Genomic DNA, 117,244 nt, shown 5'->3' with positions numbered 1-117,244 from the left:
GTCAATATTTCATTCTTTGTTACTTCTATTTCTTCCATAGGGGGGACTTTTCCTTTCCACTCAATCTCTTCAGGTTGTATATTTTCCCTTGTAAACACTGATTTAAAATGTTTGTTCATAATTTCTGCCATTTCCATTTCCTCAGTGTATTCAACTCCTTGTCTTAATTTCTCCAAGTATTGTTTGTTTTTCAGTTTATTGTTTACAAATCTGTAGAATAGTTTTGGTTGATCTTTACACTTTTCTATAACATCTTTTTCATGTTTTCTTTTTTCCTCTCTGCACTTTTGTACATATTCATTTCTATAACCAGTATATATTTTCCATTTTTCAGGTCTTCTGTCTTTTTTCCATCTGGTCCAGGCTTTATCTCTTTTGTCTTTTAACTCCCTACAACTTTTGTTGTACCAGCATTTTACATATTCTTTTTCTTGTTTTTGTCTTGGGACATACTTTTCCACTCCTTTTTTGTAAATTTTTGTCAAAATATTCCATTTCTCTTCCACTGATGTTTCTTCTTTGTATATTTCTTCCCAGTTTTCTTGTTGGAAGAATTCTCTTATTTTATCAAAGTTTGTTTTTTCATACATCATTCTTCCTTTTCTATATTGTTCATTTCTTTTCATATATTTTTCTTCATTAAGTTCCAGTTCAATCAATATGTGGTCGCTTTTACCTATTGGTGTTTTATATTCAATCTTGTCCACTATTCTAGGTTCAGATGTAATTATTAAGTCTAGTCTCGATGGTTCTTCTTCATTTCTATACCTAGTGTTCTCTTGTATCCATTGTGTCATTGAATGGTCAGTAATCATCTCAAGTAGAGCATTTCCCCATGAGTCATCACCACTCTTTACTGTCATTTCTTCCCAGCAGATTTCTTTGCAATTAAAGTCGCCCATCATAACTATTCTTCCTCCGTCTTCCATTATTTTAGTTAATGCTATCTTTGTGTCCTCTAACATACTTTTATGTTCACTCTCCTCCCATGAGGCTGTTTTCGGAGGCACATAATTGATCACACATTTTCTGCTCTTCTTATCTCGGTCTTCCACTTCATCTCTACTGTATTCTTTCCATATATGACACCTTTCACGTTTATATCCTTCTTAGTCAGGAACATAACTCCACCCCCTTGTTTTTTCTCTTTGTTTCTAATCCAATAATTGTATGCATCATGTCCTACACTGTTAGGTGGTAGTGGGCCTTTTAATTTTGTTTCTACAATTCCCATTATGTCCGGTTCTTTTTCTTTCAAATAATCATTCAGTTCATTCAATCCTGTTATCAATCCATCTATATTTGTGTAAGACGCTCTTAGTTTTCTGCCACTTCCATTGTGTTCTCTGTTTCCCTTATGTTTTTCTTTTGTATGTCGAACTGCTTTATTTTCATGTTCACTACTCTCCAATAGAATCTCTCTTTCTCTGACTCCGTTCTTTCCTCGTTTTTTGCCTTAGCTTCAAGTCTTTTCTGCTTTTCTGCCTCTCTTTCCTCCTTATTCATTTCTCTTTTTATCCATACCTTTTTATATTGATCATTTGTTGCTAGTTTCCCTGTTTTGGATAGAATTTTCTCTGCCGTTGTTTGTGACCTGAATTTAATCTTAATTGGTCTGGTCTTATCTGTACTATATTTTCCGAGTCTGAATTTTTCCTCAATTTCCTTTATAATTTCTGGTTCATCTTCCTGGACTAATTTTAATAAACTGCTTACTCTTTCATTTTCCTCCTTGATTCTTGCGGTTCTATCTGGGTTATGTTTCTCTTCCATTCCTAATATAATTATACATTTCTTTTTGTCAGCTAATTCTCTTACTATATTCTCCTTCTGTCTCATCACTTTAATAACTGAGTCTTCATTATGTTCTTTCAATTGCTGTTTGACTATGTCAGTGAATGAAACCTTATTCCCTTCTTGGGTTGTTCTCCAATTTTTAGCTTCTTTAGCTATTGTCTCTCTGTTTTCATTACTATTCTTCAATTTCTCATTCTCCTCCTTTACATTTCTTAACTGTCTTTTTAGGTCCTCTATTTCATCAGTTAAGTTTCTGTTTGCCTTCTCTAGTTGTTCCAACATTTCAATTCTCTGGAAAATGGAGTCAACATTACCTAACCTACTCACATCACACTCACCGCTGACAATGGATAAGTACGTGACATCCACACCGAGGTCAAGAAACCCAAGTGCTCAGTCTGACACACCAAGGTCCACGAACCCAAGCGGCCTCGCTGAGAGTAAATCTGACGCCAGCGATATCCAACTGCCAGAGTTTTCGAGTCCGGAGCTGATGCCTGGCACAAGTCGAGCCGAGGACATGGACATTGCCGACACCGAGGCCGAGCAAGCCGAGGGAGGTCATGGTTCCAGGAGGGAAAGGGACCTCTACAGAGTCTGGGACATTCTCAAGCCCTTCTTCAAGTGTGGTGTCGGCAGGGACGCCAGGTTTGCCCTCTGCACCAAGAAAAATTGCACTGCGAGGCTGAAGCTTCACAATAACACCAACAGCAACTTAAAGAAGCATTATGCCACCAAGCACCCTTTAGATAGTCCTGCCTTAAAAGCAGCCTTAGATGGCAGCAGCAAACATGGCCGCTCTGCTTCTGGTGGTGGTCGGGATGCCAAAAGCCTCAGGCAGGGCTGTATTGAGGAGGCTATGGCTGAGAGGTTTGACCAGCAGAAGGCCCTTGACCTGTTTTATGAGGCAAGTTTTACTTTTAACCCATTCAACTCCGATGACAAGATGTCTTGTCATTTGGTCAAATAAAACAAAAAATCATAAAACACCAAAATGTTTGATCAAACACCAGAAAAATATGACGTCAATCCTCGCTTCGCTCGCAGCGAAGCGAGGATTGACGTCATATTTTTCTGGTGTTTGATCAAACATTTTGGTGTTTTATGATTTTTTGTTTTATTTGACCAAATGACAAGACATCTTGTCATCGGAGTTGAATGGGTTAAAAGTTCTACTGTTTTAGTATGAAAATAATTTAATAAATTAATTAACTTAAATAAATAAAAATTTATAACAAAAATTTAACTTCAAATACTCACACATCTTTTTTATGTTTCAGTGGATTATCCGCGACATGCTGCCCACCATAACAACAGAGTCAGAGGCGCTCAGGGCCTTCCTCAACTACCTGAACCCTCAGTTCAAGCTGCCGTCCAGGAAAAAGCTTGGCGACGACATCAAGCATATGAGCGCCAGGGCCAAAAATGAGCTCACCTAGATCATGTCCAAGCAGGACTACCTGGCCACCACTGCCGACAGCTGGTCGAGCCACAACCGGGCCTTCATAGGCTCCACAGTCTCGTGGTTGGACAAGGCCACCCTGGAGAGGACGACTGCAGTCTTGGGCATGAAGGAGGTGAAGGAGAGCCAGACAGCTGAGTACTTGGCGAGGTCCTTGAGCAAGCTGCATGAGGACTTCAGCATCAGCAGCAGGATTCTCTGCACGACCACAGACAATGGCACAAACTATGTAAATGTATTTGTCAACTTTGCACAAGAGGGTCGTCATACAACCTGGCGAGGACAAGCCTAACAAAGAGCTGGCTGACGAGCCTCAGGTCATATCTATGGAGGAGGCCCTGGACCAGGCTGACGAAGCCGAGGTTAGCCTGCCTAAACACCAGAGGTGTGGTGCACACACTCTGAACCTCCTGGCGTCTGAGGATGTTTCCAAAGTGAATATAATAATTTTATTTTTTTAAATTTAATAAATTAATAATCTATAAATATTAAATAATTTATTATTCTTTTGGTGAAAACTAAAAAGATGTAAATTATTATTTATTATTTTTTAATTTGTGAATTGTAATAAAATATTAAATAATAAATATTTTTTTTTCAGGTCCCACAATGGAACCATGGCAGGAATATCTTCAGAAGGTCGGCTGCCAAGGCACAGTCTTTGTGGAATGCCCAGGGCCGCCGAACTGTCGCAGCCAACGAGATAAAGGATGCTATCGGCAAAAACCTTAAAGTCCCTGGTGCGACGAGGTGGAACTCCAGCTATGACAGCTATAAGATGCTTTCTGGCCTGCTACAGGACTTGGACACCCGTAGAAAGATCAATGATCTCTGTACCAGCATGCGCCCCAACCCGATCCCCGCCTTTGTTGACGAGGACAACGAGGTCATCGCCGAGTACGTCAAAGTTATGGCCCCGGTTGCCAATGCTTTGGACAAAATGCAGTCAGACCAGCATGCCTATATGGGGAACTTCCTTCCCAACTTGATGGTGCTCCAGAGGGACTTGAACTTGCTTAGGGACGACAACAGCATAAAGCATGCCAAGCCCCTCATCACCTACCTCCTGGGGACACAGGAGCACCATGGCAGAGACAAAAAGGGCTTCACTGAAAGGTAGATATTTTTAATATTTTAATATAATATAATAATAATAATAATATAATATAATTATATAAATAATAGAATATAATATTTTATAGTAATTGAAATGAAAAAAAAATATTAATAATCATTAATCAATAATTAAATTAACTCATATCTTAATCTTTTCAGGTTTCAACACATCTTTGAGGACCAGGAGAAGCTCCTTGCGACTGCCTTCCACCCCAGGTTCCGTCTAAAGATGGTCAAGTACATATGCAGGACAAATCCTGACTTGTACAACCTGGTGAGGGACAAGATGGTATCGGACCTTGTGGCCCAAATCAGGTCCAAGGAGGGGGATGTGGCCTCCGCCTCCAGCCAGCCCACCTCCAGGCCACAGTCTGTGGCCAGCCACACCAGCGAGCACGATGAGTTTGCCTTCGTTCTTGAGGACGAGGAGGAGCCTGTGGTGGTGGCCAACCTGGAGGAGGAGGTCGGCAAGGAAGTAGACACTTGGGGCGCCATTCTCGGCACAAGCATCATGAAGATCTCCACGGCAAACTTCCCCAAGGAGCACAGGCAGCACTGGGTGAACTGTTTCATCAAGTATAACACTCCCCTGGCCTCGTCTGCCTCAGCTGAACGACTCTTCAGCTTCGGCTCGGACATTCTGAGGCCAAAGCGAGCCACTCTGACCAATCTGAACTTTGAGAACCTGACCTTCATGAAGGGAAACTTGAAGTTGGTTAAGAGGGAGAGAGGGCCGACAAGTTAGAGTGAATCTGTGAAGAGTGAAGACTGAAGTGTTGTGAATTTTTGTTTTAAATGTTTTTACTGTTTTGTTTTGTGAACTTTTGTTTTTACTTTTTACTGTCTTGTATTAATAATTTGTTATTCTAGAAATAATTTGTTTAATAAATTATGTAGATATCTTAAAAACACTATTTTTTAATTGGAAAGCTTTAAATTTAGATTCGGAGAGAGTAAAATTTAGGTTTGGAAATGTTCGGAAGGTGAATTAAGGTTCGCTTTGCTATTTTTTAAAGATTCGGAGGTTCGCGGACAAATGTTCGGAATAAATGTTCACACCGAAATTTTGAAAATCGGGTTCGCTATTCGTATGTTCGGAACCCAAAACCGGCGAAGGTTCGGATTCGGAACCCAAAAAAAGGTTCGCGCGCCCACCTCTGCTTGTATTATATCTATTAGTCTTGAGTAGAAGCAGATCAGGTTTAGGGGAAAAGAAGATTATGACTAAAGCTAATTTAACAATTTTGAGCAGGATAATACAGAAACTACACATGATCTACGAAATAAATAATATTTGTGTAATACTTCTATACATTTCTATAAAAGGAAAATAATAATATATCAATTAACTTGTATAATTTTTTATGTACAAAACCTTCTCCCTGTCAAATAACCATAAAAGAATATGTGGATACACTAAGCAAGTGGAATCATAACAGCTGTTTTGAATAGTGCTTTATATACTATAATTGTCAGCATGCTTTCCTATATTCCCAAGAAGTACTTTTATTAGTCTAAATGTGTCTCTTTGGTTTATGGGTCTGTAAGAGATGAATTATTGCCATGGAGGGATTTAAAATTATGACAGATCACTGATTTTACATCCAACACAATTATCAAATCAAGTTTATTTACACAGATATTCAAAATAAAGCTACTTCAATGACATATGCAATGAATAAACCAACAGTGCATTAATTTTACATTCATTTTCATTCCTTCAGCCCAATTTTACAATTTTTTTTTTCCTTTGGCAAACACTAGCTGATTCTATTCTGATATGGAGTAGATATAGTGACAAAAAAACTGGGTCTCAATTGATTGAGAACCATATATTCTACTAAGTCTGTCCTGATATTCAATAAACTGTAAAGTTAGCCAAAACAAAATTTGTAAAGAGCATCGATGAGTTTAAGTGCCATAGTCCTTTAAGTGTTATATTATGAGGTACATAATCTTAACTGCAAAATTAAAAAATAACTGGCATTATATTCAACTTCTCATCCACAAATACCGATGAGATTCCTTTGTAATCAATGTATGGTATGGAAAAAGGCTACTTTACTAGAAGTTACATAAGTTTACAAGGTAAACTTTCATATCAAACAAGCTTAGTCAATATGACGAGACTAACTACATAAAGCAATAAGTTGAACAACATAACATGTAAATTAATGGGAGTATTCAGGGAACCACAAAGACTTTCTATGATTATGTTTTGATATTGATGCAAGTATACTTTAACCACACATGTGTGTACAATGTAACTCAATTACTGCATCTACCTTAAATCATCTTACTCAAGATCACAAACAAAAACATTCTTCCACAAAGGTTTGAATACTTAATGTAACTCAATAATCAAAATACGATATGTATGAAGACAAGATGAAATTATAATTTGTAAATGCATAAAGATATAACAAACTTTCCAGCTTGCTTAATCTGAGGTCTGTGTTTCAAAATATTTTCTAAAACTATCTCAAAAGAAATTAATGAAGATATTTCAGATAATTATTGTAATTAAAAAGTAGAATTACTGTACACATATGAATAAACCCATATTCATACAGTGCTTATTTATTCCACCTTTGCTGAAGTGGATTATCATAAATCCAGTTTTCACCAACAAGGCTAAACAATTTTGTATCCCAATCAAAATTATTTTCTTTTCTATATTTTGCTTCATTTCGTTGTTTTTGCTCTAAGTTAGTTTTTGCTCTTGTTGCTTGGTCTATCATATTAAACCTGAAAAGGAGATCTAAATTAATAACAATAATTAAAATAATAATCCATCTCTATATCAAAAGGTCTGAAAAGATCTAAATTAATAATAATAATTAAAATAATAATCCATCTCTATATCAAAAGGTCTCTTCCCCTCCATAAGGGGGGTAATCTGCCAAGGCATGTACCCATCCTTCACCCACCTCACACCCATTTCTTTTCCATTTTACCTTAGGTCCCTGTGGATCAAGGGCAATCCCTGATGTCCCCTGTTCACTACCTGGGTCAGATGTGATGCAGCAAGACATTGCACATCCACAGTAGGGCCCAACAGCTGAAGCTGGTTTACCCTCCACTACTTCATTACAAGGTTACCCTCCCTCATTGTCCACTCACAATTAATTACAGAAGAAAAGAAGAAATCCCTTTGGGCCACATCAATTTACATTTCATTCACAACCATTCCCTACTAACACTTATTTCTTCTTTTCTCCTTTCCCTCCTCAACAGACATTCCCCTTTTCACTCCATACATCCATCTCATTCCTGGTCTTCCCTTTAAATTTACTCTATCCATCTCTACCCTCCACACTATTTTTGCTGGTTTTTCTTCATTCTTTCCATATGCCAAACTATCCCAGTATTTTTTATCAACTCTTATCAGTTAGATCCCTTTCTACCTCCTCATTTCACATCCCATAGTGTTGTAGACACAATCACTTCACATAGACTTCTCTGTCTGTGTATCTGATACCTATTTGTCCTGGCACTTTTTATTCCCCCAAGAAATTTACTTGACTCCCTCACTCACCAGTGTCCTTCCACCCTGACTTCTCCATTCTGCCTTCACATTTTGCTTCTCTCTTCTTCTTGGACCTTTCATATGCTTTCCTAGTTCTACCTTACAACTAATCCACATATATTCACTTCTTCTCTTCTACCACCACTTATACCTCTTCATCCCAACATTCACTACCTTTCTTTCTGTGCTCTCCTAAACCATCTTTGCACACTTTGTCCCTTCCTTCTTGAAACCTACCCATTCTTCTACTCCTATTTTCCTTTTATCCCTCACCATTTCCCATACTTTTCTCAGCTTCTGATACTTTTTCTCCTTTTCCTTTTGCAATGAGTCAAGACATGCTTTGAATGGGCATCCACATTGTGGGAATGCATGTTTCCAGTCAGTGAATCAAAGTAACAATCATTATGAAGTGAAGAAATTAGTCCTGTTTTGTCTTCTCTTCTAATTTATGCTCTTGAGAAAATAATATTAGGTTGGTGACCTATTTCTTTCAGGAAGCCACTGCAGATGACAAAAATGAATTCATAGTAGGAACAAATGTGAAATCTATACCCATATATCAATGAATTCCCCTTAGAAATGAGACTAGCTGCTTTGCCTTTGACTTGAGTAGAGTAATGGGGAACAAGGTTGACCCATCATCCATAAAATGCTAAGATGGGAGGGGTGATGAACAGGTTTTGATGGGTGTGGACTGCGTATGGGTTCAGTGTATGCTTTGACTCAGCCAACCCCCTTCTAAAGAGAAGGCCTTTTGGTATGTATGTACATAAGAACATAAGAATGAAGGAGACTATAAGGCTTACACTATGTGGTTCCATGTTCATTACCACCTATCATCAGCCTATCCTTAGAGTTGTCTAACCTTTTCTTAAAACAATCAATAGTTTCAATGCTCATTACATGGTTACCAAGTCTATTCCATTTATTGATCACTCTAATGGTAAACCAGTTCTTGCCTATTTCCTTCTTAAATCTAAATTTGTCGAAGTTAAATCCATTACTATGGTGACCTTGTCTGCATTCCCCCTGTTAAAGCTGTTGATCCATTTGAATACCTCTATTGGATCATCCCACACTCTGTATCTTTCCTCAGCCTGTCCTCATAAGGTAAATTTTGAGCCCATATATAATTTTGGTCATTCTCCTCTGTATTGATTCTAGTATTTACCTAGTTGTACCTAGTTGTATTCAACCCGTCTGGGGTATTGGCTGCATGTTATTGTGGCAAAGTAGCATGCAGTTGATACTTTTGGGTCTATATGGGGCGCCCCTACGGACCAGAGCCACACATCATTTTGTTTGTAATAGAGGAAAACTCTGTTCATAGAGATATGATGACACTTTTATACTACGACTGTCCCTCCGTTATGCTGTCCCCCAACCCCTTCTTACTGTCCTGTACCACTTCTCTGAATATTCATTTCCTTTTTTTGCCTACCCTGTGGTGGGGGAAGAGAATGCTACCACCAAGTCTTTCCACTTGAGTCGTAAAAGGCGACAAAAAACGGGATGGGGGATGGGATTAGGAGTCCTACTACCTGTAGCCCCGAAAGGGGACATTCCTAAAAAAAAGTAAAGGCATAAGACGGTCTGGGAGTTTTCCAACAAGTACCCTAAGGTTTGGGTCTTTGAATGCGTGTGGATGTGGTACAGATGAGAGTAAAAGGGAAGAGATAGGCAGTATGTTTGTGAGAAGAAAGATGGATGTGCTGGCATTGAATGAAACTAAAATGAAAGGGAAGGGCAAGTTTGAGTTTGGGAGTGTAGCTGGGAGATACTAAGGAGTGAAGAGGGGATGAGGGAGAGAAGGGGTGGCTATACTAGTAAGTGAAAAGATAAGTTAATGTGTAGTGGAGTGGAAGGAGGTTTCTTCAAGGTTGATGTGGATGAAGGTGAAGCTGGGAAAGGAGATGTGGGTTTTTGTAAGTGCGTATGGGCCTGGGAGTGAGAAGAGCGTAGAGGAAAGGGAGGCTTTGTGGGTAGATATAAATGAGTGCATAGAGGGATTAGGGAGAAATGTCAATGTAGTTGTATTGGGAGACAATGTAGTTGTATTGGGAAACAAACCAATTGACGTAGTTATTGGGGAGTATGGAGTTCCAGGTAAAAATTGTAGTGGAGAATTGATGGTGATGTGTCTTGAGAGTTGATGATAGCAAATACAGTGTTTAGGAAGAAAGTCAAGCATAAATACACATGGGAGAGGGTGGTCGATGGAAGGGTGGCAGATGAGAGCATTAATGGACTATATAGTGGTGACCAGGAGTATGGTAGAAAGAGTTAAGGATGTACATGTTCTAAGGGGAGAAAGTGGGGGAATATCAGATCATTTTCTGGTGGAAGGTAAATTGAGAGTGGAGAATAGGTGGAGGAAGTGGAAAAGGGCAGGTAGGGGGGTACTTAGAGCGAACAGCTTAAATGAGAAAGAAAAGGAGAATGAGTATAAGAAGCTGAAAGAGGAGTGGGAGGGACTGAAGGATAGAGTAGAACTAGGAGTGGAGAAGGAATGGGGATGGTTCAAGGAGGGAGTCATAAGGTTTGCAAAGATGGTGTGTGGAACAAGGAGGGCGGGAGGAAATAGAAGGAAGGGTAGTGAGTGGTGGGATGAGGAAACAATGAAGGATGTAGAAGAGAAGAAGCAGGCATTCATAAATTGGCTACAAATTAGGACGAGGGAATCGTATGAGAGGTACAAAGTAAAGAGAAGGGAAGTTAAGCATAAGATAAAGGAAGCAAAGAGGAGAGCAGATGTGAAATGGGGTAAGAGTATGACAGAAAATTTTGAAAGTAATAAAAAGATGTTTTGGAAAGATTATTAAAAGAGGAAGAGGAAGCAAATCAAGAAGAGAAAAGGTAAAAGGTGCAGATGGAGAGATGATAATGGAAGAGAAGGCAGTGAGAGGAAGGTGGGCAGAGTATTTTAGGGAGTTGCTAAGTGTGAAGGAGAATAGGGAGGGAAAGGTAGTTGCAGTAGGAAGCGCTAAGAAAATGAGTGATGAGTGAGGAAAATGGAGGAGAAATAGGGAAAGATGAAGTGAAAGCAGCTGTTAAGATGATGAGAGGAGGTAAGGTGATGTAAGGGTTGGATGGATGCCATGTAGAATGTCTGAAGAAAGGAGGTACAGTTATGGTGGACTGGCTGGTGAGGTTATTTAATGTTTGTTTAAGAGAGGGTAGAGTGCCGGAGGACTGGAGGAGTACCTGTATAGTTCTGCTTTACAAGGAAAAGGGGGACAAGTGTGAGTGTAGTAGTTTCAGAGGGATTAGCTTGTTGAGTGTAGTTGGGAAGGCTTATGGGAGGGTCTTGATTGAGAGGATTAGGAGAGGAACAGAGGGAGTAATTGGTGAGGAACAGTGTGGGTTTAGGACAGGTAGGGGTTGTGTAGATCAGATTTTTGTGGTAAGACAGATATGTGAGAAAGCTATAGGAAAAGGTAAGGATGTTTTTTGGGCTTTTATGGATTTGGAAAAGGCTTACGACAGGGTAGACAGGAAGGCACTGTGGGAAGTATTCCAGATATATGGGATAGGAGGAAAGCTGTTAAGAGCAGTCAAGATTATTTACGAGAGTAGTAGAGCTTGTATTACGATTAGAAATGGAGAGAGTGAATAGTTTGAGGTAAAGGTGGGACTTGGTCAGGGATGTGTTATGTCGCCCTGGTTGTTCAATCTTTACATGGATGGGGTGGTGCAAGAGGTGAATACAAGGGTAGTGGGTGAGGGGTTGGAGATGGTTAAAGAAAATGGAGAAAAGTGGGAAATAAGCCAGTTGTTGTTTGCTGATGACACTGCGCTTGTAGCAGGATCAGAGGAGGGATTGAGGAAGTTGGTGACAGAGATTGAGAAGGTGTGTGAAAGAAGGAAGCTGAAGATAAATGTGGGTAAAAGTGTGATGAGATGTACAAGGGGAGAGAGTGACAGCAGGCTGGAAGTGAGCATTAAGGGTGAGAGACTAGAGGAAGTGGATAGTTTTAGATGCGAATGTGACAGGAAAGGGAGGAGTGGGGGTGGCAGTAGAAGTTAGATTGAGAGAAGTGAGTAAATGCCTTGGTGGATTAAAAAGGGTAATGAGAAATAGACATCTGGGAATGGATGCTAAGAGGAGATTATATGAAGGAGTGATTGTGCCAACAGCAATGTACGGGGCAGAAACATGGAACATAAGAGAGGAAGGGAGGAGTTTGAATGTGTTTGAGATGAAATGTCTGAGAAGTATGATAGGGGTTACTAGGCTAGAGTGAGAAATGAGGAGGTGAGGAGGAGAACAGTGGTGGAAAGGGAGTTTGGAGATAGGGTTGATGAAAGAGTATTAGGATGGTTTGGACACATGGAAAGAATGAGTGAAGATTAGTAAAAGAGGTGTGAAAGGTAGAGGTGGAAGGAGTGAATATGAGGGGGTGTCCCACGATGAGATGGATGGATGGGGTGAAAGGGGCTTTACAAAAGAGAGGAATGTCTGTTGAGGAAAGATGGGAGAGGACAGAAGATAGGGGTGAATGGAGAAGGGTTGTGTATGGATGATGTTGTGATGCATGAGGGGGAGTGGGTGGAGGATGGGGGATGAGGAAGTATGTATGAGAAAAAATTTGACGTAGCCCGAAGGGATTTCTCCCCATCTTCTCCTTTTCTGCATGAGGGGACAGAGAAGGGAGGTCGTCGAATTTATGAAGTGGCCTTGCTGTGGATGTGCTGTGTTTTGCGACACTGCCTCTGACCCAGGGCAGTGGACAGGATGCAGGGATGACCCGTCATCTAGGAGGTGCCAAGATAAGAGGGAGGGAGGAGGGTGGAGGGGAGTGGAATATGTAGGGAATGGAATGAGTGGGAGTGGTTTCTATGTCTTTTTCTTTTTTACTAACCCCCGTGTAAGGGGGAAAAAGCCTTTGGTATATGTATTTTACGGGATGAGAGCTATGCTTGTACATACATACATATACCAAGGCTTTTTCCCCCTTCCAAGGGAGGTAGCCAAAAAGGGAAAGGCATAAAAAATTCTCCCACCCATTTCATCCCTAGATACACTCCACACCCCTCCCACCCTCCCTCTCATCTGAGCACCTCCTGGATGACGGGTCATCCCTGCACCCTGCCCACCACCCTGGGTCAGAAGCAGTGTCGCAAGACACAGTACATCTACAGCAAGGTCGCTTCATTTAATCAACGACCCCCTCTCTCCGTCCCCCTCTGCATATAAGGCGAGGACGGGGAGAAATCCCTTCGGGCTGCGTCAAAATTTACTCACACATACTACCCCGGCCCCCACCCCCCCCGCCTATTCCTCCTCATGCAGTCACAACATCATCCATATACAACCATTCTCCACTCACCTCTGTCTTCCGTCCTCTCCCTTCCTTCCTCAACAGACATTCCCCTCTTCCCCAAAGCCCCCTTCACCCCATCCATCCACCTCATCCTAGGACGTCCCCTCATGTTCACTCCCTCCACATCTGCCTTCCATACCTCTTTTACTAGTCTTTCTTCACTCATTCTTTTCATGTGTCCAAACCATCCTAATATTCTTTCATCAACCCTATCTCCCAAATCCTTTTTCACCCCTGTTCTCCTCCTCACCTCCTCATTTCTCACTCTATCCAGCCTAGTAACCCCCACCATACTTCTCAGACACCTCATCTCAAACACATTCAAACTCCTTCTCTCTTCTTCTCTTATATTCCACGTTTCTGCCCCATACAGTGCTGTTGGCACAATCACTCCTTCATACAGTCTCCTCTTCGCATCCATTCCCAAATGTCTATTCCTCATTACACTCTTTAAACCACCAAGGCATTTACTCGCTTCTCTCAATCTACATTCTACCTCCACCTTCACTCCACCTTTTCCTGCTACACTTGCACCCAAGTATCTAAAACTATCCACTTCCTCCAGTCGCTCTCCCTTAATGTTCACTTCCAGTCTACTGCCACTTTCACCCCTTGTACATCTCATCACCTTACTTTTACCCACATTTATCTTTAGCTTTCTTCTATCACATACTCTCCCAAACTCTGCCACCAGCTTCCTCAATCCCTCCTCTGACCCTGCCACAAGCGCAGTGTCGTCCGCAAACAACAGCTGGCTCACCTCCCACTTTTCTCCATTTTCTTTAACCATCTCCAATCCCTGACCCTTGTAGTGACCCTTTTCATATCTCTCCACATCCAGTTTATTCTTAAAATCGTGTATAGTTTTGGCATTCACTGTTTCTCTGTTTAGTTTGTTTCAGACATCAATCACTACGTGGGAAGCTATTCTTTTTCAGGTCTCTTCTATAAGTGTCCTTTAGTTTCTTTTCATGTCCTCTTGTTTCTCTTCTGTCCCACTTTAATAAGTCATCTCTATCGAGAATTTCCATCCCTTTCATAATTCTGTAAATGGTCAATACATCACCTCTTTCTCTTCTCTGTTCTACTGTTGACAGATGTAATTTCTCCAATCTTTGTTCATGTGTCAGTTTTGACAGTGTAGATGTAGGAAAGGGGGACAAGTGTGAGTGTAGTAGTTACAGAGGGATCAGCTTGTTGAGTGTAGTTGGGAAGGCTTATGGGAGGGTCTTGATTGAGAGGATTAGGAGAGGAACAGAGGGAGTAATTGGTGAGGAACAGTGTGGTTTTAGGACAGGTAGGGGATGTGTAGATCAGATTTTTGTGGTAAGGCAGATATGTGAGAAAGCTATAGGAAAAGGTAAGGATGTTTTTTGGGCTTTTATGGATTTGGAAAAGGCTTACGACAGGGTAGACAGGAAGGCACTGTGGGAAGTATTCCAGATATATGGGATAGGAGGAAAGCTGTTAAGAGCAGTCAAGAGTTTTTATGAGAGTAGTAGAGCTTGCATTAGGAATAGAAATGGAGAGAGTGAATGGTTTGAGGTAAAAGTGGGACTTGGTCAGGGATGTGTTATGTCGCCCTGGCTGTTCAATCTTTACATGGATGGGGTGGTGCGAGAGGTTGAATGCAAGGGTAGTGGGTGAGGGGTTGGAGATGATTAAAGAAAATGGAGAAAAGTGGGAGGCAAGCCAGCTGTTGTTTGCTGACGACACTGCGCTTGTAGCAGGATCAGAGGAGGGATTGAGGAAGTTAGTGACAGAGTTTAAGAAGGTGTGTGAAAGAAGGAAGCTGAAGATAAATGTGGGCAAAAGTAAGGTGATGAGATGTACAAGGGGAGAGAGTGACAGTAGGCTGGAAGTGAGCATTAAAGGTGAGAAACTGGAGGAAGTGGATATTTTTAGATACTTGGGTGCAAATGTGACAGGAAAGGGAGGAGTGGGGGTGGAGGTAGAATGTATATTGAGAGAAGCAAGTAAATGCCTTGGTGGATTAAAAAGTGTAATGAGAAATAGACATCTGGGAATGGATGCTAAGAGGAGGATATATGAAGGAGTGATTGTGCCAACAGCAATGTACGGGGCAGAAACATGGAACATAAGAGAGGAAGAGAGGAGGAGTTTGAATGTGTTTGAGATGAAATGTCTGAGAAGTATGATAGGGGTTACTAGGCTAGATAGAGTTAGGAATGAGGAGGTGAGGAGGAGAACAGGGTTGGAAAGGGAGCTGGGAGATAGGGTTGACGAAAGAGCATTAGGATAGTTTAGACACATGGAAAGAATGAGTGAAGAAAGATTAGTAAAGGAAGTGTGGAAGGTGGAGGTGGAAGGAGTGAATATGAGGGGGTGTCCTAGGATGAGATGGATGGATGGGGTGAAAGGGGCTTTACAAAAGAGAGGAATGTCTGTGGATGAAGGACGGGAGAGGACAGAAGATAGGGGTGAATGGAGAAGGGTTGTGTATAGATGAGGCTGTGATGCATGAGGGGGAGTGGGTGGGGAATGGGGAGTGAGGAAATATGAATGAAAAAAAAAAATTGAAGCAGCCCGAAGGGATTTCTCCCCGTCTTCTCCTTTTCCGCATGAGGGGACAGAGAGGGGGGTTGCCAAATTTATGAAGCGGCATTGCTGTGGATGTGCTGTGTCTTGCAACACTGCTTCTGAACCGGGGCAGTGGACAGGATGCAGGGATGACCCGTCATCCAGGAGGGAGGGAGGGAGGGAGGAGGGTGGAGGGGAGTGGAATGTATGGGAAATGAAATGGGTGGGAGTGATTTCTATGCATTTTTCTTTTTGGCTACCCCCTGTGCAAGGGGGAAAAAGCCTTTGGTATATGTATGTAGGTGCCATTTTTATCACTGCTCTTTCTAATTTTCTTATGTTCTTTGTGCTGGGTGCCCATAATGTTGCGGCATATTCTAGTTTAGGTCTTACCAATGTAACAACTATTTTTTTTAACCATCTCCTTATCTATATAATCGATGGCCACTTTCATTGATCTTAGTAGGTTAAAAGTCTCTCCAAATAATTTATTGACATGTTTATCAGGTGTAAAGTCACTTGAGATGATTACTCCCAGGTCCCTTTCTGAATTGACTTTTTTGACTTCTTTGTATCTAATTTTATAATGACCCGATACTCTATTTTTGCTTTTTCCAAATTCCATTATGCTACATTTCTAGATGTTGAAGTTCATCTCACATTTCTGACTCCATTCCCATATTTTGTCTAGGTCTTCTTGTAACGATGTATAATTTTCTTCCGTTTTTACTCTCAAGTAATTTGGCATCATCAGCAAAGAAGTTCATGTAACAATTTACTCCCTCATCCATATCATTTATATATATGGCAAACATTAAAGGAGCCAATACAGAGCCCTGTGGGATGCCACTTTTCACATCCTCCCAGTTCGAATTCTTGTCTTAGAAGTACCACTCTCATTTTTCTTCCAATTAAGAAATCTTTCATCCATTCCAGCAGTTTACCTTGTATTCCTCTTATTATTTCAATTTTTCTTATAATTTTTTTATGTGGTACCTTATCGAATGCCTTCTGCCAATCCAAGAAGGTGCAATCTACCCAGCCATCTCTTTCTGTATTATCTCAATTAATCTTGAGTAAAAGCAAATTAGGTTTGTGGTACACGGTCTTCCACTTCTAAAGCCAAATTGTTTAGGGTTTACTATTCTATTTTCTTCCAAGTGTTTGGTCCATTTATTTCTCATGACTTTTTCACATATTTTTGCTACCGTGCTTGTAAAGGATACCAGTCTGAAATTTGTAGGATCTTCCCTATTTCGTCCTTTATATATTGGTACTATGTTTGCATCTTTCCAATCTTGTGGTACCTTTCCTTCTTTGAGTGAGGAGTATATTATCTTGTCTAGTTTGTCTGTCAGCCTATACACTTTTTCAGTATCCAATTAGCAATTCTGTCTGGTCCGTGCAATTTCCTGATATCTAGATTTTTTATTTGATCTCTTATTTCTTTTTGTGTTACCTTTATTTCCTTCAATTTGGGTGATCTTTCTTGTTTTCTATCCTCCCAAAATTGTGAGCTCTCAATTGTAAAAACGGACCTGAAATGTCTGATCATGACTTCTGCCATTTCTGTGTCATCTATATATTCTTTATCTCCTTCATGCAATTTCACTATTTCATGTTTATCCTTTAGTTTTTCATTTATATATCTGTAAAAGAGTTTAGGTTGATCCTTACATTTGTCTATAATATCTTTTTCATAATTTCTTTTTCCTTTCCTGCATATATTCACATATTCATTCCTAAGTTTTATATATGTTTGCCATTTGGATGTTTATTTGTCTTTTTTCCATCTTTTCCAGGCTTTGTCTCTTCTGATTCTAGCCTCACTGCACCTTTTGTTATACCAACACTTTATATAAATCTCTTTTTGTTTCTTTTTTGGTATATATTTGTCAATTCCTTCCTTGTACTTTTCTTTGAATATATTCCATTTGTCTTCCATCTTTGTTTCCTCTTTAGAGAATTTGTCCCAGTTAGTGTTTTGGAAAAATGTTCTTAGTTCTTCAAAATCCATTTTGTTGTATATCAATCTTCCTTCTCTATGCTTATCATTCCTACCTACATTTTTCTGTTCTTTTAATTCAAACTCTATTAGTATGTGGTCACTCTTTCCAATTGGTGTTTTATACTCCATTTTGTTCACAATATCTGGTTCAGAAGTTAATATTAAGTCTAGTTTCGACAGTTCCTCATTGTTTCTATATCTAGTATTTTCCTTAACCCATTGTATTAGGGTGTATTCGATGGTCATATCTAGTAGGATGTTGCTCCAATGATCTTCTCCCCCTTTAACTATCCTTTCTTTCCAGATTATAGCCTTTGCATTAAAATTGCCCATGATTACTACGTTTCCATCCTCTTTCAGTAACTTATTTAGCACATTCATTGTGTCTTCCAGTAATTTAGAATGTTTGCTCTCCGACCAAGCCTGTGTCTTTGGTGGTACATACACTACTACAAATTTTCTGCTTTTCATCTTTTTGTTTACAATTTTGAAAATAATCAATTCTACTTTGCCTTGGCCTTCATTTATCTTTGTCACATTTAGAACCTTTTTGGTCAATATCATGACACTTCCTCCCTGCTTGTATGTTCTATTTTTTACCCAGTGGTTGTATAGTCCTTGTCCCACTATGCTTGTTGATATAGTTCCTTTCAGTTTCGTCTCCACAATTCCCATATCTGGTTTTTCCATTTCCAGATAGTCATTTAGTTAATTGATTCCAGAGATCATGCCATCGATATTTGTGTATGCCACTTTTAGTTTCATATTATCCTTTATTTTTTGGTTTAAGTTTCCATTTTTTTTATGTACAATTTTTTCAGTCTCAAGTCCAGCACTCTCAAAAAAACTCGTTTTTTCCGTCTCTGTTCTTTTCTCATTTCTGTCATTGGCTTAAATTCTGAGAGCTTTGTCTTTCTCTTTTTCCTCATCACTCATTTCCTTTTGTATCCATATATGTTTGAATTTCTCGCTGTTTGCCAACTTAACTGCTCACGGTAATATCTCCTCTGCTATCATTTGAGTTCTTGGTTTTATTTTCAGCGATCTATGTTGTTTTTCTTTTGAATATTTGCCTATCTTGTGGATTTCATCAATTTCTTTATTGAAATTTTGTCCTTCATCCTATATTTCTTTCAAAATTTCCTTAGCTATTTCCTTCTCCTCCTTTTCTCTCTGACAAACCATGTTTTTCCTGGATACCATGGACTACAATGCACTTACCTTTGTCAACTGAAGCTCTCACCCAATTTTCCTTTTCTTTAATCACTTTCATAACTGTTTCTTTTGTATTTAACTCAATCTGTTTTTGTAATATTTCACTAAAGGATATTTTTTCATTTTCCTGTTCTTGTTTCCATTGATTTTTTATTTCAGCGAGGTCTATTTCTTCAATTGACTCTTCCATCTTTCCAGTTACTACTTGTAATTGTTCTTTGACCTCCTTTTTCAGTTCTTCATTTTTATTTTTGTCCTCATTTTTCATTCTTTCATTTTCTCTTTTTAGGATTTCAATTTCACTCTTTAGGTCACCCAATTCTTTAATTGTTTGCTCATTACTCTTACGCAAAGTAACTAATAGTGAATTCATATCCATGCTGTAGGACGGAGACCAAAATTACACTGCATAGTCAAGGATGGATCTAACTAATGCCAGATAGAGGTTTTATTTGTAACCATCCTAGCAATGAAACCTGCTATATTCCTGGTGCTAATGCACTGTTTTCTGGATTTAGGGTCAGGATTCACTAGAATTCCCAAGTCTCTCTTGCACTCAGTTTTCTCAGTTTAGGTAAATGCAAGGGTAATGGGTCGGGGATTGGAGATAGTGAAAGAAAATGTAGAAAAGTGGGAGATAAGCCAGTTGTTGTTTGCTGATGACACTGTGCTTGTAGCAGGATCAGAGGAGGGATTAAGGAAGTTAGTAACAGAGTTTGGGAAGGCATGTGAAAGAAGGAAGCTGAAGATAAATGTGGGTAAAAGTAAGGTGATGAGATATACAAAGGGAGAAAGTGGTAACTGACTAGAAGTGAGTATTAAGGGAGAGAGACTGGAAGAAGTGGATAGTTTAAGATACTTGGGTGTGAATATGGTGGGAAAGGGAGCGTTAGTATTCAATCTTATTGTTTTGGGGGGAATAAGTTTATTTTGTGCATTCAAAATTGAAGCAGGTTACTGTACATTTTATCCAGATCCCTGTCTATGCTGTTGTCCTCACACTTGTGAGCAACCTCACCCAAGGTTCACATACCACCCTCCATGACAGGATCTTGGTCTGGACACCTGGCTGCATTAATGACATCTGGGCTGACTGCACACCCCACCCTGTCACAGTCCTCTGGGCCAGCTTTGCACGTGACCAACTGTCCTAAATATTTTTTCAGATTTTCAAAATTGGTTCTCCTGATGTCAGGTACTAGAATGTTATTTGTACTATTTAATTCTTCCCATACAATATCAAATCTTATTTCTTGATGATTGCTGCAGCCTAGACTATCTCCCACTTTTACATTTCTCATTAGATCTTCATTTTTAGTTGAGAGTATTCTCTCCCCTCATAGGATCAGTAATAATTTGTTTTAGGAAATGACTTGTATCACATCTAAAAAAATTTGCACTTCTTGATCTACTAAATTTCTGAGTCAATGTAAAGTATTTGTACATGTATGTACATGTGCATGTATAAATACATTCATGGACTACCAAACTGTTTCATCTCCATCTATCTACCTAAATATCAAATGGTTTCTTCCTCTTTTACTAAGTGAGGTAGCCAGCTAAGGCATGCACCCATCCCACATCCATCCAATACTTACTTGTTTCCCTTTTATCTAAGCTCCTTGTGGTTGAAGGGCCATCCCTGCCCAACCCCCAACTGCCCACTCAAACACTTACTGGGTCAGAAGCAATACAGCACATCCACAGTAGGGCTCAACAGCCAAATCTGGATTATCCCCCCTTGCTTCATTTACATGGCAATCCTCCCTCCTTGTTCCCTCACACGTAATGGAGAAGATAAGGAGACCCATTGGGCCATGTCAATTTATTGTCCATTCATAACCATTCCCCATTCATGCACATATATCTTGCCTTCTTCCTTACTTGCTCAACAGATGTTCCCTATCTACCCAAGGCTACCTTTTCATCTCCATAATAAATTTTAAACTTACTTCAATCCTGCTGTTACTTCACGCCAAAGGTATCTAGATTCATTTCTTTGCTGTTCTGCAATAGGTTCAACTTTCTTCTTCACTGTTGGTACACTCTGTGTATCCACAAATACTTCAGTTCTCTGCAATTAAAAGAAAACAAATTCTTAGATCATGGTGAAAGTAACTTTGTGCTGTACATTACTATTATAATCATCATCATCATTCTTATTGTTATTATCCCCATACTGAGGTAAGGACTGTATGGTGACATGCAGTCTATACTTTAGGGATTGTTCTTAAGGTGCCCCTATGGGCCAGTGTTAGACATCATTCACACGTTACAGTAAAACTTCTAGTTATAAAGGAATGATAAGATGCTTTTGTACTACTGCTGTCCCTCCTTTATGCTGACCCCTTGAAACTACACTATTACTTTTATGACTAACCTTTCCTTCTCTGATCTCCCCTATGATGAAGCAGGGAACAGTGCCACCACTGTGTTTCCATGTGTCACAAAAGGCAACTAAATGGAAAAAATCTAAGGGGACTACGAATCACTATATTTTTCTCATACAAGAAGCCAAGGTATAAGTGGGTCGAGGAGAACAACTCTAACCAGAACCTTAGTAGCTGGATCATTAAATGTGCAAGGAAGAGAGTAAAAGGGAGTAATTCTGTAGTATATCTATGAGATGATAGACATCAGCATTGAGTGAAACAAAACTGAAAGGGATGGGTGAGTGTTTGGAAGCATGATGGGTATGGTTTAAGGAGTGGCCAGGGGCTGAGAGAAGGAAGGAGTGGTATTGTTAGTGAGTAATGAGGTAGATAACTGTATGGTGGAAAGTTGTCATGCAAGATAATGTGGGCAAAAATAAAATTTGGAAGATATGAGCCCTCGTAAGTGCACATGGCCCTGGCAGAGAGAAAACTGACCAGGAGAGGGAAGTGTTGAACCAATTTAAATGAATGTGTAAAGACTTTTGGAAGGATCTCAATGTGTAGGAGAGTAAAAAAAATGGAGTAGTAATGAGGTACAGAATGCCAAGATGGAACTACAGAAGAGGGATGCTCAAGATATGTACTGAAAGGGAAATTATGGTTGTGAATATAGTGTTTAAGAAGAGAGAAGGGCATAACAGGGTGGTAGGTGGGAGGGTAATTGATAGGGCATTGATGGGCCATGTAGCAGTACTCAAAACGAGGACTGGATGAGATCTGGACAATAATGTATTCAGGAGAGAAAGCACAGGGTTGTCAAATCATTATCTGGTAGAAGAGAAGAATGGAGGTAAAGTGGAAGAGGGGTGGAGATGGAGACAAAGGTGACTAAATCAAATGAAAATAAAGAAAAGAAAAAGAAGAAAATAAAAATAGAAAGAGTTAAAGTTGAAGCATAAAGAAATATGGGAGGTAGTGAAGATGGAACGATGAGTACAAGAAGAATGGTTATGTTTCAAGGAGGAAGCGTTAAGGTGTGCAAAGATTATGTGGGATGAGGAAGTTGGGAGGGAACAGATGGAGAGGCAGCAAATGATGGGTTATGGGTTGCAGTGAAGGCAGAGGTGGAGGAAAAAGTGAGCACATGAAGATTGGTTGAAAAAGTAGGACTAGAGAACCATATGAGAAATAGAGAAGGTGGAAGCAAAATCCAAGGTGTGGGAAGCAAAGAAAAGAGATGTATTTACTTATGTGTGTTTAACTAGTTGTAGTATACAGGGTTGGAGCCATGCTTAGGGTCCAGTTATCAAATTATGTCTTCAATTCATATATGTTGTTGGTCTGGATTACATTTTCATTCAACTAGTCCCACAAATATTTGTATTTATGTGGAAAGCAATCTAGCTTTTTTTTACTTTTTACTAAGATCATTTCTTTCACCTTTCATCCCATATCAACAGGTTCTCTATGTCCAAATTTCCATACTTTTTTTCTGATCTAAATACTATTATCATGTTTCCTCTCTGTCTTCATTCTTCCAATGTGGGAAATACCTGTTTTCTCAATATTTGTATGTCATCAATCAGGCCTGGAATCATCCTGGTTGATGGCCTTTGTAATCTTTCTTAAATCTTTCTTTAGATGTGGTGACAACACCGCTTTTGCATATTCCAATCCGAGGTGTATCAGACTTTTATCTTTTTATTTATTTTTTTTTAATCATGTCCTCATCCATGTAATGAAATACCATTCTTATATTCCTCAGCAACTTATAAGTCCCTCCTGTTTTTCTCTTTATATAACTTTCTGGTGAGAGACCATTCCTGATGCAAGAATTTTTTGGTTAAAGGTAAGGATGTCTTTTGGGCTTTTATGAATTTGAAGGTTTATGACAGGGTCAGCACAAAAGCACTGTGAGAGGAGTTGCAAATTTGCAATAAGGGGAAAGTTATTAAGGGTATTCAAAAGTTTTCACATGAGTGGTAAAGCTCATGTTAGGGTTGGAAATGGTGAGAGAGGGTTGTTTGAGGTGAATGTAGGGCTGCACAAGGGTTGTGTAAGGTCACCTTGGTTGTTCAATAAATACATAAATGGGGTGATGCAAGAGGTCAATGTAAGGGTAAAGGGCACAAGTTTGGAGATGGTTATTGAGAGTGGAGGGAAGTGGGAGGTGAATCAGTTTGGGAAAGCTGTTAAGGGCATTCAAACGTTTTCATATGAGTGGTTTGAGGTGATGGAGATACACAAGAGTTGTTTACTGTTACCATGGTTGTCCAATATGTAAATGGATAGGTTGGTACAAGAAGTAAATGCAAGGGCAAAAGGTAGGGATTTGGAAGTGGTTAGTGAGTGGAAGGAATTAGGAGGTGAGTCAGTTGTTTACTGATGATACTATGATTGCCTGGTTCACAGGATCTAAGGCAACCAGTGGCAGAGTTTGGAAGGGTATGTGAGACCAGAAAGTTGGAAATGAAAATGGGCAAAAGTAAGGTGATAAGGTGTATGAGGGGAGAAGGTGGCAGTGAGTCAAAGGTAAGTCTTACAGGAGAGAGGCTACAGGATGTGGAGAATTTTAAGTATGTAGGGTCACATGTAGCAGGAAATGATGGAGTGTAGGTGGTGAACTGTACAGTGAGGGAAGCAAATAAATGTTTTGGGAGGAATGAAAAGTGTCAGAGAAACAGGTATCTGGGGAAGGACACAGATGACTATATGAAGGGGTGATTACCCCTACAATACAGTACGGGGCAGAGATTTGGAATTTAAGGGAGACGGAAAAGAGAATTTAAATGAGTTTGTAAACAAAGTATTTAGGAAGGGGTTCTGAAGATGGACAGAGTGAGAAATGAGGCGAGGTGGAGAGCAGGGTTAGAAAATTGGTAGATAGGGTTTATCAAAGAATATTGGGATATTTTGGGGATATAGAAAGAATAAGCTAAGAAAGATTAGCAGAGTGTGGAAGGTAGAGGTGGATGGAGTAGACTTGAGAAGACTGAGAATAGGATGGATAGATGGGGGAGAAGGGGGCCTTGGGCAAAAGGGGAATGTTCATTGTGTTCATTGAGCAGGGAAAGAGGTTAAGAAATAGGGGTAAGAGGAGATCGGTCATGAATGGATGACAAATTGACATGGCCTTGTCTTCCTTAATTAATTATGAGTGGACGATGAAGAGAGTTGCTATGTAAAGAAGTAGTGGGGGTAAATCAGCCCTGACTCTTAGGCTCTACTACAATGGTTCTGTGTTCTGAAGCAGGCAATGGGCAGGGATAAGGGATGGCTCTTCATCCACAATGAACTAATACCAAAGGAAAAACAAATAGGTGTTGCATGGGTGTGGGATGGGGGAAGAGTGGTTGCAAACCTTGGCTGGCCCTCTCCCTTCTAATTACCTTTGAAATTACCACAAATTTCTATCACTGGAAACGTTAATCCCTCTATCATCCCAGATACTGGAGCACTGATTACAATATAATCCAGTCATGATACAGTACAAAGCAATCATAACCATCCAAAGGCAGTTTAAAATTATGCTAAATTCTAAAAAACAATATTCATTTTCACTGCATATATTGAGCATAAGGTATTACATACTCCATCATTCCACCTGGCCTGCATTATACCATTCCACTCCCCTTCCACATTCAAAAATGGCTTCTTGTCATTTGGGTGGAAGATTTCTGCAGCAATTCGATGTTTACGTCCACCATAAAAAGGCTGACAACAAGCATAAATCAAAATTTATTTTCAATATACTGTGTATGAACAAATAACACATTAGCACATTTTAACTCATTCTACTATTATTTGCATATTAATTCATGTCATTATTTCCAATTCACATGTAAATTCTCAATCATAACTGAAAATCATGGATACCTTTGTAAGGAATTCTATGTTGGCACTATACCCAGTTTTACCACAAGTTATTTGGCATGTACCACCTAATTCTACCCATGGTACTGTGAGAATGGATCTGTAAATTAAATATACAAAGAATCACATGAGTTCAAAAGTATACCTTGACAAACTCAGCTTGACAAACTCTCCATTATATCTTCAAGCCTACATTTCAAGACATATTTTCCAGAGCTGGGCGCATTCCTTGGTGTCCTGACTGGCTTGACTTTGCTCAGGACACTGAGGAACGCACCTAGGAATGCACAGAGGAACGTGCCCAGCTCTGATATTTTCTACAACTACTCTAGATTTGTTGAACTATGATGGGCTTCAAAGTTGTTGATAATATCTGTTGCCCTGAGGTTCAATGACTGGAAATTCACAACCAAACAAGTATTGACAATAGTTCCTTGGCTTGAAATGAACCTGAACATCAAGAAATGTTGTCAGACACAATTCTCTCTCTCCCCTTCCCCCATAAAAAATAAAAAATAAAATAAAATAAAAAATAAAAAATAAATAAAATACAAGTAATCCTTGTTTGAGATTTTAATTACAATGAGTCAATTGGCAGGAGTGGAAAGAAAGTGGTAATGTAGATTGCTGGGATAATACCCAGTTAATTATGGCAATGGAGAACAATGAGCCAACGGGTAAAGGAAGTAACTCGAGTTGTGGGGATGACATTCCCATGAGATTGGATTAGAATCAATGCTACTATGCACTGCTGGGCAGGTGCACACTGTTACACTTTGTGAACACCGTTTTAACATTGCACTCTACATGAAACTTGCATAATATTGCATTCTTACACATGAAAAGGGAGGGGCACACAAGTGCTGTGTGTTATCAACAGGACACAGTCTGGGAACTGCTCATGTGGGTTGGCAAGGGATAGGGGAAGTTTGGACAAATGAAAGGTTCTGGATTATTGGGGGGAAGGTAGTAGCATTTCATACTTTTTTAAAATGCTTTAACTCCAATATTTCTTGCACACAGTGATGTATTCTAGATTGTGCAAGGTACATATATGTATATACAGTCGCCGCAAAAAAAAATGTTACACTAAGATTTTTTGGATAAATAAACACAAAAGTACATGTTAAATGGGTTTTATTTACCTTTTAAGCTTACATTATATATACAAAATTAATATTTGGTCATGTGGCCCTTATTCTTGATCACCATCTCGATCCTCTTGGGCATCGAAGTGGCGAGGTTGGCGAAATACTGTAGGTCCATCGAGGCCCAGTGCTTCTTCAGCGCCTCCTTCAGGTTGGGTATGCTGCTGGGTCGTTCCTTCTCCAGGATATTTTTCATCTGATTCCATGCGTTTTCGATGGGATTCAGGTCAGGGGAGTTACCAGGCCACTCCAGAACATCAATCTTGTTGGTTTCCAGGAAATCCTTCACTGCTTTGGACTTGTGTGCTGGGGCTCCGTCGTGCATAAAAAAGTTGCAGTCATGGATCCGCCAGAAAATCAGCATGTGGTTTCGCAAAACCTCGATGTAGTTGGCAGACTTGATTGTGACGTTCTTGGGGAGGAAATACAAGCCAGCTCTACCATTATTTCCAGTAAAGGCGCCCCACACCATCACTCTGTCAGGATGTTTAACAGTCTTGACGGTGTATTTTGGGTCGTAGCGGGAGACATTACTGGGGCGGCGGACCAGCTTTGAAGTTCCTCTGATGAGCCGGAACGTACTCTCATCACTAAACATCACCTTCTTCCAGTCGTCTGATGTCCAGTGTCGGTAATTCTTACAGAACTGCAGCCTTTTCTTCCTCATCTTATCAGTCAGCAGAGGTTTCTTGGCGGCCCGACGTGATGGTAATTTTAGGTCCTTTTGTAGTCGATGCTGCACGGTTCTCACTGTGATGTCCTGGAGCAATTTCGGGTGCTTTTCTTTCAGTTCTAAGGCTGTTATTCCGGGGTCTGCCTTCACTTCTTTCTTTAGAATGAAGTCTGTGCGTGCTGATGTCTTCTGTGGTCTGCCAGAGCCCTCCTTCCGTCACGGTGTCTTGCCCGGGGGCAGAGCATCACCAGCTTTCTTCAGGCGGTAAACGGTCATTCTTGACACTTGCAGTTCCGCCGCCATGCGTATCACAGATACTCCTTGTTCTATCAGGGACAAGGCCCGGCTCTTCTGTTCCAGGGAAAGTTGATTTTTAACCATTGTGCCTGGTGGAAGTGGAAATATAGGCAGCCAAAGTTGGGTGTCGAGTGAAAAAATGGCGTGATTGAGAGCAGCGTATGGGCAACCTTTACTCGACGAGCTCTGAGGGCTCACTGAGGTGTGAGATGTTGCGGTGGAGGGGTATAGGGGGTGAGGGAGGGGACTACGTCATAGCTAGATCCGCCCACTACACTTGTGGCTCAGACCAGAATTTTTTTGTTACGTTGCGCCATGTGTAACATTTTTATTTGCGGTGAAAATGTAAAAAAAATTTTTGCGGCCACTGTATATATATATACATATATATATGTATATATATATCACGTAGAAACCACTGTTGGAGTAGAAAAGACTGGAAACGGGGAACCTATATATTTCGATTGCAAACTGCAATCCTCTTCCCCGTTTCCAGTCTTTTCTACTCCAACAGTGGTTTCTACGTGATTGATAAATGTGTGATTACATTTTTCACCTGTAATATATATACATATATATATGTATATATATATATATACATATATATATGTATATATATATATATATATACATATATATATATATATGTATATATATTTATATATATATATATATATATATGTATATATATACATACATATACCAAGGCTTTTTCCCCCTTACAAGGGAGGTAGCCAAAAAGGAAAAGACATAAAATCATTCCCACCCATTCCATCCCTGAATACACTCCACACCCCTCCACCCTCCCTCTCATCTTAGCACTTCCTGGATGACGGGTCATCCTTGCATCTTGTCCACTGCCCTGGGTCAGAAGCAGTGTCGCAAGACACAGCACATCTACAGCAAGGCCGCTTCATTATATCAGTGACCCCCCCCTCTCCGTCCCCCCATGCACAAAAGGAGAAGACTGGGAGAAATCCCTTCGGGCTGCGTCAAATTTTGCTCACACATGCTACCTCACCCCCCATCCCTCCGCCCATTCCACCTCATGCATCTCAACATCATCCATATACAACCATTCTCCATTCACCCCTGTCTTCTGTCCTCTCCCGTCCTTCCTCAACAGACATTCCCCTCTTCCCCAAAGCCCCCTTCACCCCATCCATCCACCTCATCCTAGGACGTCCCCTCATGTTCACTCCCTCCACATCTGCCTTCCATACCTCTTTTACTAGTCTTTCTTCACTCATTCTTTCCATGTGTCCAAACCATCCTAATACTCTTTCATCAACCCTATCTCCTAACTCCCTTTCCACCCCTGTTCTCCTCCTCACCTCCTCATTTTTCACCCTATCTAGCCTAGTAACCCCCATCATACTTCTTAGACACCTCATCTCAAACACAATCAAACTCCTCTCTTCCTCTCTTATGTTCCATGTTTCTGCCCCATACAGTGCTGTTGGCACAATCACTCCTTCATGCAGTCTCCTCTTAGCATCCATTCCCAAATGTCTATTCCTCATTACACTTTTTAATCCACCAAGGCACTTACTCGCTTCTCTCAATCTACATTCTACCTCCACCTTCACTCCACCTTTTCCCTGCCACATTTGCACCCAAGTATCTAAAACTATCCACTTCCTCCAGTCGCTCTCCCTTAATGCTCACTTCCAGACTACTACCACTTTCACCCCTTGTACATCTCATCACCTTACTTTTACCCACATTTATCTTCAGCTTTCTTCTATCACACACTCTCCCAAACTCTGTCACCAACTTCCACAATCCCTCCTCCGATCCTGCCACAAGCACAGTTTTGTCCGCAAACAACAGCTGGCTCACCTCCCACTTTTCCCTATTTTCTTATACACACACACACACACACACACACATATATATATATATACATATATGTATGTATATGCATATATATTTTGGAAGGAGGCCATTTTGAATACAGGCTTTGTTGAAGTCTACAGCAGTAGTAGCATTGTTCAACTTGTAAGAAGTACTCTCGATATTTCGAATGAGAGAGCGGAGGTTGGAGGTCAGGGTATTGATAGAATCTCCAAGGTACATGGTGTTTACTCTAGACGTCTTTCGACCCAATCAGAGGTCATCTTCAGGAGTTACAATATACACAATGATAAACAGGAATGACATATGAGGTGTGGTGGGGGAGATTTTGTACCCGCGAAGAAACACTGGGACAGGAAGTCATATGAGGTGTGGCGGGGGAGATGTCGTGTCCGCGTAGCTACCCACGGAGTGCCGACGGGTTCCCTGCAGGTTGCTGGTAGGGCTTCCTCATTGATGGGAGTGAAACTTCAGGCTGTAGCTGGATATTGATGGAGGGTTGATCCAGACGAATAAAAATTGATTCAGCTATCCTTAACCCCTTCCATACGGTGCCGCACACGTAGGCGTCATGGGGAGCGAGTGTATTCGCGAGGCTGCCATATCGGCGTCTTGATTATATTTATTGTAGTCGCCCCTCCATAATGACATTCTTTCTAATTCTTTTGTAATCGCATTTTCTATGGTTATCAAAATTCACGGGTGAAGAGAGAACGATCGATATAAGCGGTGACTATATTTTATGATGCGAGTATTATTACGACACGTCGTACGGCTGGCATTGGCTGCTGCCACCGAGATCTAAGTCCATGACGCCTACGTGTGCGGCACCGTATGGAAGGGGTTAATCTCCTTCTGTCTTGTTCTCGATACAGTATTGTTGTTTGTGTTTCTAGTTGTTGCCTGGTGAGGGAGTGTGTATTACTGGTGTGACGGAGTATTGCCCCATCCTGCAAATGTGCCGTCATCCATTTTGACAAGGTGGTAGTGGTTGAACCTATATACCGTGAGTTGAGGCGACTGCAGTCACCAAATTTGCAATGGAATTGGTATACAAGATTCACCTCTTGTAAAGGCCTTGTCTGTGGGAGGCAACTATTTTTCATGATGAGGCTTGATGTTCTTTTTGTTTTGTAAAAAATTATGAGCTTCAGGATGGCATGGGGGTCTGCAGGGATGACATGTGTGCTGATGATCTTTCTTAAAGCCTTTTCGTCTTCATGTCTTCCGCATATAAAGAAGACGAAAAGGCTTTAAGAAAGATCATCAGCACACATGTCATCCCTACAGACCCCCATGCCATCCTGAAGCTCATAATTTTTTACAAAACAAAAAGAACATCAAGCCTCATCATGAAAAATAGTTGCCTCCCACAGACAAGGCCTTTACAAGAGGTGAATCTTGTATACCAATTCCATTGCAACTTTGGTGACTGCAGTCGCCTCAACTCACGGTATATAAGTTCAACCACTACCACCTTGTCAAAAAGGATGACGGCACATTTGCAGGATGGGGCAATACTCCGTCACACCAGTAATACACATGGACACTCCCTCACCAGGCAACAACTAGAAACACAAACAACAATACTGTATCGAGAACAAGACAGAAGGAGATTAAGGATGGCTGAATCAATTTTTATTCGTCTGGATCAACCCTCCATCAATATCCAGCTACAGCCTGAAGTTTCACTCCCATCAATGAGGAAGCCCTACCAGCAACCTACAGGGAACCCGTCGGCACTCCGTGGGTAGCTACGCGGACACGACATCTCCCCCGCCACACCTCATATGACTTCCTGTCCCAGTGTTTCTTCGCGGGTACAAAATCTCCCCCACCACACCTCATATGTCATTCCTGTTTATCATTGTGTATATTGTAACTCCTGAAGATGACCTCTGATTGGGTCGAAAGACGTCTAGAGTAAACACCATGTACCTTGGAGATTCTATCAATACCCTGACCTCCAACCTCCGCTCTCTCATTCGAAATATCGAGAGTACTTCTTACAAGTTGAACAATGCTACTACTGCTGTAGACTTCAACAAAGCATATGCATATATATATATATATATATATATGCAATAAAAACACTAGGAGCGTGTGTTCACAAATGCGTAAGTAACTACTAGGAAAAGTAAACTAACGAAGCAGAGCGCTTTCGTATAATTACATTCCTTCTTTGTATCTGCACTGAAGATGTAATTATACGAAAGCACTCTGCTCCATTAGTTTACTTTTCCTAGTGATTACTTACGCATATATATATGCATATATATATATATATATGTATATATATATATATATACATATATATATATATATATATATATATATATATATAAATACATACATATACCAAAGGCCCTTTCCCCCTACATGGGGGGTAGCCACAAAGAAAAAGGCATAGAAACCACTCCCACCCATTCCATTTCCCATACATTCCACTCCCCTCCACCCTCCTCCCTCCCTCTTATCTTGGCACCTCCTGGATGACGGGTCATCCTTGCATTCTGTCCACTGCCCTGGGTCAGAAGCAGTGTCGCAAGACACAGCACATCTACAGCAAGGCTGCTTCATAAATTCAGGGATCCCCCCTCTCTGTCACCTCATGCAGAAAAGGAGATGGGGAGAAATCCCTTCAGGCTGCGTCAATTTTTTCATACATACTTCCTCACCCCCATCCCCCACCCACTCCCCCTCATGCATCATAGCATCATCTATACACAACCCCTCTCCATTCACCCCTATCTTCTGTCCTCTCCCATCCTTCCTCCACAGACATTCCTCTCTTTTGTAATGCCCCTTTCACCCCATCCATCCATCTCATCCTAGGATGCCCCCTCATATTCACTCCTTCCACCTCTGCCTTCCATACTTCTTTTACTAATCTTTCTTCACTCATTCTTTTCATGTGTCCAAACCATCCTAATATCCTTTCATCAACCCTATCTCCCAGTTCCCTTTCCACCCGTTCTCCTCCTCACCTCCTCATTTCTTACTCTATCCAGCCTAGTAACCCCTATCATACTTCTCAGACATTTCATCTCAAACACATTCAAACTCCTTCTCTCTTCCTCTCTCATGTTCCATGTTTCTGCCCCGTACAATGCTGTTGGTACAATCACTCCTTCATATAACCTCCTCTTAGCATCCATTCCCAGATGTATGTATATGTGTATGTATATGTATATGTATATGTATATGTAGGTGTATGTGTATTTTACCTAGTTGTGTGTGTGTGTGTGTGTCATTTTGAAAAATGGAAATAAGCTCCACTGTAAGTACTCGAACCTTTACCGTAGTGACTGCTTATTCTGAAACAAAGGCGACAGCATCGAGCCAGCCAGGCCGTACAAAAGGAACCACCCAATTCTCGACCTGGAGGTTCCCTGAGAATCAGGTGGTTCCCTTTGTACGGCCTGGCTGGCTCGATGCTATTGCCTTTGTTTCAGAATAAGCAGTCGCTATGGCAAAGGTTCAAGTCCTTGCAGTGGAGCTTATTTCCATTTGTCAAACTGACACACAGCTTGTTGGAGGGCTTGCCATAATAAAGACTTGGTGAAATTAGAATAGAGACCAAGCCGGACTAGTACTGTCGGGGAACCTCCTGGTCGAGAATCGGGTGGTTCCTTTTGTACAGCCTGGCTGGCTCGATACTATTGCCTTTGTTTCAGAATAAGCAGTCGCTATGGCAAAGGTTCAAGTCCTTGCAGTGGAGCTTATTTCCATTTGTCAAACTGACACACAAATTGTCAGAGGGCTCGCTACTCAGTGAAATTAGAATAGAGATTGAGCCGGCCTAGTACTGTCGGCTGGCTTGATGCTATCGCCTTTGTTTCAGAATAGGCAGTCGTTACAGCAAAGGTTCGAGTCCTTGCAGTGGAGCTTATTTCCATATACATATAACTTTTCACATAAAGAAAGCTAACAACTGCTGACTGCTTTCTTCTTATTAACCAGTGCCATGGAAAACAACCTACACTAATACAATACAAAAGAAGTCTGTTTATTCCCAAATATCTATAGGAGGGCCCAAAGACCAATGCTAACTACTGCAGGATTGTGAATTTCCAGTCAGTGAGACATGAGACATAGATAGCTGAATGTACAATCAGATAACATTAAATACCTGCCATATCCACTTGGGAAGTTGATAATGTATTCTTCATCATAGTCAAGAAGGGATACACAGCCTTGACCAATATTATTAACACATATTGATAAACCCAAAAATTTGGATTTGGTCCATATGTGTCCACAAAAAGATATCCCTTTGTCTTTATTTTCTGCATAGAAAGCAGATATTGGTGGATGATGTGACACTTGCTCAGCAACAAAAGCCAGCTGGTTCTCATATGCCCATGGAATTGGGCCCTCTACCACTTTTTCTCCTTCAGCCACTTCACCAGGTACATCCCAGTAACACCTATAAATACAAAAGCAAGTCACCAGCAATCCTAAAATTTCAGATTCTATTGTTATGAAGAAGAAGAAATGAAATCATAATAATCCTTTATACACATATCCTATTTTTGTTACCTTTCGATACATAAAGTTGTTAAAAAAAACATGAAAGTAAAATGTACTAATTCTTTACAAATTCACTATAAGATATAATATAAAAAAAAAAAAAAAAAAAAAAAATCACTGCTCAGTACTAACCGAAAGATTTCCCCTAATATTGGATTGTAGGGTTTTTTGGCAACCTCACTTTTTCTTCCAGCATGAAAGGCAGAGAGATACCATTTTACAACCTGTACCATCCGATCACATGGGTCAACAAAGTCTGGAATCCTGACAAAAAAGAAAAGTATGGTTGACTCAGAATGTTTTGTTTTCAATACACACATTAAATGTATTATTAATTATGAATAGACTTATGGAACCAATGACAGGTACTTGCATGTGGTGGTCCTGCAAGATAGAAAGAGAAGCTGCCCATTTTCAAAAGCTATCAACCCTCTCACCTCCATCAGGAGGTGTACCCCGGAAAGGCTGACACTCAGTCTCCAGACTGGGCCCAAGATTTCTCTATAACTTTAACTGTATTGATTACACTTTTTCACATATGAGAGAGAGCTGACAATCATCAACTGTTCTCCTATTCCTATCACTTTCAGCTGGTGACATATAAACAGTCCCACACAGAAACAACACAGAGAGCAGTCCAAAGAGAGATCTGCAGTGGGTTTCAAGGACTGTTGCCAGCCAACTGTGGGGCCGTGGGTTTTCCACTTAGTGAAACTTGAGGCAACTGATTGAACCGACTTGAAAAAACACTATGAAAAAAACTTACCTACAAAACAGGTCTGGATGAGCAAAGAAGTCAGCATACATTTCCAGCAATGAACGCCTTTCTAATATAAATGTAGGTAAAACAACCTTTGTCAGGTCCATTCCAATCTTAACCTAGAATGAAACAAAAATAATAATGTAAAATATACCCTGTCTGGGGCATTGGAGGCATGTTATTGTGCAGTAGCATGCACTCAATACTTTATGGGGCGGCCCTATGGACCACAGCCTCACATCATTTTGTCTATGTTAGAGGAAATCTCTAATCCTACAGAAATTATGCTACCACTGATTCTTCCCACTTGGGTCATAAAGGTGGCTAGAATGGGTCGGAGTATGGGACCAGGCATCCAGCTCTCTATAACCCTATGGATACATTCCTATAAGTAAAGGCATATGAGGGTCTGGGAGGAGTTTTCCAAACAGAGCCCAAAGGTTTGGGTCTTTTAATGTGTGTGGGTGTGGTAAAGATGAGAGTAAAAGGGAAGAGATAGACAGTATGTTTGTAAGAAGGAAGATAGATGTGTTGGTATTAAATGAAATTAAGTTGAAAGGGAGAGGTGGTTTTGAATATGGGAGTATAGTGGGAAGGGTGTCGGGAGTGAGGAGAGGTCAAGGAAGAGAAGGGGTGGCTCTTCTAGTGAGATAAGTAAGCATGTAGTGGAGTGGAAAGTTTCTTCATGGTTAATGTGGATGAAGGTGAAACTGGGAAGGGGGATGTGGGTCTTTGTAAGTGCATATGGGCTGGGTAGTGAGAAGAGTGAAGAGAAAAGGGGGGCTTTTTGGACAGATTTAAATGAATGTGTAGAGAGTTTTGAGAAGAATATCAATGTAGTGGTATTGGGAGATCTAAATGCTAGAGTTGGGGATGAACCAATAGACAGAGTGGTTGGAAAGTGTGGAGTAACAGGTAAATATCATAGTGGAGAGTTAATGGTATAGATGTGTTTAGAGAGTTGATATTTACCTAGTTGTTTTATACGGGAAGGGAGCTATGCTCGTGGTGACCCGTCTTTGTATCTCTCAGTATCAAGTTTTTTCTTAAAATCTTGAATAGTGTTTGCACACACTGTTTCTTTGTCTAATTTGTTCCAAGTATCTATCACTCTGTGTGGGAAGCTGTTTTTTTTTCAGATCTTTTCTGTAATTATCTTTTTTAGTTTCTTTTCGTGTCCTCTCGTTTTTCCATTATCCTATTTCAATAAGTCATTCTTATCTAAGATTTCCATTCCTTGGTTCCAGAATTGGTAATTCTGATTTGGACAGTCTTTGCTCATATGTCATTTCGGAAAGAGTTGGTGCTAGTTTTGTTGTTGCTCTTTGTATTCTTTCTAATTTTTTTATATTCTTTTTGGTACTGGGTGTCCATAGTGTTGCTGCATACTCAAGTTTTGGTCTTATTAGTGTAGTTAGAATTTTTTTCATCATTTCCTCGTCCAAATAAGCAAATGCCACTTTTATTGACCTCAATAAATTGTAGGTTTCTTCAATTATTTTATTAATAAGTTTATCCAGTGTTATGTCTTTGCTGATCATCACTCCAAGATCTTTCTCCATGTTTAGGAAAAAAGTCAAGCATAAGTACACATGGGAATGGGTAGTGTTTGGAAGGGTGGTTGATAAGGCATTTATGGACTATGTAGTGGTATCCAGAAGAGTAGGGAGAGTTCTGGATGTCCATGTTCTTAGGGAAGAGAATGGGGGAATATCAGATCATTTTTTGGTGGAAGGTAAGTTGAAAGTGAAGGACAGGTGGAGAAAGACAAAAAGGGCAGACAGTAGAGAGGTGCTTAGTGCAGATTGTTTAAATGTGAAGGAAATGGAGCAGGAGTACATGGAGAAGCTAGGTGAAGTGTGGGAGGTGAAGGATAGAGCCGAGTTGGAAGAAGAATGGTGGTGTTTCAAAGAGGAACTGACATGATATGCAGAGATGGTATGTAGAACAAGGAGCATAAGAGGGAATGGAAAAAAGGGTAGTGAATGGTAGAATGATGAAGTGAAGAAGGTAGGAGAAGAGAAGAAGCGAGTATTTACAGGCTGGTTGCAAAGTAGGATGAGAGAAAAATATGAAAGGCATAAAGAAAAGAGAAGCAAAACAAAAGATATTGGATGAAAAAAGGAGAGTAGATGTAAAATGGGGAGGAGTATGACAGAAAAATTTGAAAGCAATAAAAAGATGTTTTGGAAGGAAATTAATAAAGGGCTGGTGAGCCAAGTAGAGAAGAAAAGGTAAAAAATGCAGATAGATACATCTTAACAGATGAGGAGGCAGTAAGGGGAAGATGGGCAGAGTATTTTATAGAGCTGTTGAATGTGGGGAAGGATAGGGAGGGATTGGTGGTAGCAGTGGGAGGTGCTAAGAAAATGATGATGGGAGATGGAATTGGAGGAGAAATAAGAAAAGTGAGGTGCAAGTAGCTCTGGAAATGATGAGAACAGTTAAGGCACCTGGGTTAGATGGGTGTCATGTGGAGTGTCTGAAGAAAGGAGGTACAATAATAGTGGAGGTTGTTTAATGTCTAAGGGAGGGTAAAGTGCCGGAGGACTGGAGGCGTGCCTGTATAGTTCCACTTTACAAAAGAAAAAGGGACAAATGTGAATGTAGTAGTTTCAGAAGGATCAGTTTGTTGAGTGTAGTTTGAAAGGCTTTTGGGAGGATTTTAATCGAGAGGATTAGGAGAGGAAGAGGGGGAGTAATTGGTGAGGAACAGTGTGGGTTTAGGAAAGGCCAGGGTTGTGTGGATCAGATTTTTGTGGTAAGACACACATGAGAAAGATTTAGCAAAAGGTAAGGATGTGTTTTGGGTCTTTATGTATTTGGAAAAGGCTTATGACAGGGTGGACAGGAAGGCACTGTGGGAGGTTTTGCAAATATATGGGATTGGGGGAGAGCTGTTAAGGGCAGTCATGAGTTTTCATGAGAGTAGCCTGTGTTCCTATGTTGGAATGGGATATGGAGAGAGTAAGTGATTTGAGGTAAAGGTGGGACTGCATCCGGAATGTGTCTTGTTACTATGGCAGTCTTTTTTTGCTCCAACTGTGTTTTTCAGGTGATATATATATATATATATATATATATATATATATATATATATATATATATATATATATGGTATATTTATAAATATATGTATGTATATACAGATAGAGAGACTCCAAACTTCCAAACAATACTATCTACTGGTTCATCCCCTACTCTAACATTCAGATCTCCCAATACCATTATAATGACATTCCTCCCAAAACTCTCTAGGCACTCATTCAAATCTATCCAAAAAGCCTCCCTTTCCTCTACAAACTTCTCACCACCAGGCCCATTATGCTTATAAAGACCCATATCTCCCTTCCCAGTTTCACCTTCATTCACATTAACCTTGATAAACCTTACACTCCACCACATGCTTACTTATCTCCTCACTTCCTAGTAGAGAGCCACCCTTTCCTTTCCTCATCTTCTCACTCCCAACACCCTCCCCACTACAATTCCAAACCCAAAATCACCCTTCCCTTTCATCTTAGTTTCACTTAAATGCCAACACATCCATCTTCCCTTTTACTCATCTGTACCACTCCCACATTCATTAAAAGACCCAAACCTTTGGGTTTTGTTTGGAAAAATCCTACCACACCCTCTTATGCTTTGACTTCTCGTAGATTTACAGAGAACAGGATGGCTAGTCCCATCACTCCGTCCCATTTTAGCGATCTTTTACAAGCAGAATGGGAAAACTTGGTGGCAGTATTCTTTCTTCTCCCTAACACAAGGGACAACTGTGCCTTAATAATTGAGTTATTAGATGTGTGTGGTTATGATGTGTAACATGTGCTGCACTTGATGTATGTTTATGAGAAGTAGGTTTTGCCCTACATGCACACACCTTAAAACATACTACATAATAATAGACATCAACAGTATTACTAACAAACACATGGTGCTGCTTCATTTTCAACATACAGAATATTCACATTACACTAATTCAAAAAATTAAACTAAAACCACAATTCACACTACCACATTTACAGAATACACAAGTTGGGAAAGATAACACACAATAGTGGACTTACAACATTAATATACAAGACATGATGACAATTTGTATCTCCCACCACAGGGGGAATTACCAATAGTAATTTGACAAATTCACTACATTGCCTTCAATGAAAGCAGTATGGTGGGGGACAAGGATGACCCTTCATTCATGATGTGCTGAGATGGGAATGGATTTAATTGGTGAATTAATGCATATGTGGTGGGTGTGCACTTTTACTCAGCCACTCCCCTTGAAAGAGGAAGGGAGCTATAGGTACACATAACTTAACAAAACACTGTCTTCATAACTGACCTTGGTCATTCATTATACTCGTACCATGCTTATGGAGTATTACCTGAGACAAAAGGTGGTGTATCACTGAGCCATGCCCTTCCATTGATCCAAGTTCTTCATCATCTTCATCCTCATACATAGCATCATAATCGAAGCCTATTTCTAAGCTGCCTTGGAAGTCTGGAGGCAAAATATTGTGCATTATTAATTCAAAGATAGGAGAATCAGTTAATCAATTCATTGCACCAGATCTCTTTTACAGGAGACCCATGGCTTCCAGTTAACTGACAACATCCACCAGACTGACCAATAAGTGATTCAAGTAAGAAATATTGCATTGTTATCCAGGTATAGCTAAGGAGATACAATGTAAGATGAAGTGTTCATGGTCTTCTATGTGATGGTTGCAGCTAAGGCAGTTTGCCTCTGTGTTGGTATTGTCTTAATGCTGCATAATAACCTGAACATAGTTAAGCCATTGTGATTCTTATTATTATTGGGAGAATTTTTCTGTGAGGGCTAATGTCTGGTAGAGTTTGATGAAGACAGGTGTTTGATGGTCAACCTTGGAGTACTTGTTTTGTGATCTGAGTGTGAATGTGTTTTTCTAAGGATGTCATGTGATGTAGGTGGAAAGTTGTTGTAGATGTCCAAGTGGTATACTGCTAATGTAGATTTACTGTTGCATTTACTTGGTTATATTTGGGCGATGTAATGAGATGGGTGAGTAGGATTGAGGGCCCTTGCAAAGAAATGGGTACAAATCATTTTAATGTGAATATCTATGGGGAGGACTTTGATTTCTCATCCTTGTATCTACCTAACTGTAGTAGCCAGGAAAGGATCAATACTCACTGGGTCCGGTCTCCTACTCACCAATATATCATTCCTAGCCTCAAATTCATGTAGTTCTATATTAGTCTATACACTAAGTTCTAATTATCATATTTAGATTTGATTTCATGTATTGTTCTAGCTTGGCTTTTATTATGTATCCTAGTCCACTGTATTATTATATTTTAGTGCTAACATTCAATGCAGCCCCAGTATCACCTCATGCAAACATCAACAATTGCAATGCCAGCATTTCCTGGTGACCACTGACTGCTAACTGCCCAAGCATATAAGCTCACAGCAGTCAGTCTTCAGTGTAGCTTCTGTAAAGAGCTAATGTGAGACCCTTGTAAAATCTAACTATATATCAAGGGTTTCTTCCCCCTTATAAAGGAGGTAGCCAAGTCAAAGGCACACATGCACCCAATCCCACTCCTTCAACTCCTATCCACCACCCTTGTTTCCTTCTCATCTTAGTTCCTTGAAAATGATTAGTTATTAATACATTTTAATTTTGGTATCCATAGGGTTTCATTTACCCTTTATGGCTACAATTACCTTCTAGGTTATTCCAAGTATCTATTTGTTTGCTACCTGTTTTCCCATCTATAGTCTCTGCCTTTTCCAGTTTTCTTTCATTGTCATTTTTTATGTGATACTTTTATTTAGTTGCTGCAATAGTTCTTTTTCTTGTTCTATAAGTTTTTGCTTGTTTATTTGGTTGCTGTTCTTATATTACTTAAACATCTACAACAACTTACCACTTCCAACACACAAAACATCCATAAAAAACATATACACATTCAGATCACAAAACAAATACTTCAAAACCAACTACCATACTCCCTAATACACCAAACCCCTTCAGACATTAGCACCAGAGAAAAATCTCTTGTAGGAGAAGCAAGAACAATGCTTACATAACTATGTTCAGGTCACCATCCAGCACTAAAACAATACCAACACAGAATAAGCCTGGCCACAGAAACAAACTGCTCCACATTCAACCATCACAGAGAAGATACTGAACACTTCATTTAATGAAGCAGCAGGGGTAAACCAGCTCCAGCTGTTGGGTCTTGCTGTGGAGGTGCCTTGTCTCACTGCATTGCATTTAATCCAAGTAGTGTAGTAGAGTCAGGGATGACCCTTCATCCATGAGGTGCTAAGATGGGAGGGGCAATAAATGAATTTTACATGGGATGGGTGTGTGGTGGGTGTATGCTTTTACTTAGCCACCCTCCTTAAGAAGGGGAAAAGGCCCTTTAGTGTGTACACATGGCTTAATAGTGTACATACTAATCACATTACTTACCCAAATGGTCTGAAGGTAATGTAGGGACTTGTGTAGGAGATGCAAAAGGTGAGAACTGGGAGGTAACTGGAGGTGGCTGTTGCTGAACTTCTCCAGAGGCTGACGGTCGTGTATGCAGTGGAACTAATATTCCTGAGCCATCTACTTGTTTGCCAGCCCCACTTCCACTAATGTTTTCAACAGCATCTTCAAAGAAACGTGGACCACTGAAAAGGAAAGCTAATTATAAAATATTTTTCAACATATACAAACTAGTCATAACATTATAAATAATCAAAGTAAGAATGAATACACTGTATTTGTCAACATATTCATAACCATACATACATACATATACCAAGGGCTTTTTCCCCCTTACAAGGGAGATAGCCAAAGTCAAAGGCATAAATCTACTCCCACCTATTTCATCCCCACATACTCCACTCTTATTCACCACCCCTCCCTCAGTCTTTTTCTGGCTCCTCCTGGTTGACAGGTCATCCCTGCATCTCACCCACTGCCCTGGGGCAGAAGCAATGCAGCAAGACACAGCACATCCACAGCAAGGCAGCTTCATTAAATCAGTGACCCCTCCCCACCCACACACACACCATCTTCATCCCCTCATGCAGAAAAAGAGAAGAGGGGGAGAAATCCCTTCGGGCTGCATTAAAATATCATTCACACGTACTCCTTCACTCCCCCTATCCCCTACCCACTCCCTTCCATGCATCATGGCATCATCTATATACAACCATTCTCCACTCACCCCTATCTTCTGTCTTCTCACTTCCTTCCTTCCTTCCTCAACAGACATTCCCCTCTTTCCCAATGCCCCTTTTACCCTATCCATCCATCTCATACATGGTCCCCCCATTGTGTTCACTCTCTCCACCTCTGTCTTCCACACACCTTTTACTAATCTTTCTTCACTCATTCTTCCCATGTGTCCAAACCATCCCAGTACTCTTTCATCAACCCTATCTCCCAAAACACATCACACCCGCTACACTACATAGCAGAACACCCACACACACCAAGAAACATTAAAACAACACCCAAAGACCTTTATCACACACAGATACTCTCTTCTCTTCCTCCAAACCACCAAATACCAGCCTCCGGAAACATATTCATAATCATATCGCTCACCGCTCCATTAACACACTGAAAGAAAACACACTGCTGCATGCCAGACCCCCTGATATCCACCCTTCTGAATCCTCTCTCCCACTAAAGGACAGAGTCCACCTGGCCAGACTGCAGTGCGGCCACCACCCAGCACTTCTAAGCTACCAGAAGAGGCTGGATGACCGCATTGTGAACAGCTGCCCAGGATGTAACACTTCACCCCATACCATACAGCACATAATGGAAGACTGCATTATACACAATCATGCACGCAAACAACACAACATACACTCTATAAAGGATTTGTGGGAAAACCCAGTTTCGGCAGTGGCATTCCTTGGGGAGACGGGACTGCTCGGACAGACAGTCTAGGGAACGACACAAACAACAACAACTCCCTTTCCACCTCTGCTCTCCTCCTCACCTCATTTCTCACTTTTTCCAACCTTGTAACCCCTACCAAACTTCCCAGGCATTTCATCTCAAACACATTTAAATTCTTTCTCTCTTCCTCTCTATGCTCCATATTTCTGCACCATACAGTGCTGTCAGCACAATCACTCCTTCATACAATCTCCTCTTAGCATCCATTCCCAAATGTTAATGTACTCTGTATGCCAGAAACTTTGTGTGTCAATGGCATTTCCCTGCTTTATGCCATCAGCTCTGTCAAAGTTAAGTCTGGAATTGTTGTTGTCTTTAATGTGCCAGACAGCTCTCTCTGGCCTACTAATACAAGGCAACCACCATCCAAACCTATCTTACGGAGAGTGTGTTGCAAAAAGATCATATCAAAAAGAGTTCTCTGTGGCCTTCACAGACCCACATTACCCCTGAAATAGAGGACCATCACCAATCCTCTCAACCAAAACCTCTAGTTCCCCTTCCCCACTATAATCTTTGAAATCGAGCAACAACTTCATAAATGTATATTCTTGCCTAGGTGAATGGAAACAATATCAACTTCTGCATGTTCATACAATTAAGTCTATTTCCTTTTATTCCTGAATGTTTCCTGACACCACCATTATTACACCATTTTCTGTATGCATCTTCATCAAAGGTCCTACAAAAGGCCTTGTTTTGTTTTATCTCTTCATGTGCACCAATCTCACTGAGGACTGTGAAAGACAGCGGACCAAACAATGTTATCATCTTTCACTGTTATCATCTTCAATATTCAGCGTGTCTGTCATCTCCCTTCAATGCCTAGCATGTATATGTGCACATGCACACATATGCTACCAGAGTGAACTTGGACATCTTCAACCAACTCTCCAGGGACAGTCAACTGTCTGAGTGACCCATGCTCACCAACCTTTCCAGTTAACCTCCAACAAACAACAGGTTCAACACATCTCAGATCAAGTCATCTGAACACCTGAAGCCCTTTACTTGAACAAAGAAGCCAACAGGGTGTCGACAAGACACCCGTTTGGAACTTCTTCACCACACAGCCTTCGCTACAAAAGAATTAGTGACTAATCCAGCGCCTCTCATCATGTCCCTCAATCAGACGTGCCCAACCTTTCAAATATTGCATATGTGAATATGGGAATAACCTACCTATACCATGTTTTGGCAACCCTATAAATATGTATATTCTAATGATTCTGGCAACCCCCCTGATGTTTGGATGGAGGTTGCCTTGTATTTGTGGGCCATAGAGAGCTGTCTTCAAGGATAATGTGGGCAAAGGTGAAACTGAAATGTGGATTTTTGAGAACACATATGGACCTGATAGGAAGTGACGAGAAAAAGAGACCTGGGTATATTTAAATGACCGTATACAGTTTTGGGAGGAATGTAAATGAAGTGGTATTGAGGAATCTAAATGCTAGGGTACAAGATGAGCCAATTGATGGGGTAGTTGGGAGGTTTGGGGTGTCAGGTAAGAATTACAGTGGAGTGATGATGTTGGTGATGTGCTTAAAAAGGAAGCCATTTAAAGAAGTTTTAATGATTTAATGAAGTAGCCTTGCTATGGATGTGCTGTGTCTTGTGACACTGCTTCTGACCCAGGGCAGTGGGCGAGATGCAGGGATGACCCATCATCCAAGAGGTGCCAAGATAAGAGGGTGGGAAGAGGGTGGAGGGGAGTGGATATGTTAGGGATTGAATGGGTGGGAGTAGTTTTTATGCCTTTGTTTTTTGGCTACCTCCCTTATAAGGAGAGAAAAGTCTTTGGTATATTTATGTATGTATTTACGTACCTAGTTGTATTATATGGGAAGGGGAGCTATGCTCGTGGTGACCTGTTTTTGTATCTCACAAGATCAAGTTTATTCTTAAATTCTTGTATTGTGTTTGCACACACCATTTTTTCATCCAATTTGTTTCATATATCTATCACTCTGTGTGGGAAGCTGTTCTTTTTCAGGTCTCTTCTGTAGTTATCCTTTTTGAGTTTCATTGCATGTCCTCTTGTTTTTCCTCTGTCCCACTTAAATAAGTCCTCAATCAAGGCGTTATTTTCCTTTCATAATTCTGTAGATGGTTAGTAGGTCCCCTCATTCTCTTCTTTGTTCCAGGGTCACCAATTCCAGTTCGGCCAGTCTTTGTTCATATGTCTGGTTTGAAAGTGTTGGGGCTATCTTTGTTGTTGCTCTTTGTATTCTTTATAATTTTCTTATGTTCTTTTTTGTACTGGGTGACCATATCAGCGCTGCATATCCCAATTTTGGCCTTATCAGTGTTTGTAATATTTTCTTAATCATTTCCTTATCCAGGTATCTAAAGGCTACCTTTATTGATCTTAACAAATTGTATGTTTCTCCGACTATTTTATTTATATGTTTATCTGGTGACATGTCTTTGGTGATGATTACTCCTAGGTCCTTTTCAGAATTTACTTTCTTCACTTCTATTCCGTCAATTTTATACTGTCCTGATATTCTCTTCTTGCTTTTTCCAAATTCAATTATACTGTACTGCACTTTTTGATGTTGAATTCTACCTCCCATCTCTTGCTCCACTCTGAGACTTTGTTCAGATCACTGTAATGATTCAGAGTCTATTTCAGAGTTTATTTTCTTTAATAACTTTGTGTCATCCACAAAGCAGTTCATGTAACTTTCAATACCTTCAATCATGTCATTTACATATATAGCAAACATTATCGGAGCTAGTACTGACCCCTGTGGGATGCCACTACTCATTTCTTCCCATTTTGAATATTTGTCTCTGAGCACTACTTTCATTTTTCTTCCATGTAGGAAGTCCTCCATCCAATTCAATAGTTTTCCATGTATACTTCCTATTGTTTCCAGTTTGTATAGCAATTTTCTGTGCGGTACCTTATCAAATGCCCAGCCATCCCTTTCTTGCAATATATCTATCAATCTTGAATCAAAACAAATCAAATTAGTGGTGCATGATCTTCCCTGTCTGAATCCAAATTGCCTCAGGTCCAATATATTATTCTCCTCCAAATATTTTGTCCATCTATCTTTGATGATTCTCTTACAAATTTTAACTATTGTACTCGTTAGGGACACTGGTCTATAATTTGTTGGGTCTTCCTTATTTCCCCCTTTATATATTGGCATTTTTCCAGTCTCCTGGTAGTTTTCCTTCTTTGAGTGAGCATTCAATTATTTTGTATATTTTTCCTGTTAGTTCTATACATTCCTTTAGTATCCAGTTTGCAATTCCGTCCAGGCCATGTGACTTGTTAACGTCAAGCTTTAATATTTGATTCCTTATTTCATTCTGAGTAATATTTAATTTCTTCATTGGAGGAAATCTTACTTCAATTCTTTGATCACAGTTTTGTAGATTTTTTTCCTCTTTGGTGAATACAGATTTGAAATGTATGTTCATAATATCTGCCATTTCTATATCTTTTGTGTATTCTTTGTTACCTTAACAAAATTTAAAAGTATTTCCTGTTTATTTTTTAGTTTGCTATTCACATATCTATAAAATAATTTGGGTTGATCTTTACATTTGTCTATTATGTCCTTTTCATAATTTCATTTTTCTTTACGTATTTTTACCTGGGTGCAAATGTGGCAGGAAGGAGAGGAGTGGGGGTGGAGGTAGAATGTCGATTGAGAGAAGCGAGTAAATGTCTTGGTGGATTAAAAAGTGTAATGAGAAATAGACATCTGGAAATGGATGCTAAGAGGAGATTATATGAAGGAGTGATTGTCCCAACAGCAATGTGTGGGGCAGAAACATGGAACATAAGAGAGGAAGAGAGAAGGAGTTTGAATGTGTTTGAGATGAAATGTCTGAGAAGTATGATAGGGGTTACTAGGCTAGATAGAGTGAGAAATGAGGAGGTGAGGAGGAGAACAGGGGTGGAAAGGGAGTTGGGAGATAGGGTTGATGAAAGAGTATTAGGATGGTTTGGACACATGGAAAGAATGAGTGAAGAAAGATTAGTAAAAGAGGTGTGGAAAGCATAGGTGGAATGAGTAAATATGAGGGGGCATCCTAGGATGACATGGATGGATGGGGTAAAAGGGGCATTACAAAAGAAAGGAATGTCTGTTGAGGAAGGACGGGAGAGGACAGAAGATAGGGGTGAATGGAGAAGGGTTGAGTATAGATGATGCTGTGATGCTTGAGGGGGAATGGGTGGGGGATGGGGGGTGAGGAAGTATGTATGAGAAATTTGATGCAGCCCGAGGGGTTTCTCTCTGTCTTCTTTTCTGCATGAGGGGACGGAGAGGGTGGGTTGCCAAATTTATGAAGCGGCCTTGCTGTGGATGTGCTGTGTTTTGTGACACTGCTTCTGACCAAGATGAGAGGGAGGGAGGAGGGTGGAGGGGAGTGGAATATGTAGGGGATGTAATAGGTGGGAGTGGTTTCTATGCCTTTTTCTTTTTGGCTACCCCTTGGGTAAGGGGGAAAAAAGCCTTTGCTATATGTATGTATGAAAGGATGTTGGACAGAAGGGTGGTTGATGGGGCATTAATGGAATATGTAGTACCAAAGGAAGTATAGGAAGTTCTGGGCATTTATATTTTCAGAGGAGAGAATGGGGAAATGTCAGATATTTCTTAATAAAAGGGAAATTGAGAGTGGAGGGAAAGTGGAGGAAAAGGATAGGAGGTTGAGAGATGCTGAAAGTTAAAAATCTGAATGAGAGGGAAAAGAAAGAATACCAGGAGAAGCTAATAGAAGTATGGGAGGTGGTGAGGGATCAAATGGAAATAAAAGAAATATGGGTATGTTTCAAGGAGGAAGTGACAAAGTATGCAAAAATTATATGTGGGACAAAGAGAATGAAGACGAGATGGGCAAGAGGTGTGAGTGAAGAATGGTTGAGAATGGACAATAAAATGACATGGCCCAAAGGAATTTCTCTGTGTCCTCTCAATTTTCACAAGAGGAGACAGACAAGGAGGTAGGGTTGCCATGTAAATTAAACGGTGGGGGTAAACCAGCTTATGCTGTCAGGCCTCACTGTAGATGTGCTGTCCTACTACACTGCTTTTGACAGCAGGCAGTGGGTGGGCGGGGGCTTTCTTCATCCACAAGGAGCTAAATTAGAAGGGAAACAAACAGGTGATGGATGGGAGTGGGATGGGCGCATGCCTTGGCTGGTTAATTCCCTTATAAGTGGGAGGAGGCCTTTTGGTATAGAGATGGATATGCATTTATGTATGTATATACTTAAGATTCTTTTCCCATTATAAGGGGAGTTATCAGAGTCAAAGTACACACACACTTTATACACATTAAAAATCCCATTCAATACCCCTAACTTCTCAACTCCTCATGGATGAGGGTTCATTGCTATCCCCTCTCACATAAACAGTCTACTAGTCTTTTAATCCAAGTAATACTGCAAGTAACACATCAAACATCAAACCAATCCTGGAAATACTTCACTTACCTTGGACTCTGGGAAGGTGTTGCTCCTGTAAACTCATTAGCATCAAAAAAGTCTTCATCTTCTGAGCTTGAATATGATGTTTCAGGAACAAGGGTTTCTGCAGAGGCAAGCACTATAAATCCCAACATGTCAAAGGCATCAATATAGTTTTTGAGATGCATTGTATGAAAATATATCTACCTACAATTACATAAACACACACCACTCCTGTAATTGGAAGAGTGGAATAATCAGACTACAGCAGGAAATACAGTTCTCCAAAGTCATTTGGGACTATGAGCGTGGATATTGCTATGGAACTGTCAAGACCCATAAGCCAGGAAACCCCCTTCCACCCACATCACAGATGACCTCCCCTACTTATAGGATGGCTTAAACTTTAAATTATATTTTAACCCCATTCATCCCCACAGGTTACTCATTTAGGTTTGCTGTTGAGTTCATTGACATCCTAAAGACCAATCAACCCAACAAAGATATTGCTTCCTTGGACGTAAACAGCCTCTTTACCCATGTTCCCATGCAGGAGACTATAGTTATCTTGGATAATGTTTACAAGTCTGGCAAAAAAAAAAAAAAAAAAAAAAAACTCCCAATCCCCAAAGGGGATGTGCAATGGAGGTCCCTTTCCTCTTACATAGAGGAGGAATTCTTCCACTAGGTGGATGGTGTGATAATGGGATCACCCCTTGCTGTTCTCTTTGTCAACATGTACATGGCTAAAGTGGAGGCAAGGACCTTCATTGGTTACCAAGGACCTAGAATCTATGCTAGATATGTTAACAAAGTTCTTATTAACATCAAAGTAAGGGGCAATTCTACGAAGCCGGTCACTGCCATCAAAAGTAGTTCAGTCCTCAACTTGATCGAGGTCAGTAAGAACAAAATCCTTCCATTCCTTGATGTCCTTGTTGAGTAGAAGGCTGGCTATTATGCCACATCTATCTTCATGAAGGCCATCAATGTAGGATGATGCTTAAGTACTAAAGAAGAGTGCCCAGACTCATGTAAGAGATCTCATCGGCACATATGTAAGAAGAGCCTTTACCCATCGCAGTAAGTGGGAAACTGTCCACATTGAACTGGAATGTGTGAAGCAGTTGTTAACAATGAGCACCCTACCAACATCACTGAGGGCATCATAAGAAGAAAATGGAAGAATACCACACACAACCCCTAATCATTGCAGAAAACATTTGGAAAATACTTAACTATACACCATAGGTTGGGTTATGGATGGTCTACAAATGGGAAGCAGATGCATTATATAAGATCTCTGCTAACTAGGTAACACCTATGAAACCATATGAAATGGTCTAAGAGTTTAACCACTTCACTCCGGGCCAAAATCTAGCGGGCAGCATTAGCTGCCAGACGTACGATGTTGCGTCATAATACTCGCATCATAAAAAAGAGTCACCGCTTATATCGATCGTTCTCTCTTTCATCCGTGAATTTTGATAACCATAGAAAATGTGATGAAGCCAGTTTAGAGAGTATGTCAGTTACGCAGGGACAACTACAATAAATATAATCAAGACGCCGATATGGCAGCCTCGCATATCCACTTGCTCCCCATGCCACATACGTAGGCGGCACCGTATGGAAGGGGTTAAAACTACCCTAACCTGGTGGCTTCTCTTGTTATGAGGAATAACACTACCCCAAGAGGGGCAAAAGAATTAGAAGCTGGCATATGTCTATAAATCTAAATACTCAGAAGAGGGCAAAGTTCTCCATATAAGCTACATCAGCTACATGACTTTAAAGAGACAACTGTTAGCACATCACAACAATGAAGCTATCTACCAAAACTTTTTCGACAGCCATAAGAAGCAACCTTTACAAGACATCATCAAGGACACAGAAATTCTCCACTGTGACAGCTATGGGCATTTAATAATTGCTAAGGCAGTAACTATCACATTACAAAAACCTTTATCAACCACTTTGGTACAATGACGCCTATGTAGGCATCATGAGGATGCCAGCATCAACATCTTGATTATATATATATCTTTTTTAGTTGTACATCGAGTTACCCCCAGATTCTGTGAACTGGTTTGATCACATTTCCTGTGTTTATTATTACTCAGAGTAAAAGAGAACAAATAATACAGCAGTGACTTTATATTTCATAATGTGAGTAATGAGATGAATTGTACATATGGCAGCCAATGCTGTGCATGAGATTTTAACTCATAGTGGTTAAATGTCCAATTATCTTTGGAGTACATCCTCATATCAAGTAGGAAATTAGATCCACACAACAAAAACCCACAGAAAAGAATACCATGGGACAAATAACCACAGGACAGAATACCAAAGTGCAGGAGATTGCTGGGACAGGAAACCACTAGGACAGGGTATCACAATAGAAGCCAATATCATTGGAAGGGTAACCTCCCTGGTTATGCCCTGAGACACCTAACTCAACCATATTTAATCAGGGTATCACAATAGAAGCCAATATCATTGGAAGGGTAACCTCCCTGGTTATGCCCTGAGACACCTAACTCAACCATATTTAATCTATGTAATTTTGCATTGCATTAAATATTGCCCTGAAGATTACCATGTGTAATGGTTGGAACAGCTGTTGGTGTGTAAAATGGTGTAAAATGGATCAACATTCTAACATGGTCCTGGAGCTGCAGCATCTACATTGTGGGACCACCCCCCAACCCCATGAGTTGGAGGCCAAACGGCGGCAACCACCCCTGGCCACCAGCTCTATGCAGGTGGCACTGAACCCCAAGAGGAGCTATGACGGCCTTGGGGAGTACCACAATCCTTTTTCTCAACATGCAATGTTACGTTTTTTCTGCACCGAGGGGTGATTTTCCGGTGATCACCCCTCTTCTTCTACTTTTAGCCGGAGATGTAGAGAGCAATCCTGGGCCCACCACAAAATACACATGCCCAACATGCTCTAAAACCCATTACCTCGAACAGACAGACAAAGGGCTCAGTTCAGTGCAATATGTGCAAAAACTGGGCCCACCTCACTTGTACACAAACACTTGGACATGTTCTACCTGCCCTCCAGTAACTCCACTCCCACCTCCCCAACCACAGCCAGCACCCTTACCCACTCCCAATTTCCCTTTGCCCTTATCCCCAATCAGTACTCCCCTTCCTTTGTCCCCAATCTCTCCTTTCCCCCCCTCTAACCCAGATCCTATACCTTCCCCATTAACACCCCAACCTCAACCCCAAACGGCAACATACAACACATACAGAACACACATCAACATATTACAACACAACATTGACAGTATTAACACAAAAAACATGAACTTGAACACGTTCTTAAACAACACAACATACACATTGCAATTATACAAGAAACAAAACTAAGACACTCACACAAAACACCATCATTTCATAATTACACCACCATCAGATAAGACCAGACCGACGGCAATGGCGGTGGACTCATCACTCTGATCCACCACTCCATCTGTTTTGTGGACACAAGTGCCACAACCAAAATTCTCCTCCCTACCACAGATAACACTACAGAAATCCAATCCATTCGAATCCGCACAGGCAACAAATCAACACTGACAATAGTTAACATGTACATTCCCCCCCAATCATCCCCCACAGTTCCAAACACCTTCAGGCCTCAATTTAGCCAACTAGCCTCAATCCCCAACCTGATCATGGGTGGTGACTTCAACGCCAAATCATCTGCCTGGTATGTCGACAACCCTGACACAGACAGAGGGCTTGATATACAGACTCAGTTTGACTCATTGACTATCATGAACAACACACATAATCATACACATATTCTACACCAAGCCCTATACACTCCCTCCTCTCCTGATATCACCTTCTGCTCCCCCTGCCTAACCCCAACAACATCATGGAGAGTGGTCTGAACCCTTGATTCTGACCACCTTCCAATCATCATCACCACCAAAACAAGATGCACCCCAGTTGGCCACAGACACACATACACCAATTACAAGAGAGTTAACTGGGAAGCTTTTACTGAAGAGACAGAACAACATTTTGAAACGCTTAACAGTACACCAATCACAAACATAAACAAAGCTGTGCACACTTTTAATACAATCATACAAAATGCAGACAAGAGATACATCCCTAGAGGCAACAGAAAATCACACAACCCCAACTTCACACCAGAAATCCAAGGCCTCATCAGACAACCAGACACACTTAAACACAATACCCCCACACCTATCCCTCAAAACATAGCAGACCAAATACAAACACTAAACACTGTGATTGCCAATAAAATACACAAACAAAAAACACAAAATTAGCACAACTTTATCAATACACTTGATCACAAAACAAACACCAGCAAATTGTACAAAACACTCAACAGCATTACACTATCCAACAGTAACACAACACGCTCTCATGCAGCAATAATCACAACAACAGACAATCTACCCTCAAACAGACAACAAGCAAACACACTCATAAATCATTTTGCACAGACAAGCCATCTCACTTCTCACCCTGACGACCGACGCACTATTCGACGTAAGAAAGACTTTCCCACAGACTCAGACTATACACCCTTCATAGACAGTCAGACAAAGCACATAATACATAATCTCAAGCACTCATCTGCCAGTGGCCCTGATAACATAAGTAACATCCACCTAAAACACATTGGACCACAAGGTATACACGCACTCACAAACATTGCAAACTACAGCTATTTACACAACACTATACCCGACATCTGGAAGCATGGTAAAATAATCACCATTCCAAAACCAAACAAAGACCCAACGATCCCAACATCGCACCGCCCAATCACACTTCTCTGCACCCCCTCTAAAGTCATTGAACGCCTAATACTTAAACTTATCACACCACATATTCCCCTTGCTGACTCACAACACAGTTTTAGGCCACTACACTCCACAACCACTCTTCTGATAAACCTCACACAAAGAATTTTAGATGGCATCAATTCAGATAGGCCCCACCACAGAACACTTCTTATAACATTAGACATTAGTAAAGCTTTTGATGCTATCCCCCACCACAACCTAACAAATAAAATATATAACACAGACATGCACAATAACACCAAAAGATGGCTGGCCAATTATCTGGCAGTTAGGAATGCTTATGTGTCATATAATGGCCAATCATCGCACATCAGAAACATTAAGAATGTAGTACCACAGGGCTCTCTTCTATCCCCCACACTCTTTAATCTATACATGCATGACTTACTCACACCAGACACCTCAGAAATACAAATCTCTTCCTACGCAGATGACATAACAGATGACATAACAATCACATGCACACATCGTAACACAGACAAAGCTGCAGAAATAATCCAGCCTTACCTTGATACACTCAACACATGGTTCATCACAAACAGACTCAAAATAGCTCCAACCAAATCTACATCAACACTTCTCACCAACTGGACAAAAGAACACAAATACATACCTCATCTCTACATCAACAACACTCTAATACCACACACAAACACACCGAAAATTCTTGGTGTAACATAAGATACATCCATGTCTTTCAAACAACACATCACAAACATAAAAAACAAATGCACACCTAGACTTAACGCACTTAAGTCAATCGCTGGAACAACATTTGGACAAAACAAAGAAACTAATACAACAATATACAAACAATGCATACGCTCAGTGATGAATTATGCGAGTCCTGCGTGGGCTCCTAATCTCAGTGAGACACACCACAACACCCTTCAAATCATACAAAACAAAGCCCTAAAAACAATTACAGGCTGCACAAATACAACACCTACAGACCATTTACACCATGAAACAAAAGTCCTCAAAGTCAAGGACCACCTCGACATGAGAGGCACACAAACACTTGCCACAGCCACCACAAACACATCACACCTGCTACACTACATAGCAGAACACCCACACACACCAAGAAACATTAAAACAACACCCAAAGACCTGTATCACACACAGATACTCTCTTCTCTTCCTCCACAACCACCAAATACCAGCCTCCGGAAACATATTCATAATCATATCACTCACCGCTCCATTAACACACTGAAAGAAAACACACTGCTGCATGCCAGACCCCCTGATATCCACCCTTCTGAATCCTCTCTCCCACAAAAGGAGAGAGTCCACCTGGCCAGAATGCGGTGCGGCCACCACCCAGCACTTCTAAGCTACCAGAAGAGGCTGGATGACCGCATTGTGAACAGCTGCCCAGGATGTAACACTTCACCCCATACCATACAACACATAATGGAAGACTGCATTATACACAATCATGCACGCAAACAACACAACATACACTCTATAAAGGATTTGTGGGAAAACCCAGTTTCGGCTGTGGCATTCCTTAAGGAGATGGGACTGCTCGGACAGACAATCTAGGGAATGACAACAACAACAACAACAATATTCTAACAGCTTTCATAAAATACATAAAGAAATGTTCCCTTCAATTGACACTACATGTATACAAACATACATACATATATATATACATACATATACCAAGGCTTTTTCCCCCTTACAAGGGAGGTAGCCTAAAAGGAAAAGGCATAAAATCATTCCCACCCATTCCATCCCTGAATACACTCCACACCCCTCCACCCTCCCTCTCATCTTAGCACCTCCTGCACCTTGTCCACTGCCCTGGGTCAGAAGCGGTGTCGCAAGACACAGCACATCCACAGCAAGGACGCTTCATTAAATCGGCGACCCCCCCCTCTCCATCCCCCCATGAATTAAAGGAGAAGACGGGGAGAAATCCCTTTGGGCTGCGTCAAATTTTGCTCACACATACTACCTCACCCCCCCATCCCCCCGCCCATTCAATCTCATGCATCACATCATCCATATATTTGCAAACCTATCATACGAGGAGAGATTGGCTAAATTGGAGCTACCGACTCTGGAGCAAAGAAGAGAGAGAGGAGACCTACTGACCATCTACAGAATCATGAAAGGCACAGAGATACTTGATAGAGAAGAATTACTAAACTGGGACAAGAGAAACACAAGAGGACATGGAAGGAAATTAAGAAAACATAGCTATAGAAGAGAACTGAAGAAAAACAGTTTTCCACATAGAGTTTTAGACACTTGGAACAAACTGGATAATGAAATAGTAAGTGCAAAAACCATTCACGAGTTTAAAAGCAAACTAGACACTGAGAGATACAATGGCGGGACAACAGGAGCATAGCTCCCTTTCCCGCAAAATACAAAATACAACTAGGTAATACAACCGTTCTCCATTCACCCTGTCTTTTGTCCTCTCCTGTCCTACCTCAACAGACATTCCCCTCTTCCCCAAAGCCCCTTTCACCCCATCCATCCATCTCATCCTAGGACGTCCCCTCATGTTCACTCCCTCCACATTTGCCTTCCATACCTCTTTTACTAGTCTTTCTTCACTCATTCTTTCCATGTGTCCAAACCATCCTAATACTCTTTCATCAACCCTATCTCCCAACTCCCTTTCCACCCCTGTTCTTCTCCTCACCTCCTCATTTCTCACTCTATCTAGCCTAGTAACCCCCATAATACTTCTCAAGACACCTCATCTCAAACACATTCAAACTCCTTCTCTCTTCCTCTCTTATGTTCCATGTTTCTGCCCCATACAGTGCTGTTGGCACAATCACTCATTCATACAGTCTCCTCTTAGCATCCATTCCCCAAATGTCTATTTCTCATTACACTCTTCAATCCACCAAGGCATTTACTTTCCTTCTCTCAATCTACATTCTACCTCCACCTTCATTCCATCTTTTTCCTGCCACATTTGCACCCAAGTATCTAAAACTATCCACTTCCTCCAGTCGCTCTCCCTTAATGCTCACTTCCAGTCTACTGCCACTTTCACCCCTTGTACATCTCATCACCTTACTTTTACCCACATTTATCTTTAGCTTTCTTCTATCACATACTCTCCCAAACTATGTCACCAACTTCCTCAGTCCCTCCTCCGATCCTGCTACAAGCACAGTGTCGTCAGCAAACAACAGCTGGCTCACCTCCCACTTTTCTCCATTTTCTTTAACCATCTCCAATCCCTGACCCACTACCCTTGCATTTACCTCTCGCACTACCCCATCCATGTATAAGTTGAACAGCCAGGGTGACATAACGCATCTTTGACGAAGTCCCACCTTTACCTCGAACCACTCACTCTCTCCATTTCTAATCCTGACACAAGCTCTACTACTCTCATAAAAACTCATGACAGCTCCTAGAAGCTTTCCTCCTATCCCATATATCTGCATAACCTCCCACAGTACCTTTCTGTCTACCCTATCATAAGCCTTTTCCAGATCCATGAAAGCCCAAAAAAAATCTTTCCCCTTTCCTATAGCTTTCTCACATATTTGTCTTACCACAAAGATCTGATCTACACAACCTCTACCTGTCCTAAATCCACACTGTTCCTCACCAACTACTCCCTCTGTTCCTCTCCTACTCCTCTCAATCAAGATCCTCCCATAAGCCTTCCCAACTACACCTAACAAGCTAATTCCTCTGAAACTACTACATTCACACTTGTCCCCTTTTCCCTTGTAAAGTGGAACTATACAGGCACTTCTCCAGTCCTCTGGCACTCTACCCTCTCTCCAGCAAACATTAAATAATCTCACCAGCCAGTCCACCATCACTGTACCTCCTTTTTTTAGACATTCTGCATGGCATACATCCAGACCAGGTGCCTTACCTGCTTTCATCATCTTAACAACTGCCTTCACTTCATCCTTCCGTATTTCTCCTCCATTTTTCTCACTCATCACTCTCATTTTCTTAGCATTTCCCACTGCAACTATCTTTCCCTCCCTATCCTCCTTCACATTTAGCAACTCCCTAAAATATTCTGCCCATCTTCCCCTTACTGCCTTCTCTTCCATTATCATCTCTCCATCTGCACCTTTTACCTTTTCTTCTCTACTTGATTCGCCTCCTCTTCCTCTCTTAATTTCTTTCCAAAACATCTTTTTATTACTTTCAAAATTTTCTGTCATACTCTTACCCCACTTCACATCTGCTCTCCTCTTTGCCTCCTTTACCTTTTGCTTTACTTCTCTTTTCTTTTCTTTGTACCTCTCATATGACTCCCTCGTCCTATTTTGTAACTAATCTGTGAAAGCTCGCTTCTTCTCTTCTACAACCTTCTTTGTTTCCTCCTCCCACCATCCACTACCCTTCCTTCTATTTCCTCCTGTCCTTCTTGTTCCACACACCATCCTTGCACACTTTGTGATTCCCTCATTGAACCATCCCCATTCCTCCACACCTAGCTCTACTCTATCCTTCACTCCCTCCCACTCCTTCAGCTTCTTGTACTCCTCCTTTTCATTTAAAGAGTTCACTCTAAGCACCTCCCTACCTTTTGTCCCTTTCCTCTTTCTCCATCTATCCTCCACTCTCAACTTACCTTCCACCAAAAAATTATCTGATATTCCCCTGTATACGCCTCATATACATGACGAGTAGTATCGCCCAGTCATATGACCCACTCCCTCACTCACTCACCGGATTACCACCAAACACGCCTGCTGACCAAACAATTTCCACCACCGCCACGGCCGGGCAACACACACGCACACACACACGAACACACGCGATCACTCAAGTAACCACACAGTACTAAAACACGTTATTACGTATACTGACGACCCTCCCCTGGATATATATATATTTTAGCTGTTAGACTACATTATATAATGTAACCCCAAGATAGTAATAAGAAGAAATATTTGTAATCTTGCTCGCATAAACTCTTAAGCTTATACGAGCGTGGGACCTCCAAAAATGCTGAATCCTAATTTCCGGCCTTTTTAACGGGATGCAGAGAGCTCGAGAGAGAGTCGGTCCGATGATACGTACAAAGAAATAATATAGTGCATTGTGGTATAGAACCAGGAAGTGATTGACTTAGTGTAGAACCATAGAAGAAATTGTGAACCAATAAAGGAAAGGAACCAATAACGAGTTTAATATAGCCGCCTTAAGTTCAGTGTTATGTATCTACTCATAGCCAGTTGAGGATACACCCCCACCCTCTCCCCTTAGCACATGTACATCCTTAACTCTTCCTATCATGGTCCTATTTACCACTACATAATCCATCAATGCTCTATCTACCACCCTTCCATCCACCACCCTCTCCCATGTGTACTTATGCTTGACTTTCTTCCAAAACACTGTATTTGCTATCATCAACTCTCTTTCTAGACACATTTCCACCATCAACTCTCCACTACGATTCTTTCCTGGAACTCCACATTTCCCAACCACTACATCAACTGGACCATTTCCTACCCTAGCATTAAGGTCTCCCAGTACTATTACATTGACATTTCTCCCTAAATCCTCTATGCACTCATTTAAATCTATCCAAAAGGCCTCCCTTTCTTCTACACTCTTCTCATTGACAGGCCCATATGCACTTCCAAAGACCCACATCTCCTTTCCCAGTTTCAACTTCATCCACATTATCCTTGAGGAAACCTCCTTCCACTCCACTACACATTTACCTATCTCTTCACTTACTAGAATAGCCACCCCTTCCCTTCCTCGCCCTCTCTTCACTCCTGATAACCTCCCACTTACACTCACCCTTCCCTTTCAACTTAGTTTCACTCAAAGCCAACACATCCATCTTTCTTCTCACAAACATACTACCTATCTCTTCCCTTTTACTCTCATCTGTACCACATCCACACACATTAAAAGACCCAAACCTTAGGGTGCTGGTCCGAAAACTCCCAGACCCTCTTATGCCTTTGCTTTTTCGTTTAGGAATGTCCCCTGTGGGGCTACAAGGAGAAGGATGCCTAGTCCCATTCCCCGTCCCTTTCTTCTCTCCTCTTACGATCCAAGTGGAAATACTTGGTGGCAGTATTCTTTTCCCCCACCACAGGGAATATGTATTTGTGTATATATATATATATATATATATATATATATACACACATACCTATACCAAAGGCTTTTTCCCCCTTAAACAGGGGGTAGCAAAAAAAAAAAAAAAAAAAAAAGGAATAGAAATCACTCCCACCCATTTCATTTCCCCTTTATTCCACTCCCCTCCACCCCTCCTCCCTTCCTCCTATCTTGGCACCTCCTGGATGATGGGTCATCCCTGCATCCTGTCCACTGCCCTGGGTCAGAAGCAGTGTCGCAAGACACAGCACATCCACAGCAAGGCCGCTTCATAAATTCAGCAACCCCCCCTCTCTGTCCCCTCATGCAGAAAAGGAGAAGACGGGGAGAAATCCCTTCGGGCTGCATCAAATTTTTTTTCATACATCCTCATCCCCTATCCCCCACCCACTCCCCCTCATGCATCACAGCCTCATCTATACACAACCCTTCTCCATTCACACCTATCTTCTGTCCTCTCTCATCCTTCCTCCACAGACATTCCTCTCTTTTGTAAAGCCCCTTTCACCCCATCCATCCATCTCATCCTAGGACGCCCCCTCATATTCACCCCTTCCAACTCCGCCTTCCACACTTCTTTTACTAATCTTTCTTCACTCATTCTTTTCATGTGTCCAAACCATCCTAATACTCTTTCATCAACCCTATCTCCCAGCTCCCTTTCCTTCCCTGTTCTCCTCCTCACCTCCTCATTCCTCACTCTATCTAGCCTAGTAACCCCTATCATATTTCTCAGATATTTCATCTCAAACACATTCAAACTCCTTCTCTCTTCCTCTCTCATGTTCCATGTTTCTGCCCCGTACATTGCTGTTGGCACAATCACTCCTTCATATAACCTCCTCTTAGCATCCATTCCCAGACGTCTATTTCTCATTACACTTTTTAATCCACCAAGGTATCTACTCGCTTCTCTCAATCTACATTCTACCTCCACCCCCACTCCTCCCTTTCCTGTCACATTCGCACCCAAGTATCTAAAACTATCCACTTCCTCCAGTTTCTACTGTCACTCTCTTCCCTTGTATATCTCATCACCTTACTTTTACCTACATTTATCTTCAGCTTCCTTCTTTCACACACCTTCTCAAACTCTGTCACTAACTTCCTTAATCCCTCCTCTGATCCTGCTACAAGCTCAGTGTCGTCAGCAAACAACAGCTGGCTCACCTCCCACTTTTCTCCATTTTCTTTAATCATCTCCAACCCCTGACCCACTACCCTTGCATTCACCTCTCGCACCACCCCATCCATGTAAAGATTGAACAGCCAGGGCGACATAACACATCCCTGACGAAGTCCCACCTTTACCTCAAACCATTCACTCTCTCCATTTCTAAACCTAATGCAAGCTCTACTATCATAAAACCTCTTGACTGCTCTTAACAGCTTTCCTCCTATCCTATATATCTGCAGTACCTCCCAGTCCCTTCCTGTCTACCCTATCATAAACCTTTTCCAGATCCATAAAAGCCCAAAAAACATCCTCACCTTTTCCTATAGCTTTCTCACATATCTGCCCTACCACAAAAATCTGATCTACACATCCCCTACCTGTCCTAAAACCACACTGTTCCTCACCAATTACTCCCTCTGTTCCTCTCCTGACCCTCTCAATCAAGGCCCTTCCATAAGCCTTCCCAACTACACTTAACAAGCTGATCCCTCTGTAACTACTACACTCACACTTGTCCCCCTTTCCTTTGTAAAGCGGAACTATACAGGCACACCTCCAGTCCTCTGGCACTCTACCCTCTCTTAAACAAACATTAAATAACCTCATCAGCCAGTCCACCATAACTGTACGTCCTTCCTTCAGACATTCTGCATGGCATCCATCCAACCCAGGTGTCTTACCTGCTCTCATCATCTTAACAGCTGCTTTCACTTCATCCTTCCCTATTTCTCCTCCATTTTCCTCACTCATCACTCTCATTTTCTTAGCGTATACATATATATATATATATATATACGTACATGAGAGAAAAAGAAGAAAAAGAGACAGCAATAGCAATCCTAAAAGAAATTCAGGATGGAGCCCAGGATGTAGAGAAGGATGTCGATGTGTATAGAATTGGTCAGTATTATAAGGGAAAAAATTGACCCCTAAAGATAAAACTAAGATCACAAATGGTAGTAGAAGACATATTTGAAAAAGTAGGTAAGTTGGCCAGGAGTGAACATTACAATAAGATATGGATAAAAAGAGATATGTGTATTGAGGAATTAGAAAAAGAGAAGACACTAAGAGATGATGCTAAGGTTTAAAAAAAACACGAAGAGAACGGGGACCGAAAGCAAGGTATTCTATTGGAGAGTAATCGACATGAGACTGAGAAAATGATACATCAGAATGGGCGAACTAAAGATAGAAAAAAGATGGAGAAAGGAAAAAATTAAAAGTGGCCTATACTAACATCAACGGATTAATTTCAGGACTGAAGAACTTAATGATTACCTGTTAGAAGAAAAACCAGACATAGTGGAGACTAAACTAAGAGGTGCAATATCACCCATCAATGTTGGACATGGACTATACAATTACTGGATTAAAAACTGAGACAAGAAACAGGGAGGAATCATGTTCTTGGCCAAGAAAAACTTGAATGTGACAAAAATTGAAGAGGGCAAAAGTAATGTAGAACTGATCATGATAAAAGTCAAAGACAAGTACATGAAAAGAAGAAAGTTTGTAGTAACTTATGTGTCCCCAAAAACAAATGCTTGGAAAGAGAACGAGCATATGAAAATGCTAGAAGATACAAGGCATTCATTAAATGAGATACTAATGGGCAGAGGTAACCTGGTAATTATACATACATACATATACCAAGGCTTTTTCCCCCTTACAAGGGAGGTAGCCAAAAAGTAAAAAGGCACAAAATCATTCCCACCCACCCCATCCCCAAAAACACTCCACACCCCTCCACCCTCCCTCTTATCTTAGCACCTCCTAGCAAGACACAGCACATCCACAGCAAGGCCGCTTCATTAAATCGGCGACCCCCCCTCTCCATCCCCCATGCAGACAAGGAGAAGACAGGGAGAAATCCCTTCGGGCTGCATCAAATTTTGCTCACACATACTACCTCATCCCCCATCCCCCCGCCCATTCAATCTCATGCATCACAACATCATCCATATACAACCATTCTCCATTCACCCTTGTCTTCTGTCCTCTCCTGTCCTTCCTCAACAGACATTACCCTCTTCCCCAAAGCCCCCTTCAACCCATCTATCCACCTCATCCTAGGACGTCCCCTCATGTTCACTCCCTCCACATTTGCCTTCCATACCTCTTTTACTAGTCTTTCTTCACTCATTCTTTCCATGTGTCCAAACCATCCTAATACTCTTTCATCAATCCTATCTCCCAACTCCCTTTCCACCCCCGTTCTTCTCCTCACCTCATTTCTCATTCTATCCAGCCTAGTAACCCCCATCATACTTCTCAGACACCTCATCTCAAACACATTCAAACTCCTTCTCTCTTCCTCTCTTATGTTCCATGTTTCTGCCCCATACAGTGCTATTGGCACAATCACTCCTTCATACACTCTCCTCTTAGCATCCATGGAATATACAATGACACAGTGGGTCAGTAAAAACACCAGATACAGAAATAATGAGGAGCCATCGAGACTAGATTTAATATTTACAACAGAACCTGAAATTGTGGACAAAATCCAATATGAGACACCAATTGAAAAGAGTGACCATATACTTATTGAGACTGAACTAAAGGAAGAAATATACATGCAGAGAAATGAAAAGCATAGGAAAGAAAGATTGATGTACAGCAAAATGGACTTTAAAAAACTAAAGAAATTCCTTCAGCATGCAAATTGGGAAAATTTTACATGGAAGAGACAAAAGTGGAAAAGAAATGGGCTATCTTGATGGAAAATTACAATGAAGGGGTGAATAGGCACATACCAAGACAGAAGCTAGAGTGTACACTAAATGCTGGTTCAACAAAAGATGCAGTGAGGCAAAAGATAGAAGGGACAGAGCTTGGAAAAGATGGAGAAAAGGTAAAAAACTTGGAAAATGGCAAGTACATATAAACTATAGAAATGAGTATGTAAAGGTGCGTAGAGAGGAAAAAAGGAACTATGAAAAAGACATACATACATATACCAAGGCTTTTTCTCCCTTAAACGGGGGGTAGCCAAAAAGAAAAAGGCATAGAAACCACTCCCACCCATTGCATTCCCTACATATTCCAATCCCCTCCCTCACTCTTATCTTGGCACCTCCTGGATGACGGGTCATCCCTGCATCCTGTCCACAGCCCTGGGTCAGAAGTAGTGTCACAAGACACGGCACATCCACAGCAAGGCCACTTCATAAATTCGGCATCCCCCCTCTCCATCCCCTCATGCAGAAAAGGAGAAGACAGGGCTGCATCAAATTATTTCTCATACATACTTCCTCACCCCCATCCCCCACCCACTCCCCCTCATGCATCACAGCATCATCTATACACAACCCTTCTCCATTCATCCCTATCTTCTGTCTCCTCTCCCATTCTTCCTCAAGTGACATTCCTCTCTTTTGTAATGCCTCTTTCACCCCATCCATCCATCTCATATTATAGATAAATGCAGAGCAACCCAAGCTATTCTATCGATACGTGAACAGTAAACTTAAAAACAAACAGGAAATGGTGAAACTACACCAAGGAAATATAGAATACACAGAGGATTTAGAAATGGACGAAGTCATGAATAATCACTTCAAGTCTGTTTTCACTAGAAAGAAAGCACAATATTGGGATGAAGGAAATGAAGTGCAATCTCCCCCCATGAGCAAGATAATACATACATACATACATATACCAAGGCTTTTTCCCCATTTCAAGGGAGGTAACCAAAAAGAAAAAGGCACAAAATCATCCCCACCCATTCCATCCCTAAATACACTCCACTCCCCTCCACCCTCCCTCTTATCTTAGCACTTCCTGGATGATGGGTCATCCCTGCACCTTGTCCACTGCCCTGGGTCAGAGGCAGTGTCACAAGACACAGCACATCCACAGCAAGGCCGCCTCATTTTTATCGGCGACCCCCCCCCTCCGTCCCCCCATGCATAAAAGGAGAAGACGGGGAGAAATCCCTTCGGGCTGCATCAAATTTTGCTCACACATACTACTTCACCTCCCATCCCCCTACCCATTCCACCTCATGAATCACATCATCATCCATATACAACCATTCTCCATTCACCCCTGTCTTTTGTCCTCTCCCATCCTTCCTCAACAGACATTCCTCTCTTCCCCAAAGCCCCTTTCACCCCATCCATCCATCTCATCCTAGGATGTCCCCTAATGTTCACTCCCTCCACATTTGCCTTCCATACTTCTTTTTCTAGTCTTTCTTCACTCATTCTTTCCATGTGCCCAAACCATCCTATTACTCTTTCATCAACCCTATCTCCCAGCTCCCTTTCCACCCCTGTTCTCCTCCTCACCTCCTCATTTCTCACTCTATCTAGCCTAGTAACCCCCATCATACTTCTCACACACCTCATCTCAAACATATTCAAACTCCTCTCTTATGTTCCATGTTACTGCCCCATACAGTGCTGTCAGCATAATCACTCCTTCATACAATCTCCTCTTAGCATCTATTCCTAAATGTCTATTTCTCATTACACTTTTTAATCAACCAAGGCATTTACTCGCTTCTCTCAATCTACATTCTACCTCCACCTCCATTCCTCCCTTTCCTGCCAAGTGTAGTGTACCAAGTAAAAATCATAGCGGAGAGTTAATGGTGGAGAAATTTTTAGAGTTGATGATAGCTAACACAGTGTTTATGAAAAAAAGTAAAGTATAAGTACTACATGGGAGAGGGTGATGGATGGAAGAGTGGTTGATAAGGAATTAACTATGTAGTGGTATCCAGGAAAATAGTAGGAATAGTTTTGGATGTCTATGTTCTTAGGGTAAAAAGTGAAGGAATACCAGATAATTTTTGGTGGAAGGTTAGTTGAGTGTAGGATAGGTGGAGAAAGAGGAAAAGGGTGGAAGGTAGAGAGGTGCTTAAAGCAAACTGTTTAAATGAGAAGGTAAAGGAGCAGGAGTACCGTAATTTGCGTAATAAGTCGAGTTTTTAAGCCTAAAACAATCTTTCCAAATCTAGGGGTAGACTTATAGGGCAGGCTAAAATGCAAACCTTTACCAACGAGTTGTAAACAAGAGGTACACACATATTGCCACCCTTCGTAAATGACTTTTCTCCCTCCATCATCCATTTATTCCACTCTGAACGAATATTGTCTTTAAAGGGTTTATTTAGAAAAACATCGAGGGGCTGAAGCACAGATGTTAATCCCTCTGAGCATGAAGCTAGTGTCATATTTCATTCTTTTTGCCAGTGGAGCCATGGGGTTAAAATAATTTCAGCTAAAGTACGAGCTGAACAATGGAGAAGCTCCACCCTGGGTACGTGTTGTCAGTCTGATGTCTGGGTAATATCTGGAGACTGTGTAGATGTCTACAAAAATATGAAGACCCGTTGCAAAAGCAAAACCTCAACCATCATCAGACAGGTTGGTAGCGTGACGTCACAGATTGTTTACACTACTAATGCAAATGGCGGGTGTGCGGTACAGTCATACTGTGTTTTACAATAAAATAAGAGTGCAATACACAGCAGTACTATCTAAAAACTACTTGGAATGATCTTCTATCTATGGTATTACGGTAATATTTTATAGGAAGTAATGTTGACTTGACGAATTTTATGTTCATAAGTTATACCGATACAATATGCGGTAACTGCTGGCATTTGCTATACAACACAATACAAAAATGTATCATATTATCATAGCTTTATTTCATTTACCGGTAGACCTAGGTAAGTTTATTATAGCTTTATTTCATTTACCGGTAGACCTAGGTAAGTTTATTATAGCTTGATTTCATTTACCGGTAGACCTAGGTAAGTTTATTATAGCTTTATTTCATTTACCGGTAGACCTAGGTAAGTTTATTATAGCTTTATTTCATTTACCGGTAGACCTAGGTAAGTTTATTATAGCTTTATTTCATTTACCGGTAGACCTAGGTAAGTTTATTATAGCTTTATTTCATTTACCGGTAGACCTAGGTAAGTTTTGGGCCACTGGTAGCCCACCATATGTTTGGGGTTGTTGTTGTTGTTGTTGTCGTTCCCTAGACTGTCTGTCCGAGCAGTCCCGTCTCCCCAAGGAAGGCCACAGCCGAAACTGGGTTTTCCCACAAATCCTTTATAGAGTGTATGTTGTGTTGTTTGCGTGTATGATTGTGTATAATGCAGTCTTCCATTATGTGTTGTATGGTATGGGGTGAAGTGTTACATCCTGGGCAGCTGTTCACAACACGGTCGTCCAGCCTCTTCTGGTAGCTTAGAAGTGCTGGGTGGTGACCGCATCGCAGTCTGGCCAAGTGGACTCTGTCCTTACGTGGGAGAGAGGATTCAGAAGGGTGGATATCAGGGGGTCTGGCATGCAGCAGTGTGTTGTCTTTCAGTGTTCTTTCAGTGTGTTAATGGAGCGGTGAGTGATATGATATGTTTGGGGTTGACCTATATGGTAGGTATAGGCCTAAGTCAGAATTTTGAGCTAAAACTCTTGAGGTCGACTTGTACACCACAATTTACGGTATAAGGAGAAGCTGAAAGTGTGGGAGATGGTGAGCGATAGACTAAAAGTAGGTGTGGAAGAGGAATGAGGGTGTATCAAAAAGGAAGTGACAAGGTATACAAAGATGTTATGTGGAACAAGGAGGCTGGGAGGGGATACAAGGAAGGGCAGTGAGTAGTGGGATGATGATGAGAGGAAGGTAGTAGAAAAGAAGAAGCGAGCATTTAGGGACTGGCTGTGAAGTAGGATGAAAAAAAAATATGGGGTATAAAGAAGAAGAAAAAAAGGCAAAACTTATGATAAAGGAGGAAAAAAGGAGAACAGAAGTAAAATGGGGAAAGAGTATGACAGAAGATTTTGAAATCAATAAAAAGATGTTTTGGAAGGAAATGTGAGTATAGTAGTTTCATAGGGATCAGTTTGAGTGCAGTTGGGAAGGTTTTAATTAAGAGGATTAGGAGAGCAACAGAGGGAGTAATAGGTGAGGAACAGTGTGGGTTTAGGAGAGGTAGTTGTGGATCAGATTTTTGTGGTTAGGCAGATATATTAAAAAGATTTAGGAAAAGGTAAGGTTGTTTTTCGGGCTTTTAAGGATTTGGAAATGGTTTATGACAGGGTAGACAGGAGGGCATTATGGAAGGTTTTGCAAATATATGGGACTGGGGGAAAGCTGTTAAGGTAATAAAATAACATCCAACTATTAGACTAAATTACCTGCATTTTCTCTTCTAAGAGCTGCTTCTGCACATTCTCTTCCAACCTCAATACCTTCAACTTCCTTTGCTACTGTTAGTGTGCTATTGCCTGACCTGCCATTGCCAACAGCTGTTGGAAAGCCTGAGGCTGGGTTGCTATTATTGACATCAAGGCCACAATGATCTCGACTTCCTCCTGTTGTACAATTATCCAAGTTGTTATGAGTTTCTGGGATAGCATTGCAAGGATGGTACACACCATTGACTGGGAAGGCTGTGTTCTTTGCTATCTGTAAAAGTGATCAAATACTTGTAATTTTTGTTAAGTAGTGAAAAGCTCCCCTATCTCTCTTGTACAATCACAAAAGATAAGCATGTACAATTTTTCTGTGCCTCTAGCAACTCTCCTTTAAGACTTACTACCCACTGCTTCCCTCACCCCTTGTACCTCTCATCACCTTACTTTTACTCACATTTACTTTTAACAACAAAAATAATAGTAATTATTGTAAACCCATAAAGCTGGTAATGGTCCAAGACCCTTCCACAGATCTCACTGGGAGAAAAGTTTTGACTGTCATATGTTTTGTATTGTTTTGGGACTGGTTCTACTCTCTGTATATGAAAAGGGGTAAAATAATGAGCTGAAATTCCGAGAGAACTCTTGGGCCCAATCCAGTGATTGAGTGTCAGCCCCCTGCTGATGGAGGTGAGGGGATTGACAGGGTTTGAAAATGGGCAGCTCTGCTGTCCATCTTATAGATTCACCATAGGCAGGTACCTGCCATGGGTCCCTACTCTGTATATAGACAGCTAAAGGCCATTTGATGCTCTATGATTTCTTTAAAGAAATTTTTATTTTTCAGTTTCAACCAGCCACTCCTTACTTGAAAATAAAAAAATAAAGTCACAGTGGTTGTGAAAAAGACTACAGAAGAGTACCAGAAAGAAGGTATAGTAGAAGTCCCAACTGAGTCAGTATTCCTCTATGAGTGAAGAGTAATTTTCAGTTATAAAAGAATGGTATGTGATACCAAGCCACAGGGGTTTCACTGAAGTCCCTAAATGATTGACTGCATAAAACTTATGCAGTCGACTAGCAACTAACCTGTTCAGCCTAAGATTATGTATGAACAATATCTATAAAATTATGATGGTGGAAACATTTTGAGCAATCTGTATAACATGGTTACAGCCTCCTCTCTCTGTCAAAGTGAGGAGGACGATGGTTGATGAGAAAATGTGAATAGAACTTGTAACATTTCTTAAAACATAATGAAAAGAAAACCTGCTTCATACCTGCAGAAGAACAATAGAATGTTTGATGGATTCCAGTACATCACTGACTCTATCCAAAACTGTTTGACAGCGCTGCTTCTCTAGCTCATCATCTGCACTACTGATATGCTTCTCTAGGGTTGTAGATTGGTCTATTAGCAGCTGTAGATATGCATCACTCTCAGTTAATTTTTTGTCAAAGTCTGCCATTGTGGGTGCTGGTTTGCTTGGGTCCCATCTCTGAAAAATAAAGGTCAATAAGTATGAATGTATCTACAAATATATATATATTGAGAGAAGCAAGTAAATGCCTTGGGGGATTAAAAAGTGTAATGAGAAATAGACATTTGGGAATGGATGCTAAGAGGAGATTGTATGAAGGAATGATTGTGTCGACAGCACTGCATGGGGCAGAAACATGGAACATAATAGAGGAAGAGAGGAGGAGTTTGAATGTGTTGAGATGAGGTGCCTGAGAAGAATGATAGGGGTTACTAGGCTGGACAGAGTGCGAAATGAGGAGGTGTGGAGAACAGGGGTAGAAAGGGAGTTAAGAGAGGGTTGATGAAAGATTATTGGGATGATTTGGACACATGGAAAGAGTGAAAAAAGATTAGTAAAAGAGGTGTGGAAGGCAGAGGTGGAAGGAGTGAACATGAGGGGTGGACCTAGGATGAGATGGATGGATGGGGTAAAAGGGGCTTTGGAAAAGAGGGGAATGTCTGTTGAGGAAGGACAGGAGAGGACAGAAGATAGAGGTGAATGGTTGTGTATGGATGATGCTGTGATGCATGATGGGGTGTTGGTGGGGGATGGGGGGTGGTGGAGTATCTGTGAAAAATAAATTGATGCAGCCCTAAGGGATTTTTCCCTGTCTTCTCCATTTCTGCATGAGGGGACGGAAAGGTGGGGTTGCCAATTTAATAAAGCGGCCTTGCTGTGGATGTGCTTTGTCTTCCAACACTGCTTCTGACCCAGGGCAATGGATGAGATGCAGGGATGACCCATCATCCAGGAGGTGCCAAGAGGGAGGGAAGGGGGTCGATGGGAGTATGCTGGGGATGGAATGGGTAGTTTTTATGCCTTTGTTTTCTGGCTACCTCCCTTGTAAGGGGGAAAAAGCCTTTGGTGTATATATATATATATGTTAAATATACACAACATATACACACACACACACTTTCGTCGGACGGATGGCAAGGATTGACGTCCTGAAGAAAAAGTGAAATTTTCGTGGATCTCAATGCAAAGGAAGTACCTATTGTATTTACAGGGAAGGGGATTGCTCATGGTGTAGTGGGAAAGTGAGGGAAAAGGAGAAGGGGAGGGATTACTGAGGGAAATGGAAGGAAATGAGGAAGGAGAGGACTTGGTCCAGGCAGGCAGACGCCATATAAACAAACGCAGGCCAGAGCAATTTAGTAAAGATGAAGGGACTAACAAAAATGTAAAGATTAGAAACATAGATAAGAGCAGCCCAATAGAAGGTGAGGATAATAATTTCCATGGATTTAATGAGGGGGGGGGGCGGATACCAACTTCCCCCGACTGGCAAGACTAGAGGAAAAACTTGAACAAATGACCGAACATTGGGAGATTAGGTTCGGTAGTATGTCAAAAATTGCGCAAAGGGTTGAAAGATTGGAAGAACTAGAGAAGGGGAAAAAAAAATTAACTAATGAAATAGAAGAATTAAAAAGACAGTTAAAAGAAGTAAAAGAGGAGAATGAAGAATTAAAAAGGAACAATAAAGACAATAAAGAGGCCATAGCAAAAGAAGCACAGGGGTGGAGAAAAATACAGGAAAACAGTAAAGCTGCATTTACTGATATAATTAAACAGCAAATGAAAGAACAAACTGAAGACTCAGTTATCAAAGTGATGAGACAGAAGGAGAATATAGTAAGAGACTAAGCAGATAAAAAGAAATGTATAATTATATTAGGAATGGAAGAGAAAAATAAACTAGATAGAACTTCAAGAATCAGTGAGGAAAAAGAAAAAGTAAGCAGTTTACTAGAATTAGTTCAGGAAGATGAACCTGAAATCATGAAACAAATCGAAGGGATATTTAGGCTTGGAAAATATAGTACAGATAAGACCAGACCAATTAAGATTAAATTCAGATCACAAACAACAGCAGAGAACATCTTAGCAAAAACAGGGAAGCTAGCAGCAAGTGAACAATATAAAAAGGTATGGATAAAAAGAGAAATGAATAAAGAGGAAAGAGAGGAAGAAAAAATGAAAAGGAAAGAAGCTAAAGAAAAAAACGAGACCAGAACAGAGTCAGAAAAACAAGAATTCTACTGGAGAGTAGTGAATATGAAATTGAGGAAATGGACCATAACAGAGAGAAACAAAAAAGAAACGGAGAATACAATGGAAATAACAGAAAGTTAAGAGTGTCCTACACAAATATAGATGGATTAATAACAGGACTGAATGAACTGAACGAGTATCTGAAGGAAAAAGAACCGGACATAATGGGAATTGTAGAGACAAAATTAAAGGGTCCACTACCACCCAACAGCATAGGACACAATGCATAATTATTGGATTAGAAACAGAGAGATAAAACAAGGGCGTGGAGTTATGTTCCTGACTAAGAAGGATATAAACGTGAAGAGTGTCACATATGGAAAGAATAGAGTAGAGATGATTATGATAGAAGTAGAAGACAGATAAGAAGAGCAGAAAGTTTGTAATAAACTACGTGCCCCCAAAAACAGCCTCGTGGGAAGAGAGTGAACATAAAAGTATGTTAGAAGACACAAGAATAACATTAAACAAGATAATGGAAGATGGAGGAAGAATAGTTATGATGGGCGACTATAATTGCAAAGAAATCTGCTGGGAAGAGATGACCGTAAAGGGTGGAGAAGACTCATGGGGAAATGTTCTACTTGAGATGATTATTGACCACACAATGACACAATGGATTCAAGAGAACACTAGGTATAGAAATGAAGAACCATCGAGACTAGACCTAATAATCACATCAGAACCTGAAATAGTGGAAAAGATAGAATACCAGGCACCAATAAGTAAAAGTGACCACATATTGATAGAACTAGAACTAAATGAGAAAAAAATACATGAAATGAACAATATAGAAAAGGAAGATTGATGTATGAAAAAATAAATTTTGATAAAATAGGAGAATTCTTTCAAAATGAAAACTGGGAAAGAATACACAAAGAAGATACAACAGTAGAAGAGAAATGGAATATTTTGACAAAAATTTATAAAAAAAAAAAAAAAGGAGTGGAAAAGTATGCCCCAAGACAAAACCAAGAAAAAGAATATGTAAAGTGCTGGTACAACAAAAGTTGTAGAGTGTTAAAAGACAAAAGAGACAAAGCTTGGACCAAATGGAAGAAAGACAGAAGACCTGAAAAATGGAAAATATACACTTGTTATAGAAATGAATATGTACAAGCATGCAGAGAGGAAAAGAGAAAATATGAAAAAGATGTCATAGAAAAATGTAAAGATCAACCAAAACTATTTTACAGATTTGTAAACAACAAACTGAAAAACAAACAAGACTTGGAGAAATTAAGACAAGGAGTTGAATACACAGAGGAAATAGAAATGGCGGAAATTATGAACAGGCATTTTAAATCAGTGTTTACAAGGGAGAATATACAACCGGAAGAGATCGAATGGAAAGAGAAAGTCCCCCCTATGAAAGAAATAGAAGTAACAAAGAATGAAATAATGAAACACTTGAGTAATCTTGATGTTAGAAAATTGCATGGACCAGATGAAATAGCAAACTGGATTTTGAAAGAATGCAGAAATGAACTGGCAGACAAAATACATAGCATAATAAACAGTTCCTTGAAAGAAGGAAAAGTTCCAGAAGATTGGAAAAAAGCAAATATAGTACCTATATATAAAGGAGGAAATAAAGAAGACCCTACCAACTATAGACCAGTCTCTCTAGCAAGTACAATAGCAAACATTTGTGAAAGAATTATCAAAAGTAAATGGGTAAAATATTTAGAAAAAACAAACAAAAAAACAGCGTGCTAAATCCAAGGCAATTTGGATTCAGACAAGGATGATCATGCGTCACCAATTTAATATGTTTCTATTCAAGGCTAATAGATATAATACAAGAAAGAGATGGATGGGCCGATTGTGCATTTCTAGACCTAAAAAAAGCTTTTGACAAAGTACCACATAAGAAGTTGCTTAAGAAATTAGAAACTGAAGGAGGAATACAGGGCAAACTGCTTAAATGGATGGAAGACTTTTTGCAAGAAAGAAAAATGAGAGTAATGATAAGAGACAAACACTCAAAATGGGATGACGTAATAAGCAGTGTTCCAAAAGGAACAGTTCTAGCCCCAATAATGTTTGCTATATATATTAATGATATGGATGAAGGAATAGAAAGCTATATGAGCTTCTTTGCAGATGATGCAAAACTATTAAAAAAAAGTGAACATGGAAGAAGATTGTGAGTCACTACAGAGTGATCTAAATAATGTATGGGAATGGAGTAGGAAGTGGGAGATGGAGTTCAACACTAAGAAGTGTAGTATAATGGAATTTGGAAAAAGCAAAAACAGAATAACAGGATCATATAAATTGGGAGAAGAAGGAATAAAAAAAGTAGAAAATGACAAGGACCTGGGAGTCATTGTTATGAATAATATGTCACCTGAGAAACATATAAATAAGATTTTTGGCGAAACTTATAATTTAATAAGAACAATCAAAGTGGCATTTACATACCTGGATGAAGAAATGGTGAAGAAAATTCTAATCACTCTGATAAGACCAAGATTGGAATATGCAGCAACAATGTGGTCACCAAGTACAAAAAAATGTATAAAAAACTTGAAAGAATACAAAGAGCAATTACAAAATTGGCACCAACACTCTCAAAACTATCATATGAAGAGAGACTACCAAAACTTGAACTACAGACACTAGAGCAAAGAAGAGAGAGAGGAGATTTGATAGCTATTTACAGAATCATGAAAGGCATAGAAATTACTGATAGAGAGAATCTGATAAAATGGGATGATAGAAATACAAGAGGGCACGGAAAGAAAATCAAGAAAGACAGCTATAGAAGAGATGCAAAAAAGAACAGCTTTCCTCACAGAGTAATAGACAGTTGGAATAAGTTAGATGAGAAAGTGGTGTGTGCAAAAACAATACATGAATTTAAAAATAGTTTAGATAAAATGAGATATGAAGACGGGACCCCACGAGCATAGCTCCCCTTCCCGTAAAATACAACTAGGTAAATACAACTAGGTAAATACACACACACACACACACATATATATATATATATATATATATATATGGAATGTACAAGAGAATGAAGATATTTAAATGTGTTTGAGATAAAGTGTTTCAAGAAGTATGGTGGGGTTTACAAAGATGGATAGAGTGAGAAATGAGGAGTGAGCCAGAGAGTGGAGGTGGAAAGGGAGCTGGCAGATATGATTGACAACAGAATTCAGGGCTGGTTTAGGAATATGGAAAAAATGAGTGAAAAAAGACTAGCAAAAGAGTTCTGAATGCAGAGATGAACAAACTGAACTTGAAGGGAAGACTATGAATGAGATGGATGGATAAGGTGAAGGGGGCTTGAGTAAAAGGGAAATGGCTGTTGAACAGGGAAGGAAGAGGGCAAGATATGTGTGAATGAAGAACAGTTGTGAACAGATGATAAATTGATGCAGCCCAGAATGATTTCTTTCTTTTTCTATGATTACTTTTGATTGGCCTGTTCTGGGGTACAGGCTGCATATTATTGTGCAATATAAATTGCTCAATAGCGTGCGGCCAATGCTTTAGGGACTATATGGGGTTCCCCTATGGACTAGTGCCACATAATTTTGTCTATGTTAAAGAAAATCTCTAATCTTAGAGAAATTATGCTACTTTATTGTACTGCAAAAAGGACAGTTATAGAAGAAACCTGGAGAGAGAGAGAGAGAGAGAGAGAGAGAGAGAGAGAGAGAGAGAAATCCACACAGAGCAGTGGATATCTGGAACAAACTGGACAAAATGATAGTGTGTGCAAAAACTATACACAAATTTAAGAGCAAACTAGACACTGCAAGATACAAAGACGGGACACCATGAGCATAGCTCCTCTTCCCGTAAGATACTAGGTAAAAATAAATACATGAGTACAAATAAAATCCATTTTGCATGTAGTGCAGGTAGTATAAGGTAATTCAAAATATATATACAAATAAATTAATCTCTATAATTGTAATAGTTGGCAACTAAGATGATGCCATTCACATACCCACACTTGGGGTAAGCAGCCACATTCTAAAGGCCTTCATTGCAGCGCCTTGTACATTAACTTAGTTTTTGTATATGAACACACACTTATGTACCACACCCTGACGTCTTTGTGCTCAACATGTTTGGCTTAATTACCATAACATCTATATCTAACATTATAATTATTAACATTCACATTCATACATACACATGAGTATATATAAAATCCATTTTGCATGTAGTTCAGGTACTATAATTTAAAATATAAATGTACAAATAAATTAATCTCTATAATTGTAATAGGTGGCAACTAAGATGATGCCATCTGCATACGCACACTTGGACTAGGCAGTCATGTTCTATAGGCCTTCATAGGCAGTGCATTGTACAAAAAAAAAAAAAAAAAGCATAAAATCCACTCCCACCCATTCCATCCCCACATACTCCACTCCCATTCACACACCTCCCTCCCTCTTATCTTGGCTCCTCCTGGATGACAGGTAATCCCTGCATCTTGCCCACTGCTCTGAGTCAGAAGCAGTGTAGCAAGACACAGCACATACACAGCAAAGTCAACCCTTCTCTCCATCCCCTTATGCAGAAAAAGAGAAGACAGGGAGAAATCCCTTAGGGGTGTGTCAAATTATCATTCACACATACTCCCTCACTCCACCGTCCCCCATTCACTCCCTTTCATACATCACAGTATCATCCATACACAACCATTCTCCACTCACCCCTATCTTGTCCTCTCCCTTCCTTCCTCAATAGACATTCCCCTCTTTCCCAATGCCCTTTTTACTCCATCCATCCATCTCATCCTTGGTCAGCCCCTCATGTTCATTCCTTCCACCTCTGCCTTCCACATCTCTTATACTAACCTTTCTTCACTCATTCTTTTCAAGAGTCTAAATCATCCTTATACTCTTTCATCCATCCTATCTCCCAACTCCCTTTCCACCCCCACCCTCCTCTTCACCTTTCTCACTCTATCCACCCTAGTAATCCCTATCATACTTCTCAGGCATTTCATCTCAAACATATTCAAACTCCTCCTCTCTTCCTCTCATATGTTCCATGTTTCTGCCCCATACAGGATGTTTGGGATAAATTTGACACTTTTTCAGAATGGAAAATCATCATATCTTGGCCAAAAATTTATGTATTCTCAAAATTCAAAGTGCATCTCTTTGATTCTTTTGCCAAATACAGCTCACTCAAAGAAGCCACCATAAGCCTACACCATGGCCTCCAGATGGGACCTGAACCTGCAGCACGCAGCCTTCACGGTGTCCTTCAAGAAATGCCTAAACACCAGTTTGATCCTGGCAATCAGCTCATCCTTGGTGTTGCAGGCAGTACAGCTGGTGTCTTTTTCAACTGCACCTCACACAAAATAGTCCATGGGGTTGCAATCAGGCGAGTTGGGGGGGCCAGATGTTGGGACTGGTGAAGTCATAGAAGTTCTCAGAAAACCACTTCTGGATTTTCCCAGAGGTGTGACACAGAGCCGAGTCCTGCTGACACACATATGGTCATCCCACAGCCACCCTCTCCACCCAGCACTTGACAACACTGGACAGCAACTCAATATAACCATCTGAAGTGAGTCTGAGTCCCTCTTCAAAGATGTGAGGTGGCATGATGTGGTCTTTGCTGGAAACACACCCAAAGACCATCACAGTGACTGATATCTGGAACAAACTAAATGGGAACAGTGAGTCCCAAAACTATACAAGACTTTAAGAACAAACTGGATGTGGAGAGATACAAAAGCGGGTCACTAGGAGTATAGCTCTCGTCCCATGAAATACAACAAGTAAATACAGTTTGAGGGAACTTGGTCTTCATGTGGACAGTAGGCTAGCCACCTGCTGTTCTGTGCATTGTGCAACTGGTCTTGGCAGAAGTTCTTGTCTGAGAAGAACCAGAGCATCCCTGGCTCGACTAGGTGTTTGACATTGTTGAAGAGTTTCTTGGCTTTCATAAGGCAGTTCTCTTGGGCCTTGGCAGTGAATAGTTGGCCCTTGTGCCTCTTGTATGAGGAGTAGCAAAGATTCTCGTTCAGCACTTTCTTCATAGTTGCCACTCTGACACCCATCTCTCTCGCCAAGGTCCGGATAGCCTTGCCTGGATCTTGCCGCACCTTTTTTGCAGCTTCTCAACAAATTTCATTGTGTGGACAGAGTCAGAACGCCTGCTATGATCCTTCCTGCTTGCCACTGCTTCCATATCTCCATCGCAATTCTCCAGCTCACATCTCACGGCCTTCATGGTATTCTAGGAGCACTAAGCTACAGTTAAGTTTTCAGAATTCTTTAATCCAGGGCAAATCATCAATATGCAGGTTCTCTTCTAATATTCCAGTGTTTTCCAGTTGTCCATACCCTCTAGCTCTCACACCCACCAATAGTACACAGAATCAGCTACCTGTTGCACTTCACCACTATCAAATCTTTCAAATGGTTCTGAAATGACAGAAGATAAAAAAAATTATCGAATTTATCCCGAACACCCTGTACAGTGCTGTTGGCACAATCACTATTTCATACAATCTCCTATTAGCATCCATTCCCAAATGTCTATTTCTTGTTACACTTTTTAATCCACCAAGGCATTTACTTGCTTCTCTCAATCTACATTCTACCTCCACCTCGACTCCTCCCTTTCCCACCACATTTGCACCCAAGAATCTAAAGCTATCACTTCCTCCAACCTCTCTCCTTTAATACTCCCTTCCAATTTTCTGCCATCCTCTCCCCTTGTACATCGCATCACCTTACTTTTACCCACATATATCTTCAACTTCTTTTGCACACCTTCCCAAATTGTCACTAACTTCCTTAATCCTTCCTCTGATCTTGCTACAAATACAGTGTCATCAACAAACATCTGGCTTATCTCCCACTTTTCTCTACTTTCTTTAACCATCTCCAATGCCCAGCCCAGTACCCTTGTGTTTACCTCCCACACCACCCTATCCAAGTACACATTAAAAAGCCATGGCAACATGACACATCCCAGATGCAGTCCCACCTTTACCTTAAACCACTCATTCTCTCCAATTCCCATTCTTAAACAGGCTCTACTCTTGTAAAAACTCTACACTGCCCTTTACAGCTTTCCCCCAATACCATATATCTGCAAAATCTCTCACAGTGCCTTCCTGTCTACCCTGTCATAAGCCTTCTCCAAATCCATAAAGGCCCAAAAAAATCCATGATGACATCACACAGCCTGATGTACCACTCTCACTCTATAAAATACACAACAAACTGTCCCTGCTGCCAGTACAAACCCAAACTTAGTAAAAAAAAATATCCCAATACAAAACAATCATAACCTAAACATACTAAAAGAAATACCAATAATATCTCAACCATACCACACACAAAGTACTAATACAAGAAAAAAAACTATCACCATACAAATTTTCACAAATGACATCACAATAAAAAAGTCAAAACACTGAATATAAGACAAAGTTGGGTAAACAGAGATCTAGACATAGAACCTGATGAGCATAGCTTCAACTTTGTATATTACACCTAGGTAAATATGCCACAAAGGTGGACTCAACACTTCTACACAAAAGTATACAATTTTCCAACAAATAAAAAATATACATATACAATCACAGACACTACAGTGGAAATAATCACTAAACAAACACAAAGAAAAAATACATATATACATACATACATATACCACAGGCTTCTTCCCCCTTACAAGGGAGGTAGCAAAAAAACAAAGGCATAAAATCCACTCCCACCCATTTCATCCCCAACATACTCCACTCTCATCCACCCCCCTCCCTCCCTCCCTCTTATCTTGGCTCCTCCTGGATAGTCATCCTGCATCTCGCCCACTGCCCTGGGTCAGAAGCAGTTTCACAAGACAAAGCAAATGCACAGCAAGGCTGCTTTATTATATTGGCAACCCCACCTCTCTGTTCTCTCAAGCAGAAATTCCTTCGGGCTGCATCAATTTATTTTTCACACATACTCCCTCACCCCCCATCCCCCACCTACTCCCTTTCATGAATCACAGCATCATACATACACAACCATTCTCCGTTAACCCCTATCTTCTGTCCTATCCCATCCTTCTTCAACAGACATTCCCCTTTCCCAATGAAAAAATAAACATTAAAAACATCTACATACCACCAATCACATCATGAAAGTAGTACCTGACAAAACAATACTGGTGGCAAAATATACAAAAATGGCTTTTGACAGTCCATAAACACACCCTGTCAAAACAGATCATGGAAACTGGAATGCATGACAATGAAAAGTAATCTATATACCAAAAGGCCTCTTTCCCATCATAAGTGATGTAGCTGGCCAAGGCATATGCCCATCCTTCACCCATCCCACACCCAGACCATCCATCAACTGTTTTCTTTTTTATCTTAGCTCCTTGTAAAAGAAATGGTTGGCAAATTTCCTAGCCAGTAGGGAATGCAAAACACATACATTCATTCCAAAGGCTCTCCCTTATAAGTGGGGTAGCCAAGCAAAAGAATGCACCCAGTGAACACCCTTCCCAACTCAGCACCTCATGGGTGAAGTCATCCCTGTACCTCTCCACAATGCTTGTGTTGACAGCAATACAGCAAGACACAGTGCTTCACAGGACTTCATTATAATATCTTATGTATTTCCTTTTTACAACTATAATCACCCAACTTCCCATCTTTTCTACCCCATCTCCATAACATATATCTATCATTTCCTACTTGTAGATCTACATTTCCTGGTAGTTTTGTCTTACATTCATATGTTTTTGTATGGTTTAAATATATGGATACACATTAAATAGTTACACATTATTTTCTAAAGAACTGAGAAAAAAAATACTATCTATATACCAAGGGCCTCTACACCCTTATAGGGAAGGTAGCCAGCCAAAGCATGCACCCAGTCCCACCCACTCCACTCCCATCCACCACCCATTTGTTTCCCTCTCATCTTAGCTCCAAGATTGGAAAGATGCAAACATAGTACCAATATATAAAGGAGGAAATAGGGAAGATCCTACAAACTTCAGACCAGTATCCCTTACAAGCACAGTAGCAAAAATATGCGAAAAGGTCATCAAAAACAAATGGACCAAACACTTGGAAGAAAATAAAATAATAAACCCCAAACAATTTGGCTTTAGAAGTGGAAGATCATGCACCACACACCTAATCTGCTTTTACTCGAGATTAATTGAGATAATACAAGAAAGAGATGGCTGGGCAGATTGTATATTTTTGGATTTGCAGAAGGCATTCAACAAAGTACCACTTAAAATATTAATAAGAAAAACTGAAATAATAGGAAGAATACAAGGAAAACTGCTGGAATGGATGAAGGATTTCTTAACTGGGAGAAAAATGAGAGTGGTACCCCATCAGGAGTATTGGCTGCATGTTATTGTGGCAAAGTAGCATGCAGCTGATATTCTAAGGTCTATATGGGGCGCCCCTACGGACCAGAGCCACACATCATTTTGTCTGTGATAGAGGAAAAATTTGTTCATAGAGAAATGATGACACTTTTATACTACAACTGTCCCTCCGTTATACTGTCCCCCAACCCTTTGTTACTGTCCTGTACCATTTCTCTGAATATTCATTTCCTTTTTTTGCCTACCCTGTAGTGGGGGAAAAAAATGCTACCACCAAGTCTTTCCAATCGAGTTGTAAAAGGCGACAAAAAACAGGACAGGGGATGGGATTAGGAGTTCTGCTACCTGTAGTCACAAAGGGGATGTTCCTAAAAAAAAGTAAAAGCATAAGAGGGTCTGGGAGTTTTCCAACCAGTACCCTAAGGTTTGGGTCTTTTAATGTGCATGGATGTGGTACAGATGAGAGTAAAAGGGAAGAGATAGGCAGTATGTTTGTGAGAAGAAAGATGGATGTGCTGGCTTTGAGTGAAACTAAAATGAAAGGGAGGGGTGAGTGTGAGTTTGGGAGTGTAGTTGGGAGGTACTCAGGAGTGAAGAGGGGACGAGGGAGAGAAGGGGTGGCTATACTAGTAAGTGAAGAGATAGGTAAGTGTGTAGTGGAGTGGAAGGAGGTTTCTTCAAGGTTGATGTGGATGAAGGTGAAGCTGGGAAGGGAGATGTGGGTTGTTGTAAGTGCATATGGGCCTGGTAGTGAGAAGAGCGTAGAGGAAAGGGAGGCTTTTTGGGTAGATACAAATGAGTGCATAGAGGGATTAGGGAGAAATGTCAATGTAGTTGTATTGGGAGACCTTAATGCTAGGGTAGTAAATGAACCAATGGATGGAGTGATTGGGAAGTATGGAGTTCCAGGTAAAAATTGTAGTGGAGAATTGATGGAGATGTGTCTTGAAAGAGAGTTGATGATAGCAAATACAGTGTTTAGGAAGAAATTCAAGCATAAGTATACATGGGAGAAGGTGGTGGATGGAAGGGTGGTAGAGCGTTAATGGACTATATAGTGGTGACCAGGGGTATGGTAGGAGGAGTTAAGGATGTACATGTCCTATGGGGAGAGAGTGGGGGAATATCAGATCATTTTCTGGTGTAAGGTAAATTGAGAGTTGAGAATAGGTGGAGAAAGAGGAAAAGGGCAGAAGGTAGGGAGGTACTTAGACTGAACTGCTTAAATGAGAAAGAAAAGGAGAATGAGTATAAGAAGTTGAGAGAGGAGTGGGAGGTAGTGAAGGATAGAGTAGCCCTAGGAATGGAGGAGGAATGGGGATGCTTCAAGGAGGGAGTCCTAAGGTGTGCAAGGGTGGTGTGTGGAACAAGGAGGGAGGGAGGAAATGGAAGGAAGGGTAGCGAGTGGTGGGTTTAGGAAGCAAAGAAGGATGTAGAAGAGAAGCAGGCTTTCATAGATTGTCTACAAATTAGGACGGGGGAATCGTATGAGAGGTACAAGGTAAAGAGAAAGGATGCAAAGACAAGAGCAGATGTGAAGTGGGGTAAGAGTATGACAGAAAATTTTGAAAGTAATAAAAAGATGTTTTGGAAAGAAATTAAAAAAGGAAGAGGAGGTGAATCAAGTAGAGGAGAAAAAGTAAAAGGTGCAGATGGAGAGATGATAATGGAAGAGAAGGCAGTGAGAGGAAGGTGGGTAGAGTATTTTAGGGAGTTGCTAAATGTGAAGGAGGATAGGGAGGGAAAGGTAGTTGCAGTGTGAAGCGCTAAGAAAATGAGAGTGATGAGTGAGGAAAATGGAGGAGAAATAGGGAAAGATGAAGTGAAAGCAGCTGTTAAGATGAGAGCAGATAAGGCACCTGGTCTGGATGGATGCCATGCAGAATGTCTGAAGGTGGTATAGTTATGGTGGACTGGCTGGTGAGGTTATTGTTAGTTTATGAGAAGGTAGAGTGCCGGAGGACTGGAGGAGTGCCTGTATTGTTCTGCTTTACAAGGGAAAGGGGGACAAGTGTGAGTGTAGTAGTTTCAGAGGGATCAGCTTGTTAAGTGTAGTTGGGAAGGGTCTTGATTGAGAGGGTCAGGAGAGGAACAGAGGGAATTGGTGAGGAACAGTGTGGTTTTAGGACAGGTAGGGGTTGTGTAGATCAGATTTTTGTGGTAAGATAGATATGTGAGAAAGCTATAGGAAAAGGTGAGGGTGTTTTTTGGGCTTTTATGGATTTGGAAAAGGGAACTGGGAGATAGGGTTGATGAAAGAGTATTAGGATGTTTTGGACACATGGAAAGAATGAGTGAAGAAAGATTAGTAAAAGAAGTGTGGAAGGCAGAGGTGGAAGGAGTGAATATGAGGGGACGTCCTAGGATGAGATGGATGGATGAGGTGAAAGGGGCATTACAAAAGAGAGGAATGTCTGTGGAGGAAGGACGGGAGAGGACAGAAGATAGGGTGAATGGAGAGGGGTTGTGTATAGATGATGCTGTGATGCATGAGGGGGGGGATGGGGGGTGAGGAAGTATGTATGAGAAAAAAATTGACGCAGCCCGAGGGGATTTCTCCCCGTCTTCTCCTTTTCTGCATGGGGGGACGGAGAGGGGGGTCGCCGAATTTATGAAGTGGCCTTGTTGTGGATGGGCTGTATCTTGCGACACTGCTTCTGACCCAGGGCAGTGGACAGGATGCAGGGATGACCCATCATCCAGGAGATGCAAAGATGGGAGGGAGGGTGGAGGATGGAGAGGAGTGGCTACCCCCCCCGAGTAGGGGGGGAAAAAGCCTTTGGTATATGTATGGAAAAGGCTTACGACTGGGTAGACAGGAAGACACTGTGGGAGGTACTACAGATATATGGGATAGGAGGAAAGCTGTTAAGGGCAGTCAGGAGTTTTTACGAGAATAGTTGAGCTTGTGTTAGGATTAGAAATGGAGAGAGTGAATGGTTTGAGGTAAAGGTGGGACTTTGTCAGGGATGTGTTATGTTGCCCTGGCTGTTCAATCTATACATGGAGGGGTGGTGCGAGAGGTGAATGCAAGGGTGGTGGGTAGGGGGTTGGAGATGGTTAAAGAAAATGGAGGAAAGTGGGAAATAAGCCAGTTGTTGTTTACTGATGACACTGTGCTTGTAGCAGGATCAGAGGAGGGATTGAGGAAGTTAGTGACAGAGTTTGAGAAGGTGTGAAGGAAGGAAGCTAGAGATGTGGGCAAAAGTAAGGTGATGAGATGTACAAGGGGAGAGAGTGACAGCAGGCTGGAAGTGAGCATTAAGGGTGAGAGACTGGAGGAAGTGGATAGTTTTAGATACTTGGGTGCAAATGTGGCAGGAAAGGGAGGAGTGGGGGTGGAGGTAGAATGTAGATTTAGAGAAGTGAGTAAATGCCTTGGTGGATTAAAAAGTGTAATGAGAAATAGACATCTGGGAATGGATGCTAAGAGGAGGATATATGAAGGAGTGATTGTGCCAGCAGCACTCTATGGGGCAGAAACATGGAACATAAGAGAGGAAAAGAGAAGGAGATTGAATGTGTTTGAGATGAAATGTCTGAGGGGTTACTAGGCTAGATAGAGTGAGAAATGAGGTGAGGAGGAGAATGGGGGTGGAAAGGGAGTTGGGAGATTGGGTTGATGAAAGAGTATTAGGATGGGTTGGACACATGGAAAGAATGAGTGAAGAAAGATTAGTAAAAGAGGTATGGAAAGCAGAGGTGGAAGGAGTAAATATGAGGGGGCATCCTAGGATGAGATGGATGGATGGGGTAAAAGGGGCATTACAAAAGAGAGGAATATCTGTTGAGGAAGGACCGGAGAGGACAGAAGGTAGGGGTGAATAGAGAAGGGTTGTGTATGGATGATGCTGTGTTGTATGAGGGGGAGTGGGTGGGGATGGGGGGTGAGGAAGTATGTGTGAGAAATTTGATGCAGCCCGAAGAGATTTCTCCCCGTCTTCTCCTTTTCTGAGTGAGGGGACGGAGAGGGGGGTCGCCGATTTAATGAAGCAGCCTTGTTGTAGATGTGCTGTGTCTTGCAACACTGCTTCTGACCCAGGGCAGTGGACAGGATGCAGGGATGACCCGTCATCCAGGAGGTGTCAAGATGAGAGGGAGGGAGGAGGGTGGAGGGGAGTGGAATATGTAGGGAATGGAAAGGGGGGGAGTGGTTTCTATGCCTTTTTCTTTTTGGCTACCCCCCATGTAAGGGGGAAAAAGCCTTTGGTATATGTATGTATGTACTTAGAGACAAAAATTCAAACTGGGAAGATAAGAAATGTGGCATCCCACAAGGCTCTGTACTGGCTCCTTTAATGTTTGCCATATATATAAATGATATGGATGAGGGAGTTAACTGTTATATGAACTTCTTTGCTGACGATGCCAAATCACTAAAGAAAGTAAGAACAGAAGGAGATGGCACATCGCTACAAGAAGACCTAGACAAAATATGGGAATGGAGTTGGAAAAGTGAGATGAATTTCAACATTAAAAAATGTAGCATAATGGAATTTGGAAAAAGTAAAAATAGAGTACTGGGACAGTACAAAATTGGATACAAAGAAGTCAAAAAAGTCGATTCAGAAAGGGACCTGGGAGTAATCATCTCAAGTGACTTGACACCTGATAAACATGTCAATAAATTATTTGGACAGACTTATAACTTTTTGAGGTAAATGAAAGTGGCTTTTGACTACATAGATGAGGAGATGATTAAAAAAATAGCTGTTACACTGATAAGACCTAAACTAGAATATGCTGCAACACTATGGGCACCTAGCACAAAGAAGAACATAAGAAAGTTAGAAAGAATACAAAGAGCAGCGACAAAGATGGTGCCTACACTGACAAACCTGACATACGAAAAAAGATTGGAAAAATTACATCTGTCATCACTGGAACAGAGAAGAGAAAGAGGTGATTTGTTGACCATTTTCAGAATTATGAAAGGGATGGAAATTCTTGACACAGACGACTTATTAAAGTGGGACATAAGGGAATTTAGAGGACACGAAAAGAAACTAAAGAAAGACAGCTACAGAAGAGACCTGAAAAAGAATAGCTTCCCACATAGAGTCAATGATGTGTGGAACAAACTAAATGGAGAAACAGTGAATGCCAAAACTATACATGATTTTAAGAATAAACTGGATGTGGAGAGATATGAAAGTGGGTCACTACGAGCATAGCTCCCATCCCGTAAAATACAACTAGGTAAATACAGGAAGACAGCATATCCACAGCAAGGCCAGCTGATCCACTTACACAGCGACTCTCCCTACTTATCCCCTCATGCAACAAATAGAGAAGACAAGAATTCCTTCAGGCTGCATCAAATTTCCTTTCTCCACTGCCTTCCCCCTCCCCTGCTCAACAGACATTCTCCTCTTGCTCAAAATCCCTTTCATGCTGTCCATCATTCAGTCTCTCCCTCAAATTCATTCCATCCACCTCTGCTTTCCACATTCTTTAGGCAAATCTTTCCTCACTCCTTCTTTCCATGTGCCCAAATCATCCCATTAATCTTTCATCATCACTATCTACCAGCTCCTTTCTTACCCCTGCTTTCCTCCTCACCTCCTCATTTCTCATTTTATCCATCATTGTAAACCCCATCATATTTCTCTGACACTTCATCTAAAAAATCTAATATAACAAAACGGTTGAAAAAATAATCTCACCCGTGCAGTAGGAGCATGCCTTAAAATTGTGTCTTCTAGTCCTCGGATCCACTTCTCTCGTTCATCTGCATCATGAGCCTATGAAATAATACATTTCAATAAAAGGTAAAGATCTTTGAATACCATATTTTCTATGTTCCAAGCTGTAAAATTTGCAAAAAATAAATAAATTTCTTATATTAATGATGAGAAAATCTTTTCGTAATTTTTTTTAGTATAATATTCTCATAGCCACACTCCTGTTATCTGAACACTGCAATACATAGAAAAGGATCTGGGTACACATTACAAAGGCAAATTAGGAGGGATGACTTGTTACTTGACAAACATATCAATATGACTGTGGTGGAGATTTACTGGCAGATGAAGAACACAAAAGATGTATTTCATTAAATGGATTTAGTGGTAATGAAAAAAATCACAGAGACCCTAATCTTGCCTAGATTTGAATTATAGCACTGGTATAGTCCCCAGAAAACATGAAAGACACAGTAAGATCATGAGAATACAAAAACCAACAACTAAACAGTTTTGCAGGTCATAGGATAGTCTAGAATGACTAGACCTGCCATAGGATCAAAGAAAGAGAGGGGGCCTGATTCCCATGTTCAGATCATGGAAGGGGGTGGAAAAAACAGACAAAGGAAAACTCTTGATTTGAGATACAAGGGCTTCATGAGGCCATAAAGAATGAGTTAAAAGAAGACTATATGTCTAGAGGATGTGTAAAAATACATTTTTCCATACAGATTTGTACATACATACATATACCAAAGGCTTTTTCCCCCTTACAAGGGAGGTAGCCAAAAAGGAAAAGGCATAGAAACCATTCCCACCCATTCCATCCCTAAATACACTCCACTCCACTCTCACTCGGGTGCACGACTTTTCGTCGCCGCGACATTTCGTCGCCGCGACATTTCGTCCCCGCGACTTTTCGTCGCCGGACTTTTCGTCGCCCCAAGCATAAATTGTATGCAAAGATTGACAATTGGAAATATATGATTTAATGTCATACTTGTACTTATATTCCTACTCCCAATGCAATAATATGAGTGTGGCAAATAGCTATACATCTCAGTGCCGTATAAACCATTCATTCTTGCCTTAACCAGTCCGACTTGCAAATACCTGAGCCCTAACTTACGTAGATGAAATACAATTTTATTTAAATTACAATAAATAATTTAATACATCATTATCTAAATATATATTTGACACGTCAGTATATATGATAATTTATTATTGGCATAACATACAGTAATAATTTGACACGAAATCATAATTATGAAGCTATTCATTAAAGTGTAAGGGTAAAATCATTTATTATAAAATTAGTAAGTTATTAGTAAATAGTCCATATGTATTGAAATGTAAAGTTCTTTAGTAAGGCACGATGTTGTGTGGGATACCTCTCAGATAATCCAGTATGTCACGGTTTTCATAGTCCTCTACAATGTTCATAATCCTCTCGTCCAGCCGCTCGTAGATTGGACGGCGGCCTCGGGCGGCGTTGCCCGCTACGAGTTGCTCGATCTCAACATCCTTAGTTTTCTGAATTCGTCGTATTCCTTTAATAAACTTCCAGATGGTCGGATGGGTTGCACCGAGGAATGTTGGAAGTCCACGATGCCATGCCTCGACAGCGTTAGTAGTTCTGTCTTCCTCATCTAGCACACGCTGATGCATATTCCAGAGTTGAATGGGAAACAGTGGAGTGCGCCGAACACCTCTTCGATTTGGTCTGCCGACGTAGTTATCCTCGAAGTAGTCCAGAAGTGGTGTCAGTTCGTCGGGCATCTCATCGGCTAGCGTCTCGAAGGCGTCGATGACGTCGGCCGGAGGTACGAAGGCAAGGGCGGGCAGCATGCGGCAGTATTGGAACGTCTCGTAGTCGTTGCGGTACTGGTTCTGCAGGCGACGAAAAGTCCGGCGACGAATTACAAATTACAAATTTAACAACTAGTTAATCATTGATAGTCTTATAATTCCGTAAGAATTTTCACTATCATAATATTAGGTGACCAATGTAATAATAATAAATAATAGGATTATGTGATTATTACTAGAAAAAAAGTGACTGGACAGACGCTACTACCAATAATCACATCAAGATCAATCAGAAGTATATTGAATTTGGCATTAAATCATATCTTTCCAATTTTATATTTCAATTATTTTATATTTCAAATATTGTCAATCTTTGCATACAATTTATGCTTGGGGCGACGAAAAGTCCGGCGACGAATTACAAATTACAAATTTAACAACTAGTTAATCATTGATAGTCTTATAATTCCGTAAGAATTTTCACTATCAATAATATTAGGTGACCAATGTAATAATAATAAATAATAGGATTATGTGATTATTACTAGAAAAAAAGTGACTGGACAGACGCTACTACCAATAATCACATCAAGATCAATCAGAAGAAGTATATTGAATTTGGCATTAAATCATATATTTCCAATTTTATATTTCAATTATTTTATATTTCAAATATTGTCAATCTTTGCATACAATTTATGCTTGGGGCGACGAAAAGTCCGGCGACGAATTACAAATTACAAATTTAACAACTAGTTAATCATTGATAGTCTTATAATTCCGTAAGAATTTTCACTATCAATAATATTAGGTGACCAATGTAATAATAATAATAGGATTATGTGATTATTACTAGAAAAAAAGTGACTGGACAGACGCTACTACCAATAATCACATCAAGATCAATCAGAAGAAGTATATTGAATTTGGCATTAAATCATATATTTCCAATTTTATATTTCAATTATTTTATATTTCAAATATTGTCAATCTTTGCATACAATTTATGCTTGGGGCGACGAAAAGTCGCGGGGACGAAATGTCGCGGCGACGAAACGTCCGGCGACGAAAAGTCGCGGCGACGAAATGTCCGGCGACGAAAAGTCCGGCGACGAAAAGACGGCGACGAAAAGTCATGGACCCATTCAAAATAGGTTTAGCCCTTTTGCTGCACATAGGGTTGCAATCAGCTGAATAAAATTGCCTGGTAGTAATTTGAACAGTTATACAAATCATGAATGGAAGTGAAAGGGTTTTATAGTTTTATTCTTTATGCTTTTACAAAGACTGCTAAAAACAGTGACCAATTAATTTCACACAGACTTAATTTAAGATATAAAATTCTGAAAGTCTTAAGAAGGGCATGTATATATTTTCTAGGTTTGTATATCATGAACAGTCTTCATATTCAAGTTGGAATCACTTTATAGTGTCCTTCGAATTTCTTCAACTGTATTTCCACCATATCATCCTTTGTACTCTGTATTATTAGCCATCACAGTCTGGTTTTAAGTGGGTACAAAACTGAGAAAAATTTGACAAAATAAGTACAAGAAAATTGTTAATCATACTACACATCTATTGAACACCAGAGGAGTGCATCACAAGGCCATGGGAAAAAATCAAGAAGCTTATTTACCTGAAGGATACCAAGAAACATTTTTCTGGACAGATGAACTTGTGGAACCCCCATTGGAGGAAAAAGTCAAATCTAAAACCATAAACTATGGTTAGTGAGATGTTTCCTGTGTAACTAAGGTAGGATAGTGCAATGCTCACATGTTTCATATTCATTTAAAATGCTTATAGTTACTGGATAGGATGCCTGGGAGAAATTTTAACACATAAAGGCAACACATAAAAGCACATCCAATCAACCAAATGTAAGGAAGTTCCCCCCTTCACTTTTCATATGTGACCTGTCTCCCACTCCTTTTGTAGCCCATACTAACCCCCTTCCCCCTTCCTCTATGCTGAATCTTACGCCCAATGTCCACTTACAGCTGAAAACAGGTCCGAGACAATATGCCACAACTTCGATTTGTTAGTCTTTGTTAAAAAATTCCAGATGTCTCACAATACTCAGACACCTGTATTTCAGAACCTTTTCTCCCTCCTAAATGTGTGACCTAGATTATAAATTCTTATTAACTAGATATATAGACATATGAATAGGAAGTTGGCCACTGCAGGTTCGTAATTGGATACTGTCAGGGTTTGCAGGCCATGCAGGGTTACTGGAAGATGTCACTTCAAGCCAGACCCTGCACTCCAACAGGTCAGTAACTTGAAATATTAACTCCCTTTGAAAATATATCTATATAGTGACATATCTTAAGTAGCCAAGATTATTAGTTGCATACAATTCAAGGCAGACCCTGCACCCCAACAGGTCCATAAATATTACCCATTGCATTCTATTAAATTGAATCACTACTCATCACACATACACTTACAAGGTACCTCATTCTATTTCTTCTTTAGTAAGGTGTGCCACGTTTGGTGTAATACATTTCCAAACCCCCACCTAAGCCCAATACCATGACATTAACTAGAACAGTGTAATCAGAAACTAAACCTGTATGAGGACCCAGTGAGGCTGCTAGCCGCTGAATGATGGTCTGGTGATATCTTAATTTGATGTGTATCTATATTTTCTTCTGTGTATCTTTACTTGTATTGTCGGGAAAAGGGAATGGACCAGCAGATTAGTTCGAAGTGAGACAAACCCTCTAAAGTGATTCACAATTCCAGTCATGCTATCCATTAAGATTAAGGATTTGATAATGTATAAATGTAAAACAAACTATATTTCATCTTCATTATAACTCAATATTGTATTTTGAAAGTTATCTATGTTAATAAAAAAAGGAAGAAAACATTAAGGTTCATATTGGCAATTTTCACAAAATATATTCATTATCTTTTATGTAATAATATCCCCCTTGACTCAACTCTGGTAAGCAGCACCACACTGGTGGCAAGAGCAACACAATAGTGTTCCAGTAGACTGCAGAAATACAAGCACTGTTCCACTATGCATGAGATATGGGTAAAAATATAAATGTAGTAGTAAACAGGAATTGGTTTGTTACGTGCTGTTGGCATACAGGAGGGTATGAAATAAGAGGATTAGGAAGGGAGCAGGGAGTATGTGGATGAAAGGCAGTGAGGGTTTTGGAAACAAGGATACATAGTAAAACATTTACACAAGAAGCTTTTGACAAAGGTGATGGATGTTTTTTGGACTTCCATGGATTTGGAGGAGGCATATGGCAAGGTTGACAGAAGTGTTGAATGCCATGACTAGAGCAGGGATTTCCTACACATCCTTTATAGAGTATATATTGTGTTGTTGGCAGGCATAATTGTGTACAATACACTCCTCCATAATTTGCTGTGTAATATGGGGTGAAGTGTTACTTCCTGTACTGTTACCTGTGTTGTAGTCATTCAGCCACCTCTGACAACTTACACGGGCTGGGTGGGGGCTGCACTGCAACCTGGCCAGGTGTACTTTCTCCTCTCAGGGGAGAGTGGATTCAGAGGGATGGATATCAGGGAATTGGGTATACAGCAGTGTGTTATCTCTCAATCTGTTGATGGAACTGTGAGCAATATGATTATAGATATGCTTCTAGAGGCTGGTGTCTGGTGATTGCAGAGGAAGAGAAGAGTGTGTGTGATTTGGGTATTTAAGTGTTGTTTTGACGTTTCTTGGCATGTGTGGGTTTTCTGCCATGTAGTGTAGTGGGTGGACTGTTTGTGGAGGCTGCAGCAAGTGTTTGTGTGCCTCTCATGACAAGGTGATTCTTGACTTTGAAAACTCATTTCATAATGTAGATGGTCTGTAAGTGTTATATTTGTGCAGCCTGTAATCATCTTTAGGGTTTTGTTCTGTATAGTAACAGGGGAAACAGAAGGTGATGTCATGAGCTGAAAGGGTGGAGGGCTTGATGGGTCCAGCTGTCTGTAAATTAAACCCTCTGTCCATATCAGGGTTGTTGACATACCAGGCCGATGACTTGGCATTGAAATCATTACCTAGGATAAGGTTGAGTATGGTGGTGAGTTGGTTGAGCTTAAGCCTGAAGTTGTTGAGAACTGTGGGGGACGATTAGGGAGGGATGTTTGTGTTAACTTTTGTGATTGTGGATATGTTACCTGTTTGGATTTGCATTAATTAGGGTTTGATGGTGGATTAAATATTGTGTAGTATGCCATCAGTCCAGTCTTGTCTGATGGTTATGAAATTATGAAATGAAAGTGTTCTTTGCGAGTGTCGGAGTTTTATTTCTTGCATGATGGCAACATGTATATTGTGTTGCTTGAGAGTGTTCAAGTTAATTTTTTCCATGTTGATGTCATTAATGTCTAATTGTAAAATGTTGATGTTTGGTGTTCTGTACATGTTGAGGGTTGCTGCAAGGGGTTGGGGTACAGGTGGGGAGGACTAGGATCAGAGTTAGGAGGAGGGGGTGAGGATGGTGGGGAGGGAGGGAAAGGGAAGGCAAGGATGCAGGCTGAGGGTGGTATGGTGAGGGTGAGGTCAGGGGTAGGCATGAGGAATGAGTTCATGTGTTTATGTAGCGTTTAACATCAGTAAGTGTTACACAACTGAGGTGGTCCCAATTTTTACATAATTTGGACTAAATTGAGCCCTTTGTCTGATGGCTTGAGGTGATGTGTTTCGAGATGTTGGACGTGTAATTTGAGGTGGGTTCTGGGTTGCTCTCTCCATCTATGGCTAATAAGAGGGATAATCACCAGAGAAACACTGCTCAGTGTTGAAAAAATGTGAAGGTGTACTTTTGGGTATGGGTTGTGATACTTGCTCTGGGTAACAAAAGCTGTTCCCAGGGATTCATGCCATACACAAGGGTGGAAAGGGTTTCTTGTGACAGTTTAGCCCTTAATTCCTTTCATGATGGGGGTTGGGGGTTGGTCCCACAATGTAGATGCCACTACACTAGGACCACAGAGAAGTGTTATGGGATACACAGCACATCCCATAACAGAAAGGTGTTATGGGATGTGCTGTGGATCTCTGGGATAGGAGGAAGTCTATTGAGGACAGTCCAAAGTTTTTACACAAGTGGTAGCGTTTGTGAGGGTAGGGAACGAAGAGAGTAGGTCTGGGGTAAACATGAGGCTGTGCCAAAGCTGTGTAAAGTCATCATGGTTATTAAATGTGTATATGCATAAGATAGTGTAGGAGGCAAATCTCAGGGTGCTAGGTAAGAGTTTAGAGTTCTAGAATGAAAGTCAAAGGAAGTTGTTATTTGTGGGTGACATTGCGTTTGTAGCCAAGTCAAAAGACAGACTGAATCAATTAGTGGCAGAGTTTGAAAGGGTATGCAACGTGAAAAAAGAGAGCAAAAAGAAAGAAAGAAAGAAAGAGAGAGAGAGAGAGAGAGAGAGAGAGAGGGGGGGAGAGAAGGGGAGAGAGAGAGGGAGGGAGGGAAGGAGGGAGGGAAGGAGGAAGGAGGGAGAGGAAGAGAGAGAGAGAGAGAGAGAGAGAGAGAGAGAGAGAGAGAGAGAGAGAGAGAGAGAGAGAGAGAGAGAGAGAGAGAGAGAGAGAGAGAGAGAGAGAGAGAGAGAGAGAGGGAGAGAGAGAGAGAGAGAGAGAGAGAGAGGGAGAGGGAGAGAGAGAGAGAGAGAGTGAGGGAGAGAAAGAGGAGAGAGAGGAGGAGAAAGAGAGAAAGAGAAAGAGAGAGGGGAGAGAGAGGAGAAAGAGAGAGGAGAGGGGGGAAGAGAGAGGAGAGAGAGGGGGGAAGAGAGGGGGGGAGAGAGAGAGAGAGAGAGAGAGAGAGAGAGAGAGAGAGAGAGAGAGAGAGAGAGAGAGAGAGAGAGAGAGAGAGAGAGAGAGAGAGAGAGAGAGAGAGAGAGAGAGAGAGAGAGGGGGTGAGAGAGGGGGGTGAGGGGGTAAGGGGAGAGGGAGAGAGAGGGAAAGAGAGAGGGGGAGGAGGGAGAGAGAGACAGAGAGAGAGAGAGAGAGAGAGAGAGAGAGAGAGAGAGAGAGAGAGAGAGAGAGAGAGAGAGGGGGGGGAGAGAGAGAGGGGGGAGAAAGGGAGGGAGAGAGAGAGAGGGGAGAGAAAGAGAGAGGAGGAGAGAGGAAAAGAGAAGGTGAAGCAAGGGGGAGACAGGGAAAACAGGAGGGAGGGAAAGAGGGAGGGAGAGATACAAAGGAAAAAATAAAGGATCTTACCTGAAAGTGAAAAGTCTTTGCATCTACAGTGATTGTGAAGGTTGAGTCATCATCATCATCAATTCCAACCACAGCACCTTTCAATCGAACACATCCTCGCCTGGCACCACGTACCATCTTCTCCTTTGACTGCATGAAAAGAAGATCAATCTTATCATTTAAGGTACTGATGGTACAAATTCTAAATATGTTTACATATAGAGGCTGATGTCTCCCTTATAGATGTGTAGCCAAACAATGTATATCCTCTCCAATCCCAGCATGTTGGAGATGAAGTTACCTGATCCCTAGCACATTGTGTGGGTCACAGGAGAGCAAGGCATAATTCATGTGTCATATGACCCAGCTAGCTTATCTTCACATCTTCATTATGGAAAGAGAATATATGTATATATATATATATATATATATATATATATATATGTATTTACCTAGTTGTATTTTACGGGAAGGGGAGCTATGCTCGTGGGGTCCCGTCTTCATATCTCATTTTATCTAAACTATTTTTAAATTCATGTATTGTTTTTGCACACACCACTTTCTCATCTAACTTGTTCCAACTGTCTATTACTCTGTGAGGAAAGCTGTTCTTTTTCACATCTCTTCTATAGCTGTCTTTCTTGATTTTCTTTCCGTGTCCTCTTGTATTTCTATCATCCCATTTTATCAGATTCTCTCTATCAATAATTTCTATGCCTTTCATGATTCTGTAAATAGTTATCAAATCTCCTCTCTCTTCTTTGCTCTAGTGTCTGTAGTTCAAGTTTTGCTAGTCTCTCTTCATATGATAGTTTTGAGAGTGTTGGTGCCAATTTTGTAATTGCTCTTTGTATTCTTTCAAGTTTTGTTATACATTTTTTTTGTACTTGGTGACCACATCGTTGCTGCATATTCCAATCTTGGTCTTATCAGAGTGATTAGTATTTTCTTCACCATTTCTTCATCCAGGTATGTAAATGCCACTTTGATTGTTCTTATTAAATTATAAGTTTCTCCAAAAATCTTATTTATATGTTTCTCAGGTGACATATTATTCATAACAATGACTCCCAGGTCCTTGTCATTTTCTACTTTTTTTATTCCTTCTTCTCCCAATTTATATGATCCTGTTATTCTGTTTTTGCTTTTTCCAAATTCCATTATACTACACTTTTTAGTGTTGAACTCCATCTCCCACTTCCTACTCCATTCCCATACTTTATTTAGATCACTCTGTAGTGACTCACAATCTTCTTCCGTGTTCACTTTTTTTAATAGTTTTGCATCATCTGCAAAGAAGCTCATATAACTTTCAATTTCTTCATCCATATCATTAATATATATAGCAAACAAAACTAAGTTGAGAGTGGAGAATAGATGGAGAAAGAGGAAAGGGACAAAAGGTAGGGAGGTTCTTAGAGTGAACTCTTTAAATGAAAAGGAAAAGGAGAAGGAGTACGGAAAGAAGCTGAAGGAGGAGTGGGAGGGAGTAAAGGATAGAGTAGAGCTGGGTGTGGAGGAGGAATGGGGATGGTTCAAGGAGGGAGTCATAAAGTGTGCAAGGATGGTGTGTGGAACAAGAAGGACAGGGGGAAATAGAAGAAAGGGTAGTGAATGGTGGGATGAGGAAACAAAGAAGGTTGTAGAAGAGAAGAAGCGAGCTTTCACAGATTGGTTACAAAATAGGATGAGGGAGTCATATGAGAGGTACAAAGAAAAGAAAAGAGAAGTAAAGCAAAAGGTAAAGGATGCAAAGAGGAGAGCAGATGTGAAATGGGGTAAGAGTATGACAGAAAATTTTGAAAGTAATAAAAAGATGTTTTGGAAAGAAATTAAGAGGAAGAGGAGGCGAATCAAGTAGAGAAGAAAAGGTAAAAGGTGCAGATGGAGAGATGATAATGGAAGAGAAGGCAGTAAGGGGAAGATGGGCAGAATATTTTAGGGAGTTGCTAAATGTGAAGGAGGATAGGGAAGGAAAGATAGCTGCAGTGGGAAATGCGAAGAAAATGACCGTGATGAGTGAGGAAAATGGAGGAGAAATAGGGAAGGATGAGGTGAAGGCAGTTGTTAAGATGATGAAAGCAGGTAAGGCACCTGGTCTGGATGGATGCCATTCAGAATGTCTGAAAAAGGGAGGTACAGTGATGATGGACTGGTTGGTGAGGTTATTTAATGTCTGTTGGAGAGAGGGTAGAGTGCCGGAGGACTGGAGGAGTGCCTGTATAGTTCCTCTTTACAAGGGAAAAGGGGACAAGTGTGAATGTAGTAGTTTCAGAGGGATTAGCTTGTTAAGTGTAGTAGGGAAGGCTTATGGGAGGATCTTGATTGAGAGGATTAGGAGAGGAACAGAAGGAGTAATTGGTGAGGAACAGTGTGGATTTAGGACAGGTAGAGGTTGTGTGGATCAGATCTTTGTGGTAAGACAGATATGTGAGAAAGCTATAGGAAAGGGGAAGGATGTTTTTTGGGCTTTTATGGATCTGGAAAAGGCTTACAACAGGGTAGACAGAAAGGCACTGTGGGAGGTTATGCAGATATACGGGATAGGAGGAAAGCTTCTGGGAGCTGTCAAGTTTTTATGAGAGTAGTAGAGCTTGTGTCAGGATTGGAAATGGTGAGTGTGAGTGGTTCGAGGTAAAGGTGGGACTTCGTCAAGGATGCGTTATGTCGCCCTGGCTGTTCAACTTATACATGGATGGGGTGGTGTGAGAGGTAAATGCAAGGGTAGTGGGTCAGGGATTGGAGATGGTTTATAGAAAATGGAGAAAAGTAGGAGGTGAGCCAGCTGTTGTTTGCGGACGACACTGCGCTTGTAGCAGGATCAGAGGAGGGATTGAGGAAGTTGGTGGCAGAGTTTGGGAGAGTATGTGATAGAAGAAAGCTAAAGATAAATGTGGGTAAAAGTAAGGTGATGAGATGTACAAGGGGTGAAAGCGGCAGTAGACTGGAAGTGAGCATTAAGGGAGAGCGACTGGAGGAAGTGGATACTTTTGGATACTTGGATGTAAATGTGGCAGGAAAAGGTGGAGTGAAGGTGGAGGTAGAATGTAGATTGAGAGAAGCGAGTAAATACCTTGGTGGATTAAAGAGTGTAATGAGGAATAGACATTTGGGAATGGATGCTAAGAGGAGACTGTATGAAGGAGTGATTGTGCCAACAGCAATGTATGGGGCAGAAACATGGAACATAAGAGAGGAAGAGAGAAGGAGTTTGAATGTGTTTGAGATGAGGTGTCTGAGAAGTATGATGGGGGGGGGTTACAAGGCTGGATAGAGTGAGAAATGAGGAGGTGAGGAGAACAGGGGTGGAAAAGGAGCTGGGAGATAGGGTTGATGAAAGAGTATTAGGATGGTTTGGACACATGGATAGAATGAGTGAAGAAAGACTAGTAAAAAAGGTGTGGAAGGCAGATGTGGAGGGAGTGAACATGAGGGGACGTCCTAGGATGAGATGGATGGATGGGGTGAAGGGGGCTTTGGGGAAGAGGGGAATGTCTGTTGAGGAAGGACAGAAGAGGACAGAAGACAGGGGTGAATGGAGAATGGTTGTATATGGATGATGTTATGCATGAGGTGGAATGGGCGGGGGGGGGGGGGGGGAGGTAGTATATGTGAGCAAAATTTGACGCAGCCCGAAGGGATTTCTCCCCGACCTCTCCTTTTATGCAATGGGGCGACGGAGAAGGGGGGTCGCCGATTTAATGAAGCGGCCTTGCTGTGCTGTGTCTCGCGACACTGCTTCTGACCCAGGGCAGTGGACAAGGTGCAGGGATGACCCGTCATCCAGGAGGTGCTCAGATAAGAGGGACGGTGGAGGGGTGTGGAGTGTATTCAGGGATGGAATGGGTGGAAATGATTTTATGCCTTTCCCTTTTTGGCTACCTCCCTTGTAAGGGGGAAAAAGCCTTGGTATATGTATGTAGCAAACATTATTGGGGCCAGAACTGTTCCTTGTGGAACACCGCTTATTACTTCATCCCATTTTGAGTGTTTGTCTCTTATCACTACTCTCATTTTTCTTTCTTGCAAAAAGTCTTTCATCCATTTAAGCAGTTTGCCCTGTATTCCTCCTTCAGTTTCTAATTTCTTAAGCAACTTATGTGGTACTTTGTCAAAAGCTTTTTTTAGGTCTAGAAATGCACAATCAGCCCATCCATCTCTTTCTTGTATTATATCTATTAGCCTTGAATAGAAACATATCAGATTGTTGACGCATGATCGTCCTTGTCTGAATCCAAATTGCCTTGGATTTGGCATGCTGTTTTTTTCTAAATATTTTACCCATCTACTTTTGATCATTCTTTCACAAATATTTGCTATTGTACTTGTTAGAGAGACTGGTCTATAGTTGTTAGGGTCTTCTTTATTTCCCCCTTTATATATAGGTACTATATTTGCTTTTTTCAATCTTCTGGAACTTTTTCTTCTTTCAAGGAACTATTTAGTATGCTATGTATTTTGTCTGCCAGTTCATTCCTGCATTCTTTCAGAATCCAGTTTGCTATTTCATCTGGTCCATGCAATTTTCTGACATCAAGATTACTCAAGTGTTTCATTGTTTCATTCTTTGTTACTTCTATTTCTTTCATAGGGGGGACTATCTCTTTCCATTTGATCTCTTCCGGTTGTATGTTCTCCCTTGTAAACAGCGATTTAAAATGTTTGTTCATAATTTCCGCAATTTCTATTTCCTGTGTATTCAACTCCTCCTTGTCTTAATTTCTCCAAATCTTGTTTGTCTTTCAGTTTGTTGTTTACAAATCTGTAGAATAGTTTTGGTTGATCTTTACATTTTTCTATGACATCTTTTTCATATTTTCTCTTTTCCTCTCTGCACGCTTGTACATATTCATTTCTATAACAAGTATATATTTTCCATTTTTCAAGTCTTTTGTCTTTCTTCCATTTGGTCCAAGCTTTGTCTCTTTTCTCTTTTAACTCCCTACAACTTTTGTTGTACCAGCACTTTACATATTCTTTTTCTTGTTTTTGTCTTGGGACATACTTTTCCACTCCTTTTTTTATAATTTTTTGTCAAAATATTCCATTTCTCTTCTACTGTTGTATCTTCTTTGTGTATTCTTTCCCAGTTTTCATTTTGAAAGAATTCTCTTATTTTATATATAAAAAAAAAATCATACATCAATCTTCCTTTTCTATATTGTTCATTTCATGTATTTTTTCTCATTTAGTTCTAGTTCTATCAATATGTGGTCACTTTTACTTATTGGTGCCTGGTATTCTATCTTTTCCACTATTTCAGGTTCTGATGTGATTATTAGGTCTAGTCTCGATGGTTCCTCTTCATTTCTATACCTAGTGTTCTCTTGAATCCATTGTGTCATTGTGTGGTCAATAATCATCTCAAGTAGAACATTTCCCCATGAGTCTTCTCCACCCTTTACGGTCATCTCTTCCCAGCAGATTTCTTTGCAATTAAAGTCGCCCATCATAACTATTCTTCCTCCATCTTCCATTATCTTGTTTAATGTTATTCTTGTGTCTTCTAACATACTTTTATGTTCACTCTCTTCCCACGAGGCTGTTTTTGGGGGCACGTAGTTTATTACAAACTTTCTGCTCTTCTTATCTCTGTCTTCTACTTCTATCATAATCATCTCTATTCTTTCCATATGTGACACTCTTCACGTTTATATCCTTCTTAGTCAGGAACATAACTCCACCCCCTTGTTTTATCTCTGTTTCTAATCCAATAATTATATGCATTGTGTCCTATGCTGTTGGGTGGTAGTGGACCTTTTAATTTTGTCTCTACAATTCCCATTATGTCTGGTTCTTTTTCCTTCAGATACTCGTTCAATTCATTCAGTCCTGTTATTAATCCATCTATATTTGTGTAGGACACTCTTAACTTTCTGTTATTTCCATTGTATTTTCTGTTTCTTTTTTGTTCTCTCTGTTATGGTCCATTTCCTCACTTTCATATTCACTACTCTCCAGTAGAATTCTTCTTTTTCTGACTCTGTTCTGTTCTCATTTTTTTCTTTAGCTTCTTGCCTTTTCATTTTTTCTTCCTCTCTTTCCTCTTTATTCATTTCCCTTTTTATCCATACCTTTTTATATTGTTCACTTGCTGCTAGCTTCCCTGTTTTTGCTAAGATGTTCTCTGCTGTTGTTTGTGAGCTGAATTTAATCTTACTTGGTCTGGTCTTATCTGTACTATATTTTCCAAGCATAAACATATCTTCAATTTGTTTCATGATTTCAGGTTCATCTTCCTGAACTAATTCTAGTAAACTGTTTACTTTTTCTTTATCCTCTTTAATTCTTGTAGTTCTATTTTGGTTAAATTTCTCTTCCATTCCTAATATAATTGTACATTTCTTTTTGTCTGCTAAGTCTATTACTATGTTCTCCTTCTGTCTCATCACTTTAATAACTGAGTCTTCAGTTTGTTCTTTCATTTGTTGTTTAATTATGTCAGTAAATGCAACTTTACTGTTTTCTTGGATTTGTTTCCAGCCCTGTGCTTCCTTTGCTATGGCCTCTTTATTGTCTTTATTATTCCTCTTTAATTCCTCATTCTCTTCTTTAACTTCTTTTAACTGCCTTTTTAATTCTTCGATTTCTAAAGTTAAGTTTTTGTTTGCCTTCTCTAGTTCTTCCAATCTTTCAACTCTTTGTGCAATTTCCCAATGCTCGGTCATCTTATCAAAATTCTCCTCTAGTCTTGCCAATTGGGGGAGGTTGGTATCCCCCCCACCCCCTTTAAATCCCTGGAAACTATTATCATCACCTTCCACTGAGCTGCTCTTATCTATACTTCTAATCTTTACATTTTTGTTGATCCCGTCATCACCAAAGTCAACGTCATCACCTCCTGGACCATGTCCCCCTCTTCCTCATTTCCTTCCATTTCCCTCAATAATCCCTACCTTTCTCCTTCCCTATCACCCCCCCACTATACCACGAGCTCTCCCCTTCCCTATAAATACAATAAGGCACTTCCTGGACGTTGAGATCCACATAGATTTTCCTTTTTCTTCGGAACTCTAGTTCTCGCCGTCCATTCGATGAAAGGGTGTGTGTGTATGTGTGTTTGTCTAAACAGAAATGTAGTAACACATTTGTAAACACACAAGAAACCCACAGTCGGAGAAAATATACTTCGAATGAAAGAAAATTCTATATTTTAGCTACAGTTGGTAGCCGAAATAAAGAATCTTCTTTCATTCGAAGTTTATTTTCTCCAACTGTGGGTTTCTTGTGTGATGTATATATATATATATATATAAAATGAGACATTGTGACAGGTTGAAGAAGGTGAGGGTCTGGTTTCGAGTTTATTCCTGACCAGTTTTGCTCTAAGAAGCTTTGTGCAAAACCAGTCATGAATAAGCTCAGGTCTAGACTTGTGTCTTCTTTTTCCACCTTAATACACACACACATATGTATATGTATGAATATACAGTAGTATGGAGTGAAGTGTTACATCAAGGACAGTTATCTGTGATGTGGTCATCCAGCTGCCTCTGGTAACTTTGAAGGGCTGGATGGGGGCCGCACGCAGTCTGGCCAGGTGGACCCTATCCTTTTGGGGGAGAGAGGATTCAGAGGAACGTATATTGGAGGGTTGAGCATTAGCAGTGTGTTGTCTTTCAGTCTGTTAATGAAGCAGTGAGCAATATAATTATGGATATGCTTCTGGAGGCAGGTATCTGGTGGTTGTGAAGAAAGAGAAGAGAATATTTGTGTGATCCAAGTATTTGGATATTATTCTTATGTTTCTTAGCATGCATAGGTGTTCTGCCATGTAGTCTTGTGAGTGAGTTGTGTGTAATTGTAACACACTTGTGGGTGGCCCCCAACATGGAAGGCACTGGTGGCTAAACCATCACAAGAAGCTCTTGGCATCCTTGCAGATGGCATGAATGCCTAGAAGCAGCTTTGGTTACCTGGGGCAAGTACCAACAGGTGGTAGGTTGTTTTAAATGTTTAAGTATTATGCTGCTGGCATATTTTTTGTTGTTGTGATTCACCACAGTCTTGGGTCAAGTGCTGAATTTGTAATTGACAGCTATTACCCTCCTGGATGATCAGAGCTCGTATATGGCCCAATCTAATGGTAATGTTATAAACCCACATTAACATACCCCAAACTCCTTGCCCACCAGAGTTGGAGTGCCAGTTTGCAATGCAGAAATGCTGCATTTTTTTCAGCCCTGGGTGGAACCAGAATGTGGATCACTGCATTAGCAGTCAAGAATGGAATGACTGTACCATCAAACTGTGTTCTGTTGGTGATGCTTTTGAGATGTAGTGTGATGGATGTGTGGTGTTAAGGATTCTGGTATAGAATTATGTTTCGGTTTGTGAGGCAGTTGCCCTCACTGGTGATGTATACGGTCCACTCCTGCAGCATTGACATGTCAGTCCCTCCAAGGGTCCCCAGGGCCTGAACACCTGGCAGTCACCAGCTGCCCTTAGGTCATGACCCAGCAGATTTGGGTCTGACAAAGTGGTCCCCTGAGGTCCAACCCACCAAATTGGGTTGGTCAAAAGGAGTCTCCTGGAATGCACCTGCAGCCTCCAGCTGTGCTGAGCTTCTCCCAGTGACAGTCACCTGACCTCAGTGAATATAAAGGTTACCAGGAATTCACCAGACACAGACAGTCTCAGAAACCAAGGGAGCAATTTTCTGCCACTTCCCACACTGCCAAGGACCCAGGCTATGCATCATCCACCAAGAAGTCACCCATCAAAGACAGACCACCTCACAGGATCACCTGATGAATATCACCACCCCTCCATCAGTCTCCTCCTCCTCCTTACTCCTCTCACAACCAGAAGTGACCTTTTACCCATTCTCAAGAGCCCAACCTAAATAAAACTTAAACTATTCTAGAGTTTGCCTTCAGCCAGGCCCACATCCCCTACATTCCTGACATCTGGCTGCCCAATGTTTAGAGCCCCAATTACCCACTCTGCTAACTGCCACCTCTCTGCTGCCTGCCAGCCTGCCTGCCTGTCTGCCACACTACCTACCAGCCAGCTTACCACCTCATCATCTTGCTTGTCTGTCTGTCTTCCTGCCAGCCTGCCTGCCAGCCTACCTACCAGCCAGCTTACCAGTTCATTAGCTTGCCTGCTGCCTGCCAGTTTGCCTGTCTGCCTACCTACCAACCAGCTTACCAACTCATCAGCTTGCCTGCCAGTGTACCAGCCTGCTAGCCTGCCATTTGCCTGCCCAACTGGGTGGCCAGATGCCCCACCTGCTAACCAGAACATTTCTAAAGTGTTGTTACTTCCAGGAGATGGTCAACCCCCTAGACACCAACAAAGACAAGGTCAACTACCTTAACATTTCTTGTTGAGGCTCCATGTGACTTCACCTCCAGCCTCAACTTTTGTGGGGGCATGTGAAGCAGTTGCCCTCACTGGTGATGTATATGGGCCACCCCCAGCAAAGTCAACATCAGCACCTCTGAGGGTCCCCAGGGACTGGACATCTGGCAGTCACAGTCTGCCCTGAGGTCATGACCCAACAATGTCAGGTCAGACAAAATGAGTATCCTGGAATGCATCTGCAGCCCCCATCTGGGCCGAGTGCCTCCTGGTGACAGTTAGCACAAGGGTCATGACCTGACTCCAGTGAATATAAGGTTTACCAGGAATTCACCAGACACAGACAGCTTCAAGAACTGAGGGAGCAATCTCCTATCACCTCCCACACCACCCGTCAAGGACTCAGGCTGTACATCACCCATTGGGAAGTCACCCATCAAGGACAGACTACCCCTGACGAGTACCTCCACCTCTCTGTCACCTTCTCCCCCCCTCCACTCCTCTCACAACCAGAAGTGAGCATTTATTTGTTCTTAGGTGCCCAACTTTAGTAAAATTTAAACTATTCCAGAGTTTGCCTTCAGTCAGGCCCACATCCCCCTACATACCTGACACTGTTATTTTCATGTGGTGTTCTATGGGAAGGATTTTGGTTTCTGTATGGAAGTATCCAACAGAGGTGGTTTTGGTGCAAACTGTTATTACTCTTAGTATTCTACTCTGTAATGTTTTTAAGTAGTTTGTTTTTGTCTTGCTGATGAAAACCATGCTCTGGAGGCATACTTGAGGGTGACTATTATGAATTATTTGAAGATGGTTATTAGAGTACTTTCCTGTTGTCCAAAGTCAGTGCTTGCAGTGCTTTTAATTACAGTATATTAATTTTCTTGTTGATCATTGCTGTCAGGTCTTTAATATGAGGGCTGAAAGTCATACGAGTATCAAATGTTAGGCCTAGAATTTTAGGATTCTTTTCCACTAGAAGGATTTGGTAATATATTTTTACTATGGGTGTTTTTTTTATTCACAGTTGTCTTGTGTGAGCAATGGTTTATTCAATTAGGCTTGGGTGTTTGTTTCTGCCTATTTTGTATTTACTGTGCTGGGTTATTACTATCAGCCCATCTGCATATGAGAGAATAATGGTGATAAGTTCTGATTCTGGGGTTAGGTGATCACTCATGAAGAGATTGAAGAGCAAAGGTGAAAGCACTGCATCCTAAGATCAGAATGTTTTAGGTTACTCTGCACTGTCTTCCTCCTATGAAATTGGTTAACCACTTCTTGCTATTATTGTTGATGCTCCTTCCAAATGTTGACTAAAGTGAATCTAGTAACATTAATGGGAAACTTGAGAATAACTGACACTAACAGATATTAAGAAACAAATACTGAATATAGTAAAAGTACACAATTATAATTTGAGAAATATTGCACTTATATGATGGTATCTAAATTAGCACATACTACATAGCAAAGGTACTGCATCCATAAGATAACACCTTCGTAGGTGTCATGAGGCATAAGTGGGTATATGAGGATGCCAGAGTTGGAGTCTTCGTTACAGGGACTTCTCAATTTATGTGAGGGATACGTTCCTGAAGGAATCGCATATGTAAAAATCACATAAAGTGAACAGTTAAGTTTTACTACTGCTTACTTGATTTTTTTTACATTGTTTTATTCTAAATAATCCGCGTAATTTGAAAACATGACTAGGCTTTTTACCTCGTGTTATTCCAATATTGCATATTCTAAACACATATAAATAAAGAAATCCCTGTATATTCATTTTTTAGTTATAGCTGAGTGACCCCCATATTCTGTGAACTACCTGATCATATTTTCTGTGGTTATTAATGTTCAGAGTGAAAGAGAATGAGTAATACAGCTGTAACTTTATATTTCATAGTGCAAGTATTGTGATGCATCATCAAATCATTGTACATCAGCCAGCTGATGCTGTCCATGAGAATTTGACTCATATTGAAGAGGCAAATTATGTAAAGTAACAGTATTACTCCAGAAGTGCCCACATAAGTGATATATAAAAAAAAATTAGGTACAGGTAGTTCTCGTTTTGTGCGTGTTCTGTTTGTGCGAATTCGCTAAGATGCGACATTAAAAATATTATAATTAATTAAAATTGTGCGATCTGTTCGCTAAGATGCGATTTGCCCCAACCGCATTTCAAACAGTGCGCCAGATACGTAGTTCCGCTGCCTGCCGACAGGCGGCCGCTCCCGCTCCCAGTTCTGCTCCCTGCTGCAACCCTGTGACCAGGGGCTGATTCAAACCTTCAAGTCCTACTACCTGAGGTCTACGATGGCTGCTGCAGTAAAGAAAACGAACGAGATGAACAAGACGCTGCGAGATTTCTGGAAGAATTTTACAATAAAAGATGCTGTAACCTTTATCAAGCAGTCCTGGGATGAAGTGCCAACGAAATGTCTGAATGGTGTTTGGAAAAAACTGTGTCCTCAGTTTGTTCATTCCTTCGAAGACTTCAATGTGGACGACATCGTTTCGAAGGCAAACAAGGACACAATCAGCTATGCCCAGGATTTAGGCCTTGATGAAGTGGAGGAAGAGGACATTGATCAACTGCTTCAGTCACACAGACAAGAACTGAGCAATGAAGACCTGCTGGACATCGAAGAAGAGAACAAGAGGGAAAGAGAAGAAGCAGAAGCGACGGCAGCGGCAGACAAGGCTGAGGGAGGACGGACGCTCACTGCCACTGTTATCAGTGAAGCATTAGGAAAAATAAAAGAAGGTTTTGCCATGCTGGAAGAACACGACCCCAATGTTGAACGAAGCACCACAATCACAAGAAAGTGTATGGACACACTTTTCTGCTACACTCAAATGCAGACTGAATTTCAAAAGAAAAACCGCCAGACCACCATGCTGGAGTTTTTCAATAAACCGCCTGTGCAACCAGTGACAGAAGAGGAAGAGGAAGTGGATGACCCTGAAGCTATAGGAGAGGAAGTGGAAGTGGAAGTGGATGTGCCAGAGGAGGTGGACAGCACAGACGAAGATGGCGAGTGACTGTGAGGGACTGTGAGAAGTGAGGGAGCATCGTGTTGAGTGTTAATGGGTGCTTTATTTACACTTTATTTACACATTAGTGTTACTTATAGGTTTAGAACGATACATTTTTAGAACATGTTCACTTTATTAGTCAAATAAATGTGTTTTTCGTTCAAAAAATGGAAGTTTTTTTGGGCCAAAACCCGCATCCCCCCTATTATCCATTGTTTCTTATGGGGAAAATATGTTTTTTTTTGTGCGATTTCAGTTTGTGCGAAGCCTGTAGGAACCCATATCTCGCACAAAACGAGAACTACCTGTATTAATTTCATAATATGTTTGTCTTGACATAAAAAAAACTGCCACAAGTAATATACTAGTGACAACTTGGACAGGCAAGTTTTGAGATGCCACATTCGTTTTAGTTTGTTGTGGAAGATGAACTAAGGGAAATCTAATAAATTAATCCAGCCTAGTCTGATGACCTCTAGGGATGCTAAATGCATACCCCATAGGTTATGTTAGGTTAAATGAGATTAGACCAATTTGTTAGCCAACGTCCAAGTTGTCGCTAATGTATCACTTTTAGAAACTTTTATATTATTGATTTCCACCACTAAAAATTTATATAACAATCTAAACATATTCAACTTTCTATTGATATAATGCTTAGCCTTAGGTGGGCACTTCTGGAGATTTACCAAAGTAGCTTTTTAACTAGACTACTGCAACTGAAAATTTTATAGAATACCATATAACATCTTAACCCCTTCCATACGGTGACGCCTACGTAGGTGTCATGAGGAGCAACTGGGTACGCGAGGATGCAGATGTCGGCGTCTTGATTATATCTATTGTAGTTGTACCTGCATGACCCCCATACTCTGTAAACTGGCTTCATCATATTTTCTATGGTTATCAAAATTCAGGGGTGAAAGAGAGAACGAGCAATACAGCGGTGACTTTATTTTCTATAATGCGAGTATTATGATGCAACATCACACGTCTGGCAGCTAATGCTGCCCGCGAGATTTTGGCCCGGAATGAAGGGGTTAAGAAACTGATTATCCTCTGAAACCTATACAGTATTATCAAGGATCCATTGGAGGGCCCAAAGACTGCTTGCACCTACTGCGGGGCTGCAGGTTTCCAGTCAGAAACCAATTACAATCAATCAATCAAACCTTATTTTGACCAACCAAGACTAAGGAATAGGAAAAAGCTACTGTCCACTCAAAGATGCTTGAGACTCTATAATTCCACTCAGAGATGCTTGACAAACTCAATACTTATTATGGTAAAAATAGTAAACCATCTAAATTCAGTGTATGGTGTTAAATTCTTTTACTATAATCCCTTCGGTCAATTTATAGTTTCACCCAACCAACGATTTTCTGATGTGGCTTATGTGTTTCTGGTGAGATATGTTGTGTATTGATTGATGGTGTACATCATTTCCATTGCAAATGCATAGTTTTCAAGTAATGAATATTTAAACTTATGCCTACATCTCCTCCCCAACGATCTTGGGGGACCTGTGGGAAATCAGGGTTTTTGGGTGGGGAGCATTAAATCTCAATGCGCACTGCAAAACAGGTCTAAAATCAACAAGAACACATAAAAAATATATGAAAATACATAAATTACACCTTTGATGGCGGCATTGGCGGCGACTGACATGAGCGTAGCCATGTTATTGTTGAGCAGCGTTACCAATGATTCGCAAAATTTCTCGCTCTATCCTCTACATTTAGCAAAGCCCACTCCACCCGTGCAAGAGTTGCTAACCCTAAATTAGGGAATAAATTCATGAAGCTTCGAGAGGACCGAGAGTTGCAATTTTGTGTACAACTAACCTAACCAAACATAACCTAACCTCAACCTAACCAAACCTAATCTAATGTAACCTAACCTAGCTGGGAGCAATCCCCACCAAAGCACTCTAATATAACTTGAGCTCTCTTTAAAGTATAACTATTAGTATAAATGTGTGTTTATCTATTATGACTAATAGCTAATAAACTAAATGGTAACCATATTTGCCGTAAATTAAAAACCACAATAACAGCATTAGCACCTTATGATGTAGAGGTTGAGGGTTGTGGTGGGCTTTGCTAAATGTAGTGGATAGAGCGACAAATTTTGCGAATCGTTGGTAACACTGCTCAACAATAACATGGCTATGCTCTAGTCAGCTGCCGCAACTGCCGGCATCAAAGGTGTAATTTATGTATTTTCATATATTCTTTGTGTTCTTGTTGATTTTAGACCTGTTTTGCAACGCGCATTACTCAATTTAATGCTCCCCACCCAAAAACCCCGATTTTCCACAGGTCCCCCAAGATCACTGGGAAGGAGATGTAGGCATAAGTTTAAATATTCATTACTTGAAAAACTAAGCACGGATATGATGTACACCATCAATCAATATACAACCTCACCAGAAACACATAAGCCACATAAGAAAATTGTTGGTGGATGAAACTATAAATTGTCCATCCCTTCCATTTCACACACCCTATCTTTGAGCTTATAAATACTCTGTCAATTATAACCAGTGTTTATATCCGTTTCACCAAAGAGGTGGAGATGAACAGGTGGTAAAGGAGACAGTGAAGGAGGGGAGCAGAATGAGAATGACAGGATACAAGTTCAATGATAATATATAAATATGTATACTTTTTGGGGAGTGGGAAGGAGAGAGATTAGTTTCCAATCAAAATGAATGTTAGGAACATCAACATGGTATGGATCTATATTATCTCGACTATATTTACTGCATACATGTGACATATGAAATCCTAAACTTACAAAATTTCATTGAGTATGGCTCCTAATTGGGGCTGATTTTATACTCTTCTGAAAGTTGTACATCCCTACCTATTCCATAATCATAAATTACTTTTCAGGTACAAGTGTCAAGTACAACACATATGATATTGATATTGAACAAGAACTGTCGACAATTTTCTTGGTGCAACATATAATACAATCTCCTAACACGATGAGTAAATTTCCTCACCGTGTAATAAGAAAGTAGCCCTGCGCTGTCATCTAGCACAAACCAACGATATTGCCACCCCTTCATCACATTGGTCCATTTGCTCAGTGGCCCTTCCATCACTGCCATTTTACACGGGACACTGGGACAAAATATAAGGATATAAGTCGTGGGAGGTGACGGATATAAAAAGATATTCGAACTAGTTTTTAGCGAGAAAACTCGATTTTGATTAATATAAATAGAATCGAACTCTTCTTATTGTATAGCCAGATCAAGTGTAAAACTTATATTCATAACTTTATACTTTAAATGTTTGTTTACTTACATATAATTAATCTCCAAAAATATTGACAAGATGACAACTAGTGTACATTCTAATATATGTGCTTGAATAACAATTCCCTTAGATAAACACACGAGAAATGAAGTAGATCCAGTTATTTGAATGTTTTACGCTAGGTAATTTTTTTTTTTTTTTCAAAACAAAATTGTCTTTTGTTGATAAAACTTTTTTGGGGGTGCATTATATTGCAATTCAAGGATGATCGAAGAGACATCGCGTATTTTCATTGAAATGTTTATCAGCGGTAGAGGATTTGACATAGATGTATACGTGGGTCGGCATTTTTCCCGTAGATACAAATTTTTATGTCGTCAACTCTTCGTAGGTTTCAGAGACACCCCTGCAGATCAGTCACACAGCACACTTATAAAGGAATACTAAGTAATTAACATATATTGTCTCCTCATTCAACATACACATACCAAAAGACTCCTCCCCTCTTATAATCGAGGAGCGGCCGTGTTAAAGCATATTCAAGTACGTTCTGCCTTCAGGCGTAAACCGGGGGCCTGGCACAGTGTAGGGGCATGACCTCTGACCCACTTTTTCTGGCACCCTGTTGCCAGGTGGATCTTGTAGGTAGAACAATACAGACAAACGTATATATGTATAACATAAGGATACAATAAGTCAAGAGAAACACTTGCATATACAGTAATGAGGAGTTTGCATGCAAAACGGTTAGGGGTAATGTTATACTAAATACATGAATGCTATAGAATATAGGCATGACAGCGCGTACGCTCAGTGCGTATGGTCTAACGACGCACGTAGAGCGGTTATGTAATGTAATGACCACATAGACTACTTATATAAAACATTTACCATATATTGAGATTAAGTACTACATATACAATAAAGGAGTATTACATATACAATAAACATATATAATAAGGAGAAGAATGACATCTACAACTGTAAGTAACTATAAGTATAGAGAAGAACTACTGTAATTACTACATATATTCCCCCCGCAAGAGCGGAGCGTCGTAAAAAGGAAAAGGATTAATAGTAGTAAAAGTCTGAACGATCACGAAAGCGCACGGTTCTACCCGAACGGGTTTTGCAGGTAAGGACGGAAAGAAGGGAGAGGTTGGGAGGGGAAAAGGGGATAGAGCGGTCAAGGTCATTGGCATCAGCTGTGGACGTCAGTCGTGTCCGAAGTGGCCGATGCAGAGACGGCAATAGTTGGGGGTAGGTCTGGGACTACATCGATACGGAGCTTAGGCCGAGGAGAAATAGGGAGGAAAGTTTTTTTTCAGTCGATCTATGGAAACTGAGGTTTCGCCTTGAGGGAGACTAAGGATGAAGTACTAAGGTTCACGTAAAATAACGTCACAATGACCAAAGTACGGAGCCTCCAAACTCTTCCGAATTCTGTCGACTCATACCCAAACCTTAGAGCAAGAGTAAAAGTTATGAGGTACGTATGGTTGAGGTAGTGTATGACAGTCACTGGATGCGAGGTTGTGGTGAACAGAGTCCCCCGCATGTGCTTCTACGCAATATTTTGGCTTATAGTATCGCCACTGCAGAAATGGGATGAACAAGGAATGGATATGTTATGTAGAAACAGCTGGCCTTCGGCCTTGTATTACTTTTGTGTAGGTCAAGTCCATATTACGCCTGTACTACAGGCATTGATATCCTCATAAAAGCACAACCTTGGCCCTACCGAAGCCATGTTCCCGCGAGGCTGGGTCCTTCGCTACCTTTCGGTACGCAGGGTGGTATATAAAAAGCTCAGGTTGTGGTCCCCAGGCAGTTCTCTTCATCACTTGTAACCAGCGGTTACTCCTGCGGTTAAGGGCAGCCTCGGAGCCCGACCGCTGACCCAGCCTAGGTTGACACTCGTACTAACCATAATAAAATCCAGCGACCCACTCGAGTCTCATTCACTCCCTCGTCACCATAGTCCAAGTCAAGGTCTAAATATACAGGTCAGACCGTTTACATTCTTCTGCGCAGCTTCTGACGTCATTTGGCTGAGTCCATTTTCTCTTTGTGATACACTGAAGAAAACTGTGAAACGCCAAGGAAGACAGGAACTATAATATTTTATATATTATATATATATATATATATATATATATATATATATATATACATATATATATATTATATATTCATATATATAGACAGGAACTATAATATTTTATATATATATATATATATTTTATATAATATTTGTCAGAATATAACTAACTCGTGGAGCGGTGCGAGCGAAGGCGACGTCATTTTCGAACGACGGACCAGCTTCAACTGACAGCTATAGGACCCGCTAACCCCACTTTGAACAGCCAGGTGACGTTCACGGGCCCGCTGCGGCAACTCCCTCGAAATTCGGTCGGAAGTGGTTAGACCTTATATTCTTAGATCTTGGTCCAAGTCAAGGTCTAAATAAACAAGTAACGTTCTCGCAATGTTACATTGGTGACCCCGGGAGTTTTGACGCGAGTGCACCCAGCCTACTTTGGTTTTTCGACACGCTACGACCGACAACGTCGAGCAGCTGTTGCGCCCTACACACCACTAACGTCACCCCGACGAGGCGGTTATCGCTTCCACTGACGTCGCTCACGACCGCCTCTTCGCTCGACGTCACAACCGCCTCTTCGCTCGACGTCACAACTGCCTCCTCGCTCGACGTCACGACCACCTCTTCGCTTGACGTCACTCACGGCCGCTTCCCCGATGGACGTCACGGTCAACACAGATCGACGTCACGACCGCCTCCCCGCTGACGTCACTCACGGCCTCCTCCCCCGCACGATCGACACAGATCGACGTTTCTACTTCAGGGAGCCATCACTTCCAACATTGCTGTCTGCGCCGTCTCCGCCTCAGAGTTCACGCTTCCACTGACGTCGCTCACGGCCTCTTCCCCCGCACGACTGACGCATATCGACGTCTCTACTTCAGGGAGCCACCGCTTCCAATATTGTTGTCTGCGCCGTCTCCGCCTCAAGGGAGTTCATGCTTCCAATGACTTCGCTCACGGCCTCTTCCCCCGCACGATCGACGCAGATCGACGTCGCTACTTCAGGGAGCCACCGCTTCCGCCAGCGCCTCCTTAGGGGGTTCCCGCTTCCACTGACGTCACCCACGGCTCCCTCCCCGCTTGGACATCACGATTCTACGCTTCGCAGGGGAAGAAGGGTAATGTGGTGAACAGAATCCCCCACATATGTTTCCAAGTAACGGTCTCGCAATGTTACAAGGCCATGGAAATTGATAGATTGCATTTCCTTGACAAGATGAAGGATGGTTGCGTCGTCCGAGGTGGTGGTGTGTTCCTTAGTAATGACAACGGAAGGGCATAACATGAACACCAGTAACAGCGGTAAATAGGAAAAAATTTAGTGACGTGAGGCGTCAAGAATAGCCAAGGAGGACGATGGTTAAGGAGTAAAACCAGTTATCTTGTCTAGCGCGAAGAGTAGATCTCAGAGAGCGGTGGTAACGTTCAATCATGCCGTTAGCTTGGGGGTGATACCTAGTAGTACGCATATAGTGGAAGCCAATAATAGACGAAAACGCAGTGAAAAGTTTGCTCTCGAACCGGGGACCTCTATCCGTGATGACATGAAGTGGAACACCGAAACGGCATATCCAGCCACCCACGAAAGATATTACTACGGAAGTGGCAGTAGTGTCAATGAGGGGAATCGCTTCAGTCCAACGAGTCGCTCGGTCGATGCAAGTCAACAACTATTTGTATGGAAGAGGATAAGGATAGTTCTACTACATATATATTGAGATTAGGTACTACATATACAATAAAGGAGCATTACATATACAATAAAAGAGTATTACATATACAATAAACATATACAATAAGGAGAAGAATGACATCTACTAACTATAAGTAAAGAGAAAAATTACTATGATTATTACAGACTCTTCTAGCTAGTTTCTCTGTCACTCGTTTCGCCCATCAATCTTACCCTAGCTAATCATTCTCTATGTTTTTCTCCCACTGCACTTTTCTCACTCGCACTCTTCCCCTCTTTTCCTCGTTCGTCCCACGCACTGCCCATACGTATCGGCCAACGCCCATTCGGCCCCTTCTACACAGTGACCTCTGACCTCGTGCCGGGAGTGCCAACTGCACATTCATATCCGCACCACATTCACCACATTCATATCACATCCCCTCCCCCTTGATCTCGAGATGAAGCTATTCTTCATCTCCTCCACTTCCTACTTCGTAGTCCTGCAGCCATCCCGGAGGACGTTTACTGCGCTGCGGTCGTCGAGGCACTGTTCCCCCATCCACTACCGCGTCGTAATTCTCTTCATCGTTTTCTCCGCCATCCAGCACACGACGGAGATCCAGGATATGTCGTGGCACTCCCTCGGCAGAAATGTTGTTCCGCGAATTTACTTCCGTTACGATACCCCTCATCCACTGTGAGGTGCACTTACTATTCTTTAGCTCCCCCACCTGTACTGAGGCACTACCCTGGAATGTCGCCATTCATATTTAAATAATGCTCTTTGTGGAACCGAGTCTTCGTCTTGGCCTGAGCTAAGGGACATATTATACCAGAAGACTGTAGACGGTATTAATGCCCATTCGGCGATGGACTTAATAGTGCGATGGTGTCGTTCTACTGTTCCATTTCCGCTCGGCCGGTAAGTAGCCCTAAAGAAACGTCTCGTGCTCCATTTGTCCAGCATTTCTTTCAGTGCTCCCGATCACTGGAACCCGTTCCAGAAATATCTCATTCATCACCCGTGCAATTTCCTCTCCCGTCTCTGTCTTTAGCTCCCGACAGACGTCGAATTGTCCTGGGCCACAGTCAACCATCGATAAGTACATGCCTCGTCGATAGTGGGTTACGTCGACCGCCAACCTCCTCCAGTTCTCTTCTACCCCGAGTTCCCCCGTTGCGTGCGGTCTTGGAGCGGTATCTATTGAATGACATCGGACACATGCTCTCACAGATCGCCGGACTTCTTCCCTCGTTATATTCGGGTCAACATTCCTTGCTAAGAACAATGACCTATCAACAATTAGGTGATGTGTTCCATGCAACCCCTCCGCTCATAAGGATCCTGCGGCGCACACTTCAACCTTCTCCTCTTCCTGTTCTTGAGGCACTCTCAGCCAACATTTCTTTACCCTGGTTAGCACGTCCGCTTTGTTCACTCCCGTCGGCACTTGGATTACGCTCACCTTCACGCTGAACTCGTCTATTAACTCCCTCAGGATCCCTCTCAAGACGCCGTTTCACAATGACCTCTGCTACCCCTTTCGTATGTATTCTCTTCTCAGCAGTCAGCATTGAGTTCATCCATCCTGCGATCTCGCGTAGCCCCCATTTTAGCGCCAAATTGACTCCTTTTACAACTGCATCCAACTCCGATACGTTAATGTAATGACAGCCATCCTTTTTGTGCTGCCACGCCCCATCTTCGACTACCATACCTCCTATCTCCAGGACTACACCGGTTGCTATGCTGCTAGTATCACGCCATATTACACCTATATTCTGTTGCGGTGCACTCCATCGTACTCTCACTGGATCATCGCGTCTCACCCGTCGTACGAAGTCACGTATCATCGCGAGCGTGCCCTCATCAACCTTGTTTTCCCAACCCTTCAACCCTGACCGCCTCTTAGTATAGCTGCACGCCACACGGAGCCAACCTGCAATCGGGTAGTGACTAACCAATTTGCCATACAGCGAGAAGAGCTCTCGTCTCTTCATCTCGTCCATTACATCCAGGATCTCGTTGCCTCTCCTGAACATCAGGTTTCCGCTCCCGTCCCTCTCTAGTCGCAGTCCTAATACCGTTCCTCCTTCTATCAGTTCCGGTTCTTTCGAGACCAGTCCAAACCGAGCTAAGTGTTCCACTACGTCCGACGCTGGTACAACAGCATCATCCGTGCCCTTCTTCATCACTTCAGTCTTCCTCAGCACTGTCTTCAGGATCTTCGTCATTATCCTCGTAGCTGAGCACAGCCCGAATCCCAGTCTGGTCAAGCAATATGTTTTACCTTTATATTTTATTAGTTGGTATTTCCATAGCTTCTTCGCCACGTGAATTTGGAGGTAAGCCACCCGTAGATCTACAATCATGGACGCATTTCTCATTTGGCGCTATTTGCGTAGACTCTCGTTACATATGTCTACAAAATCATCGCTAGTGTGACACCTCACAAACTGGTTCAACTATCAGAAGTCTAACACCGGTCGTACTTTGTTCTTGGTTTGCTGCACCACTGGGTTACCGGTCAGATCGTCCTCGTGGCATATCGTCCTCTGCTCACTTCGTCCTCCTTCATATCACATCGTCCTCGGGTCAAATTGTCTTCGGTTCTGTGCCGGGGTTCTGTATAAACGAGGTTTATTCACTATCGATGTCATCGCCTCAGCAGCAGTGCATGCTTAATTCTTTGAAACAATGACAATAAATTTGCACAATTTATTTGTTTTATATGAAGTGCTATTTACCCCAAATTTTATCGATTGGGTCATCGGACCTAACTTAACGTAACCTAACATAAGGTGAGGGAACCAACTAATTAAATTATTAACAAAACATAAATATGACATAAATGAAATCGCTGACATTTTAATACATTTCTCTAAATAAAACATTTGATAAGTTTATGATATAATCGTTTTATAGATAATAGCCAGGCTACTAGTTACTCATTTGGCCACCCATATTATGATAATGATATTCGTCACTCCATGACAGTGTTGAGACGATTGAACCTGGTCAGCTGCCTCTGCACGTGAGAGACTCGAGGTGTGAAAATAGTCCTTTCGAGTGCGAGAACGATTTGACCTGGGGACGATATGGCCAGGAGACGATTTGACTGGATACCCACCACTGCCATCAGAGGCAAGATTCCATTTTCCATTGGTTCCTCGCTCCACACCAAGAAAAGTGGAAACTCTGCTCTTCCATCTGCGGCTGGAGGACCATTGTTTCTGGCAGATCAAGACCAACTCGACAGCAGGAGAAAAAAGATGTCAACATTGCCGCCACCCAGAAGCCACCCTTGACCACTACCTCAAGTATTGCCCCGCAACTGCTTTTCTGAGGAGAGGGCCTCCGACAACATCTGAGGGTCTTGTGCGCCGCCTATGCAGCCACTAGCCAATTCGAACTGCGTCGGCTGGTGGAGTGTCAGCCCCCCTTTAAATTTTTATATCTATTGTACTTTTTGATTGTATACACCGTTCATGTCAGGAAGGGTGAATTCACCGGGATGTGCATACGTATTTCACATAGGTATGCACATCTAGTGAATGTATGAGTGGGCGTGGCCAAAGCCACACACACTCATACATTGAATCACCCCCTCTTTAAAATTTATTACACCAATTGCTACACACACATATGAACTGAATACATCGATCATATTAGGAAGGGTGCATTCACCGAGATGTGCATGTGTGTATCACATACGTATGCACATCTTGTGAATGTATGAGTGGGTGTGGTTAAACCCACACACACACTCATGATCTAAATCACCCTCCAAACGGGCTCACCCTAAAAGCCCGTGGGAACTTAATTCCCAAATTACACACACACACACACACACACCTCCCAAGGACTCGAAATTCCCTCATCAATCCACCGCAGTACTTTGATGTCAAAGTCATCCCTCACTCCCTTTATGAGACTTTGTTCATAGCAGCCGACTTTGTTCTTCAATACGGGCGAGCCTCCTTTGAGGTACC

General features: G+C 41.1%; 2 protein-coding genes across 5 annotated transcripts; one reads left to right on the top strand and one right to left on the bottom strand.

Moving 5' to 3' along the window:
* Window positions 1–3,472: 3,472 nt before the first annotated feature.
* Window positions 3,473–5,527, top strand: LOC143032292 (uncharacterized). The gene is made up of 3 exons (XM_076196772.1): window positions 3,473–3,693; window positions 3,861–4,375; window positions 4,535–5,527. Exons 1-3 carry the CDS (start codon window positions 3,493–3,495, stop codon window positions 5,118–5,120), a joined length of 1,302 nt encoding a protein of 433 aa, XP_076052887.1. The 5' UTR covers window positions 3,473–3,492; the 3' UTR covers window positions 5,121–5,527.
* Window positions 5,528–5,738: 211 nt separating this feature from the next.
* LOC143032291 (oxysterol-binding protein-related protein 9) lies at window positions 5,739–109,331 on the bottom strand. 4 transcript variants are annotated; one of them, XM_076196767.1, is made up of 15 exons: window positions 109,211–109,331; window positions 93,868–93,996; window positions 85,830–85,907; window positions 68,515–68,733; window positions 67,235–67,505; window positions 47,949–48,045; window positions 40,991–41,196; window positions 38,903–39,021; window positions 34,518–34,630; window positions 33,884–34,015; window positions 33,351–33,647; window positions 25,247–25,343; window positions 24,962–25,084; window positions 20,948–21,069; window positions 5,740–7,123 (listed from the first exon to the last, which is right to left on the bottom strand). In XM_076196767.1, the coding sequence occupies exons 1-15, from the start codon at window positions 109,316–109,318 to the stop codon at window positions 6,952–6,954; spliced, it is 2,283 nt and encodes a 760-aa protein (XP_076052882.1). In that variant the 5' UTR covers window positions 109,319–109,331; the 3' UTR covers window positions 5,740–6,951. The 4 variants fall into 4 exon arrangements, with proteins under 4 accessions (XP_076052884.1, XP_076052882.1, XP_076052885.1 ...); XM_076196769.1 differs by lacking the exon at window positions 85,830–85,907 and having other exon boundaries at window positions 5,739–7,123; XM_076196770.1 differs by lacking the exon at window positions 93,868–93,996.
* Between the last annotated feature and the right edge of the window lie 7,913 nt (window positions 109,332–117,244).

This window comes from Oratosquilla oratoria, chromosome 13, assembly GCF_046742065.1.
Source record: "Oratosquilla oratoria isolate Oo_2021 chromosome 13, ASM4674206v1, whole genome shotgun sequence".
Classification (NCBI taxonomy): Eukaryota; Metazoa; Arthropoda; class Malacostraca; order Stomatopoda; family Squillidae; genus Oratosquilla; species Oratosquilla oratoria.
The sequence above is the reverse complement of the archived record's forward strand: the minus strand, read 5'-3'. Positions and strand labels throughout refer to the sequence as shown.

Excerpts from the sequence above, each read along its gene's own strand:
- LOC143032291 (XM_076196767.1), bottom strand. The coding sequence starts at position 109,318 with ATGGCAGTGATGGAAGGGCCACTGAGCAAATGGACCAATGTGATGAAG. Across the intron at positions 33,648-33,883 it reads ATATTAGGGGAAATCTTTCG|GTGTTACTGGGATGTACCTG; the intron begins GTTAGTACTGAG and ends TTGTATTTATAG. Across the intron at positions 25,085-25,246 it reads ACATAGAATTCCTTACAAAG|CCTTTTTATGGTGGACGTAA; the intron begins GTATCCATGATT and ends GCTTGTTGTCAG.
- LOC143032292 (XM_076196772.1), top strand. The coding sequence starts at position 3,493 with ATGTATTTGTCAACTTTGCACAAGAGGGTCGTCATACAACCTGGCGAG. Across the intron at positions 3,694-3,860 it reads CGTCTGAGGATGTTTCCAAA|GTCCCACAATGGAACCATGG; the intron begins GTGAATATAATA and ends TTTTTTTTTCAG. Across the intron at positions 4,376-4,534 it reads AAAAAGGGCTTCACTGAAAG|GTTTCAACACATCTTTGAGG; the intron begins GTAGATATTTTT and ends TAATCTTTTCAG.